Source organism: Podarcis bocagei (assembly GCF_964188305.1).
Source record: "Podarcis bocagei genome assembly, chromosome: 9".
NCBI classification, from domain to species: Eukaryota; Metazoa; Chordata; class Lepidosauria; order Squamata; family Lacertidae; genus Podarcis; species Podarcis bocagei.
In genome coordinates this window covers 32,212,790-32,356,968 of record NC_138134.1, presented here as the reverse complement: position 1 = coordinate 32,356,968, position 144,179 = coordinate 32,212,790, and the positions used below count along the sequence as shown (strand labels likewise).

At 41.2% G+C, this 144,179-nt stretch overlaps 1 protein-coding gene and 1 long non-coding RNA gene across 3 annotated transcripts; both read right to left on the bottom strand.

The window, feature by feature from the left end:
- Positions 1-37,405: 37,405 nt before the first annotated feature.
- On the bottom strand, positions 37,406-114,115 carry GLRA3 (glycine receptor alpha 3). 2 transcript variants are annotated; one of them, XM_081208964.1, is made up of 10 exons: positions 113,419-114,115; positions 92,165-92,292; positions 84,772-84,839; positions 72,912-73,135; positions 70,784-70,866; positions 65,074-65,211; positions 62,307-62,521; positions 55,865-56,011; positions 50,102-50,221; positions 37,406-44,507 (listed from the first exon to the last, which is right to left on the bottom strand). In XM_081208964.1, exons 1-10 carry the CDS (start codon positions 113,487-113,489, stop codon positions 44,226-44,228), a joined length of 1,476 nt encoding a protein of 491 aa, XP_081065090.1. In that variant the 5' UTR covers positions 113,490-114,115; the 3' UTR covers positions 37,406-44,225. The 2 variants fall into 2 exon arrangements, with proteins under 2 accessions (XP_081065090.1, XP_081065089.1); XM_081208963.1 differs by lacking the exon at positions 50,102-50,221 and having other exon boundaries at positions 113,419-114,108.
- Positions 114,116-132,457: 18,342 nt separating this feature from the next.
- Positions 132,458-137,722, bottom strand: LOC308594832. The gene is made up of 3 exons (XR_014011646.1): positions 137,477-137,722; positions 136,963-137,057; positions 132,458-132,694 (listed from the first exon to the last, which is right to left on the bottom strand). It is a non-coding gene; the product is annotated as an uncharacterized lncRNA (long non-coding RNA).
- Between the last annotated feature and the right edge of the window lie 6,457 nt (positions 137,723-144,179).

Genomic DNA, 144,179 nt, shown 5'->3' with positions numbered 1-144,179 from the left:
GAAAAAGCAGCTGATGTTTCATGTAGTCCAAACTCCCTGCCCTTATAGTATAGCTAAAGCAATATTACCCTTAAAAACTTCAAAACAGGTGATTTCTTAGCTCATTCATTTATTGTGCTTAAAAAAAACAAAAAACCCTACTTAACTCTCTGGTGGTCCTTTTGAAAAACAACAGCACTGTTTTTTATCCTGTCTGAGGTTCAGTGCTATCTCCTGGGCTACACTGGTTTATGTGATTCATGATGGAAAGAGTTTTAGTGATAACATTTTGGTTTAGTTATTATTTGCATTGCATAATGGTAGATTGTAGCTTTAAAACAACAAAACAAAACAAAACCAAAACCAAACAAACTTGATTGGGTAGGATAATGACCGGCTCAAGTAATAGTCCTGATTTTACACTTGGGATTTCAGACAAAACTTTGAAGGTCCAATAATATAGATACCTTTATTCACGATCGCTTGCTTTAATACAACACTTGCATCATTATGAGTTTTCTGTCTCCAAGTACAAGTTTTATTTAATCCAAAGAGTTCAGGGTTTAGGCCATTGTTCTGATCTAGGACAGAACAATGGAGAAATACTGCAAAGACAACTGGGAAGACCTCTAGCCAAGAAAGCTTTATTGAGAGCGTGTACTCTTTGACTTAAAGAACACAGGGGTTACAGTGACATGTACAATAACATAAGCAGTTCGCCATAAATTGCTGCTTAAATGTAGGAATATGTTATCCTATTTACAGTGCAGGTTTACTTAGAAGTGAACTGTGTTCAGTGAGGCTTATTCTCAAGAAGGGTTGGTCCCAGGCTTCAAGTGGCTCTTGGCATTGTGCCGCCCATAGCCCCCCCCCCCAAACATATGATCCACCCCAAGACAGCAGTGTCTTTCTTCTTCTGCTGCTATTATCACAGCATAATGATGATGATAACTTTTATTTATATGCCACTCATCCAACTGGGTTGCCCCAGTGACTCTGGAAAGCTCCCAACAAAATATTAAAAATGCTTAGACATAAAAGCAGTTGATTTAAAACAAGTTAAGTCCAATTAAAACCAAATTAAAACTGTGTTATCTGGGAGCTCCGGGACTGTAATTTATACCCTGCCCATGTGGCTGGGTTTCCCCAGCCACTCTGGGCGGCTTCTAACCGAATATTAAAAACGCAATACAGCATTAAAAATTAAAAAATTCCCTAAACAGGGCTGCCTTCAGATGCCCTTTTAAAGTAAGATAGTTGCTTATTTCCTTGACATCTGATGGGAGGGCATTCCACAGGGCGGGAGCCACTACCAAGAAAGCCCTCTGCCTGGTTCCCTGTGAAACACCAGAAGGCCCTCGGAGCTGGACCTCTGTGTCTGGGCTGAACGATGGGGGCTGGAGACTCTCCTTCAGGTATCCTGGGACAAGGCTGTTTAGGGCTTTAAAGGGCAGCACCAACACTTTGAATTGTGCTCGGAAACATACTGGGAGCCAATGCAAAAAACACAATAAAACCTAGAAAATGAAAACAAAAAATACAAATACAGATAAAAAGGTAAAGGATCCCTGACAGTTAAGTCCAGTCGCAAACGACTCTGGGGTTGCGGCGCTCATCTTGCTTTACTGGCTGAGGGAGCCAACATTTGTCCACAGACAGTTTTTCCGGGTCATGTAGCGAGCATGACTAAGCCCTTCTGGCGAAACCAGTGCAGCGCATGGAAACGCCGTTTACCTTCCCGCCGGAGCGGTGCCTATTTATCTACTTGCACTTTGACGTGCTTTTGAACTGCTAGGTGGGCAGGAGCTGGGACCGAGCAATGGGAGCTCACCCCGTCACAGGGATTCAAACCGCTGACCTTCTGATCAGCAAGCCCTGGGCTCAGTGGTTTAGACCACAGCACCACTGCATCCTGCAAATGCAGATACAAAATACAAATTAACATGTACCATTTAATAACAATTTACACCCCCCCCTCCAAAATAATTTGCTACCTTCCATGCTCAGCTCCTGGGCTGTAACTGGGCAGCAGAGAGGAAGTGATCCCACTTTTGAGCTCGGATCCCCTCTACAAAGGCCACATGCCATTTTAATTAACTCAAAATGCAAGGCCGCAGCCCACACGTATTTGAAATTATTTCCTAGGTCTGTGAGCTGGGGGCATTTCCTTTGGGGTAAATGAAAATGGCTGGTGTCCCCTGTGAATGGGGCCAGGGAACCTACCCTTGTGGCTCCTCTGAGCCACTGGAGACCTTGGCCAACACCCATCCTTGTTAGCTACTGGCCCTGGGGGAAAACATTAAGTAAGGTTGTGTATGCTATAAATTGTATGGCAAATTTGGTATAAACAAGTGAAACTGACAACACCATGTTGCAGCATAGATGTTCCTGCTCAGGACTGCATCCTCTATATCCCTTCCTGCTCCACAGTGATATGGTATTCTATTGCCACAGAGCCTGCTCAGTCCTCATTGAGCCATCTTATTTCTCTACTCACCCTTTTAGGGTGTGTGCTTCTGCAACCCTGATGTTACTTCTCTGTTGTGGGTGGGGCTGTTTTGGCTACATACGCAACAACACAGATGCATAACCACTGGATATAGAAGAGCTGCTTTCTCATACGGTAACTAGCAGTATGAATATATCACCCGAAACCCAGAACTATCACACTTGCCACTTGCTTGAAAATCCTGCCCTGTGCAACAGTATTCAAGGCAGTTTGACATTAATTACTAAACATTCCTGACAGACAAGTCAGGAAAGTGCCTGAAGGAAAATACAGACTAACTTGTTCTTTTGGATGTTGAGTCAATACAGGCACTAAAAGGAAATGTATCTGGTTTGGGATGAATAACTTCCTAGAATAGCAAGGCAATCTAGAAAGTTAAAGGAGGACAGTTGTATAGTTGTATGGCAAGAGACTCCTTTATTTTTGTCACAGGATTCCCAATGAGTGGAATAGATATTTTGAAGGAGACATATGTATTTACATGTGCAGATTTTTCTTAAAATTGATCAAGAGGAGATCTTGTAAAGCATAGAAGTTGCACAGTTCTGCATCTTTCTTTAATTTTGGGAAAGCCCTGAACCTTGTGCTACCTCACCTGCCTCCCCCCAAAAGAAAACAGGAATTCTGAAATTCAATAAATTCCAAGGTTGGTGTTTCATAATTCCATGGTGCTGTTCAATCCCTTAAAGCTGACATAGTCTATTTATTTTTATTTCTAGAAAAATTGATTTCTCCTATCAATAACCTATTTTTGTTCATTAGAGTTATATTGTTCATTGACTGATTTACTGAGAAATCTAAACAGTTGCAACTGATTCAATTCTGAAAACTATTCAACAAATTTGAATGTCGTCTCTGAAGCAATTTGAACATGCCTTTCCCAGCTAGATAAATGGGTATTTAGATGTCTACTCTTGTTCTGAATATATAATAATAATAATAATAATAATAATAATAATAATAATAAATACCAAGCCCATCTGGTTGGGTTTTCCCAGTCACTCAGGGAGGCTTCCAACAAAATATTAAAAATACAATAAAACACCAGACATTAAAAACTTCCCTAAACATTTGTTGTTGCTTTTGTGCTTTTGTTTTCAATTATTTTATGTGTAAATTGCCTGGAGACAGTGCATTAGAATGAAATTAATAAATTAATTGTAACAACAACAATGTTTCGTTGTTTAAAAGTTCATCTCACTTATCAAACTGAGTATATATGCTTTAACTTTATTTTTATGCTATCTTTCTTATGCCATATCCTAAACAAAAACCCCTCATAAAACTTAGGCTGAAATCTTACCCCTACCTGATACTGATGGTTGGTGGGGAGAGACCTTAGGGAGAAGTGCAGGCTTTTCTACATTGGGCTGCAGCAGAGGCCTGGAACATGACATTCCAAAGACAGAGTTGGGCCAACCATGGAACTGCTGGATCCAATGCCAGCCCAGTTCCAGTAAAAGAGCCTGATATTGGGTCCTCTGCTGTGCTAGACTGGAACTGGTGCAGCTAACTCCCCAGAAAAACCATATCTACCTTCCATCTTGACTGGTAGGGGTTCAGATCCTTTGGTGGGTCTTCTGCTCCATTTGACCCTCAGTTGGACTAGGATTGCTCTGCCCCTGTCTATCTGTTATGTTCCCTCTCCTGTGGAGAGCACACAAAGTGGTTTGTACCCAAACATATCCAGCAGCAGCATCCCCGGTGAAGCCAACAAGGAAGGAAGCACCATGATGCTGTTTGTTATTGAAATTCTATTGCAGTTTGTTGCACAACTATCAGCCAGGAACACATCACAAACTGTCACTTCTTTTTATACTCAGTAATTCCATTCACTTGAACTGGCATATTGAGCAACTTAAGTCCGATGGCTTTTGATTTGTGGATGCATGTAGACGGAGCCAAACTCAGCACATTAAACCCCTATTGGCAAGGTGTACAGAAAAATGTCTAAAGATAATTGCGCATTTCCAAGAAATGGTTATGCAAGAGATGAGTGATGGTGAGAAGTGTTTTCCAAATGCAGGTAAGGTAACAGTTGATGGTTCACTTTTATTCCAGTCTTTTCACCATGTGGCGCCAACAATGGATTTATTCACATATGCTACCTTATATCACAGCAGATTCATATATTGGCCAGCTGATGGACAGGAGAAGGTACAGGGTATTTACTTTTCAAACTACAGATCACATTAGCTCCTTGAGACTTTTCAGAAGAATGCTATGGAAAACCACCGAGATATCGAAGAGAATGACCTGGGTCACACTCCCTGATCCTCTCTCCCATTAAATGTCATTAATCAGGGTGACCAAGGCAGTTTCAGTGTCATAACCAGGCCTGAAGCCAGACAAGAATGTCTCCAAGTACAGGTGACTCTCAATTTATGTGGGGGTTTTGTTCCAGGGATAGCATGTAAAGTCAAAATTGTGTATAGTCAAAGTTTTAAAACAGGTGTACTAAATTCTAGCCTTTTTTTCTGGCCACAGTGGCCACAGTTCAAAGTGCTTATTCTTTTCACAGTCATTTCTGAGGTAAAACTTTGTTTTGAGGAAACTGTAAGAGATTCTTAGATACATGGTATCAGAATGTGCAGGTGGCTAACTGACTTTGGATGGGTGGATGGATAGGTAGATAGATGATAGATGATAGATGATAGATGATAGATGATAGATGATAGATGATAGATGATAGATGATAGATGATAGATAGATGATAGATGATAGATGATAGATGATAGATAGATAGATAGACAGACAGATAGATATAGATTTGAGAGCAAGGCCCTCAAAAACAGAGCATCGGAAATGGCAGGCTTTGAGTGGTTTGGTTAGTGGACATTCTGCCTCATCCCAGTGAATCACACTAGTGCCCTAAGGGAAATTTCCACCCAAATTTGAAGTGATTGGTTGCAGACAAGCCCTGGTAGGAAAATAAAAGGTAAGTCACAAGCCAGAGTCTAGGTCAGTCATTGTGAAGAAGGTCAGTCACAGTGAAGATGACAGGCAGCATGAGGAGAAGCAGAAGCAGAAGTGAATAACTGATGGTATGAATAGGGAGATCGATAGGTCTCTCCTGAGAGTGACCAAAGCCAATTCACTCAATGGGTCTAGATTGGGTTCATCTACATATATCTGCCACTGTGCCACCACAACCTACTCCAAAAATCCTTCCAGCAGAAGGGAATTTGTGTCTGGGTAGTAGTTGTTAAATATAATTGGGTCTAGGGTGGTTTTTGTTTTAGGAGTGAGTGCCCTACTACACCCTTCAAGGTGGCAGGCACTACCGAAACGTAATGACACATTTAGCACATCCTGAATCCACCCTGTCACTCTGATCATCCAAGAAGGGCAAGGGTTGAGAGGTCAAGAAGGCAGTCCTATTGATGCACACATCTCTTCCACAGCATCAAAGCCATTAACTAAAACTGATTCCCAAAGCCAAGCTTGATGGTGAATGGACTGTCAAAACCACGGTATCAAGACTACTGAGGGAAAAAAAACAATTTTATCATCAAAGTGCCTAGCAAAATAGCTACTATGGGCTTCCACAGGAACCATGGCCCTATTTAACAAGTCAGTATTAACAAACCTCAAACCACTGTTCCCTACTCAAGGATGTAGTGAAGCTAGTGGACCATTTTCATTGCATAATTATGTGCTCTAAAATGTGTTTGATCAGCTTCGCAGGATGTATTGCACCATATGTACTATAGCCATTGTCTGGCTTGTTTCAGAGTGCATGGTTCCCTAGGTTATCCAGGCTTATTATGGGCTCCAGAGCAGTGGAGAAGCCACTCAGGAGCAGTTGCCCTGCCAGATTTTGCCATTTCATAATGAGAATAAGGCAATGCTGGGACCACCAGTTCTGTACACTGGCAAATCTACCAGAGCATTAAGCAATTTATCAGTGTCATCCATCGGTCTATGGGACTGGAAAATCCAAGAAGACCCCCCACTCCTGCAGGAGAGAACTGCTACTGTGAGTCCAAATCTCACCAGGAACTGAAGCATCATGAGACCACCTCATTCCCCTCAACCACCTACCAGTCTGTGTTCATTCTGCACCAAACCTCATATGGGTCAAACTGAGTCAGACCAACTCCACCTAGCTTGTCAATCCAATCTCAGTGATGCATGCTAGGTTGGGTTCATCATTCATGGCTAAATCCTAGATAAGCAAGGGTTTATTGTGAAGTGCAAGCCACTGTTTGCTTTGCTCTGCCCATTATGCTGCTTTTTGCTTGCTAAAAGCAAGCCACAGAATGCCTGATGGCTTTGCTTTCTTACCTGACCTCACCTAAAAACATAAGAAGAGCCCTGCTGGATCACTGGATGATATCAAAGGTTCCTTTAGTCCAGCATCCTGGTCCCACAGCACTCCTGCCACTTGTAAATCCCAGCAACTAGTATTCAGAGGTATGCTGTCTCTAACAATAGGTAGTACATAGTAGTCACTGATAGTATTAATCTGCCTAATCCCCTTTTAATACCATGCAAGCTGGTAATCAAGTCTGGAGACAAGCCCTGCTAGTGGGGAAAGGGGTGGAGGAGGCACATACGTTGCCCGTCATTCATGCATGTGGGTAGAGATGAATGAACAGAAGAGAATGCTGTCGCAAATTGCACATGAACAGCATTCTGTACAAAATGTGGAACTCAAGATAGAGCAATGGAGAATTCCTAGTGAATTGGTTTCCCATTGGAAACAAGATCATGTAGTTCAGAATGCTGAAATTTGGAGAGAAATTTAAATTAGGATATTTTGGATGCTTCCTTTTCCCTTTGCTCTTCAGGCATTTTCCATGAAAAATTGTCATAGTTTGCACTACATCCCATGTACAGTTGTTGCTTAATGCTCCAATTCTGGAGCATTAATTCTGGAACATTACACAAAAGCAAGGAACCTGCTTCATCTTGCTGTTTTGTACAATGTCTAACTAGACATCATGATGAATGCGTACACCCATAAATGACCGAAACCCTTCCCATAAGATGATTTACCCTGCTTCTTGAGCAGTACATTGTTGTTGTTGTTTAGTCATTCAGTTGTGTCTGACTCTTTGTGACTCCATGGACTAGAGCACGCCAGGCACTCCTGTCTTCCACTGCCTCCCGCAGTTTGGTCAGACTCAGGTGTTTACAAAATACAGTGCTACCTCTGGATGCGAACGGGATCCCTTCTGGAGCCCTGTTCGCATCCTAAAGCAAACATAAGACGCAACTGCACATCTGCGTGGGTCGTGTTTCGCTGCTTCCTTGCATGTGTGTGACGTCATTTTGAGCGTCTGCACATGCGCAAGTGGTGAAACCTGGATGTAACGTGCTCCATTACTTCCGGGTCACCATGGAGCGCAACCCAAAAATATTTAAGCTGAAGCGTATTCATCCTGAGGTATGACTGTAATGCAGTTAAGAGAACCAGTTGGGAGGACTTCCGGTTTGGATCGCCAGCAGTATGGGAGCGCGGAGAAGTTGCTGAATGACTTCTCCGAACTGCGCGGGGCTTTTGAGGGGCAACGCAAAGGCACTGCGACCCCAAAAAATCTAGGGGGGCCCCCTGGAGGGAAGCGCTACCAGCAGCGTCGGAGAGGTCCGAAGTCTTTGGGAATTTTCCCTATTTTGGGGAGGACTCTGGAGCAATGGGACCGAGAGACGCATTTCGGTAAGCTCTGCGACCTCGCGCAGCTATGTCTCGAGCTCCCGCTGAAAAGCGGCAACAAATCTCCGAAATTTTCTAGAACTGTTGCCTTTGGAACTGGCAGATAAATGTCGGATTGTAAAACCAGGAGAAAAGATCCCAAGGTGCAGCAGATGCTAATGGATTAAGTTAAGGAGCCCGATCTGTATTTCGGAGCCAAGATGGCGCTGGGAAGCTAATTGGAAGAGTGAGACAAAGTAACTAAACCTCACCCGCTGCAGAACAAAGAAAGGGAAGCCCCCGTTGGGGATTTCGCGGGGCAAAGTAACCAGCAAAAGAAGTATACAAATGAAATGAAACTTTAGAGACTTTGTATCGATAAGCGGATTATTGGAGAGCTTAACAGGAAATTAAAGGGGAAACCGGGAGGAACGAACAGAGGGACATTAGAAGTGGGGAAGACGAACAGAGGGGGAAGAGAGAGCAAGTCAGCTTCAAGGCTTCGGCAAACCCTCCCCCCTCCACCAGCCCCCGTGACGGGGGTTAAAAGCTATCCGGACCCGCCGTACCTACGTTCTTTTAGCTCTCCAGCCTTAGACTGTTGCCATATTGCTCTAACAGCAAAAGGAATACCGCGCGCAAATCCTTGTGTGTGAGACAAGACAGTTTGCTTTTGTTTGGCAGACGCCCGGCTGGGCCTGCCTGAAGTTGGTTTTTCTGAAGGATTTAGAGACCTGGAAGGAATTTTTTGCCTCTTTCTTTTTGGATTGAGCCGGCGTCGTGGAACCAGCTGCTTTCCCGACGTCTGTCTTTTTTCTCTTCGGAACTGGAATTAGACCCCTCTCCCTTGAATCCAGACTCTTTCTCCCTCCCCCGGAGGAATCCACTTAAATTTTGTAGAGAAACCCCGAAATTCTTTGGACCCCCGTCCCCGCGTTTGCCTTTCTACCCCCCCGCCTGCCCTCTTCCCTCCTTGCTTACCCCCCCTATCTTTTCTGTACTTCGAGCCCCTCGATTTTTGGCTGCACTTAAGGAAACACTAACAGGATAAGAGCCCGCAATACGTGGAATTGGATTAAGCCAAGCAAGTGGCTGAAAATCGAAAGAGAAGCCTCTACATTATTTGTCTTTCCTGGACTGCATTATCTTTTTATTGCTCCTTTTTTTTTTCCTCTGGGTTTTCCTTCCTTTTCCTACCCCTCCTATCCCTCCAGTACCCCCTAACCTTCCCCTCTCTTTTCATCTTTAGTTTTTTCCCCATCTCTTCTTTTTGAGAGAAATTTATTTTTCCCATCAGTTAAGTGTAAGGATTTGTAAACTAGACGGGAAGGCTCCCAGTACTGTGCAAGGAATCTAATTGGGTATTGAGTGTGAAAATAGTTGGGACAGATGTACACAGACCTAAAAGACAATACCAACATAAATATTGATTGAACTCAGGGGGCAGGTCAACATAACTTTCCTTGTGATAACCAATATACCTAAGATTGTATGTCCTTCGGGGATAGTCACAAAAATCCTTAAGTTAACTTACTGTGGGAGGTGGGGGGTGTGGAGGGGAGGGAGGTGGGCAGATGACGGGGAGAGACGGGAAGAAGTCTGCGGGAACTCCAATGGATAGGAGAGCCTCAAGGCAAGAGGAAATAAAAGACCTAGATGCATTATGGTTGAAAATAAAAGAGGAATTTAGACAAAATGAAACACGCATAGAAAAAAAGTTAGGAGAGATGCAGGAATCTTTTGACAAAAAAATCGAAGTTGTTGCTGGGGAACTCTCAAACAAGATAAAAGACCTAACAGTCAAAACAAAGTCCTTAGAAGAACTAAACAAAAAAATGCAAAAAGATTTGAGAGACCAGAGAAAAGAAGTTGAAAAAACTAAAGAAAACTTTGGAGAATTGAGTAAAACTCAAGATCAGGTCTTAGATAATTTAGCCTTGATGGAGATGAAACAAAAGCAGTTAAATTTAAAATTTAGAGGAATAGGGGAAGAAAGAGAGGAAGATATAAAAGGAAAAATGGTCAAAGAACTCGCGACATGGCTTGCATTGAAAGAAGAAGAGGTTGCACAAACGATAGAAAATGCCTTTAGAATAAAAATAAGACCCAAACAAAACAGAATGAAAAAAGCTCCAGGAGACTGTTTAGTGATCTTCAAATCGATAGACATGAGAAATATGATTTTGAGAGAAAGTTACCAGAAGAAACTGGTAATTGATGGAAAACCAATTATTATTTTTAAAGAAATACCAATTAGACTCCTCCGGAAAAGAGAAGGCTATAAACAAATAGTCGGCATTTTAAGGAAAAATGGCATACAACATAGATGGGAATTCCCAGAAGGGATTTCCTTCTTTTACAAAGGGAAAAGATTCAAGATAACTGAAAACCAAGAAGTCAGTAAATTTCTACGTAGATATGAAAAAGACCTCGGGGGGGGGGTGGAGGAAAGATATGGAGAGAAGGATGGTGAGAGGGAAGAAAGGGGGGGCGAGTTTGAGGGGGAGACTGGAGAGGGAGGGGGAAGCTGGGGGAGGGGGAGATGAAGACGAGGGGGAAGAAGGGGAGGAGGGGGAGGAGGAAGAGGTTGAAGAACAAATAGAAGACAAACCCACCCGAATCTAAACAGGCAAAATCCAAACCGGGAAATTACTGACTTACTAGTAGATAAAAGTGATAATGAACCTCAAAATCGTAACATGGAATGTAAACGGTTTGAACGAAAAAGCCAAAAGGAATAAAATTGTAAATGTGCTGAAAAAGAAAAAATTGGATGTAATTTGTATTCAAGAAACTCATGTAGCCAAAAAGCATAAACATGTCTTAACAAACAAGTATTTGGGTACGGAATTTATAAACTCTACGGAAGAAAAAAAAAAAGGAGTGGTAGTATATGTGAAGGAAAAATGGGAACCAAAAATGATATATAAAGATGAGGAGGGGAGGATACTAGGGGTTCAAATTAACTTTCAGGGAGAAAAGATTAATGTAGTCAACATTTATGCTCCAAATACAGTGGTACCCCGCAAGACGAATGCCTCGCAAGACGGAAAACCCGCAAGACGAAAGGGTTTTCTGTTTTGGAGGCGCTTCGCAAGACGAATTTCCCTATGGGCTTGCATCGCAAGACGAAAGCCCATAGGGAAATGCTGGCGGTCGGGAGCAAAGACTTTCGCCCACAGCCGGCCTTCAGAAGAGGACCTCTTCTGAAGGCCGGCGGGGGGCAAAAGTCTTTGCTCCCCCCCCCGCCTGCCTTCCCCCCCGCCTGCCCCGGCGATCTTAAAATGCTGGCGGGCGGGAGCGAAGCGTTCGCTGCCGACCCCCAGCATTTTAAAATCTCCCCGTGTCCCGGGGAGATCTTAAAATGCTGGGGGTCGGGAGCGAAGCGCTGCCGACCCCCAGCATTTTAAAATCTCCCCCTGTCCCGGGGAGATTTTAAAATGCTGGGGGTCGGGAGCGTTCGCTGCCGACCCCCAGCATTTTAAAACGCTGTTCCGAAGCGGGGGGCGGGAACATCTGCCCCAGCCGCCCCACTTCGGAACGCTGTTCCGAAGTGGGGAGGGGGGGCGGGAACAGCTGCCCCATCCGCCCCACTTCGGAACGCTGTTCCGAAGTGGGGAGGGTGGGCGGGAACAGCTGCCCCACCCGCCCCACTTCGGAACGCTGTTCCGAAGTGGGGAGGGTGGGCGGGAACAGCTGCCCCATCCGCCCCACTTCGGAACAGCGTTCCGAAGTGGGGAGGGGGGGCGGGAACAGCTGCCCCATCCGCCCCACTTCGGAACAGCGTTCCGAAGTGGGGAGGGGGGGCGGGAACAGCTGCCCCATCCGCCCCACTTCGGAACGCTGTTCCGAAGTGGGGCGGGGGGCGGGAACACCTTCTGAAGGCGGGCAGGGGGCGAAAGTCTTTGTCCCCCCTGCCTGCCTTCCCAGGGGCTTTTAAATCGCCCCGGAAAGCGGAGAAGTCCTCCGCTGTCCGGGGCGATTTTAAAATGCCGCCCGCCAGCATTTTAAGATCGCCCCGGACAGCGGAGGACTCCGCTGTCCCAGGGTTTTTTAAAATGCTGGGGGTGGGAAGAAAAGCCCTTGTCCCCCCCCCAGCCTTCAGAAGAGGTCCGGGGACAGACTGTCCCCGGATCTGGTCTGAAGTCGGTTTCCCTAGGAACGCATTAATTGATTTTCAATGCATTCCTATGGGAAACCGTGCATCGCAAGACGAAAAAACCGCAAGACGAAGAGACTTGCGGAACGAATTAATTTCGTCTTGCGAGGCACCACTGTACAAACAAACCTGAGTTTTTTAAGAAATTAGAACAAGTATTATTAGATTTAGATGACAACAAGACGATATTACTGGGAGACTTCAACGCGGTGCCGTTACCAGAAATGGATAGACAAACGGAAAACAGAAAACGAAATCAAGGGAAGTTACCGAAATCATTCCAAGATCTGGAAGAAAACCTAGACTTAATAGACATATGGAGGTACAAACATCCAACAGAAAAACAGTTCACCTTTTTCTCGGAAGCACACCAAAGCTGGGGCAGAATAGACCAAATCTGGACCTCGAGAGCACTTACTCTAAGAACAACAAGTTGTGAAATCCACCCAAGAATACTTTCAGACCATAACTTGATAACTTTGGAAATCAAAGGGGTAACACAGGGAAGCTTCAGATGGAGGCTAAATGAATTTCTATTAGAGAATGATGACGTTATTGAAAAGGCCAAAACTACCTTAAAAGAGTACTTTGACTTGAATCTAAACGCAGGATCAAACATAGAAGTGGTATGGGACACCAGTAAGGCGGTAGTAAGAGGTTTATTTATTCAGCAAAATAATTACAAGAGGAAGATAAGACAGCAGAAGAAGGAAGAAATACTGAAGCAGCTAAGAGAGTATGAGAAAAAATTAATAGACCACCCGAAGGACGAGCAAAGTATTCGAGCAATAAAAATGCTACAAACACAATATTCGATGCTGACGAGTCAAGAAACTGAATGGAAAATCAAACTAATGAAACAAAGATATTTTGAGTCAGCGAACAAAACAGGGAAGTTTTTGGCCTGGCAACTGAGGAAAAGACAGAAACAGAACATGATAAACAAAATAAAGGTAGAGGAAGATCTGATAGTAGACCCAATAAGAATACAAAAAAAGTTTCTCGAATTTTACGAAGAACTATATAAGAAGGGGGAAGAGGACTCAACACAAATAGAAAGATATCTAAAGAGACATAAAGGGAAGACCATCACAGAGGAAGAAAGATCTCAACTAAATAAACCCATTAACATAGAAGAGGTTCAAAACGCTATAAAAAAAATGAAAATGGGAAAAGCCCCAGGCCCGGATGGTCTTTCGGCTAAATATTACAAAGTTTTAGGAAATCAATTATTACCAGTGCTCTGTGATACAATGAATAACATACTAAGAGGAGGGAAAATACCTGAGTCGTGGAAGGAAGCTTTTATAACATTAATTCCAAAACCAGATACGGATAAAATGTGTATTAAAAACTATAGGCCAATATCTCTACTGAACAACGATTACAAAATATATGCCGATATCATGGCAAACAGATTAAAAAAGTGCCTGTTGAACTTAATTCACAAAGACCAAGCAGGCTTCTTACCAAATAGATTCCTGAAAGATAATGTGAGACATACTATAAATCTAATTGAATATCTGGAAATTAATAACAACATACCAGCGGCCTTGATTTTCATAGATGCGGAAAAGGCGTTCGACAATGTATCTTGGCCGTTTTTACTAAAGACTATGGAAGAAGCGGGGATAGAGGGAGAATTTCTGAGAGGAATACAGGCAATATATTCAAATCAATCTGCCAAACTGGTGATAAACAACAATCTTACAAATACATTCCAAATTGAAAAAGGAACCAGGCAAGGTTGCCCCCTCTCCCCGCTCTTATTTATCATGGTTTTAGAAGTTTTGGCAAATAAAATAAGATCAACATCTGAGATTAGAGGGATCAAAATAGGATCAAGGGAGTATAAACTAAAAGCCTACGCAGATGACCTGATGCTATCCTTAGAAGAGCCGCAAAGGAGCATCGAAAAAGCGCTGGAAATACTAGAAGAATATGGCAGACTAGCAGGATTTAAACTGAATAGATCAAAGACCAAAATATTAACAAAGAACCTGAGCAATGATATAAAAGAAAAATTAGAGAGACAACACGGAATTAAAGTGACCAAAAAATTAAAATATTTAGGCATTTGGCTTACACCTAAAAATATAAATTTAATTGAAGATAATTATACAACGACCTGGAACAAAATCAAAAAAGATCTGGATGTTTGGAGTAGAGTTAACCTTTCGTGGCTAGGCAGGATGGAGGCAATAAAAATGAATATTCTTCCCAAGATGTTGTTCCTCTTCCAAAATATCCCAGTTATTAGAGGGACTAAAATATTCAAAGACTGGCAGAAAGTTCTCTCAAGATTTATATGGCAGGGAAGAAGGCCAAGGATAAGATACAAACTACTTACAGATCGAAAGGAGAGAGGAGGGCTGGCGGTACCCAACTTAAAATTGTATTACGAAGCTGCCTGCCTATGTTGGGTGAAAGATTGGATAACTTTGGAGAACACGGACTTATTGGAACTCGAGGGGGCAGATAACAGGTTTGGTTGGCATGCCTACCTTTGGTTAAGTAAAGGAAGAACACACAAGGGTTTTTCGAACCACATCATTAGAGGTCCGCTATACGAAGTCTGGGAAAGAAATAAAAAATTGTTAGAACTAAAAACACCCTGGTGGCTGTCCCCAACAGATATTCTATCATTTAAAAAAACAAACTTGGAAGAGCAAAATCTGACATATGAAGATCTACTGACAAGCTCCCATGAAAGCTGGAAACTAAGACCGTACGAGGAGTTGAAAGGAAAGCTGAAGGGTTGGTTACAGTATCATCAGATCAATGCAAGGTGGACGGAAGACAAGAAAGTAGGAATGAGTGAAAAGAAATCAAAATTCCAAATTGAAATAATTGAAAGTAAATCTAAATTATTATCCAAAATGTATAATATTCTATTGGAAGAGGACACAAAAGATGTAGAAATTAAAGAAGTTATGGTAAAGTAGGCAAGAGATTTGGGACACAATATAGAATATGAGAAATGGTCGAAATTATGGAATGAGGGAATAAAATTCACAGCAAGTGCTGCAATTAGAGAAAACTTAGAAAAGATGATATACAGATGGTATTTAACTCCAGAAAAATTAAATAGGATGTATAAGACTGGTAACAAGGCCTGCTGGAGATGTAAAACAAATAAAGGGAATTTCATACATATGTGGTGGACATGCGAGAGAATAAAAAAATTTTGGAATCAGATATATGATGAACTAAAAAAAATATTTAGACACACATTTCCCAAAAAACCAGAGGCCTTTTTACTAGGGATGGTTGGAAAAGAAATACCGGAAAAAGATAAAACCCTGTTCCAATACGCAACAGCTGCGGCTAGAATGTTAATTGCCCAAAATTGGAAAAACCCAACTTTACCAACGGTGAAAGATTGGCAACTGAAACTATATAATTTTATAGAATTGGCAAGAATGACGCAAAGAATTAGAAATCAAAAAAATACAAAGTTAAAAGAGGATTGGAACAAATTTATGGTATATATCGAAGGCAATTTTTGTAACTTACCAACTACAGTAGGTTTGATCTAAATCTTCCGATGTTACAAACTAAAAACCAACACCAGCTGTAAGGTGAAATTATTAAAAGTAGAAACCCGAAATCAGGAGGGAAGGAAGTCGATGTTAGCGTGTGGTATGTGTTTTTTCTTTTCTCTTTTCTTTATTTCTATTTATTGTTTTTTTTTCTTTAATGTTTAATGTCTAATGTTTAATGTTTTCTTTTGGCTGTGTATGATGTGTTTGTGTATGATGAAGAAAATACAATAAAAAGCATTTAATAAAAAAAAAAGAGAACCAGTTGGTAAACCAGGAAAGTTGGCAATAATATTTTGGCAAGGTTATTAATTTGTGTTGGCTGAAGAAATATCATGCAAGGTGTTTTCTAATATTACTGCCAAATGATTGATTAACTGAAGTGATTTACAAAGTGCTCCCTTTCTCTCTCCATTTTTGTATACAGAAACCAGTGTATATAATCTAACTTTGCTAGTGATGTGGCCTAAACATTCATGGTGTCTGAACTGGTGGCAACAGACCAGGAATGAAACCTTGGGGGTCATAGTAGATGGCTGAATGTCAACCCAGTGTGCAGCAGCCATGAAAAAGGCAGATTCCATACTAGAGATTATTAGGAAAGCAACTGAAAATAAAACTGCTGGTATCCTAAAACAAATCTATGTGCAACTACACTTGGAAGCTGAGAAAACATAGAGCGCATTGCAGTAGTCCATTCTTGAAGCAACCAATGCATGAACTACTGTGGCAAGGCTTTCCTGGTTCAGGAATGGCCATAGCTGTCAAACCAGCTGCAGCTGGTAAAAGGCACTTAAAGCTGAGTGTCACCAGCATATTGGATTTGGATTGGATTTGGATTTGATATCCCACTTTATCACTACCCGAAGGAGTCTCAAAGCGGCTAACATTCTCCTTTCCCTTCCCACGATAAATACTCTGTGAGGTGAGTGGGGCTGAGAGACTTCAGAGAAGTGTGGCTGGCCCAAGGTCACCCAGCAGCTGCATGTGGAGGAGCGGAGACGCGAACCCGGTTCCCCAGATTACGAGTCCACTGCTCTTAACCACTACACCACACTGGCACTACACCATATTGATGACACCTCACCCAGAAATGCCTAATGACAGCTCCTAATGGCATCATGTAGATATTAAATAGTGCTGGAGATAAGATAGTTCCCTGTGGCACCCCATAACATATACTAGCCTGTGTGCATTAGTCTACTAATGGCTTCTCCAGTGTTCATGCCCCAACAAATGATTTCTTTAAAGTATTAGCAAAGTGGGGAGAATTCAACATCTATCAGTTCATAAGAAAGATACACCAATGTTGAACCACTTGACATTCCCATAGCTAGACAGGTGAATCTTAATAGCCTATTCGTGGTTCATGGTCTCTCAAAGAGATATTTTTGTGGAATATGTTTCTTCAACTGTTAAAAAAACAACAACCAAGTAGCTGAAACCGTAATTAAATGTACTTTATATTAACCCACTGTTTCACTGCACAGTCTGGATTTTGCCTGGAAATATATCTTGCAGAAGAATGTATGTGTGATTATTCACGGTTGCCTGTAAACCAAGATAAGCTGCTTCTGTGAAAGTCAGGCATGAGTTTGGAAAACATGAATTGTTAATATAGAGTAGATATATAAAGCAGTCTGACTGCTGTACACCTTCCATGAAGTTATTTGCTTGCAAAAGCATATTTCCTAAGGAAGGACAAAGAAAGGCCATATGACCTCTGTTGAACTGGTTCAGTTGTTCATGAAAAACAGGATCTAAATTCCATAAAGATGTCATACATCTGCAGATACCTACTACTCTCTAATCCTTGATATGAGACATGTTGCCACATGCAATTGGGAGGCAACTGTGTTGACCCGTATTTTCTTTCTAAATCAAAAGCAGCTTTTAAAGGCAAATGTTTCAATATAAGAAGTGGACTGAGGAGAAGGGCGCTGCTTTATCCTTTCTGTGTCAGCCATTTTTTGCTCCACACCCTATGGCAGCCTGCTATCTATCACACAAGAAGTAAATAGTCATCTCCTCTTTGGTGACTGGGTAAAAAGTAGCTTGAGGGGAGGTGGATTCTGAGCAGAAAACAGTTGGAAGGGAAAGGGTTAAGCTTAGCTCATTGTCCTTTTGCGTGCAAGATGTTCTTATAAGAGTGATTGTACTTTTGCATTCTTCATCAGTGGGGCTATCCAAGTCATGTAGCTTTTTGTGAATGAGTCTCAAAAGCATGTAGGAATAGATCTGTTGTAAACAACAACAACTCTACTTTCGTTAGGCATTATTTTTGCTTGTCAGCACATGACATCCATCTCTTTGCATTGGAGGGCTGAAATAAGAAGCTGACACCAGTAGCTGTGCTGCCTTGAACTAAGCACCACTTTAAACCTGCAGGTGTATCTGGTATATAATACCCAGGGGTTTTTTTCCTGGTCAGAACTTGCCAGAACTCAGTTTCAGCACCTCTCAGGTGGGCGCCACTGCCATTCTAAGGGAACAAGAGAGGTTTTTCATAGTGAGTTCCAGCTCCCCTTTTTCTAGAAAAATAGCACTGATAGTACCCAATAATCTTTTTTAATGATCTACAAAGTTTCTTCCCAAAACAGATGTGAGCAATCCCTCCAAAATATGTACAATATCTGATCCCAGAGCCTGATATGTCCAAATTTATCTTCTGGGAAATTATAGCTTTGTTTCAGATACAGCTGTTGCACTCGTGTCCTGCCTGTAAGCTCATTGCACTACAGGCACCTGGTTGGCCACTCTGTGAGAACAGGATCCTGGCCTACATGGCCATTGACCTGTTGCAGCAGGCTGTTCTTTTGTTGCTGTTGTAATTATCACTGATTTATTAATTGCCTTCTAAAACTAGCCTATCAAGGTGACTTACCCTTAATTGAAAACAGTTATAAACACAAAAACAGCAAGAACATTTCAAACAAGACTAAAACCATAACAAAGTAGATGCTCATGGTAACTACCTATTTATCCAACTGGGAAAGTCTGTCAGAACAAAAAATGTCTTTTTATAAAAAAATGTTTTTATATTGTAAACCTCCCTGTGATCCTCAAATGAAGGGCGGTATAGAAATTTAAATAATTTATAATACAGTGTTACCTCAGGTTACATACGCTTCAGGTTACATATGCTTCAAGTTACAGACTCTGCTAACCCAGAAATAGTGCTTCAGGTTAAGAACCTTGCTTCAGGATGAGAACAGAAATTGTGTTCCGGCGGCAGGGCGACAGCAGGAGGCCCCATTAGCTAAAGTGGTGCTTCAGGTTAAGAACAGTTTCAGGTTAAGAACGGACCTCCGGAACAAATTAAGTACTTAACCTGAGGTACCACTGTAATGTCCTCCTCCTCAAATAATTTGCACAACAACCCTGTGAAATAGGTTAGGCTGAGAAGCAATAATTGTCCCAAGGTCACCCAGTGAGCTTTTTGGTTGAGTGGGGATTTGAACCCTGATCTTCTAGGTCCTAGTCTGGCACTCTAACCACTATACCACACTGGCACTAGTACTGCGGGAGTTTGCCGCTAAGGCTAATTATGCCCAGTGTGCTAAGGAAGAGCAATTTAAATTGTTGTAAAACCTGCTGAGAGAGACTTGCCTGTTTGCATCAAGGGCATTTTCTGGGCTATGGAGCAAAGGTAGATTCCTCCATGGTGTTTTCATTAATGGCGGCTGCCAACAGATACTGTAGGTGTGTTGATGTTTGCTTTTTACAGGCGTAGTCACAAGGAACACATTAACCTGCCTAATAAATCTAAAGTGGCATAGAAAATCTAAAAAGTGCAAATGTTTACATTATTATTTTAGGAGAGGCTTATTGGTTCAAAACAGGCAACACCCACACTCATACGTGTATGGTGCATCTTATAACATTTTGTGAACCTTTCATTTGTGTTTGTGTTAACATTTTTTAAAAAGTAATAGACCAAAGTTGGTTCAACTTGCACACTTCCTGCAATTTTTTTTAAAAAACTCCCTGTGCACAAATGAATAAATAACTGCCTGTGTGCCTAGTATGGGGGGAAAAAGATGGTGCAAGAGTGATTGCATAGAGGGACAGAAACACAGGCCAGCTGCATTCTGTCAAGGTCTGGCCACTGGTGTGGATAGCAAGCTGCAGAACAGCAGATCTGCATCCAGGCAGAATTTGTAAAAACTCATTCTCCAATCATGCACACAGGGGGAAAAAAGAATATGAATGACTTTTGTTTAGACTTGCTCACCCTGCCCTACTTCCTCAGAGTAAGGCATAGGAATGGGGCAGGCACTCTGCAGAGAACCAAGTAGTTGCAATATCTTTGCTGGGTGAGTAGCTGGGGGTGACATCAGTGGTGGATGATGAGGCAAGTTCATTCACTGCTAAGAGAAGAGGTTCATTAAAGGTAAAGGTCATTAGGTCGAGTCGTGACCGACTCTGGGGTTGCAGCACTCATCTCGCTTTATTGGCCGAGGGAGCTGGCATACAGCTTCCGGGTCATGTGGCCAGCATGGCTAAACCACTTTTGGTGAACCAGAGCAGCGCACGGAAACGACGTTTACCTTCCCACCGGAATGGTATCTACTTGCACTTTGCCATGTTTTCGAACTGCTAGATTGGCAGGAGCTGGGACCAAACAACAGGAGCTCACGCCGTCGCGGGGATTCGAACCGTGACCTTCTGCTCGGCAAGCCCTAGACTCTGTGGTTTAACCCACAGTGCCACCCACATCTCAAGTGCTTCATTGCATCTCATGCAAATGCCAGCCCTGAGCCTCAGTGTGTCTTAAGACCGTGTTCTCTAGGAATGAGACTACAGAAATAAGTTAAAACATCAAAACCATTTCCAGGATATGAATGTTTTCAGTGATGGTCCAGTGTCATATTCTGCGTTTGGTGTGATTTTTGAAAGCCTAAGGAAGAAAAAAGGATTACTACGTCAGCACTCTGAAGAAGAGTTCATTACCAAAGCAGCCTGAGAAAGTGATAAGAGTCAGGCTCCCAGCTCTAACTAGTGTTATCAGTGCTCCCATTTGCAAGATTTCCAAAGTAAACGAAAGTTAGGAACAAGCAAGATTACATCCGTACTAGCTAGAATAGATTGAAGAAGCAATTTCTCATGAGCTTTTCTAGGAGTTGATAGTTGAGGCCTGCCTTTAAAATAGTTATCGGATAAATCTCAGTTCAGTTTGTTATGAATGAAAATAGCATTGTTTAGCAAATGTCAATATGGTAGTGTAATCAGGCCTGAAACAAAAAATTCACTACATTGCGGGTGGGGTGGGAGTGGGATGCCAAAATTAAAGTTGTCTAATATTTCATTTTAGACTTGAAAAGCTTTATTAATGATTGTTATTTCAAATTTCAGTGAAGGTTGCTTTGGTGAAGCTTACATTAGCTGATTAAATGTGACAGAGCAGGTTTGTTGCTGTTTAGGGATGATATATTCTTATTTTATGTGCAGATATGTGCAGCTGTTCTAACCTATTTAAGATACAAGATACAAGACCAGAACTTTATGGCTGATATCGGTGGTGGGAGCTTCCAGAAATACCTAGATCCTGCCTCTGTATAAATAGGTGCATTTGCCAGACTATTTTGAATTGTGGAACAAGAAGAAATACAGATGGATGTGATTCATACATTCATTGTTTTTGTTGAGAATTTAAAAGCTGCACATCAAAATGACATGATTCAGAACTGTGGAATGCCATAGAGAAATGTTTGATTTCTGTGAGGAATTCACATTTTGTCCCTAAGTGCTTCTGGGAAATTATTTCTTAAAAGCCCCAAGGAACAAAATGCCATAAATAGTCATATTATATCCATAGTAAGGAAGAATGAATCGGTCGGTTTCGGTTCACTACTTTTCTCATTTTTCCAACCTGCAATTCTGTTCTCCATATTTCTGCAGCAATCTGCAATCTGTTGTTTTATCTTTTTCGTAAAAAAAAAAATGAAATTATGTAAACATTTTAATACAACTTACTCCTAATATTTGTATGCAGTTTTGAGTTTTTAGAAGAAATTTCCCCATGTAAAACATGTTTATGTATTTTATGCACATTCTCCCCTAATACATATCTTTTATACATGTTGTGTGGCTAGAGAACTGTATTGCAAAATTCAGCATTTTGAAGGGCAGCTTTGTTTTTATTCACATATTTGTTCAGGAAGTGTGAATTAGGTAATTTCTCATTAAATGCAAACAAAATAAATTTTCTCCTCCATTCCCAAAAGATATGCAGAAACAATATATTTATTTAATTTGATAATACAAGAACCATTTCCTTTCCGACATTGAATGTACCTCACTTATTTGCCTTCTGCTTCCTTCCTTCCTTCCTTCCTTCCTTCCTTCCTTCCTTCCTTCCTTTCTTTCTTTCTTTCATAACTTTAGATGTGTTCTGCAGTAGCTACACAGTGGCCTGCTCTCATATATATATATATATATATATATATATATATATATATATATATGCAGGTTTTGGTGTCTTCGGGTGTCTTCCCGTGTAAGAGTTGGGGTGTCTAGGCGACGTTTCGACGAGGTCTCACTCGTCATCTTCAGGCTGGTGCTTTCGGCTTCTTGTTACTGGAACAGAGCAGGATCTCAGTGTTTGAGTTCCTATAAATACTGTTGAGGGTGTGGTGTATAGCCTCCAACGTTCTGGGCAGAGAGGAAGTTCCCAGGTTAGTGTGCCTTTTCTTCTTTTGTTCATTAATTACTTGAGGGATATCTTGAGTGATTTCTTGAGTGATATTCTGAGTACCACTTAGGAGGGTCATTAGGTGTGGATTAGTTGCTAAAGCTTTCGTGTCTTGACCTCTTGAGCTTGTGAAGAGTTTTTTCTGAGAAGATGGCTGTACTGCACTTAGTTGTGCTCTGGCTTGGCTTCGTGTATAGGGGCGAGCTGTGGTTTTGTGCCCTGTGCCAGCCAGATCTGTGTAGGGATTGCAGGGGGGTGCAGCATCCGGAGGTGCCACTATGGTTTGGCTACTGGATGGTGTCTGTAATTTATCTGTGGAGAGGGTCTGGGTTTGGGTCTGGTGTGGTTGATTGGAGATGGCGTTCTGTGTGCCTCTGGTTCTGGTGTCGGTTTTTGTGGGGAGGGCTAATTTCCAGATGTCTGGCAGGCGGGACGTGTCGTCACGCTTGTTCATGTTGTGAGGGTGTTTCTCTATCTCGATGGCTTCCATGATTATTCTCTTGTGGTGATGTTCCATGTTAAAGAGCAATTTGGAATCTGCAAAATTAATTTCGTGTCCTGTTTCTTTCATGTGTTGGTAAAGAGAGGAAGTTTTTTCTTCTTTTTTGACGGCATTCTTGTGTTCTGCGATACGTGCATTTATTCGTCTGTTTGTTTGTCCAATGTACGTGGCTGGGCAGACTTTGCAGGGTATTTCATAGACCCCTTGGTTTTCTAGCTGGATTTTATCTTTGGGGTTTCTGAGGATATTGGCTATTTTTTGGTTGGTGCAAAAGGCTGTTTTGATATTGTGTTTATGGAGGATTTTGCTAATTTTATCTGTAGTGCCCTTGATATAAGGAAGGAGGGCCATGCCATTGTTTTCTTCTGTGTCTTGGTTTTTGGGGGGTGTTTCTTTTTGGATTAGCTTCGTAACCTTGTTTTGTTGGTATCCGTTGGCGATTAACAAAAACCGACACCAGAACCAGAGGCACACAGAACGCCATCTCCAATCAACCACACCAGACCCAAACCCAGACCCTCTCCACAGATAAATTACAGACACCATCCAGTAGCCAAACCATAGTGGCACCTCCGGATGCTGCACCCCCCTGCAATCCCTACACAGATCTGGCTGGCACAGGGCACAAAACCACAGCTCGCCCCTATACACGAAGCCAAGCCAGAGCACAACTAAGTGCAGTACAGCCATCTTCTCAGAAAAACTCTTCACAAGCTCAAGAGGTCAAGACACGAAAGCTTTAGCAACTAATCCACACCTAATGACCCTCCTAAGTGGTACTCAGAATATCACTCAAGAAATCACTCAAGATATCCCTCAAGGAATTAAGGAACAAAAGAAGAAAAGGCACACTAACCTGGGAACTTCCTCTCTGCCCAGAACGTTAGAGGCTATACACCACACCCCCTCAACAGTATTTATAGGAACTCAAACACTGAGATCCTGCTCTGTTCTAGTAACAAGAAGCCGAAAGCACCAGCCTGAAGATGACGAGTGAGACCTCGTCGAAACGTCGCCTAGACACCCCAACTCTTACACGGGAAGACACCCGAAGACACCAAAACCTGCATTCCTGTACCCGTGAAAATCTACGAAAGCATATATATATAAATATATATAAATATGATACTGAAGCTTGAGTCAAAGCTAGGGCCTGTTTGAGAGTCAGAGAAACACCTTGAGCTGGAATTTGAAGAGTCACAGACAAAAAGTGAATAGAAAGCCATGCTTCTAGTACTTGTGCCATTTCTCACCAATCCAAAGGCTTCATGCAGCCTTCACTTGGACCTGTGCAATGCCAGGCCATGTTGCACACCCTGTTCTCTTCTGAAACTCTGAGCACACACAGTTCTGAATCACAGTGCAATCCTAATCGCACCTATTCAAACATAAGTCCTCTTGAACTCAATGGAGTTTATTCCTGAGGTAAGTTGTGTACAGATTGCGGCCCTAGCCTCATTAGAAGTAGGTCTTTTCTTTATGCCGTGAGGTTCTTGGTCTCTATGTCTCTCACCTGGGATGAGTATGAGAGAGGTGGTTATCTAGATTTGATGATGCAGATGTTGTGCCCAAAGTGGCTCATGACATATTTAGTGAACAATTAAGTACAACAGTTCAAACACAGTGGTACCTCGGGTTAAGTACTTAATTTGTTCCGGAGCTCTGTTCTTAACCTGAAACTGTTCTTAACCTGAGGTACCACTTTAGCTAATGGGGTCTCCCACTGCTGCTGCACTGTTGGCGCATGATTTCTGTTCTCATCCTGAAACAAAGTTCTTAACCTGAGGTACTATTTCTGGGTTAGAGGAGTCTGTAACCTGAAGCATCTGTAACCCGAGGTACTGTATATAGATATATTTGAAACAATTAAAAATAAATATCAATAAATGCATACCAAAAAAAAATAACCCACACAAGTTTGTATAAAACAATACAAATAAACCAATCTAATTTAACAGCTTAAAACTAAATAGGAGAGCAAATCTGGACTGAGCTTCAGTTTGTTGGCCCTCACCCATTATTGAAGCAAGACATCGGTCCAGCACATCCCCTACCACACCTGCAGATGTAAAGGAGAAGTGGAGCTGGGTGTCATAACCATATTGCTGGCAACATAACTCTTAAACTGGAAATAATAATTCAAGTAGGACCAGAACCACTGAAAAGCAGTGCTGCCCACCCCCAACTCTGACAATTACTCCAGAAGGATTCCGTGGTTAACCAAAAGCTACTGAGAGGCCGAGGAGAATTAACAGGGACACATTTTCCTTGTCTCTCTCCTGACAGAGATTGTCAAACAGGGCGACCCAAGCAATTTCTGTGCCAAAACAGGGCCTTAACTCTGATAGAAATGTATCTAGAAAACTGAAATGTATCTAGCCAACTGTCCCCTCTCTGCTAGTTTTTTTTGTCAGCCACAAAGGGTTGATGATACAAATGGAATACTGATTTTTGCACTTTGCTCAGCACTGCTGAGAAATGTTGAGAAATGATTTGGAACTTTCCAGTCAATGCTCTTTGCTTGATTATTAGGTTTTTATTTTTAATAAAATATTGGAGGGATAGTTATGTGTGCACTGGCATTTTTTACATTTCAGAAGACTCATGAGACTCCTTTGTCTGTTTTCATGATGAATTTAGGTAATGAAAGCCAGCACTGGAAAGAAAGCCAGTATGTTTGACCTTACACAACTCCTGCAGTTTCTTTCATACAGATACTATTTGCTGAATCTAGCTAAGAGATAATAGTGTGTATATTGGACTAAATGACTTTAAATCAGTGTAGTCCTAGCAAAGTCCAAATGAAAAATGGAACCAATCACCATAATGAATGAAGTTCATTTGACTTCTTAAACTCATGTTTCCTGTTAATTCTTCTCATTTAATAAGTAACCATTTAACTCACTCAAAAGGTCTATATTTTGGACAAACGTACCTTTCCAAATAGTATATACCTTTCTTCTCTGCAATGGATTGAATAGTCCACATATCGCTAAATGTTAGTACAGACAGCAGTATTTCTTTTTCATTCAGCACCATAACAGCACTGTGAGAATTATTACATTTTAACTGAAGCTGAAAAGAAGCAGCATGTTACTAGCTGCCATTTGAATAATAAAGCTAACAATTATTTGATTCTATTTTTATGTCCTGAGATAGCCAAAAGACATATCTTCTGCACAGCAGATGGGTGGGGTAGAAATAATAATAATAATAACAATATATTTTCTCCATCCATACATTGTTATTATCTCCCCTTTCCCCTTTATTCACCTGCTCCAAAACATTTCATTTTATTTTTTATTTATGCCCCACCTTTTCCCTGACACGGAATCAAGGAGGCTTACAGATAAAATAAAAACACACAGAACTTATTATAAACATACGTATAAATACAATAAAAAGTGGTAAAAACTGAATGTTCTGCCCACAGCTCCCCTGTCACCAAAACTAGTTCTTTAGGTCTGTTTAAATGAGGACAGTTTGTGGCTTGAAGTTTGAAGGGGGTTTTTCATTGCAGACTTCAATTGCAAACAAGCAAACTACTAGTGATCAGAGATGTGCAGAACAAAGTGATTAAAATGGGCAGAAGAGGAAAACAAGTTGCAGGTTGCGACCTGAACGTATTCTGGTGCTGCATATTTTGTGATCTCATTTGAGAAGAGGACCCTGAAGCTCAGAGGTCAGGTTCTCTTGGGAGAGAGACCTGGGAAAGATATGTCCTTCTTCAATGGACACATTGGTGGTTCTGGAAAGAGAAGCCAAGGACAGGATGCCTAATGCCTAAGCAAATGTAGAGCCTCATGACAAAAGCAGGATGGCCATTCTGTAGAGTGTTTCTGTTTATTAGAAGCATCTTCTATTTTGTGCATTTTATAGGCAATAAATAAAAACACCGTGTTCTATATTCAATTGAGATTGATAGGCGAGACACACATATAGTAAAAATGAAGTAAATGTATCCACAGGAAATAAAGGAACATTCTAATGCTAAGTACATTATTTGGATAGAGGTTTATTCGAAATTGACATACTTGTGTGTGACAGTCTTAATCCAGGAACACATGCAGTAGGATCAATGCATCAAAGCTTTTAAACTTCTGTTAGCCAACAGTACTAATTCTCAAAGCACCAGAAATTAGTACTGAAACAGAGAGAGGTGGTAGAAGACAGTTTTCCATGCAGTGTTGGGGAGGCTGTGTTGTGTAAAGGAAGTAAAAGAGACATTAGTTCTTCAGAGACTCGTCTATCAAATATATAGATTGACATAGGCTGCAAACCATAAAGCTGCACAGCTTCAGTTCATTTCAGTAAGGCATTAGTGATGCATGCCTCACAATAATTAGTAAGTATGAGCAGTAAGACAATGCCTGATGGATTGCAGCTGTATTTTCTTTAACAATGAAAACAGCCCAGAAAATGAAAAATTGCATTTAATAAAAGATACTGGGAAGGAAGTTGTTTTGGCTCAAACAATATTCTGGAACATTTAATGTAGAGCCAGTATTTACATGTCAGCAGTTCTAAATGAACTCCTAATGGTGATATAATTTGAGATATTTGGCACCTATCTGTCCTAAGATGTCAAGGAACTGTTTCCTTTAGTGTGACTTATGCAGGCTGGGGGTGGGGCAAAAGCACCACAACACTGATTTTTATGTCTTAAGTGTAACAGTGTCTCTGTTAAAAAATATTTAGGGCAAGTTTATATTAATTCTGAAACTGTGTCCGATTTTATTTTACCCGCACAATAGCAATGTAGTCATGAAGTTTTAGGGAAAAAAGACAAAAGAAGAAGATCCATTATTATATCTACTGCATTTAAAAAGGGGTAATCAGAAAAAAGATCAGGAGCTACTGATAGATCTTTAGATGATTTTCAGTAGATTAACAAAGGTTTCTGGTTCCGAGCTGTTTAACAATAGCAACAGCAAGACAACTTTTCCCAACTACGTTTCACAGCTAAAACAAAGTCAATGAGGACTAGAGTGAGCTTTTGTGTGGATGGATGGTGAACTCAGTTCAGTTCTGGTCCTGAGAACAAATTCCTAGGTCAGAGGCACGCTATATTTTCAAGCTCTATGATTTTGGCACCTGGCTCTCAATAGGAGATTCTGGAATTCTAATAAAGAAATAAAGTAGACCTGACAACTCTGGAATCTTTCCACTCCTGATTTAAAGTGTCAGGGTCTCCCATTTTGATCAGGGATGTTATTTTGGGCTAACAGGGAGAGGTTAAATCTTCCCATCATGCTCTTTCAGCAACTTAAATCGTATGCCTGGCCTTGAAGCTATTTCATTTAGCCATTAGCCACAGAACTGGGTGGGTGAAAGACCACTACAAGTACCGGTACCTTTCTTTCCCTTCTCTTTGACAACTAATAGCTTCATGGTGTTTGTGCATGTGTGTGTGTGTGTGTTGTGGGGGTAAATGGCTGATTTAAGTTAATGAATTGGTAGGGGGAAGGGTTAGTTCCTCCCTCCCTCAGTCCAATAGTACTGATCACACATCCTCTTCAACTGCTTTCCATGAAGAAACGTTTGGAGTTGTTGATGATGGATCTCCAACTTTGGATTATTTTCCCCACCACACAGCTGAGAGATATTAGTCATGAAACTGAGCATTTGGGCCAAGCAGGCTAAAGTGAAATAGGCACACTTAAGCCTATTAACTTGTTGGATCACGCCCCAAATCTAAATAGGTTAATTATTGTTTAAAAGAACTGTTATATAATGAAGCTTTCAGAACATTTTTAGTATATTTGCAGAGTTCAATCAAACTAGACAAAATATGAAACACACATCTTTTGATGGTGTGGGGAAGGGGATTAATGCCATTCATGCACTTTCCCCCACAAAAGTTTCCTCCCACAATCTGCTATTTGCCTCAGGAGATAAGCTGCTATTTGTGTTTCAGGTGTTTAGGTAGAGGTCTAGAATGGCCAACACCTTGAGGCTTGTTGGATGGAAGGCAACCCGCAACTACCCGCATGATCACCTGAATTGGTGGGACTGCTTGAAGTGGTTCTCTTGGAGTCTTCCAGATGTCAAATGTTGAGTTGTGGTGGTGGTGGTTGACACTGGTCAGGACACACACCTATGGCTTCGCTTTATGGAATATGGTTTTGCCATCTTTCATGATAGCTTGGGTGAGGGACTTGCTCTAGGGCGGTTTGGCAGGAGATTTCCCGCCTGGCAGAACAAGTTGTGCCTCACCACACTTCTGTTTGAATTCACACAAATTCTTCTATGTTATATTTTAATAAGTATACCCTTTAAAAAACCACAAATGTTTATTTATGGATTTTGGAGTTTATATATCACAGGTAATGGTGCTGATACCAAAGTTTAGGTACACCCAGTAGTCCGGACTGGATTAACTATTAAGCAAAATAAGCACACGTCAGTAGAGCCAGTGTGGTGTAGTGTTTAAGAGCAGTGGTCTCGTAATCTGGTGAACTGGGTTCAATTCCCCGCTCCTCCACATGCAGCTGCTGGGTGACCTTGGGCCAGTCACACTTCTCTCTGAAGTCTCTCAGCCCCACTCACCTCACAGAGTGTTTGTTGTGGGGGTGGAAGGGAAAGGAGAATGTTGGCTGCTTTGAGACTCCTTAGGGTAGTGATAAAGCGGGATATCAAATCCAAACTCTTCTTCTTAGGATATCAAGGGAAGAGGAGCACCAGAATTTTTTTTTCCATTGCCAGATTTTTAACATTAATGGTCACAAATTGCTCAGCTGAGCATTCATTTTTTCAGTCAAACATGTTAAAAATCCCAACAGAACAACTATGCAACAAGGCCGGTTGGATACCTTATCTCTACTAAGTACTGAAGCAGATGCGTTACATAAGATTAGGTTTGAGGATCTGATCAAAGACTTGGCAATTAGAAAAATCAGGAAAATTTTTTCCAATATAAATAAAGTGGAAGTATAACAAAATAAAATTTATTTTCCATCTTACTGTAGGTTTTGCTTCATTTTGAAAAATAAAACTTTCTTTTATAGTTTATTATTGTTTATATCTTGAATTAGATATATATGGGGGCACGGAAATCTCTTAATTGCTTAGGGCCCCCAAAGGTGTTAATCCAGCCCTTCCAATAGTCATAACATGTCAGGAATAAAGAACACTATGCCTGAAATATGCAGCAACCCTCTGGCCCAACATGCTCCCCTGTTTGGCCTATATTTTTCTCAAACTATGGTGCATGTAGTCTGTGAAAAGGAAACGTGCATTCCTTTTTTTTTTTAAAAAAAATAATATTTATTAAACTTTATTAAAAGTTTAAGAATTAAAGAAAAAAGTAAAAAAGCATTACAATACATATAATAAAAAAGCAAAAAACACAATACATCAAAACAAAAAACAAAAGCAAAAACAGTTCAAAACACATCCAATATTTCCATATCTTTATCTTTCATTAGCTTGTTTCATCGACCTCCTCACACCTCCCTTTTTGTGTTCTAGTTGTTAATTATTACAGCAAATCCTTTCCTTCTTTCACTGTTTTCTGTCATTTAATTATCTTAATTTATTTTAACCTTATCTTACCATTAAAACCCTAAAACTTATTTATACTTAACTCCTTATAACATTTCTACTAAAACCATATAATTTCATTCCAACATTTTTCTAACACTCATTAATTTTGCAACATTTCTCTAAATAAATTTTTTAAAAACTTTTTTCCCAATCTTCTTCCACCGTCTCTTCTCCCTGGTCTCGGATTCTGTCAGTCCTTTCTATCAATACCATATAGTCCATTAACCTGGTAACCTTCTGTCCGAGGCTCTTAACTCTCTTCCATGTCCCTTCTGCAGATCTTCTTCATATATATCCATGCACATTACTTTGTCTTTTGCTGATCTTGTTCTTAATTTCTTTCCTTTGGCACTGAGGAGTAGATCTCGGGGGATCTCCAACCTAGCAATGTCTTTATTCCTTCTCAACAGGTCAGCCCATTCTCCATAGTGAGAACTAAAGTCCAAAAGATATATCAGAGCGCCACTCTCCCCCTGACCCAAATCCAGATCCCAAAGGCCAGAGCATCCTTGCATAGGAGGATCTATCCAACTTTCCTTCTCCAATCCAAGCAGGGCTCCATCCCACCAAATCTGGCTTTCTCTAGATTTGATCATAAAGGGCAACAGCTTGTGTTCATCAAATTGCCTCTGAGAGGCCGGGGCTCTCTCCACTTGAATTACTTGAGGTTCAACAACAACTTTCTCCTTCGTCTTCTCCACAGCTTGCCATGTCAAAACAGATTCCTGGGTCAATTCCTGAGTAATTTCTGTATAGGTATTCCCTTTTTGTCCCAACTCGGTCATTTTTTTGTCCCAAATTGTCCATTTTAATAATCATCACATCCATCTTCTCATGAAGCTGTTCCAATAAAGCACTTGTCTTGCAAAATACAATCACTAGGGCTTCTTCTGTCAACATTCTTGTCCAAGGTCAAACTCTGATTCTCAGGCTCTTTAATCTCTGTAGCTGGAAAATCCCCCAGCTCCACTCCTGCAACAGTCTCCCTCTAGGGGAAACAATTTCTATTTGTATCCATCCTTTTAAACACAGATCCAGCAACAGAGCAGTTTCGATTTTCAGTTACTTTTTTTCCTCCTTTTTAAGTGTAAAAGGAAACAATGGAAACAATGTATTTCTCTTATTTAACTATCTGTCAGCATCATTTTATTCACAGTCAATGAACTTTCCCAAAACGTCAATCTTACTGGCAGTCTGTTCCTAGGTTCGAAACGGTGGTGATTTATCTTTCTTCACTCTCTCCTGCAGGCTTAAACAATAGAATTTCCCCCCTCTTCTCCTGCTTCCAAGGGGGGTTTAGTTATTTTAACTGATGGAGATTTAATCCTTTACAAAAGACTTTCCAGGTTTTAGCTTACAACGTCTTTGCTTCACTCTATTTACAAAAGAGGAAGGCGGACTTCCTGTTTGAAACCTTCCCGTTTCGATGCCAAATTTAGAAGTTTAGAAATCCAATTTTCCGTTCTACTCATGGGTAGTTGTTTAGAGTCCAATTGTCCACAGGAAAAAGTCAGCGCTCTCCAGCAACAGCAATGCGGCTTCACTCCGTGAAAGAAGCAATTGATTCGAAGCACCGCGCCACTCACCCCACGTCGCTCCGGATCCCCGAAACCGGGTTTCCCTGCGAGTAGGGGAGGCGCAAAAGGTGCCAGCCAAATCCCACGTCCACAGGCTTCTCCCGCCTGTGGTTTTTAGTGGGTCTCCGCCTCGCCGTGGTGATCAGACCCTGATTTCCACGGAGCGGATTCCTCCCGATCAGAGGAAATCCGCCATTGCCAGAGGCGCTAACCCAGAAGTAAGGAAACGTGCATTCCATACTTAGGACTACACAGAAGAAAAGGTATAATTGTCTTTTCCCTAGAAAATCAGGCTTTATGCTTGTTTGTCCCACACTTTGATTCCAGGTGCCTATATACTGTACTTTTCTACCAGCCAAATAAACAAGGAACTGGTGCAGGCGGAAAGCGTTGATCCCAAATTACCCACAATGTAGCCCTAATTTGGATCAGAGGCTGCTGTAGTTACTTTAAAAAATATTGAAGAATAAGGAGATGGTCTTGTGATAACTCCTCTTACATCTCAGAAACTTAGAGACTGAAATGAGACATATTTGGAGCCAGAGCCACTGGCAATTTGCAATGCAATCATAGACCTGTCTGTTGCGAAGTAACCCCATTTGAGTTCAGTGGCACCTATTATCAGTTAAGTGTAGATAGCTTTGCAGTCTTAGCCCATCTTTCTTAATAGCTTAAATCACCTTAGAGACAGGGAAACTGTACAGTCTTTGCCTTCCATGTGGTTTGGAGATAAAATTAAGTAGAAGCATGCAAAATGAATCAGATTCCATTTATTCCCCCCAAGACTGAAAAAACCCTAGAGAGATTTGTTTATCTAAAAACACGGCACTAGAAATTTGTCTAGGCAGCTTAATTTTTAATCATTTTATTAGTTGATGTGAACAAATTGCCTTTCAACTGTGCGAGTTCCCAAAGAGGAGATTGTGGGTGCTATGCTGCTCCCTTGACCTCCTGATGCTTAAGGATAACCCATCGTTTGGCTCAGTATGTCATCCAAACCTAGGCTTATGGTTTGTTTCCTCAAGAGAAGGCATCCATCTTTTTCTGCTTAGTGGTACCTAACAGGACACAAGTTGAAAGCTATGCATTGTAGTTCATAGACATGTTGAAGAGGCTGGTGCCAACCCCAAATCCATCCCCAAATCCAGGCAATTCCAGATTCCTCTGGTGTTACTATTTGGAGAGGGTGTGTGAGAGAGGAACTGCAAATACATTCACCACAAACTCCCTGGAAATCTTTACACATCTCTTGATTTAATTTTGGACAGCACCCTTTACTATGAGATCTAGCTTTCCTTTTGACTTAATTTATCATATATACCACACACACACACACACACACACACACACACACACACACACGGACGTGGGTGGCGCTGTAGTCTAAACCACTGAGCCTTGGGCTTGCCGATCGGAAGGTTGGCAGTTCGAATCCCTGTGACGGGGTGAGCTCTCGTTGCTCGGTCCCAGCTCCTGCCAACCTAGCAGTTCGAAAGCACCTCAGAGTGCAAGTAGATAAATAGGTACCACTCTGGCGGGAATGTAAACGGCGTTTCCGTGTGCTGCTTTGGTTTGCCAGAAGCAGCTTAGTCATGGAAGCTGTACGCTGTACGCCGGCTCCCTCGGCCAATAAAGCGAGATGAGCGCCACAACCCCACAGTCGGTCACGACTGGACCTAATGGTCAGGGGTCCCTTTACCTTTACTATATATATATGGCAAAAGAGAAAATATTTACGGGCATTATTTCAAAGCTTTTAGCCAGGAGAATTCCTAATTCTTAGCCAAAATAAATGGGCACCTCACTTAAACAATGTTTTTTTAAAAGAACATTTTGTAACCACAAAATTACAATAACAAAATCCCCATCTCAACTGATTCACTTTTCTCCTTTCAATCTTAGTTGTCAACCTGGCATAGAAGCCAAACTTAAATTTAGCAGTGTTAAAAGAGGATCAGTGTTTGGCTCTGAATATTAAGAGAATACCTACAACAAACAATTGAGCAACTTTAATGCTGTGCCTTTATGAAGTGGGTTTTATTTAAATTCCCTGTTTAAGATACTTAGCTTTATATTTCTTTCAAGTTATACAGCAATGTAGAAAGCATATGAGTGTTTATTCTTCCCTGTGTATATAATCTCCTTTATATTTGCAAAACATTACACACATGTAACAGTAAATATAAGTCCATTATATTATGACCTTCAAATGTCGTTGGCAGTCAGTTTTGCCCTACACTGTTGCTAGATAAACTTTGCATAAAAACACCATGCCACCTACCTGGCTGGATGCATTGAGATTGAGATACCTGTACTGACTGGTACCGGACTATAGGCCAAAATATATTGAGGGCACCTGCTTGGCAAAGGCCATTTTATACATATGCATATAAATGGAAGGTCAGTATATAGCTAACTTTATCGTTAATTAATTTGTCCTGGTGCAGGGAATGTGTGACATACCCTCAGGTCAGAAAATCAGCAGATTGGAAGTGCACACATGCCTCTGTGATCTTTTCTGATGAACCCAGCGTTTGGGCAACAGTGTATGAGTTAAAAATATGTTTTGAATCAGGAGTGGGGAACCTCTGGTCTGTAGGCCAAACTTGACCTGGCAGGCTTCTTCACTTGGCCCATGAGACCCTTTTCCTGAAACCATGTTCAGCTGTTCCACATCTGACATCATATGGGACATTAGCTGGCAAGCAGGTAAAGATGCAGCTGCAGAAAGCAGGATTAATCCTCTAGCAGATAATTCCACAGGCAGTGTGCCACTACCAAGAAGGCCCTGTCTTGCATCAGCACCCAGTGCGCTATGCTGGCTGGTGGGACCATGAGAAGATCTTTCCCAGATCTTAATGCTTGGGCCAGCACATGTTGGCTTTGTGTAGACAAAGCCCTACAGCTTCCGTAAAACTGTGCCACCAATTCCCAACCCACAGACCCACTCCGGGAGGATGCCACTGTTGGTAGTATCCAAAGCCACTGAGAGATCAAGTTGTTTTTCACCCCTCTCTCTTTCAATAAAGGTCAGGGCAACCAAAGCTGTTTCACTGCTGAAACCAGATCTGAAGACATAGCCCATAGGAAGCTGAGCCAGATCATTGATCTCACTAGCTCAGGGGTGGGGAGCCTTTTGCCCTCCAGGTGTTGACTCTCATCACACCTAGCATGCATGGCCAATGGCCAGAGATGAAGTTGTGAGTTTAGTTCAGTAACATCTGGAAGACCAAATGTTTCCCACCTGTGAGCTAGCTCAGTATTGCCTACATTTGACTTGCAGCATCTCCCTAGGGCAGATATGGATTTTGGCTAACATCCGTGTATACGGCTTCCTGTGGGAGTGCCCTGAATGCAGAGTAAACAGGAGTACGCACACAGCCTTAATTAGAAGAGGCACCCATATTGAAACTGCACCGTTCAGCCATTAGCTATACAGCTGAGTGGGATGCAAAGGAGAGATACGAACGTGAGGTAGGCATGGACTTTGCTAAAGTGTTTTATCTCGTCGTCAGCACTGCTGCTGTAGTGAAATAAAAGCAGCATAATTAGGCACACAATTTCCTCTAGCGTGCACATTCTCCTGGTGCCTGATCAGGGTTCCTAATTAGTAGCACGATACCTTTCAGCTTTGGTTTATTTGACAGTAGGAATGAAGCTCAGTAACCTTATGCATTATACTCTCTAACGGACAGGGAAAGAGAGCCATCTGGTGGCAGGCTTGCCGTGATACTGATAAGTAAACTGTTCTTGTAAACAGAGCAGCATTAGGTGACATTCTCAGGAAGTGATAAGCTGTGAAATAAAACCACATAATGGATACACACGGCATATTTGGAAGCGATTCACATGGAGAACAGATGGCATGTCCAGTGTTGTTGCTCTTAATAGCTTATAATTTCTATTTTCTGCTGACATAGGCCACCCAATAACCCAGTAGGAGAATGCATGAAAAAGGTCCAAGTAAACTGCTTAAAGAAACTTTTGTGTGCTTTTTAATGTCCATTTATAAAAAATAAGTCTACACTTACTTCAGTCTTCGGTGCATATTTATACTAATTTATGACACTGATCCTAGCTGATTTCTTCCCAATTTTCAGAGGTGTAAATTATAAATGCACCAAGGTAAATGGTGTTATAAATGATTTGGAAAATATGGCAATTACGGTAAACAATTGCAAATGTATATGCCTATAGAATTCCAAGGTTACAGAATGTGTGACAGAAAGCCAAATAACGTCTTATGTGGAAAAATCTGTGATTAGATCTCCAAACATAATCATCTTAATCTAAAAGTAACTTGGGGGGCATGTCCTGATTTTGATATCATGCACCCCAAGAACTGCCTAGAGATGCACAGGGGGAAAGTACTACTAGGAAAAGAAGGGAGAGCATTTTGCTACCACCATAAAAGGATCAGGTCATATGGAAAAGTTTCGTCATATTAAAGTTTGGTCTGCTTCCAAACAACCTGTTTTATTAACTATTCATCCTGATTTGTTTGCACAAAGTTTGCAGGGAAGTTTGATGTTTACTATTTCATGAGCATTTTTCCCAATCTTTTTGCACAAAGTTGTTATCTGGACTGTAAGCTGTGGCTAATTCATCAATCTATTTATATACTAAAAACAGTGCTTTTTCCCCTTAAAAAATGTCTAGGGGTACTCTATTTTGACTCAAGAAAACCACCATTTTATAGTCCAAATGGCTGTTTTTCAGTTCTTACATTGTTTTGGAACGTACAAATTTGATAGACATGGCTTTAAGAGTGAAGTGAATTAAATTTCTTCCTTGTTGTTGCTGGAGACTGAATCCAGAGTTTAACTTACTTAAAGTTTAAAAGGTATTTGGGGGATTTCAGACCATGCATCTTCTTTCAGGATAACTGCTTAGACAAGCTGATGTCCATGGACTATTGCTTTTGTAGACAAATTATTCACCTCATGGCACCCACATGACATGTATACATTATTATTTTAATATTTCCTTAGAAGCATCTCCCACTCTGCAGTGAAGCCCCTGAACTTAAGAAGGCACTTGGGTATTGGGTACTGCGTGTTGCTCATCATGGGAATTTCCATATTGGCTGCTCTTGAAGGAGGTAGTTCACAGGATTTTTGTTTACCATTTCCTCTCATGTTTGCTCCTGTATTTCCACCAGAAAAAGCATTCCTTTCCCTGACCCCAGTTTGTTTTCTAAATATTTGTGATTTGACACTCAATAGTCAATGCTTAAATTGTGTTAACAGTTTGAGCAGAGTCTTGAAAAATGGTAGCTTTTATTCTTGTTTTAGAACAAAATATATACAGTTACATGAACACCATAGGCAGCACACAACTTAATACCTCTGTCAGCAGAGCATGTTAGCTGTAGTGCTGAATATAGGAATACAAGAAAGAAAAGGAGTTTAATTAAACTCATGCATGACACTTTTCATTGGATTTTACTGAAAAGAAATACTTCTAGACACAAATTGGTATTTGCTGCTGTCTAGACAGAACTCACAGGATGATATGTTTAAAAATCACAGACAAGTCATTAACACACTAGTATAACCATATTTTTTTTTTGCTCTCACCTTTTAAGGAAGCTTGGCTCACTATCACACAAGCTACTGTATATAATGTTTAAACTCCATATTAAAAGCTTATGGCACAGTTTCTTTTCATGTGGCTTACAATTATATATCCATAGAATGTCAAAATTTACGCAGTCCATTTCATCCATTGATACTGTCCTGTCATAGGTTGACGTTTGCTAACTTAAGGAATGGCTCTTGCATATTTCATGGAGATGAAAGTGAAGAAGTGCAATAAATATCAAAGCATATCGAGAATACAGCATGAGCCAGCGTTTCGTGGCCTTTAACCCAACTATTTCCCTCAGTCTCATCTGTTCGCACAAATATTCCAAAGTGATAATGGTTAAGAGACCACTGTGCAATGTATGTTTTGCTAGGAGGCACCATTCTGTAACCTCTGCAAAAAGAAGAAGCTCCCATACAATAGAGACATCCCAAAACCTGTATGCACATCTTTGTATTTCCATATAAGTTAATTTGCAAAATAGATTTCAGAGCTGTTTTGAAAGCAAACGAAAACACCATTAACTCAATGTTCTCTTATCAAACTAACTCTGTTAGTACAGATTCTGCATTGAGTTACAAGATTATTGTAAGAATTACTATGAAGCAAATTTTGGAGAGCTATCAATGCATTGAAGCAAATTCTACCCCAACTGAGAATTGGAATTACATGTGGAGGGTTTATGTTGTGCTCTTAGTCTTACTGACTATGTCACTTTTTTCAGTTACAATTTAAGCTGGGCTGAATGATAATAACAAACAGTTCTTTCATCTAGTAGAAAATATCATGAAGTAAAAATACAATTTTTATTTTTACGGTTAGAGAATTTATTACCCCCAAAATATTTTTAATCTAACTATTTCTTAACCCTAAAGAATATTCCTTAAAATGATTACTTATCAGTGCTGTAACAGGCAGAGCTATGTTGTATTAGCATTTATCTTTCCTTAAGTCTAAAGTGCACGTTTAGATTGCTTTATAGAACTCTACCTGGTATTACACAGACAAAATATGTGCTTTTAATAAAGATTTGTATCAGTACTCTCAAATATAATAATTTATAATAATGCCTAAAATAAAACTCAATGAAGAAATATATATGATTAAAATGGAACTGGTGGGAAACAAAATGTTTATTTTTTAACATCTCCAAGCCCATTTAAACAAATGGTACATGCACTCAAAACTCCTCTAGCTATTTTAAATACTGGGTCATATTTCCCTCTGAAATAACACCTCTTTCCCTCCACTTATGGAAACTTCATGGTGAATGAGAAGCAATAGCACATTAGCTGCTATACTGAGTAGTACAACCATACAACTTTACGATATCTTGCATCTAAATGTGTACTAAGCTGACAAGAATTGAGCTGCTTTAAATTCAGGAGACTGATAATAGTGTAATATGCCTGCAACACAGGATAAATTGTAATGAAATCGTTCCTCGTTCTCCCTTAACATTTTACGTGGTTATAATCTATAAAAGAAGTGCCTCATATGAAGCTGCTTTTATGCCTGATCAAATCATTTGTCAATCAAGTCCAGTATTGTCTAGTTTGACCTATAGCAGCTCTCCAGGGTTTCCCTCAGAAATCTTTGATATCCCTTTCTGCCTGATACTTTTAAATGGAGATACCAGGGATTGGACCTTGGACCATCTGCTTGCAAAGCTTGTGGTCTTCCAATAAGCCATATCCCATCCTCCATGGCTAATGTGTGACTAATGCTGTCCTGAGCATTAGTGCGCACCTCAAAGCTATGTTTCCTTGTGCTTGTTCCAGAAAGAGCGCCTGCATGATTACCTATAACTTCACTTTCCACTCCTTCAACACTCTGATGGGAAATCTAAATATCTGCCTGCCACATACCAGCTCAGGAAGCAGGAGATGCTAGTGATCAGAAGAGATCAATTGGATTTCATCAATTGAAATGCATTTCCCATTGCATGGTCTTATGACCAAATTGTTCTCAAAATATCCTGTGGTACCTTCTTCCGCATATTCTACAAACAATGCTCTCAGTGAGGGTTTTTTTAATGTCCTCAGGTAAAAAAAAGTAGGCTCTCACCTCAACTGGTGTCTAACATAAATTTTAACACCCTAGTGGTCAATATTTGCGTTTATGCATCTCCTGCAATGCCAGTGGTCATTGATCTCTGTCTGCCCCATTTCAAAGCACTTTTTAGGTGGGGCAGCACAGATTAAAATTGTGCCCAAAATACATTAGGTATGCTGTTCCTTTCAGGGAAGAAACTTCGTAGCCACAGTAGGGAGAATCTGAGTGTGTAAACTGGATAGTGAAGTGTTTGCATATGTTCCATAAGGATATAATAATGATACTTGCCTAAGATAACTGAGCCCTTTGATCATAATTTGGGGCTGAAAAGGTCTTTCATATTTCCATATGGATGTGGACTACAAACAGTTCTTGTGTTAGTGGACTCCGTAATAAATAATAATATTTAGAGAGTGGAGTAGGAAACAGAACCCTATTCATGTGGCTAATACATGAATGAGAGGTATAACTACTATGCTGTCCTTTATGGTGTGCATACATGTCCAGTTCTGCACCCTGAAGTTCTGAAGGTGGAATCAAGCAAACCTTAAGCAAACCCAATGTAGTTGGGAGCCCTGATCATATACAGGACCTACACAAGTACAACATATGGGGCTGAAAACACTGGAGGTAAGGCCAAATGATAGTGTTCCTATCAATGCATTAGCTGTCTCCATGGAAATACTAATGCCTGGAAGGGGTTAGAGACTGAAAGAGATAAATTCCACATATCTCCACTCATGAATGTTTTGAGCTTCACATATTTCCATACGGCACATAAGAATCCATGGTTCATTTAAGACAGCATTTTGGTTCCAACAAAAGCCAGTCGGATGCTTCTATTCATGAAAGGGCTCGTCTACAATTCCACTCGTCCCATGTCTAGAAAGCATGGGTCCAAGTGGGTTCCCACTTTCCCCGTGCTTTCAAGACAGGGATCTGAGTGGTTTTGCTTTTGCTCTTTCATGCTAAATCGGGGGTGGGGGTGGGAATCTGTAGAAAACGTGATTGCCGTTTGTTCCAATTCAGCACTTTACTCCAACCTTGTTTAGAGGTTGTGAAGTTGCATCTGATTTTTGTTGTTGCTTTTTTTTGTGTGTGGAGGGGCATGAAGTTCAGCCATTCTGGTGTCTCTGCCTCCTCCCTTATCCACGACTTCCAACACTAATTTCTTCTGGGTTCGTTCACAGGCAAAATAATGACCACCATGTTGCAAAACAGTGACATCAGATCAAAAGTGTTGCCCAGTTGCCTAGGCAATGCAGATACACTTCTCTGACTTTCTGTACTTTGCTGCCTGCACGACAGTGATTGAAGATAGGAAGAAATGTCCATTTGACTAGGAAATGTGGGGATGCTTCATTATCTTCCGGCAATTTGCTGGAGATCTTCCAATTTTCTGGCAAATGGTTCTTATCATCATGACTGTGAGCAGCCATGAATAACAAAATTGATGTAAATTGGATTCTCCCCCCTGCTGGGGATTTCACACACTGAGTATGTCCTAATTCACCCCAGAATTTTGCAGTGGCTTATACTTCATCTCAGTCCCAGCCGTAGCACTATAGGGTGTCTCTAACATAGAGCCTGCAGTAACCTGAATACAGGGGGAACATGTTTGCTAACTTTTGTCACTTTGCTAAAATCACTGGGGGTTTTGTAACAGTGCACTAAATCCATAAGAAGCATTAGTTTGTGTGACAGGGTCTGCAACACCATTCCTGGATTTATTTGTGTGATAGGTTGTCATATGCCTGCTGGTATTTTAGACTTAATAAAATAGGCACTAGTGGGTTGCTGGTATTTTTTGGTGGCATGAGACAACACAAAACCTTCATTTATCATTCTGCATTGTAAAGAAGTGAAATGAATTTGATGATATGCCCTTATGCCCCAGCTTTATCCCGTTATCTGCACTCTATATTCAATGAAAAAATAATTTTGTGAGTAAAAGTTAAAACTTAGTTTATAATGCTTTGTGCAGAACATTCCCCTAGGCCAGGTTAAAGGATATATCTTAGTATCACACTCATGGCTCATGAACTGGGAAATACTGGATTTTCTCTGTAGGGCTGCTTGCCTCCACTCTTTCAAACTCACCACCTTTCCCATAGAATAGGCACCTCATCCTGTTCAAATATAAACTATCTCAAGCCAATTGTATCCTCAATAGGCATGCCTAACTTTTTATGCTGAGTTACCAAAGTAGTATGGCCACACAATCTGTGAATACTGGAAAGAAATCTGAGAGGGCTCCCCCCCTTTTTTTCTATTCATAGCCCTAGAGTGTCTGTAGAATTCTGTTATGTTCAGAAATGGTACAAAATTCATTTGTATGAATATTTACTTAGATTTAACAACACATTTTAAATCCTTAACCTTTGTATTGATCACACTGAAGGCAGATTCAGAAATGTATAACTGAGATGGCACAGTCTTCACAGATTGGCCACGCCACCTCAAGTTTTGCATTGGGAATCAATTGTTTGAAAGTACTTGCTCAAGAAAATATCTCCTGACACCAATATACAACTATGTTCGAGGTGTTTTTGACACAGGGCACAATTTGCATATGGTTTCGACCCACCCATACTTAAATGGATCTATTTAAATCAAATTTGCTTTTTCTTTTTTCTTTTTTTTCTTTTTAAAGTCATCTTAGTAAATATTTCTATAACAGACACATTACGGAAATAGTTCTGTATCACATTTGTTCTTATTTAAAAATCAAAGTAAAACTTCAGCTTTGATTTTATTTTTCCTTCAAAGCAGCATGTTTTCTCTCCCCTCTCTGGTGTTCAACAATAAACTCTTGTGGTTTTTCTGTTGGCACACTTTCAGAACATATATCATTCCACTGCATTAGATATGCTGTAGAACAATTATATTCTGTCTTTGCTGATGAGAACTGTCAGAAGAAACAAAAAACAGCTTCTAGGTGCAAAGTTCTATTCTATATTTTCTTTTAAGCCTATAACATAATATATAATTATTGAGAGAATTAATTTAAAGGGCTGTGCAATTCTAGAAAAAGGAAATAAATTTCCTTAATTTAAATACCTAGATGAAACATCGTACCAGGAGGTGTGCTACATTCTATTTCCACCATTCACACTGTGGCCCTGCAAACTATCCCCAATCAGGGTTTCCCAACTACGCAGAGCAGATATTGGGAAATGTGGATGGGTGGGTGGAATTGGGAGGGAAGGGAACAAGAGCAATTCCTATTTGTGCAGGTAACAGTCAGTTGCACAAGTAGAATGCCATAGTTGGCTATCCGGTATCTTTACTAAAGAATTTGACTTTCATGGGAAGGTTTTCGTTTCCCCCAATTTTGTTCTAGCACTTCTTTTGATGTTGTTCAGCACATATATATGTAAAGTCAGTTAAAATAAATGGGAGCTACATATGATTTTCAGCATGTTTACCTGGAAGTAAGTTGAACTGATTTCAATGACACTAACTTCCTAGTGTATATTATGTGTATATTACAGAATCAAATATGCGCCACTGCCCCATAATTTCAATAGCTTTAAGCATATTTAACCTCCATGGAACAAAATCCTCTCCCTTTCCAGGGCCCTGGAAGTTACAATACTTATTTGAGTGACTGAGAATATCTGACCTCACATCCTATCATGTAGAATCTATGTTACATTTTAGAATAAATACCAGAAGCAAGTGATCTGTTTACTCAACAGAAGGTCTAGCCTGCTGAGTCATACTCTCTGTACTGGTAAAGGATGTGATTAGACAGTTTCCTGCCTTGAATGCACAGAGAAATTTTGCCAAAGCATACTTTTTCTTTTTATAAAATGGCCAGCAATCAACAAACTGATTATTCCAGTGCAGAACTGAAGCCTCACCAGAAACACCAGCAGCATTTCACAGGATAAGTGGTTTGTGGATTGTGTCATTATGAAGTATTTTATGAGATTTCTCTCTTTAATGTGCAGCCTAATATATGCTTGGTGTTTATTATAAAAGACATTGGCAGTGTCTTTAAATTGAGAAAATGTGCTTCATCACTTAAAGGGAAACTTCTTTTTTTAAACAGCCCCCCCCCTGGCAAATCTTGACTTATAAAGTTTAAAGGAAACTTTAAAGTGGAATAGCATTTCTGTTAATATGGCACTTTGCTGCAAGAAACGTCAGAAAATACTATACCATTATGGAACAGCATCTATAAACACATTGGCAGTAGAGTTTTAATTTAGTACGTTGTGGTTTTTCTTTGCAAAAGCTGGCTACTTTTAGCTAATAAGAAGTTGAATCACTGTTGCAGCAGATACTGTAGCTTCTTCGGATTCCACTCTTCTATCCTTTTGCGACTTTGCATAGCAAGTCAAATGTGATTTTTTCCCCTCCACGCCCTTTATGAGCCAATCGGTATTTGTACCATAGTAATAGAGAACCAGAACCGTTAAGCACTGGAAACCTTAATCTTGTTTTTGGTGAATGTCCTCGTGCCGAACGATTTTGTAGATGACCCAGTAAAAAATGTTGAATATCAGAAAGGCTAGTGGGAAACAGGCTCGGGAGATGGTGTCAATTTTCTTGGCCCGATCAATGAATACCTTCCTCATGTCTTCAGGGCTTTTTGGTGCAGGTTGAACTGGATTGTTTGGTGCTTTTGGAACCACTCCATCTTTTGCTTGTATACATGGCGGCGCCATTCCATAGCCTGTAAAACTGAACCGATTTTCTCTTGAATCTTCATCCTGTAAAAATAAACAAACAGGAAAAGTCTTCACCTGGAAATTCTAACAACTGAAATCTATAAAGACCCTTTATATTATTATTCAAAAAAATATTAAAACTATCGCTCTATATCCTCCCCGTCCACAATATAATCAGCTGCTGCAAATGCAGTAATACCAGTAGCCCAACTACTGCTGTGTTGGCTGCAATTTGATTTCTATTTGAGTCACAATTCAATAATTCTAAAGTAAGATAAAGGGACCCCTGACCATTAGGTCCAGTCATGGCCGACTCTGGGGTTGCGGCGCTCATCTCGCTTTACTGGCCGATGGAGCCAGTAAAGCTTCTAGGTCATGTGGCCAGCATGACTAAGCCGCTTCTGGTGAACCAGAGCAGCACATGCAAATGCCGTTTACCTTCCCGCTGGAGCGGTACCTAGGTATTTATCTACTTGCATTTTGACATGCTTTTGAACTGCTAGGTTGCCAGGAGCAGGGACTGAGCAATGGGAGCTCACCCCATCATGGGGATTCGAACCACTGACCTTCTGATTGGCAAGTCCTAGGCTCTATGGTTTAACCCACAGTGCCATCTGCATCCCTTAATTCTAAAGTACTCATTGGCTATTTCATCTATGAAGCATGTATCCTGGTTCCATCAACTCCTTCAAGCTTCTTGCATTGAATGAAATTGTCTGAATGGAGATTGTAAACATGGCCAGTTGAACATCTTTTCTGCGATCTGGTGAATTAACATTCATCTGGACACACTAACAGAAACCCCTTCTGACCTTCCTGTCCAATGTGGGAAGTCAATTGCAGGGGTTGTGGAGCAGTATTCTCTCCTTTCTGTATTCACTAAAACAATTAAATCTACATATCTGCATAGGGCTTTTGACATCTGCCCATGTCAGAAATTTTAAAATCCAATATCTGTTCCTGCCTGTCACTGAGTATTATGTTTCTTAGGATGTTATCTTACATCTGCCTATAGATGATCTTGTTAGCTGTAGCCAGTGCTATTTTTCTAGAAAAAGAAATGCCGGAATTCACCACAATTCTGTTAAAGAACAAGGCAGTGGCACTCACCTGAGAAGTGCCAGAACTGAGTTCTGGCAAGTTTCAGCTGAAAAAAAGCCCTGGCTGTAGTTGGATAGATTGTAGCTTTCAGTTGCTTGCTGCAGTGGAGGACAGTATATAATAATCACACCTCTCATAATAACTATGTTAACTTGTGATCCTGGGCTAGAACTGGGCTGTTACCAGGACACATGCAATAATAGTTATTGGCCTAGACAACCATTACATGTGTGTACAGTGGTACCTTGGGTTACGAACTTAATTCGTTCTGGAGGTCCATTCTTAATCTGAAACCGTGCTTAACCTGAGGTGCGGTTTTGATAATGGGGCCTCCCGCTGCCGCCGCGTGATTTCCGTTCTCATCCTGGGACAAAGTTTGTAACCCGAGGTACTACTTCTGGGTTAGCGGAGTTTGTAACCCAAAGTGTTTGTAAACCAAGGTGTTTGTAACCTGAGGTACCACTGTACTTGGTTCAGATGGATACTGAATTTTGGATTGAATCAGGAAGATTCAGAGAGATTTGGGGATCTTCCAAGGCAAAGTGGGTCTCCTTTGAACTGAGCTGCTCCTGAAGCATCAAATAGACTCAGATTGTTGGTCTCTTTGAAATTTCAAGTGTCTAATGCAAAGATCTTTTTTTTTTTTGCATAAGGTCAGGAAGGGGACTTTAGTTTTCTTTCTGACAGATCTACCTTCCAAAGAGGGAATAACTTTTCTACATTAGGAGTGATGAAAAAGAAGGAACTGACTGTTCTCAGCTGAGCATAAATTTTCCCGCAAAACCCACAAACTGCTTTTATTGATCACAAGTCCTTATCCCCTGCACCAATTAATTCTCCTGAAACATTACTGGTTACTGATCTGCAAGCATTTCTACAACATTTGCTATTTTCATACATAACTTTGCCCAAACCACAGGAAGGTAAGTAAATCCTTTTCTTCATTTAGTTCTCCACCCCCCCAAGGGGTTTCAAAGGAACCCAACACAAAAAATGTTGCACCTTTGCTTTTGAAATCTAGCATTTTTGAAAACCTAGAAGCACCTCTTTCACATATACTGCTTTCATACCAACTGTCTACAAAACAACAAAAGTTGGTGAGGGTTATTGGACAACAACACACAACAAGCAAGCACTTTCTGGGCTACCTTTTGAGTGCTGGCTGAAAACTTTTCTATTCCACCAGGACTATGCAGGTGATTAAGAATGCACACTTCCACAATGGTTAATTGGTTAATGTCTGTTTTTAACCTTTCTATGTTTTTTATTGTATGGTTTTGTGTTTTATTGCTCTAAAACACCTTGATCTAGTTTGTATGAGGTAGTAGTATATACATATATTAACAAATAAAAAATAACCTGGGAAAAGAAAAACCCCTTTTAAAACCACCCTAAAACTGTAAAGGCTGTCTTGGTAGAAACTTCCTTGTACCTGTCCTCCTTACATTTGATGGTACTCCTCCCCTGAGAAAGGGAAATGCCACCTTGCCAATGGAGTGGAAACAACTCCATCAGAAGCCCCTCTGGTTGGCTGCTGGAAGGCTCCACTGGCTGGAAGCACTGGCAGAGGAACAGGGGTGCAGAGGGAGCGGACCGCCCCCGGCACGACTATTATGGTAGGGTGCCATCGCAGCGGCCCCCCACACGCGTGCAGTGCACCCCTGAGCACCGGGTGCCACACCCCCACAGGTGGCACGTCACACCCCCAAAATGTGTGTAATGTCCCCGCAGGTGGTGTGCCACACCCCCAGGATGTGCGCCACGCCCCCAGGGCACCATCACGCCCCCGCCTGCTCTCTGCCCCCGGTAGCGGAGCATGCGGCTTCGTCACTGGCTGGAAGGCTTTGCTGGCAAGACCTCCCAAGAACAGGATGTGAACATAGCTAGGTATCAGTGTGTGTTTGTGTGTGTGTGGAGTTTCTGAATCATCTTTTCCTGTGTTTTCTACCTCCCCTTTTGAGCTAGAGACAGCTTGCATGCAGCAGAGCAACTGTTGGCAGTCTGAGGGTGGGCCTCAAAACCAGAAGATTCCTGACTTTAGTACTGCTCAGTACTGGACAGTTTCCAGATTAACTCTGACAAGATAATGTCACGTGAAGATTTTTGCCATGGCATTTTAGTATGTTGAATATTCCATTTCAAGGCACTCCCTCGTGTGGTGAGATGTGGTGCTTTGCCCTCCAAGGGAACATTGTTTAAGAAAAAACCCCTGTGCCCATTGTGTAAAATACTAGTTTCCTCAACGTGAAACCATATTCACACAAAATGAGATTGAAAGAGTTACCTGTTGGTAACCTTTTCACATTAAAAGGTGATGTGTGATTATGCCAAATGATGGGTAAAGGTTGTAATTAAAATTATTAAATCATTAATTGATTTTAAAGGGTCTTAAAAACAAAAGAAGGCAATACACAATTATTTTATCAAGAAAGACAGATGCATTATTTCCATAGAGTACCTTCTAGAGGAAACATGACACAGAGTTCCATGACAAGGGATTATTGTTTCTAGGAGACTTCTACACTCCTAACTTTCTTTAGACTATGTACTTAGTCTGCAGCTGAGCTTGATTAAAAATGTTCAGTGCGAAATAGTGAAATCAGTGCAACAATAAGAGGAAATTGCTTTCAAAGCCTGCAGGTGTATCCAGAAAAACTCACAAACAGGATGAACTGAAAACATTGACTGGTATCCAAAGAGAGCTCTTTTCAACAAGAAAGTCTACATTGGTTTTCCTGCAGGTATGGCTGCCTCCCTACTCCGATAAACAAAAATAAATGAAATTTGAACACAACAAGGAAATAAATAAGCTGTGGATTGCTAACAAATGAAGAATAACAACGATACAAAATGAAAATAGGACATGAATGATATGAGATATGACATGATTCAATTTTTTTTAAAAAAATTGTTTTTACTTCAAATACTGTGAAATATAACTTCATTATAGTTAATCCTAGGCAATTATATATAAAGCTTGATATACATGGTCAGCAAATGTCAGGCATGTAGATTCTACTAATATGGAACCCATTTTAAACCCCTAGCAATGTATTATATTATATTATCATTTCACCCTGTCTCTGTATCCTGCATCATTCAACGGAATGAAGTCACATTCAATATATTTTTTCCATATTATCCATAATTCAACATTCTCTTATTGCCTGCAAATAATGCGATTGCAATCGTTTTACTATTACTAACATTGTGCTGCCACAGTATGGTCACACCTGTCTGCCATTTTTGGGGACATAGAGATGAATTGAACTACCAGATTCTTTTCTAGAAACGTTTTGGGGAAATTTAATCCCACCCGAATTAGATTTTGGATTTGTAGTGGCATCTGGTAAAATGACAGGATGATTTCTAAATGGCTGTCAAATGGCTGCTAGATCTTGCCACACATATGTGATAGCCTTTCATATGGCACATGGCCATGAGGGCCAACAACACTCTCAGGCTATACCTGTTGATGGAGATGCCCACAATCAGTTGTAGCAGGCTGAGAATATTCTGAAGCTAGTATTACCCCCCCCTCTCTCTCTCACACACACACACACTCATGTGAACTGGGCCTTTCTCAGATAAAAATAATAATCTGATTAATTTTTATAGCAAGAGGACCTAGTTATACATACTTAGAAACATTTACAAATATTCAATCCATCACCTCTCGACACCACGTCTTTTTGAATTGTTGTGATATTAAAGATTGTACCTGATTTCTGCTGCACTGTCTCCTGTTCTCCTTGACTGACCAAAACTATAAGGTCTCACATACCACAGATGTACTTTATACCAGGCCCCTTAAGCTTACTCTGGTGTAGGGCCCTCATGAAGTATCCACTTGAGAACATTTAAGATTATGGAATGCACCTGCCACTCAGTTGCATGGTTGAATCGTTGAAGCTTCCAGAACCTACCCCACCGTCTCCAGTAGCTTTTGAGAAATGCATATGCTTCTTTACAAAGACACAGTAGGAGTGAAGCAGACAATATTAGATCATTTCACAATGGTCATGTGTGAAGCATATTAATGCTCCTTTCAAAGAAGTAGATTTGGAGCTGCCTTAGTAAATGGTGAGAGGTTGCTTCTTCTGGACCCTGGGCACAAGGGGCACCCTATCACTGACTTATTTGCTTATCTACTGAAGGTCTCTCAGATCCTGGCAGTGCTTTAACATTGCCTCAGTATAGGAAACCTTAATTGTTTCTTAATATTTATATTGTTTTTGCAGAAGTATTTAGTTGTACCATATTTAGATGTATTAATTTCTAAACCATGTTTTGAGGAGAAAGAAAATCAGATGTGAATTCTATGTTACGAGCTCCAAATTAACCACCACAAATTTTATTTCCATGATGAAGGGAGGCTGAACCTCTCTAGTAACAATATGTATCATCACACAGAAATAGTAATGGAAGTTCACAGAGTCCACATGGAAAGACATTAGTTCAGACAAATGGACTGGGCCTTTGTTAATGACTGGGTAGCATGTTAGGACAAATGGGACATCTTCTACATAGTTTACCCTTAAATTTATATTGTAGATTTGAGGCAAAGTCCCGTCTATGAATTCTGTACTTCTCAAGCCATTGCTACGCCGCAATGATTCATTGATTTCATTTCCATCAAGCACTCCCTCATAAAACTTTCATCAAAATGGAAGGCAGACCACAAAGACAACAAAAGAAAATAAAAGGGAAAAAAGGAAATGATTATTAGTGAAAAAACATATAATCAACCTAGTCTACAAGTAGTATGGCATTTAGAACTTGGGTTAGAAAGTTGAAGAAAAGTAGAAAAGTAAATAAAGACTAGTAAAATGTAGCCTTACATGTAACACTATATTTTCTTCAACACAAGCACAAAATTAGTATGCATGCTTGCGTCTTTTAAAGTGGAAATGCCAACAAGCAAAGCAATATCCATATGTATCATTTATTTATGATAAACCTCCAACTTACTCTCTGCAACCCCTGTAAGTGCTTTTTAAAGGGCAAAATGGGTGTGAATTTTAGATGTATTCATCCTAAATATCTTTAGATCCAGTTCATGAATTTAGTGATACTGATTCATGCAAAGGCAAAACCCCAACTTGCACAGATGACTGCAGAATCTTCAAAATATAAGTATACAATTTCCCAACACCTCTTCCAAAAGTTTCCAGTTGCAATCACTATTTTTTTAATCAGCTGCTGTACGTTTTCCATGCTTGCATTACTGATACCCCTCATAGATGTGATGTTCTCTCTTCTCAAAAATATTTCAGAAGGTACAGCTCCCCATCATTATGTGGGGAGCCCACTTTGTGCAATGCCCATGTGACATGATGGGAGGGAGCCCCACTTCCTCCCCCTCAGAACCTCCCTTGAGGTCCAGGCCTATCCTGCTCATAGAAGCCAATTGGAAGTCCAGAGGGTGGAGCTGGGCAAGCAGATCTGAAGGATAACCTGTTTCCACAGGCCTGTTCCTAGATTATAAATTTGGGTATGGACAATAGGCATGGCACTTATCTTGTTGTCATGTTTCCTACCCACCTTCTTTCAGATAATGGGCATTGTTGCTATGGGCTTTGGTTCATCACTGGTTAATAGGCCTAGGAAGGAATGTTACTTGCAGCTGCAATTGACCAAGAAGCTGTGATATATATATATATATTTAAAAAATGTTTATTGTCAAAACATTTATTTGGTTGGGATTCATAACATATTGAAAGGGGGACCCACCTCATAAGGGGTCTTGGGAGTGTCTCATTACAGCATCAGAATATGCTTGAGGGGCTGAGCTGCCCCACATCCAGGCTTCTGAGGGGTCTATGGTTTGCCCACCATTTGGACTAGGGGAGACATAGGACAGCAGATGTTGTCTGCTTGTTTTGTCAGGATACTTGCCTATACTATGTCAAAAGCTGTGGCAAGTTCCAATCCACATCAGTTTTCCCGTGCGTGTGCCGTGCCTGTAGAACATGCCATAAAGTGTGAGGGCCACATTCTCTCTCTTTGCTATAATAATGTTTTCAGCAGGTAGTGCGCAAACCTGTCCATGCATTTACTTAAGTCTGTAGCATTAGCTTCTGAGTATTCTAGACAGAGCTGCTGAAGTCAATTTGCAACTGCAGCTCAATCCTGGAACTATGGTGCAGATTTCAAGGTTAAGCATCAATTGACTTTTCAATATCTAATATTCAGTCCTCATCCAAAAGTATCTGATCTTTGACATGTAATATTTTATATGCATCAGTATGCAGTGTTCGACACATTGTCTATCAGGACTGCTGGTTCACCATATTTCCCCACATATTATTTCTCATTGAGCAATATTTGATACTTGGAATTTGATGGCACTTGATACCCATCATTATTAAATGATCTGTTATTTAATAATCTGCACATAATACAGAATTTACTATTTAACATTTACTGGTAGTTTTTTGCTAGTTCTTGTGTTAGTTGGAAGCTATAAGTGGCTATTTGCTCGGCTGCCTATAGCAGGAATAATCTCCAGACAAGTGGTCAGGATTTTAGTTTAAAAAACAAAAGAATAAGAAGATAAATGTTGGCATTTGTGGATGGTGGGTGTCCCCCCCCTGCCCTTAAGGCCTAATTTCTCATGTGGGCATTTTTTCAACTAGAGGCTCTCCGAAGCTGGTGTTGTTTTGGGAAAAGGTCAAGCCACTTGTTTTCTCCCTCAATTATATAGCTCACTAGGAAAAATAAGTAACACCAAAAGCATGTTTGAATGACATAAATTGAAGTGATACATGGAGTGATTCCATTAAATGAATGCTTGACGAGAATAATAAAAAAGGAAAACCTAAATGGAATCTCACAAAATATTTACGTGTCAGTGGTTGGCTGATCACAACTTCACTCCAAGAACTAATAGGAGGAACTGTGGAAGGGTTGAAAAGGGTGGGGGGGGGGAAAAGTATTTTCTACATCTTGTCCTAGAACAGAGACTGGTCCAACACTGTAGCTCTGATCATTTCACTTTTTCAGTCTACTACAGTTTGTTGACCTGGATATTCAACCAGAAACCTCTAACCAGAAGACTGTTTCAGCACTAATTCCTGCAGTCTCAAAACGTTGTGTGTGTGATGAGAGACTGTGCTCCTATGCATTTCCCATTGCATATAGATTGTAAGGAAGGTGGGACATACACATCTACATCCATATAAACACAGGTTTGACTGCAAAAAGAATCCTTCCAAAAAGTGGAAGAATTATGGAAATCAAATGTACCCCTGTGCAAATATACATACCGGTATTTGTTCCATGCTGTATCATGCATACAGCATTTGCAGTCTACAGATTATAGGAACAGAGCATTATTCAGCAAAGCAAAGGAGGGGAATTTAGCTAACAATGGTTCTCCAACCAGGAAGGAATGTAACAATTAAATGTCAATAATCATCTCACCAAGGGACAATCCAACCAATCATTCATTCTCAATTCTTGAATGTTGAAGTCAGATTCCAAAATCATTAACAGGTTTCTAGATCATTGGCCTAATAGTGTATAAAATAGCTATCCATATGTGAGAAACTCTGAGTGGATGGCATATGATTATTGAATAGCAGTTTCATTATTCTGACCACATTCCCATATAGTATTTAATATTGCTATGTCAGAAATGGAATACAGTAGTACCTTGGTTCTCAAACTTAATTCATTCTGGGAGTCTGTTCGACTCCCAAAACTGTTCGAAAACCAAGGCATGGCTACCGATTGGCTGCAGGAGCTTCCTGTACTTAAGCGGAAGCTGTGTTGGATGTTCGGCTTCTGAAAAATGTTCACAAACCAGAGGAGTTACTTCCAGGTTTGCGACATTCAGGAGCCAATTTGTTTGGCAACTAAGCCGTTCGAGAACCAAGGTACGACTGTACTGTGTTAAGCAGCACATTTCTTTGATCAATTTACACAGCATGCTTCTAATGTTCATGAAAGGAAATAAATGTAGAACGCAACATGGTTGTATCCAACTAAGTCATATTCATAGTAGACCCCATGAAATCAATGGACTTAAATGAATTAATAATAATAATAAAAAACCCAATGGATTGACACTGAGTAAGCCTTAGTTGGATAGAGCCCTATGGGAAATTTTTATTTCTTGATCTCTGCTCATTTCCTGGTTAGATAAATTCCAACTGGCCAAGTTTTTTTCTTTTTTCTTTTAACCTGACTGCAGATTAAAAAGAAAAAGAAAATTAAAAGTCCTAAACTAGAAAACTAGTGACTGTTTAACCACTGTCAGATGGATAAAAAATTAGAAACTAAGCTGTATAATTATCTGAGATCAAAAGGGAGAAGCAAAGTAGGATATTGCAGGTTGTTAATGAAATCCAATTACATGTTCTAATTTACCAATGAGAAAATCCATTCCTCTTACAAACTGAAATGGAACCAACTATTTGCCCGTGTTCACTAAAATTCATTTTTGTTCCATAGGGGCTTCAGCATGATACAGATTCTCACTTCTGCAGATTCTTTCACATTATAATCTGGATGATTGGAGCTCATCTGCTAGCAATGTTAAATACTTCTAAGTTCTAGGTCACCTCCAACTGCATAAGCCTATAAAACATCTGTGCATATGTGTATGTATTTAAATTTGTGTTGCATTTGGTACCAAGAAGAATATTGGAGTTAACTCATTGTCCCATGAATACCAGTCATTTTATAATATGATAAAACATTTTAAGATTTGTCAAGACTCAGTGTCGTGTGACTGAATTTTATTCCTGCTTTTATCTGGGAATAAAGATGAATGTCAGTTTTGAAACAGGAGGACTTTACAGCCCAGCCCTCAATGAGAGTTACATTAGTCACCACCCATAAGGAGCTGTTGGGTTGTGGGATCACATTGGCACTCTTCTTGTCCTAGGATACTCATTTGCATCTATTTTTATTGGTGCAAAAAAGAAATGAAAATGTATTACAACTTATAAAATGGTTGATGTCTATCAAGTTGTGTGTGGGGTGAGTGTTAAACATCTTGCATTGTTTTGTTCCACTTACAACATCTAGAGTGCTTTACTTTGAGCATGCCACCAGCCAGGTGCTCACAGGTGTCATGGCACCCACAAAGTCTTCTAGTAGTGCTACACACTGAGTTTCGTTTCCCTCCCTCCCTCCCTCCCTTCCTTCCTTCCTTCCTTCCTTCCTTCCTTCCTTCCTTCCTAGAACGCTTCTAGCCCTCCCAGGGATGAAGTTATGGGAAGGCACCTTATAAGCAATTTATGTGAAATGAGAGTGGTATGGTTACCTTACATTTTCCCTCCAGTACTGAGGAATGCTCCCTGTTGTTGTTAGACAGGAATAGCACCAGTTTGTGTGTGAACGCCATAATCAGGACCAGCAGGACACAGCTGACTTCCCATGGTAAGCACAGAGTTGTTAGGGTGGTTGTCTCTCTAATTTTGTATTACGCCATGCTCTTTGTGGCAGACATTTTGTTTTATGCCATTCCCCCTCCACGGCAACCATTTTGTGACAGGCACCCCCAGCAAATTCAAAATGTGCCCACTAGTAAAAACATGATTGGAGACCCCTGATGTAGAGAATGTGATATGGATTTGCGGTAGCCGTCTGCATCCATATATTATTTCCTGCTGCAGTTTCCAGCCCCTTCTTGTTCTCCAGAGGATCAGTCATAGCTGTCCTTCCTTCCTATGATGCAACTATGTCCTCAGGGTCCTTGCACCCCTGCTCATATTCCTAACCCCTTGGCTATTTTGTGGGCTCATCTTCAACTTGCTGCACAACCCATTTTAAAAAGGTCATAATAAATAGATAAACTCATATTGACTCTGTAAGTGTGGAACCGAACTGTTAAATACATGCAACGTCTAATTCCCTCTCTTGCCACTCCCCAATACAAAAGTACCAAAAACAAGTCTTATATAAGTAAGTAGATTAAACAAATGTGAATACATCTATCAAGGTCTTCCATTGAACCATAGTAGGAAATTATTTTAACACATTTCAAACCATCAGTTTCCATCGTGAAGGGGCAATCTGCTAGTATTCTCAGAGGGTGAAATTAAACTCTGTGCAGCAAGCTTCCACGAGGCTCTTGTCCCACTTAAATCCCTTTTTAATCCTTTCTCTGAAGGTTTCAGCGGGATTTGTGAATTACACAGGCCTTGTGCTGACCTTAGGCAGACAGAATGTTATCCTGTGTTAACATGTTACTTGTACAGCCACTCCTAAGACACTGTACCATTGTTACAAAGCAGACAGCCCTTTCTGCTGCCTGTATTTCTTTAACCTATGGCTGTCATATTTACCTTGTTCTTCTTCCTCTTTCGGTGGAATCTCAAAAGTTCTTTATGCTGCCTTGACACAAAGTTTACAGCTGCATATTCCAGAAGTGCCGAGAATACAAAAAGCAGGCATACAGCCATCCAGATGTCAATAGCCTTGACGTACGAGACCTATAGATAGCACAGAGTATAAGACTGCTCGTATTAGAAACACAGATGGGAAGTGCAGTGTCTCCTAATGTCAAGGAAAGAGAAATGTGTTTCCCCAAGCCCAGAGAGAAAGCTAGTTTTACGGGGGGAAAGGGCAAAGGCCAAATCTATATTTCCCATAAAAGTAACATTTCCTGAACACTTCACACTAAAAGCACTATCCTAAGATTTCCTGTGCCATTACATATAAATATATAGGGTGAAACCTACCAGCTATTGTGCTAACACAGCATTGCAAATCATTATTCTTTCTTCTTTGGCAATCATTTGTAGCTGAGTAAGATTGTCTTCCATAAACACGGTTTTAACAGTGAGTCTGTAAGTGACTATGGAGGACGATTCTGGAGCCACACGTCCTTCCACAATGGGGACATTGGTTTCTGGGCAGGAGTTGAACATGGTGTGGATTTGCCAAGAGTGCCTTTCTCTTAGCACATTTCTCCCTAGCGTCCTGAGTTCGAATGTCTTCAAAACCCATGACACCTTTGGTAAAGGCTGTTTTCCAATTGGAGCGCTCACAGGCCAGTGTTTCCCAATTGTTGGTGTGGAAGGAACAAAACCCCAGCCCAAATGCTCACAATTTCACTCACTGAATATTTTTGAATCTACAAAAATGTCTTATTATTCTAGATAGGACTATGTCTTTGAGCTCCACATGTCCCCACATGGTCATATGGTTCCCATCCCCAGCTTAGATGGGTAGAGTTCCACAAATTAAATTATTTTAGGATTTAAGCTGGTGGTAAGATCCAGTGATGCCAGCTGCTTTTGGAATGGACTTCTGTTCATGTAACAGCACTTGCCCTTCTCTTTCCGCTGCACCCACCTATCCTTGAAATCTACATTGTGGGGTTGGGGAACCCACTGTGGAAAATGGGGGGGCAGGGTTGCAGGAAGAACAAGAGGAGAGTCGTATTGCATCCATTTCCACAACACTGACACATACTAAAATCAAGAGCAGATGAGCTCAGATCAGGCATTTAGCTTTTTAAAGTTGTTTGCCTGAATAGGAAAGTGAAAATTATGTGTATTTTGTTTCTAAGATCATGCTCTTTACAAGGAGTATTTTTTATAAAGAAATATTTCTTAAAACAAATTTTAAGTGCTAGTGAGGAATAGATCAGTTCTCTTTAGATGTTTAATCAGATTTTATGAAAATATTCACTGTAAGCCAAAAAGGAGCTGATTCACTTTGTTAAAGCATCTATAACTTTTTTTTTGGGGGGGGGCATATGTTTTAACTACAAAATAGTACATTCCAGCTATTCAAAACAGTCAGAACTTTAGCTTTGCATCAAAAAGTCTTTGGAGCTAGAAAGAAATATTTTAACTTTTCTCTTATGAATAGTTGGGATGTAGTATATATCTAGAAGCATTTGGAACCATTTAAAGAAGCAGCAAATATTCCACTTTTAGGTGCTGAACACAGTATTTTAGCCCTCACCACATCCATTATGACAAAAGAAATTAAGCTACACCGCCAAGTGGACTATTTCTTTTCTTCAGAGACACTGGCCAATTCTTTCTCAGAACTGAACACCTAGTAGTAAAAGTTTCAAACAGTACAACACTTCAGAGCACTTTTTAGTTTCAGTTATATTGATGTACTGTTCTGTTGAAGTCAGCATCAGGGTTTCTTCAAAGTGAAAGGAAATGGAATTTGACCTTGAAACAGTAAATCAAATAACAGAGATCTCACACTAGTGATGCTTTATGTCTGCCATCACCTTGTGAACTACAGGGAATTGTAAGACCTGTATGTACAAATCAGGGTGTTGTAACTGCCAAAAATGTGTTCAGGAGAAAAATAAATAAAGCTACTACTTACAACTATATTCACTATTTTATGGCAATGGGTATCAAGTGGCTATTGCACAAGAGAGTTGCAATACTACTTCTGAGCAGCAGGTTTTGTAATCATAGATTTATTATCATACCTAGTTCAAGTGCAGCTATATAGAGATTTACACATATAATTGAAATAAAGGCTGAAGTGCACTACACAAATGGTTTAGCTTTAATCCCAAAAACCTGCCCCTCTTAAAAGATCTTTCAAGGTCTATGAAGGTACACTAGCCACCCCCCATCCAGATTCTGCTGAAAACACACTTTCTCTTCAATTATAATGTTTGCAAGTATCAATAGCATGAGATACCCCATGATTTGTGAATCCACCCACACTGGATTCTTGGTGGTATCTGGAGAAAGCCCAAAACTTACAAGATGATGGGCTAAGACAACAATGAGCATTTACAAAGATTATGACCAGGAACTGGTATTGTTTGCCTCAGGGAAGCTATTCTTGGTAGCAGCATCATGGCAACTGCAGCTTCAGCTCTAGCCCTCAGCTTGGATCTCAGCAAATCTCTGGACAGTTCCACATGTGTGGGTCTAATATAACTGCCTGTCTTAAGTACTTTTGCTTCCAAAAGTAGTTGTCACCAGAAAGCTCCGTTAACTGACCCTAAGAGCTCCTGAGGGAATGTGGCACAAAAGGAAGTAGATCTCCCCGGGGCTAAGATCCAAGATGTAACTGAACGACTGCAAGGAATCATAAAACCCACTGACAAATACCCCTTCCTCTTGGTTCATGTGGGAACCAATGACACTGCAAGCAATAGCCTCCAGAAGATCAAAAGAGACTACGAGGCTCTGGGCAGGAAATTGAAGCAATTAAATGCACAAATTGTCATCTCATCTGTCCTCCCAGTTGAACGACGTGGCCCAGGGAGAGAGGGAAAAATAGTGGAAGTGAACAGCTGGCTTCGCAAATGGTGTAAACAGGAACGGTTTGGATTCTTAGATCACGGACTGCAGTTTCTTGAAGATGGACTTCTGGCAAGCGATGGGCTGCACCTCACAACGGTTGGGAGGAATGTTTTTGCCAAAAATCTCAGAAACCCCATCAGGAGGGCTTTAAACTGACTAATGTGGGGGAGGGAGACAGTGCTCCTGAAGGTAGGAGTCTATCAATTGATGAAGATGATCATCCAAATGTCATAGACCAAATGGAGCAAACAGCACGCAGACCTAGTGGTGGGAGGAAAAAATCCTTAAATAAGAGACATGGGGGAATGATTAATGGACTTCAATGTCTGTACACTAATGCGCAAAGCATGGGAAATAAACAAGATGAGCTTGAGCTCTTGGTACAGCAAACTAAATATGACATAATAGGCATCACTGAAACCTGGTGGGATAAGTCCCACGATTGGAATGTAATAATGGAGGGATACAATCTATTTCAGAGAAACAGACCAGACAAGAAAGGAGGAGGAGTGGCGTTATATGTCAGGGATGTGTATACCTGTGAAGAGATCCAAGATTTAGAACCTCAAAGCCAAAGTGAGAGCATTTGGGTCAAAATTAAGGGAGAGAAGAATAACAGTGACCTCATTGTGGGAGTTTACTATAGATCCCCAAGCCAAACGGAGGACATAGATGATGCCTTCCTGGAACAGATGGCCAAGCATGCAAAAGGAAGGGAGATAGTAGTAATGGGGGACTTCAATTACCCAGATATTTGTTGGATGTCAAACTCAGCCAAGAGCATAAGGTCAAACAGATTCCTCACTGGCCTTGCAGACAACTTCATTGTCCAGAAAGTGGGAGAAGCAACAAGAGGAACAGCCATTTTAGATCTGGTCCTAACCATTGTTGATGACCTGGTTAGTGGGGTAGAAGTGGAAGGATCATTAGGCACGAGTGATCATGCTCTTCTGAAGTTTACCACACAGCGGAAAGGAGCAGCCAAGCACACTAGGACTCAATTTCTTGACTTTAAGAAAGCCGACTTCATAAAACTTAGGGAAGTGCTGGGTGAGATCCCATGGACAGTAATACTAAAAGGAAAGGGAGTTCATGATGGCTGGGAGTTTGTTAAGATGGAGAAAGTAAAAGCACAATGTCAGGCAATACCAATGAGATGGAAACATGGAAGGCGCCTAAAGAAGCCAGGGTGGCTATCTAAAGAACTTTTAACTGAGTTAAGATTAAAAAAGGATGTGTACAAAAAATGGAAAAGGGGGGAAACCACCAAAGAGGAATTCAAACAAATAGCCAGCACGTGTAGACACAAAGTCAGAAAAGCTAAAGCACAGAATGAACTCAGGCTTGCTAGAGAGGTTAAAAGCAACAAAAAAGGCTTTTATGGGTATGTTCGTAGCAAAAGGAAGAACAAAGAAACAGTGGGGTCACTCAGAGGAGAAGATGGTGAAATGCAAACAGGGGACACAGAAAGGGCTGAACTCCTCAATGCCTTCTTTGCCTCAGTCTTCTCCGATAAAGAAAACAATGCCCGACCTGAAGAATTTGGAGCAAATGATTCAGCAGAGGAAACACAGCCCAGAATAACTAAGGAGATAGTACAAGAATACTTGGCTAGTTTAGATGTATTAAAGTCTCCAGGGCCAGATGAACTGCATCCAAGAGTATTAAAAGAACTGGCAGATGTGATCTCAGAACCACTGGCAGTCATCTTTGAGAATTCCTGGAGAACAGGGGAAGTCCCGGCAGACTGGAGGAGGGCAAATGTTGTCCCTATTTTCAAAAAGGGGAAAAGAGAGGACCCAAATAATTACCGCCCAGTCAGTCTGACATCAATACCAGGGAAGATTCTGGAGCAGATCATTAAGCAAACAGTCTGTGAGCACCTAGAAAGGAATGCTGTGATCACCGATTGTCAGCATGGATTTCTGAAAAATAAGTCATGTCAGACGAACCTGATCTTGTTTTTTGACAGAATTACAAGCCTGGTAGATGAAGGGAATGCAGTAGATGTAGCCTACCTTGATTTCAGCAAGGCATTTGACAATGTGCCCCATGATATTCTTGTAAAGAAGCTGGTAAAATGCGGTCTTGACTATGCTACCACTCAGTGGATTTGGAACTGGCTGACTGACTGAACCCAAAGGGTGCTCATCAATGGTTCCTCTTCATCCTGGAGAAGAGTGACTAGTGGGGTGCCACAGGGTTCTGTCTTGAGCCCGGTCTTATTCAACATCTTTATCAACGACTTGGATGATGGACTCAAGGGCATCCTGATCAAATTTGCAGATGACACCAAACTGGGAGGGGTGGCTAACACCCCAGAGGACAGGATCATACTTCAAAACGACCTTGACAGATTAGAGAACTGGGCAAAAACAAACAAGATGAATTTTAACAGGGAGAAATGTAAAGTATTGCACTTGGGCAAAAAAAATGAGAGGCACAAATACAAGATGGGTGACACCTGGCTTGAGAGCAGTACATGTGAAAAGGATCTAGGAGTCTTGGTTGACCACATACTTGACATGAGCCAACAGTGTGACGCGGCAGCTAAAAAAGCCGATGCAATTCTGGGCTGCATCAATAGGAGTATAGCATCTAGATCAAGGGAAGTAATAATGCCACTGTATTCTGCTCTGGTCAGACCTCACCTGGAGTACTGTGTCCAGTTCTGGGCACCACAGTTCAAGAAGGACACTGACAAACTGGACCGTGTCCAGAGGAGGGCAACCAAAATGGTCAAAGGCCTGGAAACGATGCCTTATGAGGAACGGCTAAGGGAGCTGGGCATGTTTAGCCTGGAGAAGAGGAGGTTACGGGGTGATATGATAGCCATGTTCAAATATATAAAAGGATGTCACATAGAGGAGGGAGAAAGGTTGTTTTCTGCTGCTCCAGAGAAGCGGACACGGAGCAATGGATCCAAACTACAAGAAAGAAGATTCCACCTAAACATTAGGAAGAACTTCCTGATAGTAAGAGCTGTTCGACAGTGGAATTTGCTGCCAAGGAGTGTGGTGGCGTCTCCTTCTTTGGAGGTCTTTAAGCAGAGGCTTGACAACCATATGTCAGGAGTGCTCTGATGGTGTTTCCTGCTTGGCAGGGGGTTGGACTCGAAGGCCCTTGTGGTCTCTTCCAACTCTATGATTCTATGATTCTATGATTCTATGATTCTATGAATATAAAACAAACGCCCTACTGCAGAGAAAGGAATATCTCCGATGAGAATCTACATTTCCACCACCAGCAGAGAATCTGACATAGTTGAAAATGATTAAAGCAATTTAAGGTTAATTTACAAGGTGAAAATGTCCTTTGCTACTGCAGTTCTTCCATAAACTGTGCTATACTGTAGATATATTGCTAGTGGCACATTTTTTAAGACTAGGAGGGCTAACACATGATATATGGGGGGAAAAATAGCCCCATGTTCAATGAGGAGCAAAACACACAGAGAGAAACATATAAAGTCCAAGAGCTTGCATACCTTTGGCAGGGAAGCCCGTGACCCTGAACTCTGTGTTGTCATGGTGAGAACTGTTGTTATTCCTAAAGCCACTCTTGCTGGTGCTGCATCCATATTGATCCAAAACGACACCCAAGAAAGTATGACAATTAGGAGGCTAGGTATGTACATCTGAATGAGATAATAGCCCATCTGCCTTTCAAGGTGGAATCGAACTTCAATGCATGTAAACTTGCCTAGTTACAACAGAGACAAATTGTTAGCGGAATTAGCTGCGGGTTTTTTTTATCAGCGGTAAGAAATGCAACGATACAGCAATTTTAAAAAAATAGCTTTTTGTTTATAACAATTGATGAAAGTGACTAATTCAGGGGTCAGCTACCTAAGGCCCATAGACCACAAGCGGCCCATGGGGGTTATTTAACCGGCCCATGGATGCCCATCACCTGCTCGGGGACCCCCGCTGCCCGCTCGGTTGGCTCCTGTGAACCGCGCTAAACTGGCGTGGAGCAGAGCACGGACCGCCTTCCGCGATGCTGACCGGCTTCCCATTGGCTGCAGGAACCTCCTGCAGCCAATGGGAAGCTGCACACGCCTCCTCCGTGCCGGAAGGAGTTTCGGAATTAGTGTTTGTGTGTGTGTGTGTGCATGCGCACATGTGCACACTCTGACCCACCGCAGCGTCTGCGGGACCGTGAACTGGCCCAAGCCACAAAAACTTTGCTGACACCTGGACTAATCTATAATTTTTTTTCAGGTTTTTCTTACTCTTTCCCATTTCTATTTAGGGGAAAAAATTACATTCATATGATTCACAGTATACTTAAATCATGTTACATGCCAGAGACAAACAGCGGGTAGCCTTTCATGTCATGATTGTGAACTTCTAGAACAGGTGATACTGACTGGACTTATGTTCTGAAGAGAATGCTGGACTAGGTAGACTTTTCATTTAGTCAAGCAAGGAGTTTCTTAAGAGTACTGGAGAACACAGGCATTGGGTTATTCAATCATTTGTAACATTACTCTGACTTTTCATAATAACACTGCAGTCACAACACAACTTTGAAGGCGACTTTAACAGCCATGGCTCCCCCCAAAGAATCATGAGAACTGTAGCTTGTTAACAGTGCTGAGAGTTGTTAGGAGACAACCCACAGAGCTACAGTTCCCAGCACCATTAACAAACTACAGTTCCCAATAGTCTTTGAGGGAAGCCATGACTGTTAAAGTGATGTAAGAGTACTTGAATTGTGTGGTGAGGCTATGACCTAAGTCAATTGGAGTGCTTCTCATGCAAATAGGTGTTTTAACCCACAATATTACAAATGTCTTCATCAGAACCTGCTTCTGCATTAAGGAATCCAGTTTGAGCTTTGTACAAGGCCTGATGGAAACTGGAACATTAATTTTGGAAGACAGGGAGTATAAAGAGCAAAAACTAAATTCATGATAAATGCAAGAGAGAGAGAGAGAGAGAGAGAGAGAGAGAGAGAGAGAGAAGCAAGCAAAATACAGTTTGCTATGTGTGAGGAAAGAAGTCATGCTGTTTTCTTGGGAAACTGCTTACTTAAATCATTGTTAATAATTCTCCATTTTCCCCTCTGATCATTTTATTTAATCACGGAACTCTTATTACAGAGATTGGCATATGGTTTGTTCCACAGGTTGATCAACAGAGGCAGAGGCATAGCTCTGCCAGCTGACACAAAGGTGATTAAATTTCTGTTTTGCTATCTACCCAGCAGCAGTCTCGCTCTACTATATTTCTGTCCAGAAGCTAAAATATCGGCTAGGGTTGTTCTGAACATTCCACCTTGCTGAACTTTTGGTGGGCTCAAAGAGGGACCATCTTTTTTTTATGCTAGAAATAATGCTACATTATCAGGTAGCACAATTTCCAGGGACATTCCAGGGCTGGTTTGAAAGCACATGGCTTTGTAGCCACATGCCCTAGCTCTTACTTTTAAGAAAATGTTTTTTTTTTTTTAAAAAAATGGATGTAAAGTCCTCAGACCACCTCACAGTATTGTAAGCTTACTGTGTACTCTCCCTCACATGATTTTCTTTCTCCCCTGGATATTGCCAAATTCCTTCCCTTTTATGCTTTTCTTTCAGAGTCCATGGATAATGGGTATTGAGACTTAAGACCCAGGTGAAAAGATGTGGTATTATTATTATTATTATTATTATTATTATTATTATTATTATTAATTACCCACCCTTCACCCTAAGGTTTCAAGGTTACAACAATTTTTTTAAAATAGTATGTTCTAGAATGTGTGAGACTTAGGTTCAAATCTCTGTTCAAACATGAATTTATTGGCCTCGGTTCAATGAGTCTAAAAAGAGCTCTGACAGGAAAAATGGAAGATTCCAACAATCTACCTGATTTCATTTGTGTTTCATTGCATGCCTCTTCCCCAGCTTCTTTGGCTTTCACCCAAAACCAAACCTCCATGTACTTCTGCTCCCTTGTGTCTTCCTGCTTCCCTCTTGCCTTTCTTAAGCTCCTACATGTAAAATGGGCTCATAAAACTATAGTTTGGATTCTTTTTCCCCCACTTCAAAAGTCTGGTGCTGTTTTTCCTATGAGATTACGATCCCCTTGGTTGCCACTTGGTGGTGGCAGCCATAATGTTCAGCAGACAACATCCCATCGCTCTCCACAAGCCATTGCTGCTTTGTCAGCACTTGTTTTGAGTACATTGCTGAATACTCCTAATGACTAACAGGAAAGAGAAACAACGGGACTTTCAGTTGTCAACAAACTACATGATTCTTCTACCTGTGTTGTAATGCTTGGTGCAGTAACATAAATCTTTATCTTCTTTCAACAGAAACTGTGGCAAAGTGAGTCCATCAGCCACCTGGACAGCTCCCTTTTCTTGCCACTCAAAGATGAGATCGTTCATCGTGTATCCAACTAGGAATTAAAAACAAAGCATACAGAAGATGTTGCCATAACATAACATTTGCTTAATCTCCAGATTCCATTATGAAGGGAAATTTTCAAATTTTGCCTGAGATTTTCCTAAATGAAGAAAATATATTTTCTTCTTTATCATTCTTATTCTTATTCTTATTATTATCACCATAATCACCATAATCATCATCATCATCAGTGTAGGAGGAAAAGTTTCTGACATCCTGGCTCAAATTAAGCTCAGAGTATCCCCATTAAATGTGCTAATCTATGAAATCAGTCCTTATTAATTTCATCAAAATTGACCAGATGTTTTGAAATATTCCATCTATTTGTTTGTCTTCCATGAGGTTTTCTTTTGATGCTCAGCTGAGCAGTGATGACAACAATGCAAAAAGGTATAGTGTGAATGTTTCCTGTTTTAGTTTGGATTCCTGTGTTCTTTTGTGTCTGAAGTTTTTAATAACTATCTAGAAAGCAACCTTAGCTCTAAAATGGTGTTATCCTGTATATAACCTTACTGCTGTGTTTCTCAATGAACAATATCATGCAGTATTACCCTATTACAAATCCATAGAAGAAGCTTACAGAGAGAGAACCACAGATGCATATATTTTATCACACCTTGTATACATTCAGATGAAAACCAGCTGTGTGTAAAACAAATTATCATTTGAAGCATGTAGATTCTAGCCAGGAGTAAAATCTCATGAGTGCAACTCATTGAACTGACAAGGAACAACTGCTATGTCAAAATGGATTTTCAGAAATGAGATTCATTCATTTAATATGTATTTTAATTATAATTATCTGCCATGGCCACTAACTCGTTCTATGTTACAATTCATTTAACTATGAAAAATGCATAGGCAATTGCTGATACAATATTTTCTTTCTACCTTTTGTCCTTTTGAAGACATGAGGCAACCTGAAACTCACTTTTTCACTGCTATGTTTTAAAATCACTAAGAAAAAGATATCAGACTAGTGAAGGTTGAGATAGTATAAATTATTCTACAGGGTTGTAGCTGGGTTGAATTTGTGCTTTTCATATATACACACTATATAGCCTGTGCCAAAACTTGCATTGCACCAGCGTGTACCTAATCTGTAACAACAGACATGCCAATTTTAATAAATCTGGCATTATGGGAGCAACAAGACAGCACCCTAGGCAGATATGCCAACAAAACACATCTAGTATTCGGGTTCCATTATCAAAAGTAAACCATTTTAGCATTATATAATAGGCACATGGAAGAGACACTTAAGGGATTTTCTCCACAGATAATACAGAAATTAAGGTGAAAGCCTTGGATACTCAGATGTCATTAACTCAGCAATCCTATAGTTCCTCGGAGGGCATCTCAGGGGCCATACGAAACATTAGATCTCATTCTCTGAGTTCAGAGAGAGCGCTACAATAGGAATGGTGGTCTGATTTAAATTCCTCCTCCCCAGTGCTGTGGAAAGATGTAAAGCCTGGCCCCAAAGTCAGGACAGTCCCACAAAGGGATCTGTTGGCGTGGTTTGGATCTTGTGACAGAGTGATTTAAGACAAGCTTTCGCAACCTTGGGTTCCCAATGTTGTTGGATTAAAGTTCCCATCATCCCTAGCTAGCAAGACCAGTGGTCAGGGATGATGGGAGTTGTAGTCCAACAACATCTGAGGACACAACATTGAGAAAGAAGGGTTTAAGGGAATGTATGCCAGCCCAGGAGCTGGTGTAAATGAAGCATCAGGAAAATCAGGAAAAGTACACAAAACATGCCTCCACCTTCACTTTCATCCTACTGGGAGAGAGCTCAGTGGGGGTGTTTGATAAGGCAGAGAAAACGCCTTCAGTCTCCTTTTCTTCTACCCCATGGTCTTATGGATGTTCACAGGAAGAAAGGTTCTTGTTCCATCCTTTCCCCTCAAAATGAATCTTTGGAAAGTTGAGGGGGTCGTGCTCCATCCCTCATGGCTCAGGAGGCCCCCTCAATTGTTCAGAGAGGCTTTGAGGACAATCATGTGCCTGTGAGGCGCTATTCTTGTGTGAACTTATCTAAGGATGGAAGCTTTTAATCTTAATGTGTACTTTACACACCAAGGAGACCTCCTTTGTGTCTCTTCCATATATCTATTATACGACAGTATGTGTTGTTTTTAAAGATGTGACCTAACACTATATAAGCCTGAGATTTTACACACTTCTTGTCTATCAAAGAATAAAGAGTGGTGGCATCAGCACTATTTTTAGGGTGTCTTTCTTTGCCAGTGTGTGATCCCAAACAATCAGGAATCACAAGGAGAACACGGTGTCCTTGCATCACATAGCTGATCAAATTCATGGTGGTGTCACAAAGGGTAGACAAAACTTTTCCACTGTTCTCTCTCTGAATTGGCCAGGGAGAATGAATATGTTTGTACACATTACCCAGGCAACTAAGCAACATTCCCTATTTTGCCGCAATGTGCTAACAGTTATATTGTTTTCCAGGGCTACGGCGCAAGAATTTTGCTGGAACCAATTTCTAGTTGCACTAGGTTCTGCTTGTCTGGCTGGGTCAGATGGTAGACATAATGTAATGCAATCTTTACGTACACCCCCATTTACATTTTGCAACAATGGGAAGTTAGTTAGGATTGGTGAAAGGAATTCCAGCACAGTTTCCTCTTCCACTTTCCCTGGACTAACACTTCCCTTTGAACAATGGTACAGAAATTACTGAAGAGGATAGACATGTTATGTGGGATCAGACTAACACTTCATGCATTAAGTTTGTACTGCAATAAATATATTACAGCACATTCCATGAAGATCCCATTCAGTTTAATGGGATTACATTTTAAAGTGCCACATGACTATTTTCTGCTTTTGCTATAACATTGTCCCATACATGACACTGTCAACGAGAAAGCTATGTGTCTTTTTACATGGCTATTTAGTTCATTTTAATTTATAATATCAAAATTTATAAGTGATCTTCATGGACAATTAGGAGACTACATAACCTACTAAAGGATGAGCGCATCATTGGCTACAGTTTAGAAATTATTAGAACAGCCTGCCAAAACAGTGAGACTTTGGACTAATCCTGTGAGCAGTTGGCAGTCCCCCGTTCTTTCCCAATTCAGTAAGATTAGCACTTTGCTTTGTTGATAACAGTGTCAAACTTATTTCATTTCATTGCAATCATGAGCTGACCCAAGACATATAAATATATTAGGAGAACTCTGTGTTAATGCACCAGAAATGACATCATTATCAAATACAGTTTGTGCACCAGAGGGCAGAAAGTCACTGCACTTGCCTCAGTGGGGAAGAGTGGGATTGTGAAGAGATGGGAGCAGACAAGCAGACCATGGTGTGTTCAAACAGCCTTTCAGAAACTGCCAAGCAAGCTACATTTTTGTAATTCTACATGCTTGATACAGGGTAGAACCAATAGGGATATGATTAACAGTCAGTATGATAGGACAGACTTGGATAATAAGCTTGTAGCATGATGCCTACATAGCAAAAAATATCACCCATGGGCATCAAAGTCTTATTTCTCCAGCCTACCTTCTAGGATTGCCATATTTTGAAGAGCAAAGAAAGAGGGCACTCTGACAACTCTGATTTTAAATACCCCTGCTATATGTAGCCTATAGAAGCTGTGATATATTGCTGAGGGGGGTGGGTAAGAGAAGATAAGATAAGAGGAAAGCAAGTTTTCAACCACCAGTTATGTCTACGTCTCATCCAAAAAGTATAGACAGAGACATTTGGGCAAATTTGAAAAATCCACTCAGAAGAAATTTAACCCCTGAAAAAGAAGTGTCCTGGGAAAAGAGGCACATAGTAACTCTACTTATCCCTGAGCTTTGACTATGTGCCACCTGCAGCCCAGTCATCCTGGATAAGAAACAAGCCCTCTTCAGGCATTGTCTCCACACAATCCAATTCCTGTGGAGGAAGGCAGTGGAGACGCATTCACTTGTCCTGCTGCCATCTTCACATCCTTGTGGCCTGCCCCTCCATTGGCCACATGTTGGAGTAGTGTCTGAAGAGTGGTGTCTATTCTATATGTGCCGGAGGTTCTAAAGTACAGGGAGACAAGCAGGCTCTTTCTTCAGATATCCTACCCGGCAACACGTAGCCACCAGGGGTATGGGATCTGTGGAAATGCTAAGGATATAGTGGGGGCAGCCCCATTCTCTTCCTCCATGTGATTATGATCATATGGAGGAAAAGGATTTAAACTATGGTGAGGGGCTTTACTGGGGAAATTGGTGACCTATACCTGTCCCACAAAGCCTAGTCTAGTCTACATGCTGATAACTAATACAAGTGGTGGACTCTGTGGCCTTAAAATAGAAAAAAGGAAAACTGGAAGAAGTCTTTAATTTTATTTTTCAATGTTACTTTTCCATTCTGCAGAATGACCAGCATTTATTGCTGGATGGCACCCTCCCTCGCTTAGTTTTATCATATACACAAAAGTGCCCTCAGCACAATGGAAGGCTCCATAGTGTTTTTGTATAGGAAGCTTTTGTTCACAAAGAGCTCGATTGGTTTAGACATTTTGCCTTATAGTTCTCTGAGCCGAAGTGACTTATTTGAGTTCTGTTCTCATTATTTTTTTACAAATTACTATTTAGGGCACATGTTCCAGAGCAGCTTTGCTTTGCTGACTGAATCTGAGCGGATCTCTAGGAATCCCGCTGTGTTTCAAAAATATCAAAATGTTGACTGCAGTGATTTTACTACTTTTCTGCAAGGCAACCCAATAACATGCCTTTAGCAGGCCCAAATGCACAAGGCTCTACTTGAAGAGTAGAATTCTAGGAGCTACATATATCACACATGCTTTTCAGTGTGACCCAAGTTCCACTGAGAAAAACAAGTGCATACTATGGTTTAACATTCCACCTTGCTTATTCTAGTCTGACTAGAGGACGATCACTATTGTTAATATAAATCTCACATGCATACAATATATATCACCCAATAATTGTAATTTTCTGCTGCCCCATATCAGGACCATTACAGGTAACTACCAGTAGCGGGGCAGTTTGGCTATAACATAGAAAACATGAAAAAGAAGGCATCAGTGACTGTGTTTCCACTCTCCAAAATTCGGGGTATCGTTCAAAGAGGTTGGAGAGATGAGTATTTTCTTCATGGAGAAACGTGTATTCTTATCCCGAAACAAGGAGATCATTATAATTATTTAGGATTGATTTTTGGCATAATTCACAAACTTTGGCCACTAGACTGCTGCTCATTCAATCAGACTTCCTTTTTCTCTCTTCCCCTGCAACCCCTCATGCTCCCCAAATTAGCTTTGGAGGGTCCTACAAGCAGAAGGAGAGGAAGGTCTGATTGTGCAGAGGGAAGTCCATTCCACTTCTGCATGGATACCATTGGATTTCACCCATTACTGCCTATAATATTTGATCCATATAACATCAACATGATACATGATGCATTTGAAGAAGGCAGCTTTTGCCTATGAAAGCTTATGCTGCAATACTTAAGTTGCCTTCAAGGTGCCACAGGACTATGTGCTATGAACATGAGAATACTATGTTCACACTTACAGCTTTCCAGCTGCATGATACATGTTTGGACATCCATTGGGAAATTTTTGAGGTCCATTGGGCAGGAGAGTATTAAAGTCAATCTGAAAGAATACAGAAGAACTATTATAAAGTGAATGTTGGCCAACACACATTGTCTCATATTCAAAATTACTACACACACACACATCCATTATGCAATAAAGAACAAGAGTCTTGGAAAGCAGGCAGGTGTACAAACGATTTAGGCATTTGAAAAATAATATGGAGTCAATATGCTTAATTCGTGGGGGGGGAATAAGGTTTTCAATTCTACTTTTCTTGGAAGTAAACCCCATGAAAATAAATGGAGCTTACCCCTGAGTAAACAAGTTTTTCACCACAGCATTTTCTAAATACAATTCCTGCCCTGATCAAATTGTATTGTAGCCTAGACCCTAATCCTGCAAGTCCATATTAGTTGTTTGTGATAGTACAACCAACAGCAATTTAAGTCTTTCAAATAAAAGCCCTCTGAGCCTGCTGGAGGAAACCTTCTGTTTCCTACAAGGAAAGCTGATCCTTTATGATTTCAGTGAAAGTGTTGCACTGGTATCCTCTGTCCACAGGTGCCAGAAAGGTAGAATGAGTTAATGGAAGAATCTCCTAACAAGAGTGAAAATGAGGGACCTTTGGAAAACAACATTCACAGAGTTGTTTTTGCCCCCCCCCCCCCAGGGAGGAACTATCTAAGAAGGGGTGAAATCTAAACAATGTTACACTTTGCACAATGTTGTACAATGATCTACACATAGATTTCTCAAAGGATGAAAAGAGTAGTGCCAGAATTGGCTCTCTGTGTGTCTCCCATTTCATAAAGGTAGCAGGGAAAAGTCACTTTGTGTCTGAGACCTGACCAAGGGGCAGCTACTACTGGGTGGTTAACTTTCTGGATCATGGTCAGAACTTGGGTCCAAGTCAGGTCTTGAACCAAGAACCTGAGAAACATCCGGCAGAGATTTCAAACCCAGGTTTGATAGTTACTTCAGTTCCAACGAACTTTATCAGTTTAATAGATTTTATGCTGCTGCTGCTACATGATTGTGGTCATGGAGGGGGAAAAGGCAATTCTGCAGAGCTCTTCTTTATTTGACTTCACTTTAAATGTTTTCATAGTTCTCTTAAAACTACTATTATCTGCTACATATGCTTAACTGAGCCATCAACACACCCCAAATGGTGGCAAAGACTTCTTCTTTTTAACACACATTGCATACTTACAATATGGACTTCACTAACACTAGATAGCCACCAGCTTAGATGGTTTTAAAAGATTATACAACTTCATGAAGACAAAGCTATAAATAGCTACTAGTAACATGCTACCTCCTGGATCAGAGGCAACATGCCTATGAGTATCAGTCACCAATACCAGGCAACAGTAGGAGAAAATATTGCCCTCATGTCCTGCCTGCAGCCTTCCTATAGGTATCTGGTTGGTCACTGCTGAAGCTGGATGCTGGACTGTTTAAGATTTGGCCTGATCCTGCAGGGCTTTTCTTACATCATGTTTTTTGTTCTTATTTTGGTAACTGCTGATCTATTGTGGTCAACAATATATGAGAAATTAAATATTACAAATCTCTAGACATTTAGAAGTGAATAATCACTGAACTGTTACTGAAATGAAGTAAGGAATTCAGAGTAGACATTTATCTAAGACTTCCATTCAACAGTACTACTTTACCAGAGAAAAGACTTGTCCCTAAAAAAGAGACACAACTCTTATTAGCACAACACTTTTCTCCCACATCTAAGCTTTAGTTTGTTAATAGAAGGCTAGAACCAGTAAATAAAACTAAAAATAATGGGTTGTGGGTTTTTTTGCCTTTCAGAAGAAAATTCAGCAGTGAGACCTCTGTGTTCAATTGAAAGAAATGGCCTCTACATGGAACCATGGCATTTTAAACAGCCTCCAGTTATTTCACCAATTGAATTACATATGGATGACTTAGAGAAATCAGCCTATGTCCTTGTATCTGTGTATGTGAACAATCCACAGCAAGAGAATGCAGTGACTGTTTTCATTAAGGGAATGTGTACCGCATCCAAACTAAATCATAACCTCATTGCTTCCATATCACATCAGAGCCTTTTATTTGCAATTTACCTGATGGAATAGAGAACATTTCCATTTTTAAAAATCCGTAGCAATTTGTTGTCTGTTGTTACTTCATGAAAATTGGCGCCTTTTTCATTGGCAAAGAACAAGTCAGGTTTCCAGATAGAGTCCAACATGGATGGGTCCAAATCTAGAGAGTCATCTGGATATTCACTATAAGCAAGACGGGGGTCATTCCAGTTCTGACGGAGAAAGATGTTCACACGATAATCCTAAAGTAAAACCAAAAGTAGTTAGTGTTTTTAGCTCCTACCTTTCATTTGGTTAAATAATATGGAATTTACTAGCTGTATCCTTTAAATGAACTTAACTCCCTGGAGTCCTTGATTATATTACTCATCCCTGGCTTCAACCTTATACTGTTTAGTGACTGAACATAATACTGTATTAAAACCTTAATTGCATTACAAATATTAATCCATCAATTTGGAAAGAAATGGTCACAGTCCTGAAACACTAATTATTTACAGAGAATAAAGCTTAAATGATTCAAACATGTATTATTTTGTACAATCAAAGAGCAGATTTATATTTACAGAGGTAATTTGCTTTCCTGTAAGAAGATTATTATATAATAATTCAGTTTCTTCTGTTCTCAATTAGTATTAATGGACAAGAAATAAGCCTGACCTTATATAAGCCTAACAGAACATGTGCGTGAAGTACTTTCCCAAAACTCTGGAGAGATATTTGGGGGACTACAATATACTATTGTGTGGCATGCCATTGACATTCTTCAATGAACTCAGCAGCTTCAGGTGTAGGCCAAAAAAGAGAAAAGGCAAATCCTCCTGGATAAGGAGTTGCCTCCTTTGTTCCTAAGGTTTTTTTTAATGGCTGCTAGGGCCAGTGCAGTGTAGTAATAAGAATGCATCAGGTGACAGAGGACTTACATCACTCCTGAGCCATGAAACTCACCGTTGTTTCTTATTTCATATATCAAGTTTTTCAAAAGGGTATGAATATGTCTCAAAATAACACAAAACAATGTGCAAATGATAAACATATAATATCCAAGAGTGATGCAAATGTATATTGGGAGCTTGTAGTGTAATACACTATGAGAACTGGGATAGCTGATAGTAACTGTGAATGAACAGGAACAAACGCAATAGTTGGAGATGTGAGCGTCGAGGGTGAATCCATTGCGGGGAAAGCTGGATAGTGAAAGACATAATATAGCCCTCCTGGTGGTAAAACAAGTAGATTATTTGTGCATTCGTCTCCAGCCAGTAGAAATATATATATGAATCTGGAATAAATTGGGGGGGGGGGGCGTATAGTGGAAAAATTATGAAGTGCAGGGATCTTTACCCCAATAATTATTTTTTAGACATTAATTTCTACTCTTTCTTTTTCTTTTCCATTTCCATTTTCCATTTCCCCTTTTCAAAAAAGGGAAAGTCCACATTTATGACGATTATATTTACTAATAGTCTACAGTGCATGTTCACCTGATACATTTTGACAGCCTTTCTAACTTTAGGAACAACTCAGTGAGCCATCAAGGCAGAATCAAAACCCCTCCAGAAATTTTGCACTTTCTCTAATAAAGCCTATGAGAGTGCCCTCAAATTTGGGAGTTTAGAGATGACCTCCCCCACTGTTCTGCTGGGGTAGCATACATGCTCAGTGACATTCTTCTTCCCATACATCTTTTATTCCTTTAGACTAGAAGTGAGAACACCTTTTTTTAAAAAAACACCAAATCTCTTGATAGTAAAATCCTTTACGTGGAATAGTTGTCGTAAGTGTGTGAAGAGACCGAAAGCTGGCAGCGCTGTCAGTAGTGTGAGTCACAATAGTGCTGCTAATTTCATCAAGGTCATGCAATCAAAAGAACCGGGCACATTTCAAGGGAACAATAGGCTTGCACAGAACAATTGCTTTTCCTGCTGCACCAGCCCTTAAAGGAACCACCGCAGCTCCTTTCCTTGTCACCCTCCTTTTGCTTCATTTCAATATTTTCTTCTTCTTCTTTGCTTAAAACACAAACACAAAAGCAGCACCTTTAGCTGCTTGAATGAAATCTCCAGCATCCCCTGACCTTCTAATTTCATTACCATTTGCTCAAACTTGGATGAGCACATTGGGTGCATGTGCCAATACCCCCAAGCAGCCTTAGCTTCTAATCATTTTAAACCTCACATGGTAGAACTGCGTTCTATAATTAAAAATACAATGAATGGTTTGCAGTTAATTTGGATTGCATGCTTTACATGCTTACAACACAGAGATGTTTTTAAAAATCACAGAATGTTGTTTGACTAGGGCAAAGGATGAATGCAGCCGCGTTTCCTCAAACTGCAGACTCTTACAGTGGGTCCCTCCCAGGAATCGCATGCTCTGTGCCACAAGGTTAGCTTACCAGAGGAGGGAGCTGACAACCTCTTCTCTGCTGTACTTTGATGCAAATGTAGCAGATCGAAATAGGGCAGTATTGTAGGAGTCAGGTGCAGAGCTGAGCTGAAACAGTGTCTTTGGTTTTGTTTTCAGTTTCATTACAGTGGTACTTCGGGTTACATACACTTCAGGATACATACGCTTCAGCTTAAAGGCTCCGCTAACCCAGAAAAAGTACTTTGGGTTAAGAACTTTGCTTCAGGAGGAGAACAGAAATCGTGCTCCAGTGGCGCGGCAGCAGCAGGAGGCCCCATTAGCTAAAGTGGTGCTTCAGGTTAAGAACAGTTTCAGGTTAAGGACGGACCTCCGAAACGAATTAAGTACTTAACCCGAGGTACCACTGTATTGCCAAAAAGCACTTCCGTTTTTCAGTGCATTTTCCACAGCTTCCTGAAATTTCATTTATTTTTCAGTTAAACTCTGCACATTAAACCTCAGACACAGCTGTAAAACCCCTCAAAGGATGTTTGTGTAAGACTCTGTGGTAGTGTTCAGGCCCTGAGCTAGCTCAGGGATGGATGAATCAGCTTGTTTCCTTACTGTGCTCACTCATAATTCTGTTCCACCCTGTTTCCACATTAATCTGTGATCTGCATGCATATTTGCATAGTATTTCAAAGACACATTTCTTCTCCAGATAAGCATTTCATTTCTAAAGCTAGGATTTCTCAAAATATATATTTTGAAATGCACTTTAAAAAAGAATACAAGAAACGTGTCGCCGCAGAGCAAATCTGATAGAAAGCTATGTTCCGATCGACAGATTACTCCAAGAGGTGCAGACCAGGTCAGTTCATATCAGGATTCACCAGAATAGAATTCCTGCTGCATCCTTTGCTCATCGTACATAGCTCAGGTGAGCTCCAGAGCTTTTGGAGCAAATGAACTGTGCAGACAGGCATGTTGGAAGCTCTCAGACAGAACAGAAATGCTGTGACAACTAATCCCTAATCTTGTGTAACCAAGCCCAAGGAAGCTCCTCACCCAAAATTGCTCTTGTAACTCTTCTTTGCTATGTAGGGCTGCCAAATCTTTAATCAGCTCCTACTAGTTTGTTTATAAAGCAACATCATCTGCAGGCAGGTGATAATATTTATCTCCATGCTGTGAAAAAGCAGCTTCACTTATTGATTTTTTTCAGAGTAGCTCAAACCGCTGGTCAGACTGTTTAGCTTTGATCTGGTCAATTGGCAATGCTGGGAGGGTTTTTTTTTTTTGGGGGGGGGTCTTTTCTGCTTCTTTGCCCACCAGCCATTTAACCAACTCTACAGCTGCCACCATACAATGCTCAGAAGGTGATGGAATGGGAAATAAGGTAAGAGCAGAACAAAAAGAATTTTGTCTCACTCATATAAATAGTAGGTACACAGTCATCAATACCTTTTTAGATTATCTTGAATCTTTGCTGTCTACAGAATTAATGATTGGAGAAACAAGTCTCTTTTCGGATGGTGAAAGAATTTATTTGACAGACAGGCTCAATAATGAACCATGTACCTAAAGGTGTGATTACTGACTGTGACAGCAGGCGTATGGATTTTTAAAAATGTAATCCCTGTGTTTATCATCAGTGCTACTGCAAACCAGTCACCAGGGAAGTGAACTGTGGCAAACAATTTGCTAAAGGCCTGCTTGGTAAAACACACAGACTTTTTGCTGTTTTCTACGTACCATCAGTAAGCTACCTACCTACCTACCTATATATATATATATATATATATATATATATATATATATATATATATAATGACGTGGGAGCCTGATCCTATGCATATTTACTGACTGTGTTCAGTGGGCAAAGAACAACAGCGCTGGAGTATGATGTTGTTGTATCCTTTGTGTTTCTCTTGACTCATCTAACACTTTACAGATAGAATTCAAAAGTGACTAAAACTATGGAATGCACTTGCTGATACATTGTAAATGGTTCTAAAGTTAAAGGGACCCCTGACTATTAGGTCCAGTGGCGGACGACTCTGGGGTTGTGGCGCTCATCTCGCTTTACTGGCCGATGGAGCCGGCGTACAGCTTCCGGGTCATGTGGCCAGCATGACTAAACTGCTTCTGGCGAACCAGAGCAGCGCACGGAAACAGCGTTTACCTTCCCGCCAGAGTGGTACCTATTTATCTACTTGCACTTTGACGTGCTTTCGAACTGCTAGGTTAGCAGGAGCAGGGACCAAGCAACAGGAGCTCACCCCGTCACGGGGATTCAAACCGCCAACCTTCTGATTGGCAAGCCCTAGGCTCTGTGGTTTAACCCACAGCGCCACCCACATCCCATGGTACATAAATGGTTCTAGCTGTGTAAAAGGCAAAATTATTATATGCACTTTGAAGCAGAAGAGAAGGAGCAGGTTTTTCAACATATTATTAGAAGTTTATTGTGCATAACAGCAGCAAGGGTGACATGTTGCATCCTTCAGTTTAATTAAGGGTAGCGAACATGTCGCTCCACCACAAGAGTTCCACAAGACATATCTTCATGTGTATGGTAGACCATCTTCATAGGGAGGGACACTTGGAGAGCAGAGTACAGTTGGAGGGAAAGTGCAATGATATGTTTTATAGGCTTTGTTAAGGATAATGGCACCATAGTTTCATATTCATCCTTTTCACTAAGCACCTGCAGGCAGTTTACTGATGCTCAGGAATAGCAGCCATATTGAGAGAACAAATGGCAGACCCATTCCTAAGGCTAGTATTGCATATATCTATACTCAGATTTGCGAAGAATGGCAAAGAATCTGGAGCATGGAGGAATTATATTTACATGTTATTTGTCTCAAAAGTTTTCTTAAATGCATCTTCAGTTGATTTAAAACATAACAGAAGAAAACATGGGAGCGAGCTAAATGAAAGACAGAAACCTGGGTAGTAAATACGTCAATATTTACTGTATGCAGGGAATGCGGGTGGCGCTGTGGTCTAAACCACTGAGCCTCTTGTGCTTGCCAATCAGAAGGTCAGCGGTTCGAATCCCTGTGACAGGGTGAGCTCCCTTTGTTCTGTCCCAGCTCCTGCCAACCTAGCAGTTCAAAAGCATGCCAGTGCAAGCAGATAAATAGGTACCACTGTGGTGGGAAGGTAAACGGCATTTCCATGTGCTCTGGTTTCTGTCACAATGTTCCGTTGCACCAGAAGTGGTTTAGTCATGCTGACCATATGATCTGGAAACCTGTCTGTGGACAAACGCCGGTTCCCTCAGCCTGAAAGCAAGATGAGCACCGCAACCCCATAGTCGCCTTTGACTGGACTTAACTGTCCAGGGGTCCTTTACCTTTACCTTTTATTTACTGTATGCAAAATATTGTACTTCAGTTTCCACATGAGAATAACTTTATATTGGTTTCATCTTTCATTTACCTTGGTAATCACTTCACACAAGAGTTAACACAGCAGATTCAATTTTGAGTGTGCAACAATTTCTGTTACCATCATGCAATTTATGCATATCTATACAGTTGCCCTTATTGTGTCAGATGCTTCCCTTGCTTAATTTGTGAACATACTGGGACCAGTCTAAACATAATATGTGTTAAAAACAAAAAGTAGCCAGAGGGAAATAATTTTTCCCATGTCTTCAGCATTTAGCTGTCTCTCCATGTGTGTAGGTCAATCTCAGCTTGATATATAGATGATTTTACCCTTAACTCCTGTTAGAGTTAATGGCACTTAAACTCGCAAATCCCTCTCCATCAGCATAATGCACTCTTCTAGCCTATATTCCTTTTGCAGCTGACAGTTTATTTGCAGTCTTCTTTCAGAGCCAAAAGTCACAATAATGTGAAATCTGAAATAAACACAGAAGCAAAACAACCTGCCAACTTCTTAACCATCCATGGTAGTTGCACCATTAACAGCTGCTTGATGTGCATCCCTCAGCAGGTGACAATGTTTATTTATCTACAAGGTGCAGAAAGATTTGCCTGTTGATGTCTGCCAAGCAAGTAGTGGCTGAAGGCTTAAAAAAAATTCTCCGGCTATTGTAGATACAGTACAGTACAACATTCTGTTAAATTTCTTCTCAGGACCAATGGACAACTGAAGCCTGAGACTTTCTATGAAAGTTTCCACGAAGCTTCTATAGGTAGTCTAAAAGGTGGTGTTTCTAACATTTATAGAGGTATTTTATCTTGTTTAATGGTTTCCAGCATGAGTTTAAAAGGAAGTATGATCGAACTTGGCAAGCATTGTGGCAAAAGCCTCCAATTAGTGTTATGTTTGCTATCCATGATGAAAATAATGTTATGCTAGTGTTTTACCCCTGCTAAAGTTGCTAGGAAAAATGCTGGTCTTTCAAATATATATTGGAGAGGGTGTCGGGGTGGGGATTCTTCCACCCCTCTCTTTTTATTTTAAACTAATAAAAGTGTTGTTTTTTTCCTCCACCAGTTAAAAACCCCATACATTATCATTTCCTTTATGATTATGGTGCTTCAGTTCCTAAACACTCAACAACAGTTGCCCTCTCAAACGCTTACTTCAAAGCAGTCTCTTTGACTTTCGTCTGCTCATTATGAATGATGTATGGTCTGCCACATTTTGCCTTTTGAACATATGCAAGGCGTGTAGCCACTTCTTTTTTACACCAGCAGCATGCAACCTGGTGCCCCCACATGATGATGATCTACAGCCTCTATCATCTCTGACCATTGATCATAGCTGGGGTTGACAGGGGCTGGAATACAAACACATTACTGGGAGGGCATCACACTGTCCATTCATACTCTCTGTACCCTGGATTATCAATGAAATTCAAAGCTACACACTTGATTCTAATGGGTTTTTGGAGTTTTCTGGAGGCCAGCTGGGCTAGCAGCTTAGAGTTGGGACAGCTGAAGTTGTCACATCCAAACAATAATTGTCATTTTTGCTGTTCAGGCTAGGCACTGCTGGCAATCATCTCCCTGTGTCTGTAAGTCTATTTTCTCAGTATGAGACTCAGGGAGTGAAAGTTCCACTTGTTGAATTTTTATTTGTCACACAGCAAGGTACATGGAACCTGCCAGAAGTGGGTTAGCATGCAAGCCTAATTTCCTAGTTCTTCTTCAAACTGTGAATAATGTGTTTCCAAGGCTGACTCTCTCTATGATTATGAGATTAACAGCCTCTTTGACCTGAGTTTTCTAAGAATAAGACAACTAGACAGCCTCACACAAAAGAGCAAATCTAGTGCCATCTTCAGCATGCAAGTCAGATCAGTCACTTCCTGTTCCTGGTCCAGTCAATGTGCCTATTAGCAGCCAGCCTTGAAATGCCTGTGAGGAAAAGCTTGGCAGGACTAAGCGAGAGACATGGTTCCTTTACACAGATAATTGGCTCCATTAAAGTCGCTTGCTGTTCGATCCCTTTCCAAGTGTCAATGAAACAGTGGCACATTTACTAGTCTCTTAGGATCTGCTGCTTATTTCAGAAGTGCTGCTGTATTCTGTTAAGCAGCTTAAGAACAACGAAACACAATCTCTCATTTCGGGAGATCATCGCAGAACTATAGCAAGGGTCACTGGCAGGATCTAAAGAAAGACTTCCTGACGAATGGGAGATTCCTGATGATAGGAAGCTGGCAAATGTAGGGCTGACTTGCTGCCTCCTCTCCTTCTAACCCAATGTGACATGTAACAGCCACGAAAAATGCTGAAGGGCACTCTGCAAACAATATATTGATAATGATAAGAAGAGTCTACAATAAAATAGGCAAATAAATCATTACAGTTTCAAAACATACATCCCAGCAAGACGTACAAAGAACAATATAGCACAAACATTATTATTGTATATATGTCTCTCTCATATCTGTCTCTACAGCCACAGCAGGTGTTGCAGCCTTCTAACAGTATGACTTCATCCCCAAAGGTGCATTCCTCCATAGTATCCTGGGACAGATGGATGCCAGACCCAAGAATTCTCCAAGAAGCTGATGTAAGATCTTGTTTGAAAGAACTTCCTAAGATGGTAACACCTTAAAAGCATTTTTAAACTTAAGGCCCTGATTGAAGTTTTCACAAATGGGTGGGGAGACTTCAGGAATGGTTAACTCTCCAAACTAACTTGATTCCAGGAGGGCAAACCCACTGAAGGGGTTTAAAAGTATAGGTAGGTGATAATTTTGGGCTACCTGGACATTCCTTGAAATCCTCTATGTGCAGTTTGGCCATTAGGCAAGCATGGTGATGTGGCAAGTGTGTGGTTACATAGAATGGGGCCCTTGCATTTGATTCCCCCCCCCTTTTCTTTTTTGTACAGTGTTCTAAACTGCCTAGTTCATGGGTAGGAAAATTGTGTTCCTACAGGGACCTGTTAGACCTGCAACTCCCATTGTCCCTGATCTCTGGCCATGCTGGCTGGGGCTGATGGGACCTGATGAGTCCAAAAATGTCACCCAACGGCTATAGGCTAGCCACCTTCTGCTCTCATTCATTAGTACTCCTTGCTGGTGACAGGCAAACAGTGCTATCAGGCTACAATTCAGGATGCCTCTGTAACCCCTCCCCAGAAGCAAGGGGGAGGAATGCAGCTGTGACCACCAGCTCTTGCATTTTTATTCCAAGTTTGATGGAAAGGAGAGACCAGCTGAAGAAGCAAAGCAGTCCCATCCTCTCTTGGAGTATGCAACTAGTAGTACCATATGCAGGCGGGGGGTGGGTGGGTGCTAACTTAATAAAGCTCAGCCTACTTGGATACTATCACCATCCTAAAATTTAATTTTAAGAATTTATTTTGCATGTACATTTCCTCTCCTTCATTTGCTCTGTTACTATGTTTTCTACATTAGCTTCTAGCATTCTTTGATAAATGGGAGACAACTGGGCATGACGTGATCTATGCTTAGAAACTATAACTGACCAAGTACATTTCTGTTGTGTTTAGGAAGTTCCCTTCACATTCAGCTTCCCTTTTTCACTTAATGTAACAGAATCAAGCATGAGCCATTTGGGAAGGGCCATGTCTTGGTGGTAGAGCATCTTCTTTAAATGCAGATCACCCACCCAATCAACAGCATTTCTAGGTAGGACTAGGAGAAAGCTCTGTCTGAAACCCTGGAGAGCTACTACTGTTCACTGTAGATGATGCTGAGCTAGATGGACCAATGGTTTGAATCTTCATAAGGCAGTTTCCTATGTTTCCATTACAGTTTAAAGAGTTATAGACAGGGTATGATGCAAAAGAGGATAAAGCTCCTGTGTCATTATTAGTTGTAGAGAAGAGGGAATTTCGTCAGATGTAGCTTGCATGACACTCTCCTTGAAGATCTCTAACTTTTTAAAAGCAACCATCACACACACACACACACACACACACACACACACACACACACACCTTGTTTTGAATTTACTCAGCTGTTGGTTGTTTTCTTATGACCAAGCCAGCGAAATAACAGATTTTGGTCTACATATATTAGAGTATGCTACATTAAAATAAAATGGACTTTAACAGTATTTCTTCGATTCCTGTGAAATATCATGAATGCACATTTGAGAAGGAGCTATGCATGTTAAATAACATAGATAGTTCAGAATATAGAACACACACAATATCTTCATCTGCTGTGCACTTAGAACATAGTAAAATGTAGGGGAAATGTTGCACCCCTAAATTCTAAGCTTTATTCAGAAAACTATTTAGATAGTGATTTAATTAAAACTTCTCCTTCATCCAAAATAGTAAGTGAAATGTAATAGTGGCATGGATAAAATAAAACAATATCTGAAAGGTGACCCAATTGTTCAAGAAAACAGCATCAAAATATTCCCTAGCTATATTGAAGTATCAGATGTTAACCTGTAACTAAGGTACATAACATCCCTACTTTAATTTTAAAGAGCTTTTCTTGTTTGGTACAGTGAAGTTAAAGAATATAGATGCTAAACCAAGAGAGAGGTCACAAATAGAGCTATGTGTGTTTTAAACATGCTCATGTTCTCAAAATGATGGCTTTGATTCTGACAGAATTTGACAATTGCTGACCGCAAGAAAGTCCTCCTTTGCGCTGCATCAATGCATAATTTAGAAGTGAACTATTACAGAGCCCTGCCATTCCTCTGCATTCAGAGCAGCAGTTTACTAGGGAGTTCTGAAAACGATGTACTATGAGCAGTGAAAAATAAAAAAACCCTATGCAATAATTTATAATTGACTGCAGCCAAGGCCCTAGAGATGAATATGTATTGCATGTACCCACCTAATTGCAGCTTTCATTTTAGATGAGTGAGTTTCTGACTCTTATCATGGAATGAAAAGATCTCAATGTGTGTGAGGAGGGTCTGCCAAAGACTGATAAACTATGGAGTCAAACTATGGAGTCAGTATGATCAGGATACAACACTTCTGTATATATCTGTGCATCTTCCTCTCTTCCCCACTTTGTCCACAATATAGTTGCTCCAGTCCAGTCCAGTGGTACCTTGTTCTGATAGGATTCTTATGCAACGACTTATCCATTCACTTCAATGTAAAGAGCAGCTCTGCACATGTAGAGCTATCATTTCCATTCAAATAAGTGTGAATGTTCTCATATTGTTTCATAATGTGCAAATATGATAAATTAGGATTGAAAGATGAAATGCATTGAATTTCTCCTTCACATTCACCCTTCTTTGAATTTTGCAATGCAATTCTCCAAAAATGTTTATAAAAATGTACATAAAAACAAATACAATAGTGGAAGTAACACAAAAAATGCATTATATTAGCAGAAATTGGTTGCAAAAATGTATGTGTTAGTCAAAACTACATACAAAATGTGTTTATTAAGAGAAATCCACTCTGAATTTTCATGAGGATTTGGTTTTTTGTTTTGTAAATTGCTGCAGAAACACTGAGAACTGAATTTAAGATTGGCAAAATGAGACAACTGATATTGGCAGATCCTTCCATCCCTAGCAGTAAGGTGAAGGAAAATTAAATAAGGGCAGAGTAGAAAACAAGGGATGAAAAGAGCACCAGGTCACATAATAGCAGAAAAGAAGTAAAAGATCATTCATTTAAAATAAACAAACCCAGATAGGTTTGTTTCTTTCAAAGGCATTCAACAGCCAAATCAATCCTTCGCATTTAGAAGTTAGATTTTAATACAAAGTTCTGGAATTCTAATACAAATTTTCTTGAATGTCTGACATGAAGAATAATTCTTCATACTTGGCAAAGGGATGCAGACATGAAGCTGCCCTTTTCAGTGAAAGGAATGGAGATGCTTATGCAGGAACTCTGCAAGTACATGGAAGCATATGCCCTGTTCAGCACTCAAGTGATTAACCACAAATGGAGTGTGTTTCATTTTAGAAGGCTCTACCTGCCAATTAAAGAACACTGATCAGGATTGCATGCAAGTACATTCAAAGGTAAGTGCTAGTAAGATCTGCAGGACTTACTTCCAGGTTAGTGTGCACGTGATTGCAGTCTAAATAATTTGAAATGTAATTGTTTGTGATAAAGAACATCTTACCATGGTTGTTTCTGCAATGGATCCAAAACTGTTTATAAAGATGTTGCATGTCACATTTACCGGAGGCCCTGTAAATGAAATCAAAACGAGGAGAAATTACTGCTCACACCAAACAAACAAGTCAAAACCTGTGGCTGCTAAACCAGGGATGGCAAACCTTTTTTTAGCCCAAGGTCCACATTCTCTTCTGGACAACCTTTTGGGGGACCACATGCCATGGTGAAAGGAGACGGAGCAATGAAGGTGATGCTTCTCTTTGCACATACACTAGTTTCTATACACCCACCCACTCTGCCCTCCATCCAAGCAAGAAAGAGACATTGTCAGGAGAAGGCAAAGTGGGGTGGGGTGGGGTAAGGATCATTACTAGAGAGAATGTGTGGCCTCTGAGGGGCAGGCTTGGAGGGCATAATTTGGCCCTATGCATGAGCTATGAGAAATGGAGGTAGCACTGCAGCCCTAAGACCACCTTTCATATATCCTTTTCTTTGAGTACCTTTCCATTTCCTTTGTGCATTTTAAAGGATTTCCCCTTAAAACTCCACAGACAAATGGGATAGGATGGGCTTACTTCCATTCCCTTGCAGAACTGGAGTGAAGATTTTCCCACAACCTCTTTTTTCTGTAATCCACAATAGGCTGCCATCCAGAGACCTTGAAAGCCTACGCAAAGTTCATCTGAAGGCCAGATGTTTGGAGAAAAGGCACGTGGGTGAGTAGATGCAGAAAGTCCCAGGTTCGGTCACTGGTATCTCTGAGAAGCTGAAAAGGGCCCCTGAATGGAGCTCAAGGACAGCCACTGTCAGTATGGACTGAATGAACTAGTTGAGCCAACAGTCTGACTCAACAGCAGGACTGGGACCATGTTGGGCTGACAGAATCACAGAATTGTAGATTTGGAAGGAGTCCAAAGGGTCATGTTGTGCAACGCAGGGATCACAATAGAGATTTAACTCTATTCCTGTGCATTAGAGTTTCCCCAAATACACTCATGTAGCAGATACTAGCAACCAAACTTTCCCTCCTAGAATTCATATCAGCTTTGGGAAATTTTTGGGCAGGACAGGGGGAGAGTAGAATTAATCTGGCTCCCAAAATCCTTGGTTCTGCTTACATACATTTAACACTGGGCATGCATGGTGGTGTCACAGTCTTTGTCCTGTTGGTTTTCAAGCATCTCATTCTGCTGCCCCCCCCCCCAATTTGTGAGCGGGAAGAACAAAAGGCTGTTGCCGGAAGGAAGGTGATTAAATGCTCCAATGCACGCATGGAATGCCATTATTCCAACACCTATTGCACAATTGCACAAATTTAATTTAAACTGGATGCTAAAATCGTTTACCTTTGGAGGAGAAAAAGCAATCCATCTGGTGCTACCAGTTGGTAGCTGATCAGAACGATCAGCTAAGTGCCTCCTATGAGACCTATAATAATGGGCAGTATGCTTGTCACTTTCAGTGGAACAATGTACACTGCAGCCTTTCGGTGCAATGACTGAAAGTGACACTGTTTCAACAGATCTATTCCTTTAAGTTAAATCAAATCACATTTTACCGCCCTGACAAGTTAGACAGGGTTGTCAAGTAGAAGAAAAGGGACACACTCCCTCAGGTATCTGTCAAAGGCAGTCTAGACATGTTTCCTGCCTCAACATCCAACATTTGCAGAGGTCCAAAAAACACACACAAAACCCCCACACCCCATTCTGAACACTGGTTGTGTAGCCCTTTGTTTCACATGCATTTGAATGTATATCACTGGATTTTTCTATTCTTTGCTGGGAGATCCACTAGTGAGGATGGGGAACCTGTGGATTTCCAGGCGTTGTTGGACTCTGGTGCTCACAGAGGGGTGCCTAGCAACTTTACTGCGTTCATTTTGCCATGTGTTGAAGATGCACCTCTTTACCACAGCCTTGACAGCTAAGGTATTTGCTGAATTTGTACTCTTTTGTTCCATTGGGATTGGTTTGATAGTTGTAATGGTTTCTATCCATGTGCACTCTGTTGTTCTTTCCTGCTCTGGGACCTTGCGGCAAAGCATGGGCATGAAATATTCTAACTAAATAAATAAATGAGAGCCATCCAGCATGGTCAATGGCCAACGGATAACTGGGCACTGGATCGCCAGGGGTTTTCCATTCCTGAACTAGGAGAACTGTATGTAAATTGCTTTGAGTCCAGTGATTTTTTTCTGGGGATACTCAAGTACTGACACCTTCTCCCCCTCCCCCAATGTTAAAAGTGTGTCATTTACTGTAACAACTTCATGGTGAGTACCAGCACCTTTTTTTCTTTTAAAAAAGCACTGTTTGAGCCACTTAGTAAAGTGATTAATTACTATTATTAATAATAAACACCCGTGGTTCTGCTCACAGTCATGCCCTTCCTTCATGTGGGTACTGCGAGGATGAAATGCCCCTCAAACCCAACACTCGGGAGTACATTCACACTGCACTGCTGAAGAGATGGAGCAATTCAGAATTGTTGCATAAAGGGATTAAATTTCGGAATAAGAATCATTCAATAAGTGCTTGTTATGTCTGAAATGCAGCTTTTGTATGGCTGATGTAAGAAATAATGGATTATTCTTCTGACAGGAAAAGTGCTTTTTGCAGAAGTAATGATCTCCTTTTTAAAAAATTATTCTTATTAAATATTTTCTTGGTTTACAAAAGTACATTCCCTGTCTCTTCTTTTCAGGTTGTGTAGTCGTTCTTACAAATCAGTTACATTTGTTGTGAGACATTAGTGTTGAGTACAGTATAAGGTTGGGGAAGAAGAGGGGGGAAGATGAGGGGTGGGGTGATGAGGCTTATATTCTTTTGTATAGTGTACGTATGTGTTCTCCTTTTTAAAAAAATCAAATAAGGTGTCTTTTGATACTCATTAGTACTTGGTTATTGACACTGTAGTTGGTGTAGCCTCCTCTCTTTTATATATATGGTAACAGGCCAGTTTTGTTGTACTTTCCCTCTTTTCTTCTAACATGCCCTGGGTGCACTTGTGGGGCTAAAGGTGAAAATCATAAATGGGAAATATAATAAACTGCCATGTGAATGCAGCCAATCTCTCTCTCTCTCTCTCTCTCTCTCTCTCTCTCTCTCTCTCCCCAACATATCTAAGTTTCTGTCTGTTATTCAGGAAATAAATGTTTGGATAGTTTAACTTGAATTTTAATCACGAGGGGCAACTTGTATTAGTCTACTGAATGTTAACCTAGAATGTTTGAATTCCTCTCCCACCATCAACTACCAAGTGGACTTGGATATCCCAGACTTAGATACACATCTGTAAAATGGGAATAATTATATATTATCCAAAGTAGTTATAACAAAAGGAGGATATTAGTGCATTTTATTAATTTCCATTCATATCTAATTCCAGGAAAATTAAACTAAACCTAAGGTCCTTCTTGGATAACAATAATAATTAACATGCAAGGTAGAAAATAACCATTAAAAACCACTATGAAGAACCATAGGGTTGTGTCTGAATGAATAAAGCAATTGAATCACTGGAAGATTACAATGATGCCTTGCCACCATTTTGCTACAGGCTAAAAAACAAAAGTTTTTTGATTTATTTATAATGAGCTAGACTGTCATAAGGGATAAGCGGTTGTGTCACTGCTAATGCTTTCCTGCACAGAAGCCAGTAGTAAGAAAACAATGTGCTTGACAATCAATAATTGAAATAATAATTTGCCTGCCGGAAAGTGCTTGAAGCATCCTAGAAAGAACCTCCATACCCCCTCTCCAAAGTATGCAGTCCATGCATGGCAAAGCTGTAAAGATGTAAAGCTGATGGAATGGTGTCTATCAAGCGCCAATTATACTCTACAATAGAGTTTGCTTTTTAAATGATTTTGCATTAGGCTATGGTTTACCATGACCACTTGAATGTGAGAGGTCCCAGAGAACAATTTGCACCTCCTATGCCCCTCTGTGGGGTTTTTTTTTTAGCTAACTGAAGTGTGGCAGAGTGTGTGGAAGATTTAGGATGGATAAAAGAAGCCTCTACTTCATGCAGTGCACAGTCAAACTATGCAACTTGGTCTCCAGGAGGCAGTGATGGCCACTGATTTAGATGGTTTTGAAAGAGGATTAGACAAATTCATGGAGGAGAGAGAGAGAGCTATCAATGGCTACAAGCCATGATGGCTATGCGCCACCTCCACAGTTGGAGGCAGCAGTGCTTCTGAATACCAGTTGCTGGAAACCACAGGAGGGCAGATGCTCTTGTGCTCCTGTTCTGCCCTCCTCGTTTCCCACATTGTTGGCTGCTGTGAGGACAATATGCTGGACCAGATGGGCCATTGGCTGTTCTTAGCTCATTATGAGTCTTTCAAACCAGTAATCACAGCTAAGGTCTCTCCACCTTAACCATGACCTATAGCCAAGGTTTGTTCCATGCTTACAGCTTGTAAGCATACAGTTTGTAAGGAGGAAGAAGATTAAAAGAAGAAGAGTTTGGATTTGATATCCTGCTTTATCACTACCCAAAGGAGTCTCAAAGCGGCTAACATTCTCCTTTCCCTTCCTCCCCCACAACAAACACTCTGTGAGGTGAGTGGGGCTGAGACTTCAAAGAAGTGTGACTGGCCCAAGGTCACCCAGCAGCTGCATGTGGAAGAGCGGGGAATCAAACCCGGTTCACCAGATTACGAGTCTACCGCTCTTAACCACTACACCACACTGGTACACCACACAGGAGAGACCTTAACTGCAACCCCAAGTTCAATTTGGCATAGTTGATGCACCATACTGAGCTAAAAAGCCCAGGGAGGAGAAGGAATGTGCAATTCTGCCAATTTTGGTTTCTATCAGGCCTCATCCACGCTCTTTCTTTTCCTGTGCCTAGAAAGCAGAGATCGGAGCAGTTTTCTGCTAGTCCTGTGCTTTTCTAGGCATGGTTCCAAGCGGTTTTGCCTTCACCCCACCACTTTCCCCCAGAAAACCCACTTTTTAGCCAGAAGTCAGAACTAACGGCCATCCATGGAAAAGCCAATTGCTGCTTGTTCCAATTTAGCACTAAACTGCTGGTTTTCCCACAGGGAAAGCAGTGCGGCACACAGAGATATGGATAAGCCCTTAGTTTCTCATTTCCCCCACATATGTTGTTTTCCACATTTCCACATCAGTTTGCAGATTTCTTGACAAAAACAAACCCCTTCAGCCTTTTAGTGTGATTTTCTCCTATTATACACATTTTTGTATGCAGTTTTCCTTATATACACTTTTTTCAATGCAGTTTCTCCTAGCAGAATGCATTTTTGTATCATGTTTTCATTAATATCTGCATTTTTATGCACACTTTACCCTAGTATATGCATTCTTATACATGCTACTTCGCTGGAAAACAACACTGTGGAATTTGGAACTGTGTGTAGTTCAAGGGGTATTGTGCCTTGTTTAAAAAAGTGTGAATTAGGTAGGCTCACCTTTAAATTATAACTGAATTGAAATTCTTCCTATTCCTGGTGAGAAGCAATGTGGCTGCCTCAGGAGCCAGGACATTTGAGCATTCATGCTAAGTCATTGGTTGGCTTTAGATGCAGAGTCCAAAATAATACGAAATTCTATTTGGCAATATTTTCACCCACAGTATAGAAACACACACAAACCAAAAGCTCGGCAAGGAGGATGCTGATCTGAACAATAAGTTTGAACCTCTCCTTGCCGGTATTCCCGCAATTGACATCTTTAAATGGCATCTCAAGGTGTTCCTGTTTATCTTTGCTTTTGGAACATGAATTGTATTGTTTCTGGGCTATGATTTTACAGATATTACTTAGTGCTTTAGTATTTTAATTGCAATCTTGTGATTTTATTGATATTTTTATAGCATGATTGTTTCAGTTTTATGTTGCTGTTAAGCCACTCTGTGGCAGAAGGAGAAGGACAGGACTTAAAAACATTGAAACTAACTACTGCATAATAGTTCAGATTTATTTTATTTTTTTGCAAAGTACGCTTTTAAGAAAGAGAAAAATGCCAAATTAGACTTGTGTCCCTTCTGTATTCCAGCAATTACAAAATAAGGCTTTTGATATTTAGAATACATGTTGCAGAAGAATTCACTACGTGCTCAACATCTGCCCTATTCCACAGTTGGCATGACCTCCTGGTGTCTATAATAAGCTCCACTATCCAATCTCCAAATGACCCTCCATGCCTTCAGCTTTCTACTAATGCTTTCCCCCGGAGATCTTTAAAAGATTCCAATAAAAAGTGGAAAGAGATTGGATTGCCTCCTATTATTTGCCTGAAGTCATCTTCTGTGCAGCGTAGCTAAGGTAGATTGAACTTGAAGTTTATGTGCTAATGGGAATAACTATGGTAAGTAAACGAGAACAGCTTCGGCTGCAAAGCAGTGGCAGTGGGGGAGAGAGAGTAATTAGGAAGATGATACCAGCACAACATCAGGAAAGTAATATTAGAAGTGCATATCTTATGTAACTGTGCAAGTTCACTTATATAGCAACCTTCTTTTTTCTCTCACCAAGCAAAAAACCCAAGCACACAAGGCTCAGCACATATGGAACAGCTGCCCATGGAGGCAGAATTAAATGGTTCCCTATGGCTAAGAAGCTGTTTGTGTGAAGTGGTTCCCTGAGTTGCTATGCAGATGAAGGAATTCAGGCTGCTCCTCTGCACATGTTTGGGTTTAAGGTTTTGAGGACATTGAGAACACTGATAGCTTACTATGTGGTCCAAGTCACCATGGGGAATGATTTAAATAAACCTCCCGATGGAAACCATTTTGTGTGAAAGAGAATATCTAGAAAGAGGGGAGCACCGTATGCAAGCAAATGGGATAAAATGGTCTAGCAACCTACATTCCCACATTATTCTGAGTTTAAACTTTGCTACTGAAGGCTCTCTCCTGCATTTTGAATCCAGGAACCCAGCCAATCCATACACATGGGTCAGAGGGTTTCATATTTTCCACCCACATATAATTGCATGATGCAGTCCTCCACAGGGGTGGTATGAACACAAATACTGGACACGAATACTGGAATCATGTGAGCAGGACAAACTGTGTGTGTCTTTCCCAATTAGGTGATTATTGTGTGTGAAAGACCCACACAATTGACTTATTCATACACATCACTATTGAAAAAGATTCCAATACAAGGACAGAGCCAGGATCAGCTATGGCTGAGCCATCTGAAACCCATGTGGTCGTCTCCCTCCTTTAGGAATGGTGGGCATTGCTCTAGAAGTTTGAACCAGCAGAAGAACATGTAGTTGTTTTAAAAAAGAAAAGATTGCTGAAGTGTGAATGATCAAAACCATATTCTCAATTATGAGCCAAACATTTTTCTTGCTTCTAAAACAATTCAAGCAACATTATAACCCAAATGGACACCTGGGAGATGACATTACCTTTGAAGTTCGGTCTTATTCTTGCATCGTAGCCAGACATCCTACCCATTAATTTATCCAGGAAATCTGATGGAGACATTGGCATGCTGCGTGATCTTGCACTGTCTGTTTCCTTCGTGGCCACCAAACTAAAAGCAAGCAAAATCCACACTTTTAATCAGCTTAAGCATCCAACATTTTTGAGATTCAAAAATGATGTCTTTGCAAGAATGAGCTTAAATGATAATTGTTGAAAACTAAATTGAGAATTTCATTGGTACTACAATTTCCCCCTTACCCTAAATTAACCAAACATATTTTAACAGAATAACACCAAATGAGAAAATGAATATACAGTATTTTTAAGGTTGCCATCCTAAGCAAATATCAGTGGAAACCAAAGTTGTGGCTTAGTGGGAAAAGGTTGTACCAAAGCTCTTTTAATATATTTCATCTGGGATGCCCAATAAGTGAATGACTCCCATTGTGAAATATATTTCCATGGGATATAAACCCTATTCAGGAGTTCAACTCATGAGTAAGTGGCCCAAATGCAACAACAGAGGTTCTTACATGAGAGTAAGAAGGAAAGCTTTATTTAAGGCTTACAATGGCAGAGGTCAGGCTATGGGTACAGATTCCCAAAAGCACAGCTAGAGAATTTAAGATCAGCATCAGGGATCTAAAACTAGATGAAAGCTGCAAAGATGTCCCAACAAATGGTCACACGTCCCTGTCAGATTTTGAGTTCAGCTGTGGCGTGCTCTCCCTGTGAGGCTGACACACTTGGAGGCACAAGCTTCTATGAAGAGCATGTATCTGTTACCAATAGCAGAGGCAGCCCTGAGTTTTCAATGATGGGATGGAGGTCAGTCCCCCAAGCTGTTGCTCCAGCTGCCCAGACTCCCCTCCTGGCAGGTTAAAACCCTCGTCCATTGCTAGGGAATCTTGCTGCTCCAGGGCTAGAGCAGGATAGGCAGCTAATGTAGGACTGCCTACATTTCCCCAACATCTAAATGCACAGGAGGCCACATCCTCCCTCTCAGCTTGCTCCCCACATGTGGTGCCTTCCATGCTCTGCTTCTCAACTTCCTCATCGGACAGCAACAGCTGCTCCACTTGGATTCACGATAGTAGAACATGGGAGTAGAAGTGATTACCTTAAGCTTTGGCCCCTCCCTCACCTGCTACAAGTTGTGGCCTTTTCCTGTTCACGGGGCCTTCCCTCACCACATATAATCCTGATTTCCCAGAGCTCCTCTTTGTGTGGGGAACCTACACAGTTAGGGCAGCATTCCCCAACCCACAGCAAATGGTCACCCTGCAACTTGCTGAGGGAAACAGCAGGGGTCAGAGACAGCACCTTCTATTTGCCACCATAGATTACTGGATATCCACGGGAAGACTGAATTTGAGAGCTGAATTTGAGAGTAATTACCCTCTCTCACTGCTGTTCTCCAGTGGGTAGTGTTCAGAGAACTGCCTCTGTTGATTCTGGAAGTAGCATACAGTGGTACCTCTGGTTAAGAAATTAATTCGTTCCAGACGTCCATTCTTAACCTGAAACTGTTCTTAACTGGAGGTACCCCTTTAGCTAATGGGGCCTCCTGCTGCCACCACGCCACCGCCGTGCAATTTCTGTTCTTATCCTGAGGTAAAGTTCTTAACCCAAGGTACTACTTCTGGGTTAGTGGAGTCTGTAACCCGAAGTGTTTGTAACCCGAGGTGTTTGAAACCCAAGGTACCACTGTATAGCCACCATGACTAATGGCATTACACAAGAATAAATTACAAGACTGACTGGTAATGCATACAAAGATTCCCCCAGTCACCCACCAATGGCCGAATTCTCTGTACTTATGCTGTGTTGTATAAATAACATACAGTCGTACCTTGGATCCCAAATGCCTTGGCTCCTGAACAAATCGGCTTCCAAATGATCAAAACCCAGAAGTGAGTGTTCCAGTTTTCGAATGATTTTTGGAAGCCTTGTGTGGCTTCCGATTGGCTGCAGGATGCTCCTGCAGCAACTTGGAAGCCACGCCTTGATTTTCGAACAGTTTCAGGAGTCGAACGGACTCCCAGAATTCATTCTGTTTGAGAACCAAGGTATGACTGTATAGGAATGGACTTGGTAGCACAGCCATGTGCATATATTCACAGTGTTCAGCTGGGTTTACATCCATTTAAATGGGCATGGATTGCAGCTTCAGAGTCTGAACATGCAGCTGAATACAAGCAGGTGCCATTAATTAAGTGTTTGGATGTTGCAGCAAGAGCCACCCCTGTTGGGTTTTATGCGTGAAGGTGCCTATGCAAATTTGACTGGCAGTCATAGACTTTGAGGGTGTGGTAGAGAGAAATTGGCTAAAGCGATCAAATCCCAATCCCTTTTACGCATGTTGGATCAACCATTTGCACAGAGCTACTGCTGTATCACAGATTAAAACTGTTCCATGTACTGCCACCCAATGTCAAGGACACCTCTTAATGTCAGGGGGAAAGCATTAGAGTTTCAGAACAAGATGCCACCCATTATCTTTCATTCTTGTCTTTTTAACTTGGTTCATCCTTCGACATGCTTTCTTCTGAATCTACTTCAACGGTTTGTCTCAGCCATTTCCTAGAGCAACACAAATCCATTTCATACAAACGTTGAAGTAGGTGACTCCTTATGAAAGCTCGGCCCACAGGAAAAACACATAAAGTACCCCTGCATCATGTGACTTTTGCTGCTTACACATTACAGCTTAAACCATATCACACACAGCTCCCTAAGAGGCTTTGCATCACAACAATTTGGCATGGTGGCAGCAATGACACCACAAGAGTAAAACAAGTATTAAGCCTCCAGTGACTACTCTTCAACCAGGCCTTGGGCTGATTAATACTCTACAGCCTTTTAAGTGTATCTGTGGGAAGGGGGGGCGTTATTGTTTTGTTGTTTTGGTTTAATTATTTACTTGTGTTTTACCCTGTATTTTATTCTGTGAACTGCCTTGAGATCTTCTGATGAAAGGCAGTATATTAAATAAATAAAAATAATAAGATAAGAATACTCTTCTACATTTTACCTGTGTCACACATTTCAGGGGAGGGGGAATACATCATTTTCTTCTAAATCCATTTGAATGACGCTACAGCTGTGCTTCTAAAACAGTGGGGCACATACCCACTAGTGGACCTTGGTGCAACAGCCTGCCCTGCCCTTTAGCTATGTCACCCCCCTTTTGCTTGGACTAATGCCAGCATTAGAATCTTTTTGTATGCTGAGTAAAAATGGCTAGAGGAAAGTCTCCTTCTTCTGAGGCAAAAGTGCAAGAGAAGGTGCTGAAGGAAAATTGAAAGTGAGATAAAATGTGTGGGTGGCATTCAGTTCTTGTCCAGATTAGATCAATTGAAGTTAATGGACATGGCTAACGTAGCTTTATTATGGTACGTTCTACAGAAAGACAGCTTACCTAAAACTGCCAGCATAGTGCTTGAGGTGTTGTTATGCACCCCATAATCTGGATAAAACAATATCTCCCCTGAAGTAAACTCTTCACCCCAGGAGGTCATATGGCACCCGATTGTTCCAGATAACTCATTGTGCACAAAGTTCATCTTCCTTTAAAAGAAGCCTCTGCAGTAGAATTACAACTAAAAGCAACTCTCTCCCAGGCAAAATTGTCATCTTGGCCCAGCATGAAAAGTGTCATTTTTAATATCTTGCTCTTCTTGTGCGTTCTGAACTCTCTGTGACATTCTAAAGGATGTTCACATACACAGAAGATCACAGTCCCAGTATAACCTATTTCAACTACAATGTTAGTTTATTTTTATTTTAAATAGAATTGTTTGTAGGTCCCCTAAAAATAATCTAGTCAATAAATACAAAGAACGGTTACAGCAGTCTGTGCTGAAAAGAACCCAAAACACCCCTGAAGGGGGAAGAAATGTAGTGTTTGGCTTCATACTATTTTTTACAAGTGCTTGACCCCTCAATACATCACTCAGTACTCATCACAGTATTACTCCAGTTACTAGGAGTCATACCTGATTAATAAAAAATGTTTCTTTATGAGGCACTCAGTCTCTGCTGTTGCTTCACCTGCTCCCGAGCCTCAACACTAAGAATTAGGTGTGGTGTAAATTTAAAACCAGCCTATACTCTGCACAAACTCAGGCATTCTTGATTCTTCATATCTGTAGTACATGACTTGAGTCCTGGCACTGAACTGAAAGCAATATGTCTCTTCTAGGCCCAAGACACTGACACAATGCTGTTGCTTGAGTGCAAAACCAAATGATACCAAGAATCATAGAGTTGGAAGGAACCCTGAGGATCATCTAGTCCAAACCCCTGCAGTGCAGGAATATGAAGCTGTCCCATACAGGGGTCAAACTTGCAACCTTGGCATTATCAGCACCATGCTCTAACCAACTGAGCTATATAGGCTGACATACAGTTGAAAAGGACCTTAATGCACAATGGAAACAAATATGTTGATGCTGAAGATCTGTGCTGTGAACTTACAGCAATAGCTCAAGGACTTCCAAAGTATTTCTCTTCATATGACAACAAAAATTCCTGGATAATGTGCCTAATGTTTCTGTTGCTCTAAGGTTCCAGTTACAGATAGGTAGCCGTGTTGGTCTGCCATATCAAAATAAAAAAAAATTCTTCCAGTAGCACCTTAAAGACCAACTAAGTTAGTTCTTGGTATGAGCTTTCGTGTGCATGCACACTTCTTAAGATAAGTAATTGAGTAATGCCCCTCCCCACCTTCTCACTATATAGAAGGATCTGGCAACTTCTGTTTCAGTGTATCTGAAGAAGTGTGCATGCACACGAAAGCTCATACCAAGAACTAACTTAGTTGATCTTTAAGGTGCTACTGGAAGGAATTTTTTTATGTTGCTCTAAGGGTCCTTCTAAACACCTCCAGTATCAGTGGCATGTGGTAACCGCACTTTCTGAAAGTGCAAACTTATAAGAACTTACATATGCTCAACAATGTTTCAAAAGAGACTACTTGGTTTGTCAATTATATCATTTGAACATGCTCAAGCATCAGCCCTTGACCTGAAGGAACTAGTGGCCAAATTAGCAAAGGAAAAGGCATGCAAAGTGATATTTTGATGTGCCTAAAATTGAAACTTTTTAGAGACAAGATGATTCAAAAAGATTTGTGTGCTAAAACATCTTCTTCTGCATTTGAGAAAGATAATAAAAGATTGTTGTGTTACTTATTCTTGCAATTTAAATGAAATTTAGCAGTTTCAAGTTTTGTGCTTTTCATTCCCCCCCCCCCACAAGGTATCTGTTTTTGAAAATTGAAGATAGAATCAGTGGCGTAGCGTGGGTTGTCAGCACCCAGGGCAAGGCAAGTAATTTGCACCCCCTAACCCAGGTAGGGGCAGAGAGCTGCGAGTGCGAGCGCGCACCCCCAGATGTTGCGCCTGGTGCGGCCGGCCCCCCTGCACCCCCCACGCTACGCCACTGGATAGAATTCTTTTTAGGTGGGATGCAAGTGCTTAGCCTTGCCTAGGGCACAAGATAACCCCGACAGCTGCACTGAACACAATGCATGCCAGAGAGATGACCATCCAACTTTCCCTAACATCAAGGAATCATTTACAGCATTCTGAGGTGCTGTGAAGGAGCCCACCTTGGACCTAAACACCCATATTTCTGGTTTGACTAATGAAAGAGCAGCTTCAGCTTGAATGCTTGCTAAAAGCTGGAAAAGACTTTTCAGTGGAGTGTGATAAGGGAATTCATGGAAGAAACACATTCAAGCACAGGCAAATAGGCAAGTACTTACAGTAGATGGGCATTAACAACATCAAAGTTTTATAAGCAGTGCACTGAAGGAAAAACTGATATCAGTTTATGTCTACATCTGACAAAGTATCAGTCTTGTGTGGGCATGCATATTGAATATCAAACATGTATACTACATCTGAAGAACATACCATACTATACTGGTCTGACCACAGCTGGAGAGGACATCATTCTTGAATAGCAGTTAGGAAAAAATGACAGCCACATGTTAAGAAACTGTCCTTCCAAACAGAAACACCCCAAATAATATCAAAGTCTGCTGCTGACAAAGAACTGTGAAGAATACTGCCACCTGTATTTGTATTGTCCATTATTAAAAAAAAATATTTGCAGAATATTTTTAAGGGCAGAAGAAAAACAAACAAACAAACAAGCTTAGGTACTAGTTTCTTCTCCCACCTCTAGATTAGAGACTGGAAGCAATAAAACAGTAAAGTCACCATAAGTGCTTCCTTACCAAGTAAAATCTGAGTATTGTGTTGTTATGGGTTTGGGGTGTTCAACTCTATGCTGAGACCCACCAGATACCCTCACCTGGTTTAGCTGGCCAGTTGAAGCCATTCCCAGGGTGTGGCTGCTGTCACGTACCAACAGCTTCTAGGAGCCACAAGGGAGAGCTGAGTGCAGGGTGGGGACCAAAGGTGGACAAACTATCCCAGAAGGAGCATGATATGTCACCCACCAAATGTACTACCCCTCCCCGAACACCCCATACACCCCAAATACACAAGTAACATTCCAAACATATAGTACATTGTCTAGAGGCCCCATCCAGCCCCCACAAGGACGACACACAACTAGAAATTTAGTTCTTTATTGGCAAAGCACTAAATTACATCAGCTCCTAAGGCACAAGAATTACATGCTGCACTCCTACTAAAGAGCTTGCTAGGCACGTCCCTCTTCAGACCTGTGCTCCTACCCAACAGTTGGAGCAACAGCGTGCCATGCCCCCTTCAGCACATTTAAACCCCCTCCTCTGACATGGTGTGCACAAGTGTGGCATTCGTACGGAGCCCCTGGTCGTTTCACAGACTATTGACCCATACACCACTAATCCGCTGCCACCAACCAGGTTCTCCCGGGTAAACCACTCAGTCTCAGTCAGGTTCTCAAGTTAACAACGAAGATTGTAGTTTATTGCAAACACAAATAAACTTTAAATGCATTTGAAACGCTGTTACCCTTTACGCTCTTAGTCTTATTTTATCCTCTCTCTAACTCTTCTACCTCCCCTCACACAAGAACCAACTGCACTGTCTCTCTATTTCCATCTGTCTTCCAACTGCTTTAACTCCCATCTGCTTTTCCCCAACTGCTTTCCCCCAACTGTCTAAACCTCTGGCTAAGTCTTTTAAAAAACAGGTAGGCTCTACCTCTGGCTTTTCTATTGGTCTACCTATTACCCTTTCTCTCCCCCTGTACAGACATTTCCAAAAGAATGGGCAAATGCCACAACAAGCAACCAGCAACTTCTGCTACACTGCATCTCCAACTGTTCCTGAAACTTTAAGCCCTTCCTTGTCCTTTGAGACAGTAGGGGAGGCGATGGAGGAGATTCTAACAGCCCAACTCTCTTTGGGACCGCCTCTTCCACCTCTGCACCTTCCAGCAACTCTTCCCCCACCTCTGAGTCTTTTCTCCCTGCTTCACAGGTGGAACAAAACCACTCAAATCACTGGCTCAATTCTCTGAATCATTCTCCTGCCCCTCTGCCTCCTCTGCACAACCTTCAGATTCCTGCCTGTTCCTGACATAGGACAATGCAAAAAACAACAAAACAACAAAACAAAACATCCCCCCAGCTTTTCAGGTTTTTAGTTCAGTGTCACAATGACTAAGTTATATATGTTTAGCCTAGATGGTAGATTTGCTAGCCTAGCCTAGCTCCACTGTAGGTCACTTCTAGTTACTGTAACATCGGCAAGTGAAGGAGTAAGTAGAAACACAGTTAGCGGCTATGTATTTATATATTTGACAGAAAAACAAATTCATGCAGGGAACCTTAACAAGAAACTAATGAGACATATTTTGCTCACAGATAGTTTCTGTGAAGAATTGCCCAGTTATATCACATGCTGCCTTTGCAAAACAAGACTCTTTAATGAGTGGTTGCACAATATAAAGGCACATTTCTTTATTACCATTGCAGTTACAGCTTCCATTAGTAATAATGCAAGTTTTATATATGAGGAAGGCATGTAATTATTCTCCTCATGTTCTGCATATCTTTATTAGCAGCTTTAAAAACAACACAACACTTGGACTTCAAGTGTTTAGACCAGCCTTCACCAGCTTGGTTCCCTCTAGATATTTTGGACTACAAACGCCTACCAGTGAGAGCCAGTGTGGTGTAGTAGTTAAGAGTGGTAGACTCGTAATCTGGTGAACCGGGTTCGTGTCTCCGCTCCTCCACATGCAGCTGCTGGGTGACCTTGGGCTAGTCACACTTCTCTGAAGTCTCTCAGCCCCACTCACCTCACAGAGTGTTTGTTGTGGTGGAGGAAGGGAAAGGAGAATGTTAGCAGCTTTGAGACTCCTTCGGGCAGTGATAAAGTGAGATATCAAATTCAAACTGTTTTACCAGCTCCAGCCATCACTCTCATGCCTCTGTGGGGTTGGCAGTCCAATGAATCTAGAGAGCAGTTGGTTGGCAATGGCTGGTCTTAAGAGAAGGTAAAATGGAAACTGGATAGAGGTCACCAAGAGAATTTTCACTAACTTGGCTTTGGAGAGCTACATTGTTTATATGAATGGATGGGAAACATTTTAGTTCCTCTTCCATGCCAAAGATGTGGACAATAACATTTTCTAGCTTCTTGGATTTCAGCAATATGCCAATGAAGGTGAGAAGGAGACACTGCAGCTGGGTCCCTCCCATCAAAGAGATGAATGAAGGTGCCCAACCATACTCCTTTCCCCACAGTTGTAGCCCCTGGGCAATATACAAATATGGTCTTGTGAGAAGCCATCACCTGGCTGATGCTTGGTGGTGCAGATCAGGACCTTCTTAAAGAATTGGTGGGCACTGGAGGCCTATCACATCTGGGGAGTTCTCTGGGGCCATAGAAAGAGATTTCCCCACTCCTGCTATAGGTTATACTGGATGTTCTTAGTACCATAATGGAAGGCAGGGGGATCCCATGGGATTTAAACTTAGTGAAAAGCAGTATGGAGAGCTTGTAAAATAAAATAAAATAAAATAAAAAAGATTTTAAAATGCTGGTTTTAAAAGCTTAGGCTATATTAAAACCAAGGCTATTGATTTTTTCTTTACAAATGCATTGCTATTTCATAATAGCACATTGATTCCAAATGCTAGAAAATTAAACTCCTCTGAATAATTAAACAGGATGATACTGTTTGGTTAAACATTATAACATTATTCATATTTTGAAGAGGAGAGGAATCCCAAAGGCTCCGTCAACATAAAGTGTTCCTGACCAAGAAAGGGTGGGTGGGAGATATCATCAATAAATCATGCTGCACAGAGCTACAACTATTCCATGTTATTTATCAAAATCTATTCTCATCTGAGTGAACTATGAAACTGAAATACTGCAAAAGGCAAATTACAAGGCTCTCAATGCAGCTGCAATATATATTTTCTTCTTTTGTTTTAATTTATTCCTCAAAGTGAAACAGGATGGTTTAGATCAATAGCCTCCAGATGAGAGATGTAAAACTTCTAGAAAATTTGAAGCCATGGGAATGAAAACCCTTTCATTTTGCTTGTGTATGTGTGTGTAGGAAAAAGCAGAAATTATATATGCTTCCTTTTTTCATTGTAGAGATGGGCAAGCTCTCCCCAGTTTTGGATTAATTTAGAAGTGATACAAGTTATTAAAGAAAAAAATCAGCAAGAACTCTGAGACAATCCAAAGCTTAGATAATCATCCCATCCCCTTTTTGCCAGACCTACCAATCACTCAGACAGTTTCCCTCGCAGCCCCCAAACACAATCCCCCTTTCTCTTTATTTTCCAGTGAAGCACTGACATAAACAACAGTAGCACATGGAGACAATGAAGGGATGGAGGTCTTCTCCTTTCTCCTCTCTCTCTTCACTACTAAGGTGTGCTGTGGAACAGCATGCCAGGAAGAAAGTCTAGGTGGCCCTTTGGACTGGTAGTTTACCCAGTGGCTACTGCAATGTGAAGACTATTAAGTTTCAAGGGCCACTGTGCCCTTCATCCACAGCATGCCAGAGCACAGAAGCAGGGAGGAGAATATCTCCCCTACCCTCATGTCCTGCTGTTGCTCCTGTTGCCACAAATTTAGTAAAGGAGAGTGGGAGTTTGTTTAAGAGGTGCTGGCAGGAAGGATGTTGACCACTTTTTTGGAGTCAGATTTTAGTCTGAGCTGGAGAAGAATTGAAGGACTTGAAGAAGATTATTTTTCCATTCAGAAGAGCTTTTGCAGCCTCCAAAATTCTCATCTGAGGCTGAGCTTGGAGAAGGTTGCTGGCATCTTGTAATCATTTACCAAAGGTGTCATGGACTTGGAAGATACTCAAACTCAGGACGAAACAGAGAAACGTGTGAAGGCATGTTTGGCAAACCCTCACCATGATCAACTCCCACCCGGAAATGTATGTCCCCACTGTGGAAGGACGTGTGGATCCAGAATTGGCCTCCACAGTCACTTATGGAGTCACTGTTAAGACCGTGTTCATGGAACACAATCTAACTTGGCTACAAGTGATCACCAAAGAAGAAGAAGAAATCATTTGTGAGGGGAAAGCTACATGATCAATTTGTAATCAGCACACAAATGGTTCAGTCTGTCAACAGCATCTCATCTCTCTGGACTGACTTAAATTTGACCTCTCCCTGTCCAATTTGTGCACATTTGCTCTGATTTCTGACATGCTGCCACATTCTTTGCAAAACAGAATCAGGTGATGATGAGTATCATGTTCCAGAATCAATGGGGAAAAGCTGGGGCACTTGCTAGACCTATCAAGAGCCCCATCAATGCACCCCAATGTCATGGCTGTGATGAGTTGTGGCCAAGTAGCCTTTGCAAATGTTACAACACATTTTTTTCATAGGGCTACTCTTGCAGAACAGATGAAAAATGTGGGGGATATTGGATCTTGGACAAAAAACAAGATGGATGAATAATTCTGTTGATTTTTGCAACCCCTGCACTGGTTCGGTCTTAACTTAAGAATGAAATTTAAGGAGCTGATTCTTACCATTAAAGAGCCCTTGTGTATCTTAAGAATATCTCCTTCTGTAAAATCCCACCCACCCACCCACCCATCCATAAAGATCTAGTGAAGGAGCTGTTTTCATATCCTATCTATGTTGGAGATAAAATTTCTGCAAGGGCAGCATCTTGTCCATAGAGATCCCAACCCTTTGGAACCAATTGACTTACCATCAGAATAAGACTAACCTTAAAATTATAATAGAGCAGCAATGATGCCTTTTGTTATTGGAACACTTTCTAATACTGTACACTTCATTTTTTATGACCCATGGCTAGTTAGTAGCTTTCTGAAAATATGGCTGACTTATTATTCCTTATGACACTTAAATGACTGTTGAGTTTTTAAACTCTTACTTTATTACTTTGTAAGTGACTTAGAGAAGTGATGATGTATTTCAGTTATCGATAACTGAAATGTGGGGCATAACAGTTTTAAATTAAACTCTGTCTTGAATACATTGGAGGCCCACCAAACTCAATAATGTTTGAAGATAATTCAATAGAAAGATAAATAGTGCTCCAATGGACGGTGGAATTAGTGAGGAATGAATGTTATAATATCTTTACTTCACCGTTCAAGGAGAAATTTAGCCCAGTAAAACCAGCAATCATTACTATTTGGAAACGTGCATTAATACAGGAGTTAACACTTATTTTCTCTGTTAAGTTAGCGCATATATGTGTTAGGGGGAATATAAAGTGGGCAGTTAATGTGCATAACAACTTGCCATTGTGCACCTTTACCAGGCCTCATAGAAAACGTGCAAATAATTCGTCTATGAAGAGGGAATTGTGCAAATTTCCCGGTCAAAATAAATAATCTCCTGCCAGAGCTGTCCTATGAATGATGTGGGGTGAAGCAGCTGCCTCAAATTGCTGAGATGCAAGAGGTAGCATTTCCTACCCTACCCCACTGCTTCAACCACTGGTGGAGAAGCTCTGCTTTGTTGCTGATCTACAGCACCAAAGCTTTCTGGAACGCTTCCCCCCCCCCCTCACTTGCCAAGCTTTGGCAAGAGTGGAGTGTTCCAGATGCCCTTGCAGAATTCCCACCAGCACCACCCAGCAGAAAATACTTTGCAAGGACTTTTCCCTGAGGGAAGGGCAGCCACCCCTGGCTCCAACAGGCTCCTGAGAGCATGCATATATTGCCTTAATACTGCACATTCCTCTGTCATTACGCATAATCTCTAATAGGCACATTCTCCATAAGACTGCAAATTGGCCAGTTATTCTGCACATTAACTGTTAAACTTACATTGCCCTTAAAATATTTATCTGAAATATATTTATTTTTAAAAAGCAAATAACGTGGTCTTATACAGTGGTACCTCGGGTTAAATACGCTTCAGGTTACAGACTCTGCTAACCCAGAAATAGTACCTCGGGTAAAGAACTTTGCTTCAGGATGAGAACAGAAATTGTACTCCGGCGGCGCAGCAGCAGCAGGAGTCCCCATTAGCTAAAGTGGTGCTTCAGGTTAAGAACAGTTTCAGGTTAAGAATGGACCTCTGGAACGAATTAAGTACTTAACCCGAGGTACCACTGTACATGGAAGCATATGGTACATTTAATTACTCATAATCTGAATTGTGGGCCAACCATACAATTATCAGACATGCACATCATGTAACCCTCTTACCAATAATTATTAATCATATTGACTTAGCTAATAGTATGTACTTGATTCTTTGTACACTGTGTATATTAGTAAATGTTCTCAATCTATCTGTTAAAAAGATTTATGTTGCCTTTCATCAATACAAGAACCAGAGTGGGGAACAATATAAAAAACCCAAACCTATAAAAGACGCCAGTAAAACCAAAGCCCGCTTCTTAAAACACCAGTAAAAGAAGACAATTTTAAAAGGGTTGACAGAGGTGAAGGCTAAAATAGATATATCTTTAAGTATTGAAGTGGGAGAGCATTCCACAAACGGGGTGCCACAATGAAATGAGCGGAATTGACAGTGGAATTCAAGAAAGAGTCCCCTTTGCTGCTCCTAAAGCATGGACAGGCTGATAATAGTAAGGAGCCCTTTTCAGGTATTTATGACAAGGGTGAGAAACTGCACCTGGATGGAGACCAGATCATTCCAGATCATTATCTCTCTCACCACCCATATGCCAAGTTGGACAGGTGTGCAATTCTGACAACTGGGCGAGTTAGACAAGTGTGCAGGTGACCCTTTTTTTGCTTGCATGATTTGAAATCAAATTGTGAGGGCAAAGGCATTACCTGTGGTCTTGGAAAGCCCCATGGAAGCCCCACCTCTAATCAGCTGGACAGCAGTGCTTGCAACCCTAATTTTGACTGAGTTGGCTTGGCTGAAATGGCCTTGTGGGCACATGGGAAGGCCTGGTGAGCCTAATCAGACCTTCAGGCCAGAGCTTGCACACCCCTGATGTGGGGCTTTAAAAGTACAGTGGTGCCCCGCAAGACGAATGCCTCGCAAGACGAAAAACTCGCTAGACGAAAGGTTTTTCCTTTTTTGAGTCGCTTCGCAAGACGAATTTCCCTATGGGCTTGCTTCGCAAGACGAAACGTCTTGCAAGTTCTTGCGAGTTTGTTTCCTTTTTCTTAAAGCCGCTAAGCCGTTAATAGCCGCTAAGCCGCTAATAGCCGTGCTTCGCAAGACAAAAAAACCGCAAGACGAAGAGACTCGCAGAACGGATTAATTTCGTCTTGCGAGGCACCACTGTAAGCAGCAGCATCTAGTATGGCACAGTTTACTGCATCTTCACGCCTTGCTTCATAATTTCACTTTCCCATAGGGAAATTAGTAGTATTTTGGAGGAGTTTGCACATTCTTTGATTGCTTTTCCATGCACAAGTCCATGTAGTATAGAGTCATCAATATCTAAAGTCCTTAATATCTAAAGCTGAAGGGATCAAAACTGACACTAACTTTTGTATTTTTCTTTACTTAACTGGTTTGTGGTTTGGAATTCTAGTGACATGTGTTGTAAAGAATAACAATATTATTTCCAGAGTGACTCACCTCTATTTGTAGAGCAAGTCAGTTAGCTTGGAACATATTAAGAATGGTTAATAATAGGAAAATGAGTTTAGCACAGCATGAGGTGTGAAATGTAAATAGAAATCCAAGCATCATTTTAATTTGGTTGTCTTATAAACTGAAAAAGCCAAGTCCCATGATAGTTTCCAGCCTTGGCTTTTTCTTCATCTGAAAGATGAACTATTTCACTTAGACTTTCCTATGGGCAAGCCGATAATGTGCGTTGAGTCCATGTGTGCAGAATGTGGAATGCAGAGAATTAACAAGGTCTTATGTACCATAGAGCAATCACATAGCCACTCTGTAATGTGTCAAAGTCTGCATGGAGCCGTTCAATTTCTAGTTTTGGCATGGCAGTCCCATTGCTCCCATGACTTCAAGAAGAGAGCTTAAGCTAAGTTCATTTTCACTGACTTGGCTAAGATGAAGTCATCTGAAATCTGCAGCTTTGGTCACATTTAGTAATTTTATTATTAGGTTTAAACCTTTTTGTACTGGACATTCAATAGAATATTTAAAAATAATAATAATCACAAAACCATTTAGAAGCCTGTACTATGCTTCTAAATGAAGCATAGGCAGGAGCAAGATGAGGGGAACAATTTTAATTCCTTTTTGAATGCTTTGTAGGTTGCTACCTTTGTGGCCATCAGAATTCCCAATCCGCTTTCTAGCGCAACATGACCAATGGTATTATGCTGGTAACAGACATATTCCTGATAGTTGTACAAGTGTAGCAATCGACTGTTTGCATGGGCATTGGAGAAAAGATGGTGGGATAAACTAGTACAGGAGATGACACATCTGTGGTGCACCATAACAGAGGCCTTGCCTGGTCACCTGGCTGTATGCAATTCTACATGCCAGTTGTATCAGGGTAAGCCATGCTAATGGGATTTAAACGGACAGGCAGCATAGTGGGCCAGAATTGCTTCACACAGAATGCCTCTGAAGCTATGTCCTAACAAGCCTCGGTGTGCACTTCTGCAGCTACTCATATCTATACATCAGAGTGTGAAAGCGGAAAAATCAAAGGAGATAACAAAATACTGGTTTTCCAAAAGCAGAACAATCCTACTTCATTTTCTTTTGATATGAGATATTGTTAGACCAATTTCTGAAACATATAAGGAAACCATAGCTGTCAAAGAATTTGAAGCCCTGACCAAGATTTGTGAAGAAAATGAATAGAATGTGAAAACGAGCATAAAGATTCGTGACAGATTAATTGTACCAATCCTTAGCTTTCTTAATCATAAAGTAGTGGCAGTAGCAGACAGCTATATAGGAAATACTAAACAATGAACTAAAAGAATAATGGCCTATATCATGTTTTTCCTGTAAAAAACATAGTCAAATAATATGAAAACAGGACAATCTTTTCTCCAGTTTTCAGATTTTCCCCTCAACAAAAGCATTAACACTATTAATGGGAAGTATTTGATGGCACATATTTTAATTCCCCTATATTGAACTTTTGGAATTAACTTTTTATTTCTGGCTGAAAACCTACTTTAAATGCATCTGCAAAGTTTGAAGGCCATAGAAATCAAATACTTCCCCTTAATAGTGTTAATGCTTTTGAAGACCTTAGAATGGGTCAAAACATTAAAACAAGAACAATAATAAAACCATAACACAACCACAACCATCCTCCAACTATCTGTAAACATAATAATACACAAGCCAGACATGCAGAGCTGCTTTCGGGGGGGGGGGGGAGAGAACAACTAAAAAACAGAGAAGAGTCCTTCAGGTAACCAAGTCCTACACTGCTCAGGAATTTATATGTCAAAACAAAAAACTTGAATCAGGCTTGGTAGAGAATAAGCATCCAGGACATGTCTTTTCAGACTGGTGTTACATGGCATTACATCTATCAGGTCCATCAAGATCCTGGTATCAGTATTTTGCACTAGCAGCAATCTCCATATAGTATTCGAGGGCAGCTGACATACAGCACATTGTAGCAGTCTAGATGCAAGGTTATTAAGTAGAACATAGATTACTGTTGCCTGGCTATATCTATTGAGCCATAGCTGAAAACAGGTCCTCTGACCCTTATACTTCTAGCAACAAGGTAGAATCACCTCTAGATTATGTACAAATGCAGATTTAGGACAATGTGACCGGTTCCCCAACACAGGGTGCAGGGGCCAAAGAGGTGTCTTCTGGCCTCCTTCCCAAAGTCTAGCTAGTGCTTGCCCGGCTTTGGAAAGAAGACAGGAGAACTTTAGGACTCTGCCAGAGCCTTGTGCCTCCTTCCCAAAGCCCAGCATCCCCTTTGGAAAGGCGGCTTTGGCCCAAATTTTAGCCTCACACAGGGTGCCATATTACCAAGGTCCCCACCCCTGTTATGCACCTGGTCCTTTAGGTGCAATGCAGGCGCATTTAGAACATACCTAATTCCTGCCTACCTCTTGCTGTTCTAGCTTCTGGCTTAGCTGTACGAAGCCTCCGCAGGGCAGCGGGGAGCCTTCATCCCGCTCCCCTGTGGAGGCTTCACGGGCTATCCCAGAAGCCAGAACAGCTAGAGGGAGCGCTGCCCAAAGCCTCCTGAGCAAAGAGGGAGGAGCGCCCCCTCTTCATTCAGGAGGCTTCTTATTTCTTGTTTCCCTCCCCCCAAAACTAGGTGCGTCTTATGGTCGGGTGCGTCTTATAGAATGAAAAATACGGTGTATGTTTATTAAAGTTTTATATATGTTTCAGAATTCAAAAGAAATAACAAAGAAAATTAGAGATGCAAAAATATGCCCCATTGAGTCCTGCTAGGTAAGGATGATGGGAACTGCTGTCCCAAAACAGCTGGAGACCCATGTTTGGGAAACCTATCCTAGAGCAACCTGGAGAACCTGAGACCTTCTAATCAGCCCCAGCCAGCCTAGCTCAGTCCAGCTACATCTGGAAGGCTGTAGGTTTCCTATTCCTGGTGTAGTTCGGAGCCCAATATACATTCATTTTGAGATTTGCTTCCTATTTCTGAAATAGTAACCTTCCGAGCATGAACTATATATGACCTACCTTAATGTCTTCCCAGTGTGAGGCAGCCTTCACCAACCTGATGCTCTTCAGATGTTTTTGACTACAACTCCCATCAGTGTTGGCCATCATAGCCAATGGTCAGGTATAATGGGAGCTGTAACCCAAAACATCTGTAGGGTAATAGGATGGCAAAGACTGGTTGAGGTGTGTGTGTGTGTGTGTGTGTGCGCGCGCGCGTGCAAGCTCCCATGTTCCCTATTTCATTAAGTAATCTAAATGTGATACTTTGGTATAAACATCAGTGCTTTTTATTGCTCAGTATTCTCACTCATGGGGAAAAGGAACATAAAGCACTATCCTGGGCATGTTGCCATGCTTCTTATAGTAACTATTTCTAATTATGTTTATACAAGTATATTTATACAACGTTTATAAAATCTTGCAGTGTGGAGTGCTCCAGTTCATGAGTTCAGCTAGCCAACCATGTGGTCTTCTAGGCTACTCCATTCCATTCCCTGTTCCAACATTTAGCATTCCATTACTACTGAGCATTCACAGTCCTCCTTTGGCTGTTTAGTCCCCCCACCCCAATATTTTTGGTAGTTCTGCAAACCTTGGGGACCCCTGGGCATACAGATACTGCTCTCTTGTTTTTCAGTGGCCTTGAATTGGCTACAGTCTTTTCAGCACCCATCAGATGAGTTTGCTATTAGAGTTTGTGATATGCCAGAAATTTCCATCCACATAATTTCACTCAGTCTCACTTCACTCTAGGTGTTGCATCTTAAAACTGCACAAACTCCTTCCCTTCTCATCTCATCCCATGCCTGTTCTCTGTCTTTTATTTTGTTCTATAAAACCTTTAATTATCATAGGATGAACACATAGTGAATCCAAAGCAGTGAGAATATAACTCATGCTTTGTATGGTTTGGTAAACAGTAGTCTTATATTTCACACTGGGATGCATTTAAAAGACTATTTCACCACACAGAATAATGCAGCAAAAAAAAGAGAGTCTGCTTCTGGAGATTTTTCACATAATACATATTCTGGTGAATTTCTTGTAAGAATGGCTGGATGAGAACATACACCTCCAAGTGAAAATTAGTTCTAACTTTAAATTATAGGATGATAGCTCTTATATTCTATGCTCCTACGTTATTGCTCAACACACCCACTCGCTCCATTTCCCTGTTGTGACTCAAGAACAGATCCCTCAAACTAGAGGTCACTCTCACTTGTCACAAACACTTTTATATGCGTCATTACCTCTCAACTATTGTCTGAGATTATTTCTCTCTCACTCAGATAGGGGGCTGAAGCATTGTGGCATCTATATATAAAAAAAGCAAAATGTACTCTTCTCATTATTGTTGGCTTTTTTTAAAAAAAGGAAAGTATATTACCTAAGTTTTGGCACATTTGCGAAATTTTATCCAAAATTAGAAGTACATTTTCCACAAAAAGATCAGAGGTATTGTCTACTGATCTTCAGCATATACAGGTCTGCTGGCCCCTACGTATTGGACATGGAATGGGGTGATGTTAGGCACATTTGACTAATTTTGAGACTACTGCCTCTACTCTCCAAACAAGTGGGGCACATGGCAAAAAAGCAGGTGAGGAGTGTTTCTGTTCTAGGTTCAAGCCATAACATCTCCCTCTCCCCAGTTGTTCTTTTCCCTTCCAACAAGCAGTTAACATTCCATGCCCAGTGAGCATGCTCAATTGTCATTGAGATGGTATGCCCCTCTCCATTTTGGGGTTTTCCTTGGGCTGGGTTGAGGGGTTTTTTTTCTTCGGGGGAGCAAGCTGGACATGATCTCAGTCCCATTATATTCTTAATTTTTCAGTTGATGCCTACAGACAGTTCTGTCGCCAGTACCTGAGGCATTAAGTAACTTCTCAGTGTTATCGAAAAAGTGACTTACTCAAATAGGTAGACAAATACAAATATCTTCTTGTATTCCAGGCATCCCACTCTGTTGTCCACCCCCCCCCACAGTTGTATGGTTATCCCCCTCTCATCAATTCAACATTCTGTCCCCCACAAAATTAAATATTGTCAATCCTGGAACCTCTCTCATTCTCTTAGAATGGCAATGGTGCCCACCAGAGAGGTGCTGGAACCCACCTGAGAAGTGCCAGAACTGAGTTCCTGTGAGTTCCCCCTGCAAAAGCCCTGCCTGTGTGTATCTCTGGGTTGTGCTGTGTCTGCAAGTATTCCATCTTGTGCATCAGTGGTTCACATAAGCACAAACGTGGGAAGACTCAGATTACTATTAGCATATAGACTAGTACCTCACTTTTTAATAGTATACCAGGCATTCTCTCACTCTAAGAAAAACCAGGTGCACCTACGTCCCACCAAAGTAAGTGGATTTTAAGCGTGTGCACTTTTTATTTCAAGAGATTTATATACATTTCTTGCTGCTTCCTAATAATTTTTGTCATACATTAAAAAACACATCTGCTTTAGTAAAATAAAATTAACAGCTAAAGCTGAAATATGTGGCTTGTAAATAACATGCCAATGGTATATCTAGTGAGGGCTCATTTCATTTCATTTCCCACTCTAGCTCTTCATGTCCTCACAATGTTGTGCACTTTCCCCATAACAACCTGATTAGGAGTTCCTCCCTTTGACCCTCTCACCCTTCCTAGTACCATCATAGCTATTATCTTTTAACCAGAGTTTGATCATTTTACCAGTCTGTGAAAGTGAAATTAAATGAGTCCATCCTGGCTGGTGGTCAACTGAAGTTATAACCCAATAACCTCTGGAGTCAATATGAACTTGAAATGAGTTGGGGGTGCAAGGCTTCAAGTATAATTGCCCTGTTGACTTCTGCTTCTCAGAAATGCATCTAGTATAGTACCACTGAATAAAAATGGTTTAAAGAGCCCTTTGTAATACCCTTTCACCAAGTTGAGAATGGAGGCTCAGTTACTTGTTTTGTACATGAGCCCTTCAAAAAAACAAGATTTATCTTACCAGTCATGCCATAAAATAATCACCAGATCTATTTCATACCATTCCCTTCCATTAATGTTATAACCATCATGACATTGAGGCACAACCTAAAGAAATTAGTTTTGCATTTCATAATGCAGATTAGCAGCTTAAGAACATGCAGACAAACATGCAGAAGCTTCAGGTGATACTTGCTAATTTCAGGGGTCCCTCCATGTTTTTGTAGCACAGCTCATGAATATTTGTATGTGAAAAAGAATTTCACTTACACAACAGTTTTCTTCCTGCATGTTTTTTTTATTTGAATATGCATATGTGCATAATATTTCAACATCTCATGCATGTTTGTCATGTATGCTGTATGGAAAGTTCTTCAGATAAAAACATGAGTAGCCTAATATTTCTATTATTTTGGCATGCTTTTCTTCACAATAGCAGGATATCACTGTTTTGAATTTTATTTTTATCATGAAGGGTTATATATATATATAGCTTGTATACTCCTTTAAGTCCTCACTTAGTTCTAGTTTTTATGGTTAGGTACTTGAGTTGGATTTTAAATAAGTTAAAATTATTAGATTTAAGCCAATTTTGATGCATTTTATTTTAATAAAACTAAACTGGCTTAAATTCAGACATGTAAACTGAACTGTGGGATGGGCTATAATCATTATTTTTAGGGTTCTGTATGAAATATCCCAAGTGAGAGTGGGGCAACCCACTAAAATACACATTTGAATATCTGACTCAGAGAGCACACAGTGTAGTTTTGGGAAAACCATCCAATATCAAATTCTTTCTTTTCTTTGTGAAGCTGGCAGCTATTGGGACCTGGGTTTGGCTCTTCGGGATTAATTGTCATATATTTATTTCAGTGTGAAAGAATAACAGAGATATTTCTAGTTCTGAATAAACACTGTACAATTCAAATATTGCTCAGTAATATTCTGTGCTTCGTAACAGAATAGCGGACAAAACAGGATACAGAACTCCAGGAGAACCAAACTTGGGGAGGGGGAGGCGAAATTTAAACGTCAGGCACAGGAGTACAAAACAACAATGGTATGGGATGCAAGAGACTATTGCACAACAGTATCAGAATGTCCACATAAATCTCGCTGGCTAGTCGACGTCTGTGGGGGCATTACGAGTGGAAGAGGCATTTTCCACAGCTCCGTCCATGAGTCCCGTTGCCTCTGCCGCGCAATCACACCAAGTAAGGCACATCTGGGAGATCTAGCGGAGACTCACCTGAGCAGCACCGCAGCTTCCCACAGATAGAATCCCGAGACAGCTGCACGCAGGTATCTAATCCGGGCCATGATATGGTGAGGAATTCACAACCTCCTCCCAAGCGAACGTGTCCGAGTCATGAGGGAATCCAGGAGGGAAAGCGGAGGAAGGGAGAGTTCAGCCTGAGAGCTCTTGGAGAGGCTGCCGAGTGTTCAGCACCTCGGAGAGCTCCCCGGAACCCTCCAGCACCTGTAAATCCAATCGCGCGAGCACGCCTCTGCCCCGGGTCGTCTATTCTCCCTCGCCTGGGACTTCGGGCATTTTGGGGTGGTTGTTGTTGGCAACCAGCTCGCCAAGGGTTGCGCTGTGCATTTAAAGAGAGAGGCTGATCCCAGGGGGAAAGACCAGGCGGTCGAGCAGAGGCATCGGGAGAAGCGAAGCAGCGGCAGGGAAGACCTACTTTCCGCCTTCGCTTCCTCCGGTCCTTCCTTCTCCGGCCAGAAGCCAGCTCGCCACATTCCTGAACACTGGGAATGCCAGGGCTCGGGAGGGGAGGAGAGGGGAGGGGGAGGGGGCGGAGACGGAATCAAAGCAGTGGACTTTCCTCAGCCAGTCAGGGGAGCTCCCAGGACGACGGAGCAGATAGGCAGAGCTGCCTCGCGAAGACGCAGAAAGGGGCGCTCGGTGGGAGCGCGTTTGCACAGAAGCACGGGGATTGACGAGGGATCCTCTAGGCAAGGATGCTGTGGAGAAGAACGGAGGAAAGGATTCCCAACCGCCTCAAGGAGGAGGAGGAGGAGGAGGAGGAGGAGGAGGAGGAGGAGGAGGAGGAGGAGGGAGATGAGGGGAAATGTTGTTTGGGAAGGGGATTGCTCCTTACTGTTGCGGAAAGACAAGAAAGACCTTGCTCGAAGGGACACTTGTCCCCTTAGTGCTTTGTCTCTTCATGACGGGAAAGTTTATGTTGTGCAATGGTGTTGTGGATGCAGTGGGGTCTCTCTCTCTCTCTCTCTCTCTCTCTCTCTGTGTGTGTGTGTGTGTGTGTGTGTAAACATCTGGAACAAATGTGGTGAGGTTGTCATGATTCTCCGGGTCGAAGATGTTGATGGATGACTCGCCCTAGAGTTCAGAAAGAGGACTGTTACAGCCACTAAGTGTGGCGAGTAACCATCAATGTTCAGCGCAATCTGTTATCTAAAATGAAGAAGGGAGGGAGAGAGAAGGATCGGCAGTACAATCTGTGCATGTTTGCTCAGGAATGTCCTCCTGTATTTAGCAGAGTTTACTCAGTAACTGATTTCAGGATCTCAGCCCACATGTGTATATTGGTGGTGGAGCCGCTTCTACTGTTATCTTCATTGACAAAGCAACATGAACAACCTTCTTCTCTGCGGATGGTTGGGATGCATACAAATTGGCTTCTGCTCTTTTTGGTAGCATATCAGTTAAATTATAAAATTAGACCAATTTAATGACTTGGTTTAAAAAACACGCACACAGGCACAGTACTCAAATTTGGTTTTAGGCATTCTTCCTCACATTCATCTTGGGCAATGAATCCACCCACTACAAGAATAATGTTAGAAATTGTTTTCCATTAAAATAACATTCTATTATTTTAGGCTGCATTACTAACTCTGTACTTGCATATAAACCCCACTGAATTTCAATGGAACTTACTTCTGAGCAGGCATGATAAGGATTGTGCTGTTAGTTATGTAAACATTGGTGGCTGGCCAATGTTGGTTATACTCAGAGTAGATGTACTGAAATTAACTGGGGTAAATTACTTTCAATGAGTCTTCTTTGAGTAAAAGTTAGTTGGATTCAATCTCTTCTTTTTAAGAAACTCTGAACTGGCACTTTAAGAGAAATGTAAAAAATTGATTCAAATTAGTTTCTACAATCAGCTTCGATAAGCATGTGCATGTATCAAAGGTGAGAAAAGAGGCATAAAACACATCTCCTCATATTTGGAGTACTAACTTCTTTAACTAAGCCATTTAATTTGTCCTGTTTCCCACAGAGACTTAAGCAGATGTGTTTTTCTTTTCACAGTATTAATTAAAACTACTATCAGGAGGTTTCTAGTGTAAATAGGCTGCAGTTATAATTTACATACACCATCCTAAGTATGCCTTATTCAACACTATGGAAATTCTTAAAGAGAAAGCATGTTGTAAGTAGTGGTTTTTCTCATTGTTAAATTCACTAGGCATATTTTGAATTGGTGCACTGATTGCCTTGTTTTTTGTTTTTAAGCTTATAGAATGGGGAGCTTGTGGAATGGGGAAATGCCTGCAGTATTGTATTAAAAAAATCTCTTTGAACACACACAAGACAGAGGATGCACAATACATTCAAACTTTCCATATTTTTCTGGTTTAGACTGTGTAGTCACAACCTATTTGTTTGTGGCTGGGATGGAGAATCTGTGACACTTTAGATGTTGTGTACGACACTCACATCCTTTTCCTGTTTCTTTCATTGTTAACGCCACTAGACATATTTCCTGGTTAACTTCTTGACCATTAGCCATAATGGTGGCAGCTGATGGGTTGGAGGCCAGCAACTTCTGGAGGGACATAGGTTTCTCATACCTTAGGGTATGATCCAGGCAAAGTTAAGCACTTAACACCTACTGGGAAAAGCATGTGCTCTTCACATGTAAATCAACTGGATTTAAAAGTACAGTGGTACCTCGGGTTAAGTACTTAATTCGTTCCGGAGGTCCATTCTTAACCTGAAACAGTTCTTAACCTGAAGCACCACTTTAGCTAATGGGGCCTCCTGCTGCCGCCACGCTGCCGGAGCACGATTTCTGTTCATCCTGAAGCAAAGTTCTTAACCTGAAGCACTATTTCTGGGTTAGCGGAGTCTGTAACCTGAAGCGTATGTAACCTGAAGAGTATGTAACCCAAGATACCACTGTATACATTCCCCCCCCCCAGGTTGTATACTGATTTGTACTTTTTATTCCTACACCAACTCATAAAAACTAAAACTGACAAAGGATCAAAAGAAAACCTAATCAAGTGCCGAGCAATGCCTGGGTTCTATTGGACTGCACAGCTATTTACACGGATCCAAGGAACCTTTGGGTTTGTTAGCCCTGTGCTAGATAGTACACTTTTTAAAAACAACAACAATAAAATAATGGAATTTTTCAAAAACAAACAAACCATGTTATTGTATAGGCCATGGGTCTGCTATTCAAAGGGGGGGGGGATCCAAAACTACTTCTTGAGTTCACCTAAAATTTATTATTATTATTAACCATAAGTACCCAGTTAAAACAACAAGAGAAATGGGTTTCTAACTTGAGAATTCAAGAAAGAAAAGAAAGAAAAGAAAGAAAAGAAAAGAAAATGTGTCTTCACAGTTACAACCCCCAGTGGAAATTATACCACTATAATGTAGGGCTTAGGTTTCCTGATGTCCTTAATATCTACAGGCTTATCTAGTTGAATGGTCTGTTCCCAGAGAATGATAGATTCAGATGTCTTTGTGATGGTTCTTCAGCACTTTCTTTTTGCCATTGCTTGCCATTGAGTTCAAGTTCTTGACAATATTGAGGATGCAGTAGTGTCTTGACGAAACCACTCACCTGGTTTTCTGAGAAACTACAGGTAGTGAAATGGAGGGATGATGGTAGACCAATTGGAGAGGGAAAACTAATAACCAATATGATGAAATACATGTTTTGTCTCACTTACAGGCCCACTCCATGGTGATGATGGTGGCAAAAACTTTCCTACCACCATTTCGATTGCACCATCAGTCAACATAGCGATTTTATACATGTCTGTTCAGAAGTAGCCTCCACAGAGTTCAACAGAGCTTACTCCCAGCTCAGTGTATATAGGGCTAAAGACTAAAATGTCAAACTGAACTGTGACAGCAAAGCTTCATTTGATCCAATACTTGTTTCTCTTCTGTTCAGATAATTAATGCCTGTTGTTTAAACTGATTCTCCTCTTCTGAGATGATAGATGAGAGGATAGGTGTTATTTCTATTTGCTATGTTCCTCCTCATAAACCTCTGACTGCTGAAGGTCTGGAATGATAGATAATGTTCTAAGCCCCCTAAACAAGATGGTATGGAACATAATCCATTATGTTTGATCTCCGGTAGCCTAGTCCAATGAAAAATACTATATTGCAATGAATTATGCAGTTCATATTTTCGTGTTTATTTTTAAAGTTAAGAATGGTTTAGTTATGTCAGTTATGGTGGTTTTCTCGACCCCAAAATTTCCTCAAGATGTAACTCAATCAAGTGTGCAAGCCCAGAGGCTTTAAGCTATCATTAAACATACAACCACAGAGAAAATGTCCTTTGATTAATACTGCCTCACAATTCAAGAGACCAAGGAAACAGAAAGGACTGAGGGCAACAGTTGTTTAAAGTTTCATACAATGACACTGATCCTGAAAGCAATTCAGGATACAAACCTAATAATTCTTACTTGTAATATCAATGAAATTAGTAAGACTTACTTCTCAACAAACCTACTTAGAACTAGGCTCAAGACACTGATTTCTATTGTATGTAGCAGCTCATGTTAATTTTAGAGTAAGCAATTTGTCAACTACTGTGGAACAGCCTCCAACATCTTCAGGCATTATGGAAAAGGAGGAATTACCATGTGAGATGAGACAATGGAGATGGGAGGACTTGGTCCTACCACTTCCACTCCTGGCTTTATTGCCTCTCACAAATTGGAAAGTAGCTGGGAACCTCTTGTACCTATGGAAGTTCCTCATGTATTTTGGAGCCCTGGTTTTCCACAATACCTATTCAGCTGATTATTTGCCATCAGGGAGTACTTGCTGCTTGATGAGTAGCATCTTCTCAGACAGTCATGGTCAATTGCCTTAGAAAAATGCAGAGTGTCTGCCAAATGCCGATTAAGTAGCTGCTCATAATTATCAGTGAACACCTATCAGATGCTCTCAACTAGCCTTGAGCAGCTTTCTGTTAAATTGGTTATCTTAACCCACCAACTTTTGTGATGTTTCAATAAAGGAGATTGGGTAGGATTGTACCTGCTAGCCCCCATCTCTAGTCTCCACAAATTGATCAGGTCATGTAAACAGAGCTGTAGGCCCCAGCTACAAGCAAGTTTAGTTATATTTTAGTCACGGAACATAAAACCCGAATTGACTGTATCCATAAGTGGAATTGTTATTGTTTGTGGAGCAAAAGAGACTCGCCATTTTTATGATAAGTGTAAATCATTACTCATGGTGCACTGAAAGCTGGACGTATATTTTGGTGCCATTGTGGTCAAATTGTAGCTGACTATTATGCCTGCTTTTCTGTCAATGGAACAGTGGTAGGAATGCACTAATAGGGAAAACTTTCGGGGGGAAAGGGCCAGAATAAAATGCCTCCTAATAATGAGCATAGTATAGCATTCTGCACTCTTTGAAGACTTGTTACTACACATTTAAAAAGCCATTAGGTAAAGGTGTGCAAGCATGTAAGAAAGGTACATTTGAGAGCTCCCCCTGTGAAAGCATCTAATTAAATGTCTAAGAATAGAATGCTTACACATTAGTCATGGAACTTTCAAAATGAATGCTGATGCTTAAATACAGAAGAGCAGGTGTATAAATAGGATGATTTGTATTCCATTAACAGCTTGCCACTGAAAGATGAGTTCTGAAATTAATCTCGGGTGTTTATTTCTGAAATTGTAAATTATTAATGGGGTTCTGATTTGTACTCTTAATATGATAATGCTATGCTAACCTATATAGACTCTCTAGTTGCAGTTGCATCTTGAAACAATATACTGTAAATCTTCCAGTTATTTTAATGGATTTCTATTGCACTCACTAGTGCCCAGTTATAAGTACTTTGGTTTCAGTCAGTGTGATATAGTGCATAGTGCTGACTTTAGATTAGAGCAGGCATAGGCAAACTCGGCCCTCCAGATGTTTTGAGACTACAGTTCCCATCATCCCTGACCACTGGTCCTGTTAGCTAGGGATGATGGGAGTTGTAGTCCCAAAACATCTGGAGGGCCGAGTTTGCCTATGTCTGGATTAGAGAGAACTGGTTTCAAAGACTTCTCAGTCATAAAGCTCACTAGGTGATTGTGGGTCTCTCACTATCGCTCTAATTAACATCCCTCCCAGGGTTGTTGTGGAGATAAAATGATGGATGAGCAGGATGCCCTTGAGGGTCATTTCACCCATTTAAAGCCCATCATGTTGTTGCCCATCATTAAGCCCATCATGATCATTTCAGTTACTGAAATGATTCTCTGTTTTTGGTTCTCCGTTGAGTTGGAAGGTGCTTCCAGATGGATGTTTATTGTCAGATAGGTGATCTTCATATATACAATGTTCATACAATCCCAGTGGCATCAAAATGCCAGCCCATATTTCCCCTTCCCAATTTAATCTGGATTTACCCTTTCCAGGAAAGAGCCAATAACTTTAAAATAAAACATGCTACAAAGGACCCAGTTGTGATATCTGAATGATCTGTTTTCACTATTAAGCCCACATCTGGAAGCTTCCAGAATGTAGGACTGCAAAGGGCTACCAGAATGTAGATACTGGATTTAAATTAATTCACATGTAGCAGCTCATTTGTGATCCTTCTGGCTTCCACAAGGCTACCCAAAATGTTGTATATGAAACCCCTGGTATGATCATCATTATTAATGGTTGTGAAACCATTCAACTGCCTTCCCCTGTCAAGATCCCCATTTTCTCCCCTGTTGTTCTTGCTAGCGATTGAATCATTAGTCATAGCTATTTAAGCACAAGTTAAATGAGTCAAAATGAATTTCAAGGAAAAGAGACGTTATTAACTGGGGTATTGCTTTATAGAGTAATAGAAGTATGAGGGGCTTGCAGGGTCATCAAGTCCAATCTTCTACTCTGCAGCAATGCTCACTAAAACTAAATTGTTCCTGACAGGCATTTATCCAGTCTTGCTGTAGAAATAGAAACCTCTAGATATGGTGTTTTAACAATTTCTCCAGGCAACTGCTTCCATACAGATACTCTCTTGTGACAGACTCTAGATTCCATACTGGTTGCTTTACAGCTCAGGGCAGGTGCCCTGGCATTAGTTCACCAACTTCTCCTTGCCTAGAGCACAGATGTTAGCAAGTTATGCTACAGGCCGAAGCACCTGGGCTGCCTCCTCGGCTCTTCAATATAGAAAAGGTTAGTTGCTGTCCAAAGCAGGCTGGAGGGGCCTCACAGCTGAGGCCGAAGAGATGCATTCCTATGTTGATATGTAATAAGCAGCCAAATATTTGGCTTTATATCTGCAGCCTTGTAAACAGATAGTACCTGCCACAGTGGAAAATGCTTTCAATTTGCTTTAAATATTCTGACTCAGGAGCTTCCACTGAAACAACAGACTTAAACAATGTGAAAATGAGTGTCCCTTTGTACTGTTCATTGCCACTGTTGCTGAAAGAGCTTTGATCTTATTTGGGAATGCCTCTCAGATGAAAATCCCCGCTCACCTCCTCCCAACGGGTGGGCAGAGTTTGCGACCTCATGTGGGGCTTACCTGGCCAGGTGCCACCTACCTGGTAACAGGGTGTAATTGGCCCACCCCTTCCTGGCAGGCCAATGGGCTGCAGGCAGGGGTGTGGCCTGGAGCAGGTACTGGGGCCGATCCTTCAGCCAACGCTCATTCTTCTTCCTTCTTTTTCAGGATTACCCACCCAACCCTCCCTAAATAATAAATTCGGCTTTCTAGTCACCTTTTTCTTCTTTTGCAGCTTAACCTTTTGCATTCCAGGTTAGTGGGCGCTGCTATGGTCATAAGATGGTTGCTATATTCAGAACCAGGAAGGAATTTTCTCTGCATTTGGCAGGTTTTGCCTTCCCCGTAGCTATTTGTCACAACTTTGGTGGTTTGGGGGCCTTGTTAGGTATCCTTTAGTCTATCTTCAAGTTTCGGGGGAGAGCATCTCATGCACCCCCATGCGGCGGCGTTTGCAGGGCCCGTTAAAGGGTGATTGTGGAAGTCACTGGCCCTAGAGTGGCGGCAAGTAGATCAAATCCTGGCATGTGTGACAGAGACCTGGTTGGATGAAGCAGATGGGCCTGTCCTTGCCGCTGCTTGCCCACCAGGTTTCTCTTATGCACAGCAACCCAGGTCATGTGGGCGGGAAGGGGGGGTTGCAGTGATTTTTAGGAAGTCATTAGTCTGCACCAGGCGTCCTATTGGGAATACCCAGTTCTCTGAGTGCATGTTCTGGAAGTTGGGCAATAGGGGCAGTACAGGATTCCTATTGGTGTACCGACCTCCCCGCTGCACCAAGGATTCCCTGCCCGAGCTGCTTCAGGTTGTGGCGGATATGCTCCTGGAGACACCTAGCTTGGTTGTCCTGGGGGATTTTAACATCCATGCCGACACGACCTTACAAGGGGCCGCTCGGGACTTCGTGGAAAGCATGGCCTCCATGGGGCTGTCCCTGAATAAGTTTGGCCCAACTCATAGCCGCAGACATGCCTTAGACTTGGTGTTCTCCTCTATGGATGTTGGTGATCTGACACTAACTAAAAGCGAAACAAAAGAAGTGCCATGGTCAGATCACTTCCTGGTGCACCTGGACTGCTCCGCGACCCTTCCCCTCTGCAGGGAGGTGGGACCGATTTGGATGGTCCGCCCCCGCTACTTAATGGATCCAATTGGTTTCCAGAGAGTGGTAGGGGATGTTTTATCCCAAGTTGATGGCCTCTCAGCTGATTCCCTGGTTGACCGCTGGAATGCGGAGTTAACCAGGGCTATTGACTGTCTGGCTCCGAAGCGCCCTCTCCGATTGCATGGAGCCCGGACAGCCCTGTGGTTTTCCCCGGAGCTGAGGGAGATGAAACAATCGTTGAGACGGCTAGAGCGCCGGTGGCAGAAAACTCACTCTGAATCAGACCGGACACGGGCTAGAGCTCAACGTCGAGCCTACCAAGTGGCAATGGCGACGGCGAAGAGGGCCTTCTTCACCGCCTCCATTGCATCTGCAGAAAACAGCAGCAGGAGACTTTTTCAGGTGGTTCGCAATCTATCACCTGTCTCCTTGATCCTCGTCCATCCTGGCTGATAAAAGCGAGCCGGGAAGGGCTGGGCGATGGGCTCTGCGGGGTGGTGAATGCTTCCCTCTGTGAGGGAGCCTTCCCAGACCCACTGAAAGAAGCGGTCATTAAACGGCTTCTTAAAAAAACATCTTTAGACCCAGCCAATTTGGCTAACTATCGCCCAGCCTCAAATCTGCCATTCTTGGGCAAGGTGATTGTGCGGGTGGTTGCCGAACAACTCCAAGCACGCCTGGAGGATGTGGACCATTTGGATCCCTTCCAATCGGGATTCAGGCCTCACCATGGGACTGAAACTGCCTTGGTCGCGCTGGTTAATGATCTCCGGCGGGCTAGGGACAAAGGTGAGAGCTGTTTCCTAGTTCTGCTGGATCTCTCTGCGGCCTTTGACACCATCGACCATAACATCCTTCTGGACCGTCTTGAGAGGCTGGGAGCTGGGGGCACTATTATATGGTGGTTCCACTCCTTTCTCCTGGGCCGTGTCCAGAAAGTGGTGTTGGGGGATGAGTGTTCAGACCCCTGGGCTCTCACTCTTGGGGTGCCTCAGGGTTCAGTCCTCTCCCCCATGCTTTTTAATATCTATATGAATCCGCTGGGAGAGATCATCAGGGGGTTTGGGCTGGGTGTTCATCAGTATGCAGATGACACCCAGCTCTACCTCTCCTTTAAATCAGAACCAGTGAAGGCGGTGAAGGTCCTGTGTGAGTGCCTGGAGGCAGTTGGAGGATGGATGGCGGCTAACAGATTGAGGTTGAATCCTGACAAGACAGAAGTACTGTTTTTGGGGGACAGGAGGCGGGCGGGTGTGGAGGATTCCCTGGTTCTGAATGGGGTAACTGTGCCCCTGAAGGACCAGGTGTGTAGCCTCGGAGTCATTTTGGACTCACAGTTGTCCATGGAGGCACAGGTTAATTCTGTGTCCAGGGCAGCTGTCTACCAGCTCCACCTGGTACGCAGGCTGAGACCCTACCTGCCCGCGGACTGTCTCACCAGAGTGGTGCATGCTCTGGTTATCTCCCACTTGGACTACTGCAATGCGCTCTACGTGGGGCTACCTTTGAAGGTGACCCGGAAACTGCAATTAATCCAGAATGCGGCAGCTAGACTGGTGACTGGGAGTGGCCGCCGGGACCACATAACACCAGTTCTGAGAGATCTGCATTGGCTCCCAGTACGTTTCCGAGCACAATTCAAAGTGTTGGTGCTGACCTTTAAAGCCCTAAATGGCCTCAGTCCTGTATACCTGAAGGAGCGTCTCCACCCCCATCGTTCAGCCCGGACACTGAGATCCAGTGCCGCGGGCCTTCTGGCAGTTCCCTCATTGCAAGAAGTAAGGAAACAGGGAACCAGGCAGAGGGCCTTCTTGGTAGTGGCGCCTGCCCTGTGGAATGCCCTCCCAGCAATAAACAACTATTTTAATTTTAAAAGACAACTGAAGGCAGCCCTCTTTAGGGAAGTTTTTAATGTCTAATGCTGTATTTTAAATATTCAGTTGGAAGCCGCCCAGAGTGGCTGGGGAAACCCAGCCAGATGGGCGGGGTATAAATAATAAATTATTATAAATTATTATTAACTTAGGTGCAGTGCATGGGCACGCTGTGTAAGTTCCCTCACATGGCACCTGATTGACCCTGCACATCCTCAGCCCGGGTGGGCTGAGAGGGATACCTTTCAAGGCCAGGGCAAAGGTTCCTACATCTGAAGTTCAATAAAGTTGTGGCCTAATTTGAACCCATACCTTGGTGTCTAGTCTCTTTCTTGTCGGGGTGGGGGGGAGGCTCCAAGGACAGGGTTGAGCACATGGGCTCACAAATTATTCAGTGGGTTAGAGAAAATTATAAGCATCAGGTTGGTTCCCTCTCCCCTATTCAACTTCAGGAAATAAAGGTTTCTCTCTCTCTCTCTCTCTCTCTCTCTCTCTCTCTCTCTCTCTCACACACACACACACACACACACAGAGAGAGAGAGAGAGAGAGAGAGAGAGAGAGAGAGAGAGAGAGAGAGAGAGAGAGCCTATTTTGAAGACCACAGACATGGCTTGAGTTAATATTTTGAATATATTTTTAATTAAAGGATTCTATGTGCTACAGAATTTAAAAATAAGCAAAAGGAGAGATGCAAATCTTACATCACATGAAGCACTTTTACAGCCACCATGAGTTTTTTATTCTGTGAAGAGTCGCTAAAGGTGGTGTTAGGGCATCTGTGATAGAACGTGATTAACTACATGCCGTCTTCTAATAACCAAGGGTAAAAGAGGAAGATAATATTTCAGCTGGAACCTGAGCATAACATGGCAATAGATAGTGGATTTCGGAAATCTGACAGTGGCTATTTATTGCTTATTCCCAGCTTTTTGCATATTCTGTTTATTGCCATTGTTTTAGTAATAAATTGAACACTTAAAAGAATGAATACTTTCACACCAATCTCTTAATGTATCCTTATTTTCAGGGTTCCAATCTTGACAGGCCATGCTGCAGAAGGCAATTTGTAACTTTGTTCGTTTAACAGCAGTGAAAATAGGGGGATTGTGCAAGAGAGTGATATGATCAGAAGTCAACTAGATGTTGTTTGTGAGAGCCTTTCACCCCTCTCTCAAAAATCAGAGAGAAAACTAATTAATTTTCCAGCACCAAATGCCTGTGGCCAAAATTGCACAAATTATGTTTGGAGCTTTAAAAGTTACTGCAGTTTTAGCCAGCTGACTTGTGGAATGTTTTATAAATCTTGTACTCATGAATTGTAGAATTTGCCCTTTTAACACCGTTTCATTTCATTTTTCCTCATCAACTTTTAGAAACTTTCATGCACCTTCAGTGGTCCTCTAGCCTGTGAAGTTCTTCAAAAAGGTTAATGAAAAGGAAGATAAAGGTGACTCGGTAGACATAATTTAAGTGATTTTATAAAACTTTGATAAGGTCTTTGTAGGAGAAGGCAAATAAATAACACTGGTCTTCAGTCCACTCCAAGTTATCATATATTTTAAAAAGTGGGTGCTGATAGGAAGAAAGTGTTAGTGCACAGATAATCCTGTAGTATGTCCTGGGGTTAATGTTATCTGCAATGGTAAACTTGAAGTCAGAGTTCAGAAACATTTTCCCTTGAACCAATGATTAATTTTAACTTCAGCAAATCATTTTACAACTTGCACTCTTAACTTTATACATGATGAAGATTGAAAGTCAGGTGTAACCAATGAAGCCATTATTGGTTGCTTAAAAAAAAAGAATTTTTTTAAAAAAGAGTTACTGGTATCTCCACTGTGTGCTGAAAACTGCTCACAAATCAACATGGAATAACCAGACCACTTTGCTATATGGACAGTTATCATATAAACTTAGTTTGATTTTGCATGCCTTGCACCTAACCCACATCATGAGGAATTTATGAGAGATGGGGAATTCCCTCCACACTTTGTATGTTTAAAAAGATTCACTGATACTAACCATGCTTGAAATATATATATATTTTAAAAAAATATTGTCCAGTTGCCCCTTAGAGACCAACTACGTTTGTTCTTGGTATAAGCTTTCGTGTGCATGCACACTTCTTCAGGTATCTTAGTTGGTCTCTAAGGGACTACTGGACAATTTTTTATATTTTTTATATATATATTTGACTGCGTCAGACCAACACGACTACCTACCTGAATCACTAACCATGCTTGTTTATGAAATCATGTCCTCCCTAAAAGAGGGCATGTGTTGCGGTGAGACCTGGAGACCGACCACCTGAGTTGTGGGTGGGTAAGATTGGTCAGCCACAACACCCAATTGGTAGATCCCTCAATGTTGGGTTCAATCTGGCCAATGGGGCACAGTCTAAACAGATCGAGGGACCTATATATACCCATGCAAATGACCCAGAGCTTCCTCTTTCGGTTCGTGCATTCAGAACACCCACCCACCTCTCCCTACTTTTAGGGCATTTTGTGATTGACCTTGCTATGACATTGTGTGTCATCTGTCATTGGGACAGGGGCACGGCAGGAATTTCCCCACTTGGCTGATTGGCTGTTGCCATTTGGGTTTTGCCTACCACGTAGCAAATCGTCACAACTTGTAAGGTTGTGGATAGGCACTGGTTCAGGTGATAGGGATGGGAGAATGGTCTCGCCATACCTATGTGAAGGGTATTCTGTTAAAGGAATCCAGGGACTCAACTGGTTTTGTCAACCCCTGAGAGGGGATTGTGTCCGTGCCTGAGTCCAGGGGGGCATCTGGTAGGTGAACATAGTCTGTTCCCTGCTTTTTGCCTACCCAGGTGTTCACCCTTGGCTGACCCATGCTGGTGCCCTGGGTCAGCGCTGCCTGCAAGGGTGCAGGGAGCTAGCTGAACCAGAGCCTATGCAACCACTCACCTTCTGTAATCAATAAAGTTGTGGCCTAAATTCTGCCAAAAACCAAAACTAAAATTTGAGTCACGTGTGTCTTCATTTAGGGGGGAGGTCTCTGGGTCTGAACATGCAAAAGCAAAGGCTGTTGTAGTGATCCATAAGGTGGGGACAACCATTGGGCAAAGCTTTTGAGTTCTCAAAAATGCTTAATTAGACTGGATGTGACATAAAGCAGTGGGAAATATTGCGGGGGGGGGGGGGCAAAAAAGAGCAAATGTTAAACTGAGTGCTATAGCCATGAGACCCATATTTAGACTAAGAAACTGTTCACAATCATGTTTAACATACTGAAACATGCAAAATTTCTCAGGGATACAGTCCTTTGTCCATAATACAGCCAGGCATTGCAAGCTGGACACTTGCTCACTCACACGTTAATAATTGTATTTGTATGCTGCTTTCCGCAAAAAGAAGCATGCTCAAAGGAGCTTACAACAAAGAAAAATGGAATACGTCTCAAAATCAACCATCAGAATAACATCATAATAGCAAATATGACAACATACAAAAACAACATTTCAGTACTATAAATATAATAATGTGATATTAACAGAAACTCCAGGCAATAGCAAAAATAACAAGGGAGCTAGACATTTTCACCTTAGTCCTAGAAACACCCCTCCCTTCATGTTGATCCTAGTCCTTCTCCTGCAGCAACTTGCAAGGCTTCCAAAGGCAGAGTGGGCTTGCTGGAAACACCCCTGCCATGATGTTGCAGCTTAGTATCACCCAAATTCATAGGCCAAATCAGATGGCTATGAATTTCATTGCTACTTTGTACTGATTTCTGATCACAGCCATTTTGAGGGGTAAAATTAGCCCTTGGTGGATACACAATCAAGAGCGTACCAAACTAAACAATTATGATAATAAAAACCATTTCAAGATTTCAGTTTCTTTCAGTAATGCATAGATAAGTATTATTCCAGCTGAATAGAAACACGTGTTCCCTGCCGTAATCCCCTATAGCAACAGTAGTCCTTTGACCATGTATGGAGTTTTGCTAAAGGTATCAGCCCTCCCCATCATTATATCACCATACTCACTTAGCTTAACTATGTCTGAGAATTCTGTAACGATGAGGTGGCACATGGGGACAGAAACCGCAAAGGAGAAGTGAAAATTCTATTTTGCAGTGGTGAAGCATCAGAGAACTGGGAGTCCATGATACGTAGGTATCTTATGTCCTTTGTTCTGTAATGTCCCAAGACCTTTCTGATTGTGCAGTGTTGAAAGAGGACCAACTTGTGCCCGAAAAATATGCTTGTCCTGTCCGTTTATGACATTGTCTTGTATTCAACTCAGCACATTGGTTGAGCCATGCAATATTCCACAATGTTCCTGAGACCTTAGCAGTCAGCAATGTACACGAAAGGTATTTGTGCTCGCCACAAGGTGGAATAATACCTGTCAGCAGGTTTCTTCTGTTGAACACATCACTTTGCAGCATATAATCACGTTGGAGACAGCTACAAACACAGCTGAAATTCAAATGTGCTCAGTATGGCTAAGCTAAGAAACATCTTGATAGAAGAAGAAAGCAGTAAGCCAGCAAAACTTACCATGTAGAACTTGATAGTGAAAAGTTTGGCAGATGGCAATTACAAATGCCAGATGGATTTAAAAAAAGAAAAAAGAATAGCTGCGCAACAGATGTGGTAATCAACACTGGTAAAAATAAGCTAAACTTATGTTCATAGTTGTACTGTATGCTTGCAGGATCCTTTGATGAAATCATTTCTGAGTTAAATTGGCAAATTCAAGAAAAGTCCAGGTTATCTATAGGTTAGAGACAGGAATGGCCTTGCCATTAGGTGGTTGACTCAGGCAGCTGATTTTGTGACAGGACAGGAAATTGGTACTTTCAGGATTATTGTAGAAGAAGAAGAGTTTGGATTTGATATCCCACCTTTCACTCCCCTTCAGGAGTCTCAAAGCATCTAACATTCTCCTTTCCCTTCCTCCCCCACAACAAACACTCTGTGAGGTGAGTGGGGCTGAAAGACTTCAGAGAAGTGTGACTGGCCCAAGGTCACCCAGCAGCTGCATGTGGAGGAGCGGAGACACGAACCCAGTTCACCAGATTACGAGACTATCGCTCTTAACCACTACACCACATTGTAATAATATTCCTGGGGAATAATTTTCTGCCTCAAGTGTCTAGGATGAGCAAATCTGTCAATTTCAGTTACTGTCAGCTTCTCTTCCTTTCCAGTTTCCAGTTCTCCACATTTCCACACCACAAAGGGCCAGCCAAGAGGCAAATTCAGAGCAGTCCATAGTCAGGTTTAGCATAGACAGGCAATCCAGCAGCAGCAGGAAGGGCACAGAGCTGGTACACAGACGTTGTTCCAGCAGCTCTTCCAGCCCACCACTGGGATATTTGAACTGGAACTGCTGGAACCACATCTGAACCTCAGCTGACTCCTATCAACTCCCTTTTCTCTAGAGGTCTCCTTGATATGAGCATCTGACTGCTGAGGACACCTGAACTCCTGAGGAGTCCTTGCCTATAGTCAGGCCCTTCTCTGGATGTGCTGGGTTTCCACCTGGCATTTAGCATGCCACCTTTTCCTCAGGCTAGGGACTTATTTGGCCTCAATGTCAGAGACTGAAGTCATGCTGGGCATGAATGGTCCTCCTTGGCCTCAGTTCAGGATCCTGGCTCCTCACTCCCAGATGGACTTCCTCAGCTGGGACCAGACACTCACCCACAGTTTGGTTATTGGTTTGATCCCATACCTTGTTCCCACTATGTAGATTGGTTTTGTGTTTAAATAAATGTGGCCCAATTTACCCAGACTTTGGGGGCTTGTCATTTTATTTTCCCTGTGTGTCCAGCTTGATAATTACTGTGATCATCATCATCATCATTTTCAGTTTGTGGTGGTGTTTGACAGATTCCTAAGAGGGAGCAAAGAAGTCAAGAAAACTTCTAAAATGTTTTCCAAATACACAGCTCTTAGTCTGGTCTGGTCTAGCCTGGTCTCATATACTCTTGTGTGATGATAAAACGTGCTGGAGAGAAATTATGCAGCCTAAGCAAGAGGTGCAGAAATTAGAATGCAATCTGGAACTGCAAATGTACAGTAATCACTTGATGGAAATAGCAGTGCAAATGAGATTTTCTCAGGATTTTAAAAACTTGAAAATTTTGTCATAATGGACTTGCACATTAACACTGATTATGATCATCTTGTAATCAAATTTTTCGTGCTGGTGGGAATGCTATTTAAGCACCCCTCCCCACCAAAAAGCTAATTCAAACACTGAAGTAATATTCCCAACTGTAAAGGAATAGCAACATCATTTTCAGACTTTTTAAAGCATATTTGGAAGAGGTTATTCTAGACAAGATCAACAGTGAATTGATGAATGTCTGATAGCTGTAGTTTTAATTGTTTTCATATTGGTTTTAAATTACCATTGGAATTTTCTTGTTATACTCTTTCAGTGTACTGATGTTTGGCCCTGAGATCATGACTGATGAAGGGCCGTTCAGAAATAAATCAGGAGAAATACTGTAACAGAAATGAAAATTTGCTAGAACATAATGTAAACTGTATTGCTACAACTGCTGGATACATTACCAATTAATAGCTCAAAATGGTTGACTGATGGTACATAATGGCCATAGTTAGGAATCTCTTTGTGTGTTTGAATGATGCCCATTTGGAAGGGACAGACAGAAAATGAACTGAGTTGGCTGGAGGCACTTTGGGAGTGTGATGATGGGGAGCGATTGGGGGCCCTTTTGTGTTTTAGAGGTTTTGTTGCTCCCAGACCTAACCATGAGCCACCATTCCTGGCAGTAGTGGTGGGGAGGACTCACAGCAGGGCTTTGGTTAGACTCTGAACTAGGGGTAACTAGCATGTTGCCCTCCAGCTCTTATTGGACTACAAGTTCCATAAGCCCCAACCAGCATGGCTGATGGTCAAGGATGATGGGAATTGTAGTCCAAAAATATATGGAAAGCATTACACTGGCTTCCTTTGACCTAGATGCTCCTAAGAGCCTTATTCATTATAGCATATAGAGATGTTGGGAACCACATAAAATGTAGTTCCTTAGGGGCATCAAGAGTCAAGAGAACTATGGTATATTTCCCATGGCTCCTGGTGGTGCTGGATACAGTGGCAGATAGGTACTAACATAGCACCTGCTGTGAGCCCTCCTGGCCATTGGGTAAATAAGGCTGTGATGTTGTACTTCTTATCTGTTAATTCTCACCCCCAACTAGCTAAGCAAGCTGTAAGCTACTTGTGTTAACTGGGATGTGTGAGAATGACATAGTTATAACAGGCATTGTATTGACATTTAAAAACAAAACAAAACATTACTTTACTAAAACAAACAAAGCCTTATCTTAATTTCAAAAAATCTAATGAGATATTTATATTATGATACGATATGATATGATACACAAACAAGTTTGAAAGCCTAGTTGTAACAAAAAAACCCCCCTCAAATAAATCTTTAAGAAATTTGGGGATGTATTTAAATCAAAAATTCTGTCAGGCAGCAAGCCTACCTTGTCATACATGCCCTAAAAAAAGAATATAAAGACCTAATAACCCACCAAAAGATTGCCTATAACAGAAAATGTTGGCTGGAATTAATTAGTGTGGCAAAAGCAAAAAATATCCCTTTTATGATGAGGCACGTAGAGGAAACCTTTGACCCCCTGCTGGTGAGGCTTGCTGACCTCCTGGTAAAGCAAAAATTCGATATTCTCCTGTTAGGCAAAGATCACAATACAACCCGGATGGTCACCAGATTCTGCACACAGATTTGGAGGCACAGACCACCCCCCGATTCAAACTAGTTTGTTAAGAAAATTCCCAAACTCGGATCCACGGGAGACTCTGGGTCATTTCTCTATGGTAGTCTATCTTAAAGATTTTATGTGTTTATATGCATACCTCATTTTTAAACTTAAAATCCATTGTTGTATATTGTTTTAAATGCTTGTTTTGCTTTTGGGATTGTAGTTCCATTTGTGTTTCACAAGCTGGTCTCTGACCGTAAAAATAAATTATTATTATTATTAATCAAGATCTTTCTAGTTTTCCCAAGAGAGAAAAGAGGTTGAGTTAAAGAGTTGATATCAAGCTTCCTAAATTTTCTGACCCTCTTATTTACACCTGGAACTTCATGAGCTTGCAAAGAAGTTATTACTAACTTGAATGAAAACCATCTCTTCACAGTAAACTGTTTAAGCTTCAGGTTATACCTTTAAAATGTTGTTTACTTCATGCTCATGCCAGCATTTCCAAACAAAGATTTCAACAAACAAGACTCTTGACCTTAGATAATATTTAAATTTCCACCCTTTAATCCCTGTGTCACTGGGTTAACATTATTATTAACTGCCAAGAACTCTTAGTGATTTCTTAAAAATAAACAAAAAACCCAGCATCTCAACTTCATTCATTTCAGCAGTATAAATAATACCATTCCTGCACACCACCACCGTCTCTGCAAGATCCCAGGGGTTTCAGGCACTTACCCAGGGTTCGTGTTTCCTTTTGGAAATGAGGCACAGTGGAGACTGCAGTGTCTTTAGGATAGATGGTTTATTTACACATATATACAGTTTGAGATTACAATGGAGGGCTTCACAGCATTGACACCCCAAAAGGTGTCTTGCTTCTCCTGTGACCACAGCTGTGGATGTAGAACAGAAATCAGCAACAATGGTCTGACCCTTTCTCCTGCTTTCTGCCTTAACCAAGCTGCAACCTTTTACCCCTAAAACATTCCTTCTAACTCTGATTTTGGCACAGAACCCCCCAGGTGTGCAACAAACAGTTTCCCTGTAGAAAAATAACAGCAAAGGTATTAGAACACACAGTCAAAAATGGATCATAAAGCACAATTACACTTTTAACCCAACACCAACACAGTAAGAGCTTATTTGTAACTAGAAAGTCCCAGTCCATTGGAAACAGGCCTCCTTCTTTCTCCTTGCTGCACACTCCTAGTCAATTCTTCATGCTTAAGCAGATTTCTGACTCACACACAGTTATCTGAGTAATTCACAAAAATAATCAAGTAGTTCCTACCAGCACAGGTATGCAAAAATCAGAAATCAACCACATTTCAAAAATCATGGCCAAAATTGCAGGAAGGATAGATCAGCTGCTCCTACAAGTAGATCAACAGCTACCAACCCATAGCAATATTTTTACTAACTAGCTCCTCCACTGATATGCTGTGATCATTATCAATGAATTAAAATAAAAGAAGCATGAATGTTCTGACAGCATACATAGACTATTTCTAGTAACTCTTAGGGGAGGGGGACATACTTGGTTCAGGTCACAATTAATAAGGACCTACTTTATTAGCTCTTCCCCAAACAATAAATGAACCAAAAAAACACACAGCTGTCCTTCAACATTTGCATTTTTCTAAATTTTGCAATACAGTCCTCCAAAATGTGTACAAATATGTGTACGGTAGGAGAAAGTGTACATATAAATGCTAGTGAAAATAACATACAGAAGATGCACTCAGGAAGACCATTCACAAAAATGTGTCTATTAGGCAAAATTGCATACAAATATGTGCACAAAAATGCTGATTGATTTTCAGGAGGACTTTTTTTTAAAAGATTGCAGTCTGATGTGGAAATGTGGCATACTGAAGTCAAGACTGGAAAAATAAGAAACAGAGAGATATCAACATTGAAAAATTCATTCCTCACTAGTTTGTAATCTTATTTTACAGTAAGGGATTTGTCAGGTTTGTCTTCTCACTACATCAACAGAAGCAGAATGCAAAGGCAATATTTGTGTCCATGCCACACAGCTCCCTAGAACTGGAACATCAAAGACACAAACCTGGGGAATATATTTGTAAAGAAGCACCGTGTGCTCCATTACTTCATTTCAGACTTGCAAGAGAAGCATGGGAAGTGTTCTCTGGAAATGCAGGGACAAGGTTGCACAGGAGACAGCAACATTTGGTCAGTAGCAGATGGCATGACAGAGTAGCAGGTTCACCTATCCTCCTGACAGCTGAGTCACTGCTGCTTCCTTGGACAGAAATGGGGAGGTGGCAGAAAGGTTGGTGTGGTACAAACACATCAGCAGGAATGTTTGCGCCATGCCAACCTTTCCATCACTTTGTCCTTCCTGGTAAGCTGCAGCAATTCAGCTTTCAGGAGGTTACATGAGCTCCACCACTCCACTACTGCATCTATTGCAGGATAGATAGGCTGTTTTGCCAATGTTCTGTGATTGCTTATTTCTAATGTGCGCAGGGACCAGGGATCAGCAGGGCTATAATACTGTTACTTTACAGGAACTGAAGACAGTAAATTATAGACCTAATATGATTATGATAATGTCTTCTGATGTACCCTATAGCTTCTGCTCCTTGAATTACTTGGAGTTTAGATACTGATGATGATGATGATTTAAAAATTACTTAGGACAAATTTCTGATAACAGATAAAGGGGAGTTATTTCTAGAATGTGGCTTATGCAGATGAAAATGGACATTCTTACTGACAGATGGGCATGCTGTACTTTTTTTAAAAAAAAATGAATATGCATATATTATGCATCGTGTTTGAGGCTAGTATTGCTATTTATGGGTGACTGTTTTTTTTATAGTAACTTGAAGAAGAGGTAGATAGTACAAACATTGCTGCAAGCAATAGCCTGGACATATGAAGTACAACTATATATAAACGATAAGGCACACAGCATCTAAAATAGCAGGACAGTGATGGTCAGATGTTGTTTACAAGGACTCCCACATGACGCATGAATGGTAAGACATAGCATTACTAAGCATCTGAAATAATTTCACACGTTAAGGGTGTTATTCTTGTAAGTCATGCCAGTGTAAGGAACTGATGGAAATTCAGTGCTGTAAAGAAACAATAATTCCCCAGTACCCAAAGTAGTGGTGATGCTAAGATGTTGCTTCAGCTGTATTGCCCAAGGCCTTCATTTTGTGTGCATGTGAAATTCCTGACTTCAGTTTGTTGTGTGGGCTTAAAGATCCATTGGAACTCTAGAAAGATGATGGGGTTTAATCTGTTATGGCACCTCTGTGGAGTCACTGCAGGTTCAAACAGAAAGGCAATTGTAAATGCTTAAAAAGAATGGTTTGGATAAGAAAAATGTACAGTAGCTTTGATGGATTGCCCAAGAAACCACTCAGAGCCAAATGCTTTGTTTTCAGATACACTAACCTGAGTACAAAAAGGTAATAGAATACTTAAATTTTGCTTTTCTGGTGTTTTTTAAAGTGTTGCTTTATTTATTTTCTGATGTATGGCTTTCTACCGCTTATTATTAATTATGTTTTTTTATATTGATTGTTTTAAGTACAGTTGATTGTATTGATTTATTGTAAATCAACTTCTCAGAGTACACAGTTATAGTATTATATTTATAGTATAGAAATATATAAATAAAAATAAAGATGTGTTGAGTATCTCTCTCACTCCCATGGGATCATTCATCCCATATGAATAAATATGGGCATATTCAATAATTTTCAGGGATTGGTGGTTTTAAAACATTTACTGAAGGGGGTTTATCTTTAAATTCTTAAAATTTGCTACTTATGAAGATTCATCAAATTGGGGACGGGGGGCAGTAGGGAGTATTTTCACTTCACCCCTGAAACTTACAAAATTCAGCCCAGCACGAATTCAGATTAATAATGGCAGCCTTATTTTAAGGTTCTATATGTATCATTTTAGCATTGCCTCTGTTTGCAAGCCTTGTTGGCTTGTGAATCTAACAGCATCCCAATCCAGTCATTCAGGAAGCCACATGAGGACCACAGTCTGTTTGAACTATGATGGGATTGAACTCCTTTCCATTTCCACTTGGAAACATTCTAGGTAAATATTCCTGCTTGCCACCTTCTTGGATTTTGACTTCTGCAGTCCCCATACTGAAACAAGCTGTAGGACTGCAGGTTGGAATGGCAGATTGCAAATTTCATCACTGCTGCACTCAATCAAGTCAGTTTGTACTTGAGCGTACAGTGGCATGTGTTTCTGGCTGATTGGGCGCATTGTCTCTTTAAATGTAGGTCATATTTCACTTTCCACACAGACAAAACCACATTTCCCTTTCATTTCCTTCTTTCTGCTTATCCCACACACGTACAGCCTGGAATAATGCACATGGAAGATTTCAGAGGTACGCTCACAGCCTCAAGCACAATGTTCGAGAGGCTCAAAGGGGGAATGTCTATGTCATGTCTATCTGAATTTATATTAGCGTTTGCAACAGTGTTGTCTCTAAGAACTCAAGTATTTGCTTGTGCACATGTATTCTAGCTAAAGCTCTGCTCTGATCTTGCCACAGCATGGCATTCTTATAGCAAGGAGTCCGTTTTCCTCTGTCCTGTATTTCAGAATTTTACTGTCAGTAAGTTTGAGAGGTGGTGTGAAATGAGGGCCTCTGGCATGAAAGGAGTTTGCAATGTATCAACAGTCCACTTAATGCCAGAACCCAGAGGAGGTGAATGGCAAACAATTTACTCAGTTCATTACATACTGAATAGCAACCAGCAGCCAAAAAGTCACTCAGCTGGGACCTTTGTTTTCTTAGGAGCGCATTTTCCTTTGATCTCCTTCAAACTAAACCTGTGTGCACTGAAGAAATACAGAATTTCCCCATTCAAGGCTGCATTCAACTATCAGGTACATATCAATGAGGAATGTAATAGTAGCGTTGGTGGTGGTAATGACAGTAGTATTCATTAATATTTAATATTTATTTATTTAAATTATATCCTGCCTTTATCTAAGGAGTTCATGACCCGCCTCATTTTATCTTCACAACAAACCTGTGAGGTAGTTTAGGCTGACAGATGGTGACTGGCCTAAGGTCACCCAGTGAGCTTCATGGCTGAGTGGAAATTTGAACCCTGATATCCCGAGGCCTAGTCACATGTCATACCACATAGTCATAATAGTGTTGCATGCCACTCCAATCCACTGGCACATGCACACATGCCTCAAGCTTTTCCTGTGTGTTTTTCTCCACTGAGGAAAATGCCACCATTTCCTTAAGCCCTGGTTGCTCCTCCAAGTCCCCTGGCACACCTGGAGTGAAGAGATCTAGAAGCAGCAGCTCTTCATCTCCATCCTGCAATTTGCCCTCCACTTTTCTCCTTTACTCCCTTTTCCACAGCAGACTCCTGTGGAACAGAGAAATCAATCAGTAGCAGTTCCTCAGTTTATGAAAGTACCAGCTGCTTATATACTGTTTTGGATTTGTTTGCCAAATTGGATTTATTGGATTTATGAATCCAAGTGCTTCTTCCTTTTTAGGCTAATCCACCCCCACCCCCACCCCACCCTGAGAAAGAAACAGTAATGAAAGAGTTGACTGTGGCGATCACACAGGGTCCCCGGATGTGTGACGGTCTATTGATCCCTGTGCCACCACTATGATCACTTCCCCGCTGCCACCAACCTGTTTCTCTCGGGTACACACTGAGTCCAGATAGTTGTTAACATTAAATCAAAGAAGCAAGTTTATTTTATAAGCATTAACAAGTTTATGGTTTCAGATAATTTTTCTTGTCACTTTCTTAATCTTAGTTTCTTTACTGACCTATACCTTCCTAATAACTCCTAAATGATTATCCCAACTATCTATCTGACTTCTAACAGTTTCTCTCACTCTCTCACATCAAAACTAGACCAACCCACAGACTTATCCTCCCTCTTCCTTCTCCAACTCCCAACTGACTTCCACACAACTCCAACTCTAACTCTAACTCCTCCCCTTGGGTTCCCACTGGCCAATCACTTCACACTCATTTAACCCTTTCCTTATGACCCACCTAGGAGGCAAACGCCACATTGACTTTCGTATGTATCGAAGTGCTGCTACTTGGAAGGTAGTGCTAGATTTTGGACTAAACATTTAACCAGATGATAAGCAAGATGTGAAAATGACATTCGGTCTAGTTTTGGTAGGCTATGCATGGGGCAGAAGATATCCAAAGAGAAATACGCAAACTGTATGTTTGTCTGCATGAAAATCTGGACACAAAAGTTATTGAGGGGTTTTGTTTGTTTGTTCCCCCCCTTTTTTTTTTGCCTAAGCTGCCATTGTTGTATTTTTAGGGTTTTTCATCAAAAAAAGTCAACACTTTCAATATGGGCTGCCATATCAAATCCCGTCTATGTCTGGGAAATTCCAGACGTATGGCAGCCCTACCTATCAACCTTGTGATACCTAGCATACTGTTTTCATGGGGCCATTCTCTTCCACCACAATTGCTATTAATTTACTTACAATTCTTCTTTGCCATCTCAGATTATAGAAAGGGTTGTAGCTCAGCATGATTTTTTCAGCATTCCACTTATCAAGTCATGCACTCAGTAGATTTGCTATCATCTGTCACTGTCCTCCTTTCACATCATGCAGAGTATTAGGGCTGAAGTGATAACACTGCTCTAGTTCAAGATATGACCTTTCTTCTCCACTGCATAGTTTTTGTGCCTGTACAATTCTGATTCATGCATGATAAAATGAACTTTAGTTTTTCTCTCCAGGCTTTACTCTCTCCATTGCTCTCTTTCACACACCCTGTATCACCGTTATTGTTTTCCTTTTGGCATGCTTATTTTTTCATTTTGCACCTTTGTTGTCATTAAAAATAAAAATTAAAATCCAGCAATGGTTTATCCTTGAAGTAATCTCATCTATTCATCAAGGATCACTTAGGCCAGCGTTCTCAAAGTGTGTGGCATGCCACACTGGCAGGAGATAATCTCAGGTATGGAGAGAAGATTCGAGGACAATTAAAGAAACATTTCAATGTTATATAGCATAGTATCAATATTTTCTTCTTCTTATGTAGCTGCATTGTTTTACATTTTCTCAGTGTCCCATGATCATATTGTAAAGTAGTTGTGTTCTGTGTTATAAATCAAGCACTGCTAGGAATTCTTTTTTGTTTTGTCTTCCAATGTATTTCTTATCAATTAAAAAAAATAGTGTGGTGTGAGATGGGATCCTCATAACAGAGGATCCTGGTTGCGCGCAGCACCCAAGAGCTCACCTGACAGGGTTAAAATGCTGGGGGGGGGGGAGGAGCAGGAAGTCCTGGCCATTTCCCTGGGATCATGCCAGGCTGTTTTAGCCAATAGCCAGTAGGTGGCGTGATTCCAGGGGCTTTAAAAGCAGCAGTGTGATGTAAGTGGGGCACTTGCATTTGCACGGCTGAACACCTGCCCACCCTCCCTAGTTCAGGTAGAGTTGCTTGGCCTTGCTTTGGTTTGGGTCACCTTTTTTGGAACAGGGGCTGGGTAGGAATTTTTCCATTTGGCATATTGGCTTTTAGCCATTTGGTTTTCACCTACCCCTTAGCAAATCGTCACAACTTGTAAGGTGGTGGTTAGGCATTGGCTCAGTTGGATTGTGGGGAGGGGAGGTGCGGCCATCACCTGCCCCTCCAGGAATTGGGTATTCCGTTAAAGGAATCTAGGAGTCCTGGATCTCATCCGAAGTCCGCTTGAGGGGCTAGGGCCATGCCAGGACCACAGGAACCCCAAGGTGAGCTTAGGTTGGTCCTCATCGACCTTGCTCCCTCGTTTGGTTTATCCCATTGAACAATCACCCTGAGAGGTGGAGTCAATTATAGTGGGGAGTCAATGCCTAAGCCAATACCGCTCATGTGATTATATTTCAATAAAGTTGTGGCCAAAATTTGACCAAAAGCTTAAACTAATATAAGTGTCTGTGTGTATTTATTTTGGGGGTGGGTCTTGGGGCCTCGAGACGCAACAGATTTCCCCTCTGAAAGTGTTGCCCACTGACTTAGGCAATATGATGATGACATACCAGTGTTTCCCACATTCTAAGCAAATGTCCTGACAATGTTAAATAGCCAATCAGATTTGGTTATTTGACGATAATGAAGCCAGATCAGAGTAAGAAAATCTTCAGTCTGAATGGGCAAATTCTTGTACCAAAATGGGGCATTTTTGAAGCATACCTGCCCTCACTTTGGCTCAACCCTAGTAATGCAAGACACCTAGACTAATGTATGCTAAACTCATGATGGTAGAGAATTCTCTGCCCTTCTTCTTGCAGGCTGTCGAACAGCTTACAGAAACGCTAGCAATAGTGAAGGATTAGTGAATTATAATGACATTCTTAAGATTATAGACTGCTCTGCTGTACATGAGTCAATTTTCAGACATGGTAAATGAGAATGAAATTATCACAGTAAGTGTCACCTCTTCAGCACCCTGTGCCACCAGCCCAACATATCCATTGCTGCAGTCAGATTACGGCAGGCTGCAAATCATTTCTATTTCCCCTGTTTAGCTGGCAATGGAATTATCCATCCTTTGCTTCCTGAACTAATAGCTGACTAAAGAGCTCTGATTCCTTTCTCTCCATCTGGCCATCATACGAAGCTTAAGGCCTACACTTCCCATTAGTACCAGGAGCTGTCAGTGAGGACTGGTGCTATTGACACCAGTATGATTGCTGCTTACCAATGCACAGGCACTCCCACTGATGTAACCACATAGCCCTTATCTTACCAGTGATCTGTCCCGAGCCGCCCCCACCACAGTAAGTGGCAGCGATGATGTCAAGAGGGTGCCACTGTAGAACCACCACAGTGACCACTCCCAATGAGTCTGTAAAAGGGTGACCTGCTACAAAATGTTACAGTGTGGAGTGCTACTGTTTAGGATTCTAATCAGCCAGTCATGGCCTCTTCCACGATGCTCCATTCCATTCTTCTCCCACATTTTTTCATTCCTCCAGCAAATACCCAGCTTTCTATGTCTATTAAACACTCTCAGCACACACTGTGCAGTTTGGTTCGGGGTTGACATCCTTAGGCCTCCCTTCCAGATCTTTTGTTTGTAAGCCTTAGGGTCTCCCAAAAGGCAAGTGCCTTCATCTTGCTTGTCAGTTGCCCTGTTTTGGCTAGGATCCTGGTAGCTGCATCTACTATTAGTATATATGGTGATTTACCCATCGCCCATCTTCCTTTCTGTTTTCTGCTGGTGTTTTTTTTCCTGCATTGTTAACAGCTAGCCTGTGCCTGAAGCCCATTTTTCTATAGACAAGCTTTCCTATAAAAATTAAGAACTGGGAGCCAAAGTCTATCCAGATTGTAAAACAAGCTCCACCCCCTCTGTTTCCATGGAGCGTTATGAAATCCATCCACACCAGGGCTGACACATAACACAGTTGCTATGAACAGAAACAAACAGAACTACGTTAAAACCAAAATGTTAACGCACAGAAAATTTCTTGTTCCAGTACTTAAATACGCACATGCATTGCCATAGAAATAGAAACTATTATTAATACAAAAAGGTAAATTGGGTATAAGTGTCTGAAATAAATTCTGGTAACAATGCCCTTTACAATTTCTTATCTGCAATGGGTGGACAAATTTTATTTTATTTTATCTTGCCTTTCATGCTTTCTAAACAGTGCTTCCCTATAGAGTAAATGCCAATGTATATCAGAACACAAAATTCATCTGCTAGCCTTGAGGGAAGAAACCTTCATATAGCATAGCTGCATTAGCCATGGTACTGTAAGCTACTTCTGTATTAGAAATGAGTCAGTTCATCCCAAGGAGTTCATGCACTCTTGCATAAGCAAGACTGCAACAATTATACTATCTAAGAGGGAGGGAGAACAAAACGTTGATATACTGTTAGCTGTAGAAGTCTCTTATAATTACTGAGTTTGGCTAACAGGATTTAGACTGAGGAGGAAAATGGACAGTGCCTGTATTTTAGTGTGCAAGCTACATAAGAGAGAAATACATGTCTTAAAGATCTATAATAAAAACACCGCTGAAAATGTTTACCTTGATGATAGAACTTAAAGAAATAGCAATGAGGGTGGGTGGGAATCTCCTAAACGCAGATCCAACTGATTCAATTCAGATGGATCATGAGTAATGGAAGGTCATCAATTACAGTCACTCAAAGGGGTGTATTGCAGGGTTAGTCAATGTTGGGCCCTCCAAATGTTGGACTACAGTTGTCATCATTTCTAACCACTGGCCATGATGGCTGGGCTCATGAAAGCACAACAGCTGGAGGGCACCATATTGGCTATCTGTGCTGTACTGCATTCAAAGTGCATGGAGCCTTAGAGGCTAGACACTCCAGGAATATGTCTTTTCCAAAAATTTAAAAGAAAAAGATATATAATTTAAAGGGACAGAGGCAGCGCTGCAGCCCTCACATTTTAAAGGATTTTCCCTGAAAAATCCACAGAGAAATGGGACGAAATGGACATAGTCCCATCCCCATGCAGAAGTGGAATGGACTGGACTTCAGTGGGCCCAACCCTTCCTATAAATATGCTTACAGGGTATGAAGTCAGAATGGGTTACAGTATACACTTAACCAGGTGTAATACACTGAAAATAACCCCACTTTCAAGAAATTATGCTATTGTGCTTAAATATTTTTTCCTTATACAGCTCAAGACAGCAATTAAACATCATTGGAGAGTCAGTACAGTGGTATCTCGGTACTCAAAAGGCTTGGCTCCCGAACAAATCAGCTCCCAAACATTCCAGTTTGCAAACATTTTTCAGAAGCTGAATGTCATTTTTCAGAAGCTTCCACAGCTTCTGATTGAGTGTGGGAAGCTCCTGCAGCCAATCGGAAGCCGTTCCTTGGTTTTCAAACTGTTTCAGGAGTCAAACAGCCTCCCAGAATGGATTAAGTTTGAGAACCAAGGTACCACTGTACAAATTTTTAAGTTCAATCATCGGTAAAGCATGAGACTCTTTATCTCAGGGTTGAGGATTCAAGCCTCACATTGGGCAAAAAGATTCCTGTCATCACAGAGGGTTGTATGAGATGATGCTCGTGGTCCCTTCCAACTCTACAATTCTGTGATTCTAGCTCAAAGAGGTCTATGATTGACATGAAAAACAATCTTATTTGTTTAATCTCAAACTAAACCTAATAGAGTAGTTCCATAACACCTTTTCTGTGGTCCACAATATCATTTTTACAGGACTGGGGAAGAGAAGGGTTAATCCAGCTCCCATATGCTTTGGCCCTGTCATGTGCAGTTAGGCCATTAGGCATGCAGGTAATGAGGCATGTGTGTCCTTTTGGAGGCTAAGAATCCGATGTTTGCGACTGGGAAGAACAAATACTGTTGTCAGAAGGGAGCTGATTAAATGCTCCGGTGCATGCATGGAACACTATTATTTTATCTCTTATCACATGATAGTTTTGATCTAAGCTTAATGTGTGAAGCTCCCTTAATTTGCTAAAGTTACTTTACCTTTAGATGAGAAAAGGAATCCAGTTGGTGCCCTTTCTCATGTAAATTACTGTGTGCGTAGTAATTTACTATGACGATAGGATGACAATAGTGATAATCTGGCATAGAACAGTTTCCTTTATTTTTAAGATGATGGATCAAGTGATTTACTTAGCCTCGTGATAGAAGGTGTAAAAGCTAAGCATAAAATCTAGCCTGCTGACAGCTTTTCCCAAGCCCCTCTAAGCCTCCTGGATGGAGTGGGCAATGAGTGCAAAAGAAGTTGTGAACAAGTATTTTATTTTAAAAATGGAAATAAAAGGCTTTCCTTTTGTTTTCTTTCTCCTTGAAACCAAACCACATTCAGTTTTGAGAAAAGTCTTGTGTGCATTTACTGCAGTACAGTGGTACCCCGCAAGACGAACGCCTCGCGAGACGAAAAACTCACAAAACGAAAGGTTTTTTCGTTTTCGAGTTGCCTCGCAAGACGAATTTCCCTATGGGCTTGCTTCGCAAAACGAAGCTTGCCCCGGGGACAGCGGGTCTTCTCTTTTGAAGCAAGGGGCTGGGGGGAGATAGCGATCTCCCTGCAGCCCCTTGCTGCAAAAGACGTCCGGGGGAAGTGGGGAAGCGAAGCGCTTCGCTTCCCGCTGCCCCCGGACCTCTTCTGAAGCAAGGGGCTGGGGGGAGATAGCGATCTCCCTGCAGCCCCTTGCTGCAAAAGACGTCCGGGGGAAGCGGGGAAGCGAAGCGCTTCGCTTCCCGCTGCCCCCGAACCTCTTCTGAAGCAAGGGGCTGGGGGGAGATAGCGATCTCCCTGCAGCCCCTTGCTGCAAAAGACGTCCGGGGGAAGCGGGGAAGCGAAGCGCTTCGCTTCCCGCTGCCCCCGGACCTCTTCTGAAGCAAGGGGCTGGGGGGAGATAGCGATCTCCCTGCAGCCCCTTGCTGCAAAAGACGTCCGGGGGAAGCGGGGAAGCGAAGCGCTTCGCTTCCCGCTGCCCCCGAACCTCTTCTGAAGCAAGGGGCTGGGGGG

Bases quoted from the DNA above. Each gene is read 5' to 3' on its own strand.
- GLRA3 (XM_081208964.1), bottom strand. From the start codon at position 113,489: ATGGCCCGGATTAGATACCTGCGTGCAGCTGTCTCGGGATTCTATCTG. The intron at 70,867-72,911 runs GTAAATTGCAAA...GTATTCTTTCAG, and splicing joins AATGTTCTCTATTCCATCAG to ATTGACTTTAATACTCTCCT. The intron at 44,508-50,101 runs GTAAACTATGTA...TTATTTTTACAG, and splicing joins TCTACAATATAAATTTAAGG to GATGAAGATTCAAGAGAAAA.